The sequence below is a fragment of the Oncorhynchus kisutch genome, linkage group LG29 (genome assembly GCF_002021735.2).
Source record: "Oncorhynchus kisutch isolate 150728-3 linkage group LG29, Okis_V2, whole genome shotgun sequence".
Classification (NCBI taxonomy): Eukaryota; Metazoa; Chordata; class Actinopteri; order Salmoniformes; family Salmonidae; genus Oncorhynchus; species Oncorhynchus kisutch.
This window is the reverse complement of record NC_034202.2, coordinates 28,041,822-28,168,378: the sequence shown is the minus strand read 5'-3', so window position 1 is coordinate 28,168,378 and position 126,557 is coordinate 28,041,822. Positions and strand designations below refer to the sequence as shown.

The 126,557-nt window shown below is 41.6% G+C and overlaps 3 protein-coding genes and 2 long non-coding RNA genes across 5 annotated transcripts in view; 1 reads left to right on the top strand and 4 right to left on the bottom strand.

Moving 5' to 3' along the window:
• The window catches only part of LOC109873658 (uncharacterized), a 6,150-nt gene extending 755 nt beyond the window's left edge, over positions 1–5,395 (bottom strand). Inside the window, exons 1-3 of the long non-coding RNA XR_002252607.2 lie at positions 5,173–5,395; positions 3,524–3,615; positions 1–468 (exon numbers count right to left, since the gene is read on the bottom strand). The exon at positions 1–468 is cut by the window's left edge and continues 755 nt beyond it. This is a non-coding gene — a long non-coding RNA (uncharacterized LOC109873658). The remainder of the gene's footprint in view (positions 469–3,523; positions 3,616–5,172) is intronic.
• A 23,742-nt stretch (positions 5,396–29,137) lies between these two features.
• Positions 29,138–33,230, bottom strand: LOC116358324 (uncharacterized). Its single transcript, XR_004206221.1, has 2 exons — positions 33,145–33,230; positions 29,138–29,454 (listed from the first exon to the last, which is right to left on the bottom strand). It is a non-coding gene; the product is annotated as an uncharacterized LOC116358324 (long non-coding RNA).
• A 14,517-nt stretch (positions 33,231–47,747) lies between these two features.
• LOC109873655 (liver-expressed antimicrobial peptide 2-like) lies at positions 47,748–49,154 on the bottom strand. Its single transcript, XM_020465299.2, has 3 exons — positions 48,923–49,154; positions 48,649–48,815; positions 47,748–48,547 (listed from the first exon to the last, which is right to left on the bottom strand). The coding sequence occupies exons 1-3, from the start codon at positions 48,989–48,991 to the stop codon at positions 48,508–48,510; spliced, it is 276 nt and encodes a 91-aa protein (XP_020320888.1). The 5' UTR covers positions 48,992–49,154; the 3' UTR covers positions 47,748–48,507.
• Positions 49,155–68,545: 19,391 nt separating this feature from the next.
• On the top strand, positions 68,546–80,412 carry clcn5a (chloride channel, voltage-sensitive 5a). The gene is made up of 13 exons (XM_031809016.1): positions 68,546–68,678; positions 69,107–69,259; positions 69,890–70,038; positions 70,271–70,370; positions 70,502–70,689; positions 70,778–70,900; positions 71,002–71,208; positions 72,558–72,638; positions 72,787–73,329; positions 73,406–73,592; positions 75,262–75,660; positions 77,436–77,652; positions 77,913–80,412. Exons 1-13 carry the CDS (start codon positions 68,558–68,560, stop codon positions 78,001–78,003), a joined length of 2,559 nt encoding a protein of 852 aa, XP_031664876.1. The 5' UTR covers positions 68,546–68,557; the 3' UTR covers positions 78,004–80,412.
• Positions 80,413–80,589: 177 nt separating this feature from the next.
• Positions 80,590–109,167, bottom strand: LOC109873648 (tumor necrosis factor ligand superfamily member 10). Its single transcript, XM_020465290.2, has 5 exons — positions 108,715–109,167; positions 106,196–106,345; positions 102,981–103,017; positions 102,785–102,877; positions 80,590–83,472 (listed from the first exon to the last, which is right to left on the bottom strand). Exons 1-5 carry the CDS (start codon positions 108,934–108,936, stop codon positions 83,009–83,011), a joined length of 966 nt encoding a protein of 321 aa, XP_020320879.1. The 5' UTR covers positions 108,937–109,167; the 3' UTR covers positions 80,590–83,008.
• Positions 109,168–126,557: the final 17,390 nt, after the last annotated feature.

Sequence of the window (126,557 nt, the reverse complement as noted above, 5' to 3'; positions counted from 1 at the left end):
AAAGAATTGGTCAGTAAAACATTTTTTTTAAGAACTCTATAGTGCAAATGATGTGTGTTTATTGAAACGCATATCAGACTGACATTTTTCTTTTACCATCAAAAACAGCATTGGAAGCCAAGGCCTAATGATGCCACTGACAATGGATACAACAATGATTAGAGACAATCCTGAATGAATTGTGAATTATGATGAGTGAGAATGTTACAGAGGGTCAAAGATCATACCCCCAAGACATGCTAATCTCTCACTATTACCATTAACCACAGAGGTTATGTCTTGGGGTATGATCTTTGCTTCAGTTTACCAATTTGCTCATCACTGAACAGTCAATAGACATGCATTACTTTAGTGGGATTGCCCTTTAAAACCCCCCAAATATGTAAAACAGGCATTGTATAAAATGCTCAAATAAGGCACACAGTGTGTGTGTCGGTTGTCCTCCATGGGTTCCTCATCATCGTTAATCTGAATAGAAAAACACAAATGGGAAACAATCAACATAATTCAATAGACAATTAATAAACCGTCCCTACAGAAAAATCAAATGATATCACAGAAATTATTATTCAACCTTGTCCTCACCTGGTTTTGAACTCACAACTTATTGGTTCACAGCATTTCAATCTTGCCACTACAACACTATGTCTGTGTCAATAACAGATTTCACCTGTATACCTACAATTTGGAATTCAAAGTGAAGCTCAGCTTTGTTAAAAAAATTAATTCAAGATAAATATAATATTTTCTCAAAGTGATTGAGGCATAACATTGAAACAGAACATTATGTCCCTCCATCATTAGACAACTATACAGAATATTATGTCCCACCATCATTAGACAACTATACAGAATATTATGTCCCTCCATCATTAGATAACTATACAGAATATTGTGTCCCTCCATCATTAGACAACTAAACATAAAACGCAGTGGTTCGAGTCCAGGCTGTATCACAACCGGCCATGATTGGAAGTCCCATAGGGCGGCACACAATTGGCCCAATGTCCTCTGGGTGTGGCCGGTGCAGGCCGTCATTACTATTAAGAATTTGTTCTTAGCTGACTTACATAGTTAAATTTTAAAAATATATCAATGCCACTCTTTTGCAAAGTGCAGAGATGTTTTATATGTAATGAATGTGTATAAGAATGCTATAGACTTTGTGGCGCAGAAGAAATGTACAGTGCACTTGACATTGTGAGTTCAAATCCCATGTGAGGTCATACTTCAGCTGAACAGTGAACCTCTAACTTTAAAACAACCATTTCATTACTTTGCTTATAATGGTTTGGGATGGATTGAGACCATTAAGGACCATCCCATGACGTCCTGACGACTGGTAGAACCAATGTTTTGAGAAATTCTTAAACATGCAATCAAACGATTGCACATGTGAAATGTCACGTGAAGTGTTCTGAAAACAAATCATGTGATTTTCCACATGTAAAGTCATGTGGTTTTTCCGTAAGGAGGATGCCAGCGATCGGAATTTCCTGCTACACCACCTGGTCTGTGGCCATGACAGAGATCGGACACAAGTTTATTGTCAAGAATACATTTCTAAAAGTTGCCCAGAATCAGGTCAGTAATTATGTGACTGTCTGAAAACACCAACAGAAAAGTAGCAGTGCTCAGTACACTTGACATTAAGTGTGCACAAATGCTCTCTGGATTTGAACTTGCAACCTTTTGGTCTGGAGTGGATTAATGTCTCAGAAGTGCCACCAGATATTTATTTGATACCAAGAACATACCACTCTAAAAAAAGAGGAGTACGGTTACAGTAGAGTGTTGTTCCCTGGTTTACAAAAATCTCATTAACATAAGGTACCTTCAGAGGTACAGAAAGGAATTCACATGGTGCTGGTCGGTACCGTTTTAGGGTGCATGTGCGGATAATTTAGTGTAATAACATGACGACCGCAAGGCACTAAGGAGGGCGTACGGCCCAGTACATCACCGGGGCCAAGCTTCCTGCTATCCAGGACCTCTATACCAGGCGGTGTCAGAGGAAGGCCCTAAAAATGGTCAAAGACTCTAGCCACCCTAGTCATAGACTGTTCTCTCTGCTACCGCACAGCAAGCGGTGCCGGAGCACCAAGTATAAGTCCAAGAGGCCTACAAACAGCTTCTACTGATTCGTTTTGGCGTCGGCCCTGGTAAGAACTTGTGACAATCAAGAGCTGCACTGTTATGGGGTTTTAATGTGCCTTTTACAGTAGCTTAATGGCAGCGGGTTACCAGAAAGTTCATGTTTGATTTTCAATAACTTAATTTCAACTAGCTGCAAGTCAGTTATTGTAAATTTGGCTGTAAATGATCGTATGTAATATGTCAACTCACTGACTAGACGGTTTGTCAGGGAAGTGACTATTACAACGACAGTGAACAGCTATAAATGAAATAGTGAACAGCTCTTTGGTATAACATGCACTTATGTCAGTCAGCCTTTAACAAGGCTGGAGAACTGACACTCTACAACCTTTGTTTATGAACAGAATCCAATTGAGCACATTCACTGGGATGGCATCCCCTTTCTTGGGAGACCAAAAAGAGCTACAAGTAGCTGAAAGCCACACCTTCAATATTCTGATAGACTGCCACTGCTACGGTATGCTACGAATTAGCAAGTAACGTTGCATGCTGTAAACAGAAGACTCAGGGAAGGCACAGTAGGTTACCTGCATGTATTGCTAGAGTCAGCAAGACACCTGTAGGTTAATGGCAAACGTTTTGCCACTAAGTTTTTGTGAATTGTACAATAACATACTTACTGACAAATGATTTCCAGTTAAGAACTTACAAATTCACAGCAACAAGTTGCCATTAAATTACTGGAAAATGTACAATGACCTCTTTGCATTGCCACTCATCAGTAACACATACATTTGCAGAACAGACAGTGTCAAAGGAGATGCTCAATTTGCATTGGCATAACCATCAAACACTTAAACTGCTACAACACTTCCACTGACTGTTGGTACAAATACACATATATTTGACCTCTCCCTCAACTATGCTAATGAGCCCCACCAGTACATTGCCATCACCTATCAAAGTGCTGTGATGACCATACCTTATTTTCAAAATATTGTCTAGAAAAATGTCCCATTATACCTACAAGGTACCGAACTGTACCATGTGAGCTCATATGAATTTGTTCTTAACTGACTTGACTAGTTAAATAAAGGTTACATAGGTTGCCAATAAGTCTGGAGCCATATATCTTTAATACTCAGAGACCTGTTGTCACATGTGCTCACGTTATCATGGCCGCGGGAAGATGTTTTGGGTTGGGGTGCTGTCGAAGGTGGGTTTTAGTTCCCTAATTTTGTCAGGGGGATTATTTTTCCACGTAACCCCATAAAATCAAGTGATCAAATGAGATCCCACAAGATCACGTTTTCATGTTATCGCTTAAAATCCACATGGTTTTTCTGTGATAGGTAGATACATACAGCTGAGTGAGAGGTTTCTCCCAGCTCCCTCCTAAACCAGAGAAGAGTTAACATGGTCATACCTCCTCCCTCCATGAAGAGGTGTCTGGTTCAGGGGACACAGGTAGTAGACCACCACTCCAGGATTACCCAGCGGGTTGTTAGCACACTGAACCTGCAAACAGTCAACAAGTCACAGGGACGCATAGTATTATACAGAGCCCATGATCACACGGAACTCCCTTCCATCTCCAATTACTAAAGCAAATGACCTTTAAAAAACATAGATGGCAAAAAAAACTCCTTTAGTAATCAAGGCACTCTTATGTAGTGGAACATTTAAAGCCTTTATCATTTACGGCTTATGCATAGCAAGAATTTTAAAAACATAACGTGTTCCTCAAACAACAACCTACAAAGAAAAAGTACTGCTTGTTTGGTTTGACCTAACTGCTGGGTTGCAGGTGTTGGGTCACTTATTTGGGTTGGTTTCCTTAAAAAGAGTAAGGTTGTGTTGTTAATGCTTGGTTATTGGTGCTGGGTTATTAAGATATATCCCAGCAGGTCAGATCAGAAGACTGAAGGTTGTATTCACTTTGACCCTGCCCTTTGGTTTCTGCAGGGGTTTGCTATGACATTGACCCAACAAAACAACAGTCAACAATTAGATTGTAACTTTACATGAAGTAATGTTGTATTTATGTTGGAAGACTGTGGAATCTAACAGACAATGAGGAACCATTCTTCCTGGTACAAATAACGCCATCTAAACAATTTAACTGTCTGTTTTCTTAAAGACACAATCTATTGTACTGATGGACGATCAGATATAACTTTGTCATTGTTCATCTGTAGAACATAGAAGTCATATTTCTGAGATACATAGTGAAGATATTCTACCCTGGATGCTGTATCGAAAAATCACAAGATACGTAAACTAGGTAAGGCTAGCATGCTAACACAAGTAGCATAGGCTAAACACATCTTTATCTACTGATCTAGTGTTTAACATACTGTAAATACTTGATTGTTAAGGTAAAAGCTACCAAACAGTGCTACATGAACAAACAAACAATACTTTATGGAGGAAAGTTCCATAGCAGGTATCATCCAATTAAAGTCATATCGGCCTATAACTTGAACAGGAACATTACGTTTACCGAGCCAATCAACATTTTTGCATCTGACGAGCCAAAACAAATCATTCAAATCATTCTTGAGGGCTCTGTCCTATCATTCTGTCTGCATGTGAGCGAAATTCAGCAATAATTTTTTAGGAACAATTAAAAAGTACCATCGTTTTATATTCAGGTCTGAAAAATGCCACGCGTAGTCGTACAGCAAATCCGGAAATGGAAGAACCCACGACATGTCTAGTCATCATTTTTGAGACAAAATGGACACCTGTGGTGCAGAGTCAAAGGTGCTGTGTAGGGTTTATCATCTGTGTGTTGTACGTCATTTCTGAAGTACAATCTTATTTTATCTTTATTTAACAAATGTTTGCTTTCACATTTTCAACAAACTTAGTGCTGTTGAAAACCTATTCCTGGGTTTTTCCTCCTCAGCTTTTCCACATTGTCATTATTGACGTCATCATTCAATCATAATCTGTATTATTTTTTCAAGTTGTTAATAGTTGGCTATGTGTTGTAAACCAGTAATTAAGAAGTACATTTGTTTAGTACTTAAAATAAATCAAAATAACTTATTAAGTATAACATTAAGTTACCTTTTTCCATCTTGTGGACAAAACACCAGTTGTTCAGATTTGATGGGTGATCTTTCTTAGAGGGGCCAATGTGTTGGGTCATGTTTCCAGAAAATCCTTGGTAATGGTCAAAAAGAAATCTACACGCTAAAATATTAAATCAATATATTACAAAAACAAAGCTTCAAAAAATACATGTACATCCATGACCGTCACATCGGGGAAAGTGAAGGTGAAGAAGGAAGTTTCAAATATTCAAAACATATTCAAAAGCTACTCCTACCACAATGAACCTGTCTAACAAGTACTGCACACAATAATGTGATTACTGTGGCTAGTCAGAATTACTGGAAAAGTTGTGTAATTTTTGCAACCATACTTGCAGGCCTGATGTGGCCCATAAAACATCAAAATAAGGCCTTGTTTTTTTTTCACCTTTATTTAGCCAGGTAGGCTAGTTGAGAACAAGTTCTCATTACAACTGCGACCTGGCCAAGATAAAGCATAGCAGTGTGAACAGACAACAGCACAGAGTTACACATGGAGTAAATAATAAACAATAAACAAGTCAATAACATAGTAGAAAAAAAAGAATCTATATATATTGTGTGCAAAAGGCATGAGGAGGTAGGCAATAAATAGGCCATAGGAGTGAATAATTACAATTTAGCAGATTAACACTGGAGTGATAAATGATCAGATGAACATGTCCAGCTAGAGATACTGGTGTGCAAAAGAGCAGAAAAGTAAATAAAATAAAAACAGTATGGGGATGAGGTAGGTAAATTGGGTGGGCTATACACCGATGGACTATGTACAGCTGCAGCGATCAGTTAGCTGCTCAGATAGCAGATGTTTAAAGTTGGTGAGGGAGATACAAGTCTCCAACTTCAAATATTTTTGCAATTCATTCCAGTCGCAGGCAGCAGAGAACTGGAAGGAAAGGCGGCCAAATGAGGTTTTGGCTTTAGGGATGATCAGTGAGATACACCTGCTCGAGCGCGTGCTACAGGTGGGTGTTGCCAACGTGACCAGTGAACTGAGATAAGGCGGAGCTTTTACCTAGCATAGACTTGTAGATGATCTGGAGCCAGTGGGTCTGGCTACGAACATGTAGCGAGGGCCAGCCGACTAGAGCATACAGGTCGCAGTGGTGGGTGGTATAAGGTGCTTTAGTAACAAAACGGATGACACTGTGATAAACTGCATCCAGTTTGCTGAGTAGAGTATTGGAAGCTATTTTGTAGATGACATCGCCAAAGTCGAGGATCGGTAAGATAGTCAGTTTTACTAGGGTAAGTTTTGCAGCGTGAGTGAAGGAGGCTTTATTGCGAAATAGAAAGCCGACTCTAGATTAGATTTTGGATTGGAGATGTTTGATATGAGTCTGGAAGGAGAGTTTTCAGTCTAGCCAGACACCTAGGTACTTATAGATGTCCACATATTCTAGGTCGGAACCATCCAGGGCGGTGATGCTAATCGGGCGTGCGGGTGCAGGCAGCGAACGGTTGAAAAGCATGCATTTGGTTTTACTAGTGTTTAAAAGCAGTTTGTCACGCCCTGGTCTTAGTATTTTGTGTTTTCTTTATTATTTTGGTCAGGCCATGGTGTGACATGGGTTATTTATGTGGTGTGTTTTGTCTTGGGGTTTTTGTAGGCTATGGGATTGTGGTATAGTAGAGTTGTCTAGGTAAGTCTATGGTTGCCTAGAGTGGTTCTCAATCAGAGGCAGGTGTTTATCGTTGTCTCTGATTGGGAACCATATTTAGGCAGCCATATTCTTTGAGTGTTTCGTGGGTGATTGTTCCTGTCTCTGTGTTAGTTGTCACCAGAATAGGCTCAGTCACTTTGGATTTTCTTTTTTCATTGTTTTGGAAGAGAAGAGAACGAGCGCCATTCTCCTTGCGGAGATGGTGCTAAATACATCAACACGGTCGGTCCCTGGGATTGGGCTGGCCAACACGATTCGTTTTGCTTGGAAGGAAAAGGAGTTGGAGCCTTTAGGACGGGAAACTTGTGGAAGGATAATATTGATGGGGATTCTAAAGCTGACGGTGAAGGACGTGTTTTGTTTCCAAGGCAACTCGTTGGAGGGAGCACACGACGTGGCACTATATACAGAGGAGAAACACGATGATATCCTGAGAAGAATAACTTTCGGGTTGTAACTGTCAACATTTACAACCCATACGTTAAGGATGAAGAGGTGAGGGCCTTTCTGGGGAGATACATGGATAACGTCTCCTCAGCAAGGCACCTCAAAGACTCCCTTGGGTTTTGGAATGGGAGGAGAGGCTTCCAGGCCCTCCTCAGAGAGGACCCAAAGGGACATGGTGGCTACCTCCATCCTCCTGCTATGTTCTCCCTAGGGGCTGACAGGGGGACGTTGCTTTATGCACGTCAGCCCCCGTTTTGCAGGCGCTGTATGGCATACGGCCACATATTCGCCTCGTGCAGCACAAGAAAATGCAGATTTTGTGGATCTGAGGAACACGAGGCGAAGGATTGTGACAAGCCTAAGGCGTGCCACGGGTGTGGCTCGTCAGCACACCTGTGGCGGGGGTACCCGGCTCGTCAGAGGTCATATGCGTCTGCGGCTGGGGGGGGAGCAGGAGCGGGGGATGGGGGAAGAAGAGGAGGGGAAGGAAGCAAGCCTCATGACCAGAGTACAGGTCCAGAGGGGAAGGCCGCAAGGAAGGAGGAGGAGCTTGAAGCGGCGGATGGAAGAGAGAAGGAAACGGAAGGCACGGGAGTAGGAGAACCAGGAAAAGCGGTGGAAGAAGGCAACCGAGTGGAGGAGCATGAGAGAGAAGAAAGCGAGGGAGGAGTGTTGGAGAAGGAGACGGTGGAAGAGCAAGTGGACTGGGGGGAAAGTGCCCTGGTGGAAGAGATGAGGGGTATGGTGGAGGAGCTGGTGGGGGGGGAGGGTGGTATCTCTCCACTGCCATCACCAAAGAAGAGAATGAAGAGGAGGGTGCGATTGGCCGACAGTGAGAGGGAGGGGATGGCCAAGAGAGTGATGGGGGTGGGAGAAACCTCTGGGTTGCTGCTGGTTTCCCCAGGCCCTCAACTTCTGTTGGGTGGGGACACACCTAACAAGACTCAGGACTGGGTACAGGAGGAGGTGGGGAGTTTTTTGTTTGGGGACTCAGCCTCCCCGATTTTTTTCCAATCCAGCTGCAGCACTGGGGAGGGGGAGGATTGTGGGGGTAGACCCAGGGTGCAGGGCACCCCGGAGCCAAACACTATTCCTGCATCCTGGGTTGGTGAGATGGAGGAAGTGGGGGGGATGTCGGGAGTACGGATGGTGTTTTCACCGGTAGATATGGAGCAGGGGAGCATCGGGTGAGTCTCCTGTTTTTGATTTTTTTCTGTCTGGGTTTAGAATTTGAGTGTATTACATGTTTTTATTTGATTCTTTCATGGGGTCTAATTTTACTTTTGTTACTTTAAATGTAAGGGGTTTAAGGGATTTTGTTAAGAGGAGGGCGGTTTTTAGTTATTTGGAGGGTGTGGGGTTTGATTTTTGTTTTTTACAGGAGGTTCACCTGAGGGATGGAGGGGATGTTAGTAGGTTTAAGAGGGAGTGGGACAAGGGGGAGTCGGTTTGGGGTATTGGGGGAGTGCACTCATCGGGGGTAGGGATTTTGTGTGGGCACAGGGAGGTAAAAGTGGAGGATTCTTTTGTGGTAATGCAGGGGAGGGTTATAGGGTGGATGTCACGATAAGGGATTGTAAATTTAGAATAGTGGTGGTGTATGGGCCACAGGTGGTGGCAGACAGGAGGGAGATGGTGGACTGTCTGACGCCCCTGTGTGTCACAAATAGGAAATTAGTGATAGGGGGGGATTTTAATACAGATTTAGGAATAGGGGGGGATAGCAGTGCAGGCGCCATTACCAGGCTAATGGCTTGCCATGGTCTGGTTGATGGTGGTCTGCACACTACTCCGAAAATGGCCGGTCCTACATGGCGCAACTCCAGGGGGGTTGAGCGGAGGCTCGACTATATTTTTGTACCCAGGTCTTTGGGTAAGTTGTCTGGGCGGCTGTTGCCTGTTTTCTTTTCGGATCACGACCGGGTGCTCCTGCAGGTGGGGTCGCCAGTCTGCCTCTTTGGTAGGGGGTACTGGAAGTTAGATCGGGATGTGCTGGAGGAGCAGGCTTTTGTTGACGGGTTTTATGATTTCTTTTGGAGGCTTGAAGGCCTCCGGTCCATGTGCGAGGGGGTGTTAGAGTGGTGGGAATTAGTTAAGGTGAGGATTAGGGCTTTTATAATAGGGTATTGCAAGAGGGAAAAAAGGGAGGAGAGGAGGGAGGTGGATCGTATCCAAAGGTTAATTGAACTCGAGTATGAGGCAGGCAACCTCGGCGGGTCGTTTGACTGGGAGAGATCCGCTACCCTAAAGGCGCAGCTCAGGGAGTTGCAGGAGAGGAAGGCTCGAGCTTTCCTGGAGCGTGCGCATAGTGGCTTTCTAGAACACAATGAGACTTGTTCCGCTATGTTCTTTAAGTCGGTTAGGGCCAGACAGAGTAGGAAGGTAATGCATGGCATTAGGGAAGAAAATGGTAGTATAGTTAGAGAACCAGAGGATATGGTCAGGGTGACAACTGATCATTTCCAAGGTTTATTTAAGGAAAGGGAAATAGATGTAGAGCAGGGAAATGTGTTTTTAGAACACTTGTCCAGGCGGTTGCCGGAGGACATTAGAGAAGTGATGGAGGCCCAGATTTCACTAGAAGAGGTTGAGAGCGCTCTTAGGAGGATGGGAAAAGGGAAGGTGCCTGGGATGGATGGGCTGCCGGCTGAGTTTTATCTCAAGTTTTGGGGTATACTTGGACCAGTGGTCCTCGAAGTCTTGAAGGCCATCCTTGAGACTGGGGTCCCGGGGGGATCAATGGCTGTTGGTGTGCTGTCACTTTTATATAAGAAGGGGGAAGTAACAGACCTTGGCAACTGGCGGCCATTGACCATGCTGTGCGTAGATTACAAGCTACTTGCAAAGGTTTTAGCAGACCGGTTGCGCACAGCCCTTCCCTACGTCGTTCATGAGGATCAGACGTGCGGGGTAGAGGGCCGCTCTATTAGATGGAGCCTACAGTTAATCAGGGACTCCATCGCTTGGGTTGAAGATAGAGGACTGCCTTTAATGGTAGCAGCGCTAGATCAGGCGAAAGCCTTTGATCGCGTGAATAGATCCTTTTTATTCAGAGTGTTAGGTTGATTAGGATTTGGGGAGAAGTTCATAGGATGGATTCGTACATTATATGTCGGAGCGGGGTGCCGAGTTAGTGTAAATAGTCACTTGGGTGACGTTTTTGACCTCTCGTCTGGGGTCAGGCAGGGGTGCCCACTCTCGGCTCTCCTCTTCGTTCTGTACATGGAGCCTCTGGGGGCTGCCATTAGGGCAGACACAGGGGTGGAAGGCTTGTTGATCCCTGGAAGTGGTGGGCTGCGTGTTAAGATGACGCAGTACGCCGACGACACTTCCTTGCTGCTGTGCAAGGACTCGTGCCTGACAAGGTCCCTTGCCATCTTTGGGGATTTCACCCGAGCGTCGGGAGCAGTTCTGAACCATGCAAAGTCTTCCGTCAAGTTTTTCGATAGATGGCGCGGTAGAACGGATGTGCCCGGGGGGTTATCTCTCTGTGAGGGGGCCCTGAGGATTCTCGGGGTCCATTTTGAGACCTCCGGCTCAGCGACGCTGAACTGGAACATGCGTATCGCAGTGGTACAGAGGAAGCTAGCAATGTGGAAGGCTAGGTATTTGTCTTTTATGGGCAAAGTCCTGGTCCTAAAGGTGGATGTGTTGCCGTCTCTTTTGTATTTGGCGTACATCTACCCATTGCCGGCTTGTCTGAGGAGGCCTCTAGTGAGGCTTGTGTTTCAGTTCATGTGGAGTGGCAGGTGCGAGTGGGTCGCAAGGGCACGCATGATCTGTCCCATCGGGGAGGGAGGTAGGGGGGTACCACATTTCCCCCTCAAGCTGGACACAATTTTTGTTTCTTTCTTGTTAACAGAGCTTGCTCATCCAGTGATACACCCATCCGGTTACCTCCTGCGGGTGTTCTTCTCGTATCAGGCGAGAAGCGTAATGGTGTGGTCTAACACGGGTCCTCGGGCAGAACAGCTGCCGTGGCATTTTGGTCATGCGGCCAAGTGGCTGCGTGCGCACCCTGAGGTTGAAGTTGCCCGAGTAGGTTTAGATCACAGGCACTTGTACGAGGAGGCCAGAAAGGCAGGGAGTCCGGTGCCTGTAGTGGGCATCTCGGAAGTGGTCTGGGAGGGAGTGCAGGCGCGGAGTCTGGACAACAGGCTCAAGGACCTGAATTGGTTGAGCCTCCATAGGTGCTTGCCGGTACGTTCCATCATGTACCGGTATAGTTTGGTGCAATCCCCCACCTGTCCAAGATCCTCTTGTGGCAGGGAGGAGACTGTGCGCCATGTCTTTTGGGACTGTGCCTTTGCCGGAGTAGTATGGTCTAGGGCACGGGTGTTGTTAGGTTTGGTAAGGGGGGATTTTGTATTGACGTGGGCCAGGTTAGAGAGAGGTGTAGGGAGAGCGAGAGGGACGGATAGGGACAGGTTTCTGCTCTGGCTTCTCATGAGTCTCTTTAAACGGGGGCTGTGGGAAGCCAGGCAGAACATGGTGAAGACAGGGAGAGATTGGGGGGTGGAAGGGATAGTGAGGAGGGTGGAAGGAGATTTGAGGGGGAGGATGAAGAGGGAGGAGAGGAAGTGGGGGCAGCATGCTGCTCGGGAGAGGTGGAAGGGGGGTTTAGGGCTGGGTGTCATTTAGATTTGTAAGGGGATAGATTAGGGACGGAGAGATAGGGAAAGGTATTTTATAGGGTGACGGGAGGGAAGATGCTCCCCTGAGGTTTTGTTTGGGGTTTATGTTTAGTTAAATTAGTTAAATTAAAATACCATTATTTGAGTATGTATGAAAATTATGAGTTGTAAAGAATGAATGGTATTGAAGATAATAAATTATTTTTTATTTAAAAAAGATAGGGCTGTTTAGGTTTTTCACGTTTCGTTTCTTGTTTTGTATTGTTCGTTATTATCTTTATTAAAGATGTATCGAGATAACCATGCTGCATTTTGGTCCTCCTCTCCTTCATCGGAAGAAAACCTTAACAGAATCACCCACCACAACAGGACCAAGTGGCATGGTGACAGGCAGTGGCAGCAGGAGCAGCGAAAGGAGGAATGGACATGGGAGGACGTTTTGAACGGTAAAGGTTGTTACACTTGGGAGGAGATCCTGGCTGGAAGAGATCGCCTCCCATGGGAACAGGTGGAGGCACTTAGGAGAGCAGAGGCAGCCGGAGAGAGGAGCCGGTGATACGAGGGAACACGGTTGGCAAGGAAACCCGAGAGTCAGACCCAAAAATGTATTGGGGGGGGCACACAGGGAGTATGGCGAAGCCAGGTAGGAGACCTGCGCCAACTTCCTGTGCTTACCGGGGGGCTAGAGAGACCGGGCAGGCACCGTGATATGCTGTGGAGCGCACGGTGTCTCCAGTGCGGGTGCATAGCCCGGTGCGGTACATACCAGCTCCTCGTATCGGCTGGGCTAGAGTAAGCATCGAGCCAAGTGTCATGAAGCCGGCTCTACGCATCTGGTCTTCAGTGCGTCTCCTTGGGCCGGCTTACATGGCACCAGCCTTGTGCACGGTGTCCCCGGTTCGCCTGCATAGCCCAGTGCGGGCTATTCCACCTCGCCGCACTGGCAGGGCGACCGGGAGTATTCAACCAGGTAAGGTTGGGCAGGCTCGGTGCTCAACAGCTCCAGTGCGCCTGCACGGTCCGGTCTATCCAGTACCACCTCCACGCACCAGCCCTCCGGTGGCAGCTCCCCGCACCAGGCTTCCTGTGCGTGTCCTCGGCCCAGTACCACCAGTGCCAGCACCACGCACCAGGCCTACAGTGCGCTTCGCCTGTCCAGCGCTGCCAGAGCCTTCCTCCTCTCCAGGTCGATGAAGACTGCTGCACAGTACTGTCTTTTATCGATGGCGGCTATGATATCGTTTAGTACCTTGAGCGTGGCTGAGGTGCGTTTCAATCGGTGACGTCACTCGCTCTGAGGCCTTGAAGTAGTTGTTCCCCTTGCCCTGCAAGGGCCACGGCTTTTGTGGAGCGATGGGTAACGATGCTTTGTGGGTGGCTGTTGTTGATGTGTGCAGAGGGTCCCTGGTTCGAGCCAAGGTAGGGGCGAGGAGAGGGACGGAAGCAATACTGTTACACAGGACAATGCTCCATCACATGTATCCAAGTACTCCACTGCCTGGCTAGCCCTTCCTCACCTGACTTAAATCTTATTGAGAACTTGTGGGCCCTTTCAAGATTTACAGTGAGTGAAGACACAGTATTTGGGAGGCTGTGGTTGCTGCTTCAGCGAAAGTTGATCGTGAACAGATCAAGAAACTGACAGACTCCATGGATGGAATGCTCAAGGCAGTTATTGAAAAGAAGGGTGGCTAGTATATTGGTCACTGAATATTTTTGAAAGGCCAATTTTTTTATTTAATTGTCATTTTGTGTTACTCCTTTGTTACACTTACTCTAAAAATGGAGAATAAACAAGTGAGTTGGGAGAAATTATTTTTGTAATTTAGTTCCCTAATAATTCTGCACACTAGTCGCAGTTGTAAATGAGAACTTGTTCTCAACTGGCCTACCTGGTTAAATAAAGGTTAAATAAAACATGGTTGCCTAATAATTGTGCAAACTTATATATTCCCCTGAGAAAGACAAAACTCACTTTTCCTTTGTTAAACATTCAGGTTTGTTTGTTCAACAATACATTTAATCCTGAGGAATACAATTTGCCTAATAATTGTGCACGCAAGTGTAGATTCTGAAAAGTTGTCACTACTCAGATCTTACTTAATCTTAATTACATTCTGAGATCTGTATTCAAAACGTTTTAAAAGTAGCAATTTTTGGGGGATCTGTACTCATAGTCGTTGTCACGCCTTGGTCTTAGTATTTTGTGTTTTCTTTATTTATTTGGTCAGGCCAGGGTGTGACATGGGTTATTGTGGTGTGTTTTTGTCTTGGGGTTTTGTGGGGTGTCTACGTAGTCTATGGCTGCCTGAGGCGGTTCTCAATCAGAGTCAGGTGATTATCGTTGTCTCTGATTGGGAACCATATTTAGGCAGCCATATTCTGTGAGTGTTTGGTGGGTGATTGTTCATGTCTCTGTGTGTGTTAGCACAAGATAGACTGTTTAGGTTTTCACGTTACGTTTGTTGTTTTGTTTTGTTCGTTTTTTCTTCATCATTAAATATGTATCTAACTTACCACGCTGCATTTTGGTCCGACTCTCTTTCGACGGAAGAAAGCCGTAACAGTCGTAGTCATCTCAAAGTAACTATTTGTATGACTGAGTCACATGGGGTGAGGGGCTTGACCTTTCAATGTTTGCATTAAAACCAGTTAAATGGAACTAAATGTAATTTAAAATGCAATCTATGTATCCCCCAAAAGTAATTATTTATCATGAGTGCCGTACACAATTGTCCATACTCCAACAAAGGTAAAATCCCCCCTTATTGTGACTTATAAATTGCTCAAGTGTAGTCATTTTTTATGACACAAGCTCAACTACACAGTACAAATATACTAAAAAAATGAAAAAATTTAATATTTTGATGTACACTGCTCAAAAAAATAAAGGGAACACTTAAACAACACATTGGTGACCACATATCACTTCTCAGTTCCTATGCTTCCTGGCTGATGTTTTGGTCACTTTTGAATGCTGGCGGTGCTTTCACTCTAGTGGTAGCATGAGACGGAGTCTACAACCCACACAAGTGGCTCAGGTAGTGCAGCTCATCCAGGATGGCACATCAATGCGAGCTGTGGCTGTCAGCATAGTGTCCAGAGCATGGAGGCACTACCAGGAGACAGGCCAGTACATCAGGAGACGTGGAGGAGGCCGTAGGAGGGCAACAACCCAGCAGCAGGACCGCTACCTCCGCCTTTGTGCAAGGAGGAACAGGAGGAGCACTGCCAGGGCCCTGCAAAATGACCTCCAGCAGGCCACAAATGTGCATGTGTCTGCTCAAACGGTCAGAAACAGACTCCATGAGGGTGGTATGAGGGCCCGATGTCCACAGGTGGGGATTGTGCTTACAGCCCAACACTGTGCTGGACATTTGGCATTTGCCAGAGAACACCAAGATTGGCAAATTTGCCACTTTCGCCCTGTGCTCTTCACAGATGAAAGCAGGTTCACACTGAGCATGTGACAGACGTGACAGAGTCTGGAGACGCGGTGGAGAACGTTCTGCTGCCTGCAACATCCTCCAGCATGACCGGTTTGGCGGTGGGTCAGTCATGGTGTGGGGTGGCATTTCTTTGGGGGGCCGCACAGCCCTCCATGTGCTCGCCAGAGGTAGTCAGACTGCCATTAGGTACCGAGATGAGATCCTCAGACCCCTTGTGAGACCATATGCTGGTGCGGTTGGCCCTGGGTTCCTCCTAATGCAAGACAATGCTAGACCTCATGTGGCTGGAGTGTGTCAGCAGTTCCTGCAAGAGGAAGGAATTGATGCTATGGACTGGCCCGCCCGTTCCCCAGACCTGAATCCAATTGAGCACATCTGGGACATCATGTCTCGATCAATCCACCAACGCCACGTTGCACTGTCCAGGAGTTGGCGGATGGTTTAGTCCAGGTCTGGGAGGAGATCCCTCAGGAGACCATCCGTCACCTCATCAGGAGCATGCCCAGGCGTTGTAGGGAGGTCATACAGGCACGTGGAGGACACACACACTACTGAGCCTCATTTTGACTTGTTTTAAGGACATTACATCAAGGTTGGATCAGCCTGTAGTGTGGTTTTCCACTTTAATTTTGAGTGTGACTACAAATCCAGACCTCCATGGGTTGATAAATTTGATTTCCATTGATAATTTTTGTGTGATTTTCAACTATGTAAAGAAAAAAGTATTTAATGAGAATATTTCATTCATTCAGATCTAGGATGTGTTATTTTAGTGTTCCCTTTATTTTTTTGAGCAGTGTATTATGACAGACCAGCTAGATCTACTGTCTTTATTATATTACAACAGACCAGCTGTATCTACTGTCTCCATTTCACTTTGGCCATTGTTGTGGGCCTGCCCTTCCCCCAACAGCCTCAAATAGGCTATTTCATTTCACAAATATTTTTTTATATTATTAATTTCAAACAACGGCATTGGCATGAGAAAAACTTACCAGTCCAAAATGATGTTCTCTCCGTTCAAAAAATATTCCTCCATTTGGGAATCGCTAAATGAATCGTCCTCCAACAATCTCTGTCTCATTTTCCCGGTCAATTTCTTCTAAAATGGTGTGTACATCTGTATATCTAGACTTAGATTTAGCTTTCCCTGACTTAGTCGCCATACTGATTGATATATAAACAGCTGAAGACGCGCTTCAAAACAACGCTGTGCGTAACATGCGTGGCTCCTTCCGGTATGATACTTCAATGTCGAATGACCCTCTTTACGCCGGAGTTGACTACATGGGTTGGTCTTCCAACACATAAACATTACATATTGCCGTTTACCTCAGCTCATTGGCTATCTACCCAGCAAGATTTCAAGACGATCAGTGGTCATTGGGTTAAAATACAGTCAATCAACGAAACAGCGGTCATATCATTGGTGCACAATGATGTAATTACTTGTTGTCTTCAAATCGGATTCTTTCAGTCAATACGTCCCGCGAAATGAGCCATCAAGTTTGGTTGTGTTACAAACAAACCAGTTGATTGCAATGAAACCAAACATGACTGGAAAAGTCACGTTTTGTGTGTGTATTTACATCGAATGTGTCGTTGAAAATGGAATGAGATGGAATTCACGACACAAGCGGTTCACATTATGTTTCGTGTTAGGCTATAAAAATGGATTTTATCAAACAAAAGACCATTCATTGTGTAACAATGAGCATTGGGATTGCAAACAGGGGAAGATCGTCAAAGGTAAACTATTTATTTTATTGCAGTTTGTGATTTTGTTAAGCCTGTGCTGGTTGAAATAGTTGTTTTTTATGGGGCTCTATCCTCAGATAATCGCATCGTCTTCTTTCGAAGTAAATCCTTTTTTAAATCTGACAACGCAGTTGGATTAGCAAGATTCTAGGCTTTCGACCCATGTATTTTCATGAATGTTTAATATGACTATTTATGTAGCGATCACCGTATGTTGTCGAATTTAATCCCGCTAACGGGTTCGGTGCGCAGAGGTTAACTTCCTGACTGATGTCTTGAGATGTTGCTTCAATATATTCACATAATTTTCTTTCCTCATGATGCCATCTATTTTGTGAAGTGCACCAGTCCCTCCTGCAGCAAAGCACCTCCACAACTGGATGCTGCCCCTCCCGTGCTTCACTGTTGGGATGGTGTTCTTCGGCTTTTTCCTCCAAACATAACAATGGTTCATTATGGCCAAACAGTTCAAACCGTAGTCTGGCTTTTTAATGGCGGTTTTGGAGCAATGGCTTCTTCCTTGCTGAGCGGCCTTTCAGGTTATGCCGATATAGGACTTGTTTTACTGTGGATATAGATACCTTTGTACCTGTTTTCTCCAGCATCTTCACAAGGTCCGCTGTTGTTCTGGGATTGATTTGCACTTTTCACACCAAAGTACATTAATCTCTAGGAGACAGAATGCATCTCCTTCTTGAGCGGTATGAAAGCTGCATGGTCCCATGGTGTTTATACTTGAATACTATTGTTTGTACAAATGAACGTGGTACCTTCAGGCGTTTGGAAATTGCTCCCAAGGATGAACCAGACTTGTGGAGGTCTACAATTTTCTTTATGATTTATTTTGATTTTCCCATGATGTCAAGCAAAGAGGCACTGAGTTTGAAGGTAGGCCTTGAAATACATTCACAGGTACACCTACAACTGACTCAAATTATGTAAATTAGCCTATCAGAAGCTTCTAAAGCCATCACATAATTTTCTGGAATTTTCCAAGCTGTTAAAAGGAACAGTTAACTTTGTGTTGTCACGCCCTGGCCGTAGAGAGGTTTTTATTCTAATGATATAATAGTTGTCATTTTCCTTTTGGGTTTTGTGGGGTGTTGTTTTCTGTTTAGTGTCTGACGGAACTGACGGAACTGTTCGCTTTAGCTTTTGGATTTGTTATTTTTGTTTGAGTGTTTCTTGTAAATAAATATCATGAACACTTTCCACGCTGCGCTTTGGTCCACTCTTCCTTCCACGACAACGAGCGTTACACATGTATGTAAACTTCTAACCCACTGGAATTGTGATACAGTGAAATAATCTGTCTGTAAACAATTGTTGGAAAAATTACTTGTGTCATGCACAAAGTAGATGCCCTAACCGACTTGCCAAAACTATAGTTTGTTCACAATAAATATGTGGAGTGGTTGAAAAATGAGTTTTAATGACGCCAACCTAAGTTTAACTGCCGACTACAACTGTAATATGTATGTATATATATATATATAAATGATTAACAAATATATATAAATGATTAACAAATATCAACAAAAAAAAGAGGAATAGTCACATGCAAACAAGCATACATAAAAGCTATTTACATTGCCAGGAATCCAAAACAAACAAATCATATTCATTAATAATACAAGTTTCAATTGGCTTTTTGTTTTTCCTTTTAGTTATAGTGCCATATTGTTTAAATGAATTTACAAAGTGAAATGTACCTAATATTATTAGCAGTTGAATAAAATATACTATATACTAAATATATCTTTATCAGTGTCAGAACATATGAAATAAATCATTATATCAAAACCATTAAATTGTACAACCAGTCCTGTTTTCTTTGTAACAAAGTTCTGTATGATTTTTTAAAAATATATCTACTATAGGTAAAACAATGATAAAAAATGGTCTCCTCCATTTCATAGAAATCACAATTATAGTCAATATTCAGCTTGAATCTTTCCAAAACGTTTCACAGGATAAATTCTATATAACATTTTAAATGAAACTTCCTTTACCTTGTTACCACGAAAACATAATTGACCTTGTTGCCATGGAAACGTAACTTACCTTGTTACTGATACAATGTGTGTTAGCCATTGCCTATGCTTTCCCCAATTGTATATCACCATAGATATTCAACCCAAAACATCATGCTGGGGGAAGTGTAGCATCACAAATAGGGATGCATGATAGATCGGTGAACATATCGGAATCGGACAACATTAGCTAAAAATGCCAACATCGGTATTGGCCGATGTCTAGTTTAACGCCGATGTGCAAAGCAAAGCCTATGTCAAAGCTTACGTGCATACCTAATGTAGGTAGATGATGTTAGAAATTAGATATGTAGACGGGCGAGTCGGTCAAGGATCGATTCAGACAAGGTGGTAAATTGTATGACAAGCTACAGTTTATTCAGAGTGAAGGTATCTAGAACAGCGTAATTACGGCTCTCCCGCTGGTTCATACGGAACTGCAGACGAAGAAGAGACCGATACAATCAGTACACCACTTATATATAGAACAGAAAGTAGGTTGATTCTGGAAGATCGGATCTTTGGATTGGTTCAGCTGGGGTGTAGTCTGTAGTCTTCCGCCATTGGCTCAGTTGTCTGTCCGTCATCGTAGAATCCTCTTCGGGCATACAATGTTCAGCTACAACGGAGATTATGTGTGTGCGCGCTGGTTTTGGCAATTAGTGTAATGCGGGAGCTATCCTGTAGAGGACCCCACAGGCTCTACTTTGAGTTGTAGCCCTTTATTAACAATAGTTTGGTCACCTGCATAAGAAATAGTATTTCTCTACAAAACCCTCTCTTCACGTCTCACCAGAGACGTGACACAACCTAACTGGATCCAGACACAAAGAGAAACTTCTCCCAAGGGGACTATGAAATAAGGCACGGTATTAAACAGAAATAGATATATGTGTATTACATCATGTTCTCCATTCAATCCCACTATGTACTAAGTTGGCTACCAGCCACCTAGGAACTTACAACCCTCATTTAACAGAGCGGAGAACAACAGCTCAAAATAAAAGTAAAATGCTTGTCTACATAAGCCAACTTTTTTCCCGCAGGAAAAAGTTGTGATTCCCTCTCTTCACATCTCCAAAGAGATGTGACTTAAACTAGGCAAGTCAGGCGGAATGATCCACTTGCATAACACATACATACATCCCCATAAGGCAACAGCAGATATAATGTAAACCTAAATAGGCACTCTCCTCATCCTCATCCTCTCCTCATCCTCGAATTCAAGTAGGTCTTTATCCAGCAGAGGAAACATCTGGGAAGGGGAGGAAGGGTCAATGGCTCTAGAGATAACCCTAGTGGTAAGGGAACGGATGCATGGAATGCAACAGCATCCACAGAGAACTAAAATGGCAGCGAACACCGAAATGGATACCAAAATGGAGGACACCAGGGTTTTATATTTACCAAACGCACTCATCCAGGAGTCCCACATCGAGGTATCCATCCCAGAATGAGATTTCATTTTACCATTAAGCGTCCGCAGACCTTCCAGAGCTACGGTCAAGCTACCATCGGAGGCTGTGTTATTAGGGATGAAAGTACAACACTGGTCACCAAACATAGAGCAAACTCCACCCTTCTCCGCCAGTAGCATATCCACTGCAATGCGATTCTGGAATGTCATAAGAGAAGTTGCAGCCAGGCTCTCATGCTCCATACCGTTATCACGCACCTGGCTCCTGTTATCTAACAAAAGACCGCTTGTTCTCGCAACCCCACGCTCTGAATGTGCCCTCCCTTCTGTATTTTTTCCAGCATGAGAAAGTCCCCTGGCCCTGACACTTTTAACAATGTTTCAAGTCAGCTATGTTGCATAACACTTGCATACATCAACACAAGCCAACAGCAGATAATATTCAATCATATATATGGTAATGGCTATAATGTAAAACACAGGATCCAATAATCCCTCTTTTTCACACCCCCAAGGGTGTGAACAAAAATTCAGCAATGAATCATATAACAGTAACAGAGTTTAAAATACCTTCATGTCAAAAGAGAACAGCTCATTCAAAAACAGAACAAAAGAAAATGGTGTGAAATTTAAGTCCCCCTTTTGACACCCACAAGGATGTCACTTAGCAAAAACAGGATAACACTTTATTGTTTATTGTCATGTAAGATACAGGATAAAACTTTGGTCATGGAAAACAGAGTAAAGCAAAGCAAAGCATTATTATAAACCATCTGGTCCTCTCAGCTACTCCTATCCTGCACCAGTTGGGCTTCATGCCACCCAGGGACTCGAAACCTTCACAACAGGGAGAACAAACATACTGGAAAGAAAACCCATCATAAAGATGTATAACAAGGAACTGTGGTGGTGTAAGATTTATTCCACTACCTCACCCACAGCATACCATGGGTCATCCTCAGTCAGTCTCATCCTCCCCTGAAAGCATGCTTCAGTATCAGCATCTCCAACTGGAGCATCAAGCAAAGGCATCATCATGCCTGAAGCCTTCACCACATCTGTAACAGACTTCTTGAAACACGGTATGATGCAAGCAGCACACCACATCAATAACAAAAATACAAAAATTAGGGTCAGAAATCCAGTAACCACCATTCTAGTGAACAGGCCAGACTCCTCCACCCCCGTCATGGTCCTCATCTCAGCAGATAGTGCATCAAGTGCATCAAGCCCACTAAGGGCCTTAGATATACTACCATCTGGACTGGTGTTATTAGGAATATACGTGCAACATTGTTCACCGAACATCTTGCATACGCCCCCCTGACTGGCAAGAAGCATATCCAAAGCAAGTCTATTCTGTCTGGCAACCCTAGATGTGGCCTCAAACTGTTCAGACATACCAGTGAGTGCATCACGGGGGTAATTAACAAAACGCTGTTGATCATAGTAGATGTAATGAATCCATGCAGTCTGTCTTGCATCCACTATGGCTGGACCTATAATCCATCATTCCTGCCCAAGGCCTGAAGCTCATGAGGAACCCCCACCGGCACTCCCAACAGGTTAGTGTGTATGTCAACTACATCCTCTGTCCATGGAGCACTACTTCTATGTCTCCCATGGGATGGAATGTTTTCAGGTCCCCTGGATACAGAACCCAACAGCTGTTCAGCAGTAACATCAACAATGGTCAGTGGAATTATCAAACTGGTCAGAGCACACGTACCTTGCCAGTCTCCTCTAAGAATGGGTCTCAGCACTCTTTTGGGTCCACAGATCCACCACACATCAGCCAGACCACTAGTTTGGTTTAGGCCTGTAACTGGCCAAGTGGAATTAATGGTTATGTTACTACTGCAATCAGCTTCAGGCAATCTCCCATAATCAATGCCATTACCTGTACCCGTGATGCAACTGTAATTACCCCCATATGCCTCAACACCCCAAGGGGCCCGATGAGGAGGTACTGTAGGAAACACAAGGCTCAAAGAGGAACAGAGAGTTGAATTGGCCTCAACCAGGTAAAAACCTCTCAGAATACACAACCACCCCTCTCCTTCTCCTATAGCAAATGGATGTGTAGCCAGAACAGGTCTATCATGACCAATGTTTCATGTAACTCATGTAGTCCTTTCTTTTCAGGGTCTTAACTGTATACCTCATATAAGAAAGCCACAAATTGTCCCTACCAATAACACCAGTCTCAGTGCCTAATTGATCAATAGCTGAATAGTCTCTAACATTAATTACCTGAATGGGATTTTTAACACAGTGGTGGCAGGTTCGGTCCAGGGGTGGTAGAGGAGTGTGTCTGGCCCTGGTTCATCTGGGACCTCTGGTTTTGGCAGCACCTTAATAGAAAACACCCATCGTGTCTGTCCCGGTCCTTTGTAGTCCGAGGGTGTAAGTGCCTGCATCAGAGAGCTTAATAGTTTTGATGGTTAGTAGGATTTCATCACCTTTACAAAGTTCAACAGTGCTCCCAGGTTTTCCCATATCATGGAAAACCTATCCACCTTTATGGGATCCCCTATGCTATAAGGATACCCTCTCTTCCAATCCCAGAACTGTCCCAAGTCGGTTATCCTGTAATCCCCATACGGACACCCTCCCAATTTAATATAATTTCATTTATAATTTTCGTCCACTTGTTCTGTAGACATACATTCAGCACTCCACGGGTCAGAACCTGGAATCCGCTGGTACATCACCATCTATTTCCATCGATTTCTCCAGAGTCCTGGAAATAAGGCCTCATACACAGGGAATTAGACAACAGCCCCATAAATCTAAAACAGTCACACAGGTGAATGTAGCCCATAATACAGTGATCATAATATTTTCCCCATTTTCTGAACATACTATCAAACCCAATTAATCAGAGAAGTATCCACCCCAGTGATTTCTGTCAACCCGTGAGCCAGGGTGGTCAAACCAGCTGAGGCTTCGGGCACTGATTCATCCGGAGCTGTGTTATTTGGGATGTCACCCACGATAAGACAGCTCAGACAAACAGCTTCCATGTGAAGCCCCACCCTTTCCCCGAGAACACATCACTTAGCAAGAGCCAGACACATCTTCACTTCTATGAACAAAAACAGGGGTGACAGGACAGGGAGGATTTTCTTCATTCGAGAGATGGCCCCCGGAATTCTGTTAATTCCAGTTCTCCTCTCGAACACTGTTTATTGTTCGATAGTGTCAGTGTGTCTTACCCTCCCACCGTGCGATATGAATCCGGGTAGCTCTTTCAGCTAGCTGTCACCAGGAGACCTTGGTATGGTCCCCCCAACAAGCCTCTGGGACTGGATTGAGTGACTTCACCTGCAGTTCACCTATAATGCATAAAATGCTGGACATACAGGCTTGGTTAACAAACAGTTTCTCATGTTTTATCTGATTCTATCTTTAACTTCTATGCCCATTTGTTAGCTACATTTTTTTAAATATTAGTTTCTTATCCAATAGGCCCCATCCTATCCTAGACCACAATTTACCACAATTTACCTATCCCCCTTTTGATACCTGGCTTTGCCCAGGTAACAACCTTACCTACTCTAAATAATGACTTAGGTAAGATTAGTATATTATCCTTCTGTTCTGACATTATCATGTAGGAGCGCCCCTTTAATTTTCCACATGTCCAATTCTCCCTTTTGTCTCCACTCAGTGACTGTTATCTACACACTCTGTTATCTTTGCTCGTCCTGGCTCCCTTCTAAAACTTCTCCTCTCTGCTCTCCAACCGTCAAGGTCTCTGCAGTGCGGGGGAGGGCTCATCTGTCTGCCTTTTCCCATGTTTCCACATTTTAACTAAATGTCTCACTGTTTGGCTTTATCTAAACTCATGGATTTTTATTTTTAGAAAAACATGTCTATGGTGGCAATTTCTAAAGTCTTTATATAGGTTAAGTAAACTCCACTATAATTAAGTTACCTTAAAAAAAAAAATTCTAAAAACTTTTAAATTATTTTTTAAATTTTGATCGTTTAAACAGTATTACCCATGACCACAAATGTATTATTCAAATGGCACCCCCTTGTGGCTGATCAGACCACCCGAGAGAGCCATGAAATCCGGTCACAAGTTACACCATCCCCCTATATTCGTGTTCCATACCATAGACATATTAAAGAACCCTTTATCCTTAAAATAAAATAAAAATCACTTGTGTAATTAAAACTCATAAAATAAAAAACTCATAAAGGTTCCATATGTGAGCGTGCCTCTTTAAAATATCATGTCTCTGGGAACATGGAAATCCCCTTAACCCAAACATTTACTACAAAAACAAAACCTAATAATTATGATAATCCCAACTCCAAACTCAAATAATTTGTCTCGATGTTTCATGTCTTATTCGTGTTTCTCCAAATTGTCTCCCCAAAATACTTCTTAAATACCCAGCCATTAGACAGACACACACAACTGTGATAAATGTGCACTGTCCCTTTAACATAAAAGCCTCAGCCTGCAATCCACCTTTCATTGTTCTCCATAATGAAAACAGATTCTAATGTTAGTATACCTTGACCTCCTGTTTAATTTCAATGATGTTATCTGAACAATCAAACCAAAATCAATACCCGGGAAGTACTTGTGTAAATGAATTAAAATAACTAAATAAATCTACCTTATTTCTCAGCATTTGGTTAGAGCACCACTCCCGTCTTACATCGACCACACCCTTCGCCCCGTACCTAGTGTACAGCTTATCTATTACTCAGTGGCTCAATTAATGTTTAACGTAAGTATGTTCAGATGTTGATTATGTAATTCTACAACATTAGTATAGTTCAAACCTCATAATATAAATCCGCAAAAAGAATTTTGCGTTAATAGAGTTTAACACTTTTTCCAACAGTCATGCACCCCCCTCAATATTCTATGATATAACTCTCATCAGCAAGCCTGCGACTTTTTCAACATTCTCACCGGTTCCAGCTCCAACTGAAATACCTAATGTACCACACTCGCTTTGTCCCCGACCTCATTCATATCGATATTAGTCCCCGACTGAATATCAAGCGTGTTTCATGCACAGGATTTGATTCTCACAAATCTTCATTTACGCCAGTAAGCAGACCAGTGGGAGACGCAATGGCCCCGCCTTCTGTTCATTCTCTGTTTGGTCTCTTGGTTCTTAAATACATGGCTTTTATTTCTTTCAACTTCTTTGTCTCTGGCCTCCTGCTACGTCCCTCTCAACTCACATTCCATTGTTTTCAGCTGGGCCCCTGTTGGCGGCCCCCCTCCTAGATAATCTGCTTGTGCCCATCTTAACTTCAATCCCTCCCATACTTTCTTTATAGGCATCCATCGTTCCTTTCCCCCTGATCTATATTCAATTTTTTGTTCTAGGAACTCATTAAACCTCAGCTTTGGAGTATTGGGGTTCGCCATTGTGAATTTGCTTTAAACGTAATTTAATTTAATTCAATCGGAATTTAATCGTAGTTTTAATCGAAATTCTCTCCTTCTATCTGAATATAGTTAGCATATACTTCGCCCGACGTTGATTAATACCCACGATGTATTCGAAGAGACACTATTGCTCGTACTCTGCCTTATCTCAGAGCTTCTCCTTCGTATATTCAGGTTGAGAAAAAACGCATGGGTTTGTATAGCATTATGGAGCGCACAACCAAGGGATCTATTCGACTATTTAGTCTCAATATTTAAATATTATATTCAGATATTATTTCAATTATACATCAGTCATTTCGTTCCTGATTATACATTTATACATGTACCTATTAACATAGGTACATACAATATAGAAGTTTCGGATTTATCCAATATCCCTTATTATAATTCTCTCTCTCTCCCTCTATCTAACCACCAACAATCTTAATGGAAACAATTACAACCACATTGCATTTTAACATAACATAAACAGTTACAAATAGACAAAACAAGACAAAACAACACGTTATATCTCTGATCCCTGAAAGCCGATCCTTATCAGTGAATTTATATCAGACTGTGCTGACCGGGTCACGGGTCCCAAAATTACAATTTGTCCCCTCGGCGCCAGATTTAATGAATAGTAATTAGCTATCCCCTACTGATCTCTATTCCTGATCCCTATCGAGCTGACCCCTATCAGAATTATTACACATGTCCGACCCCTATCGGTGAATCTCTATCAGACTGAGCCATACCGGGTCACGGGTCCCAAAATTACAATTTGTCCCCTCGGCGCCAGATTTAATGAATAGTAATTAGCTATCCCCTACTGATCTCTATTCCCGACCCCTATCGGAACTATCAAAGACAAAACAGTGATCACTCATCATTGAAAGCTAGCAGACTGTGCTGACCGGGTCACGGGTCCCAAAATTACAATTTGTCCCCTCGGCGCCAGATTTAATGAATAGTAATTAGCTATCCCCTACTGATCTCTATTCCCGACCCCTATCGGAACTATCAAAGACAAAACAGTGATCACTCATCATTGAAAGCTAGCAGACTGTGCTGACCGGGTCACGGGTCCCAAAATTACAATTTGTCCCCTCGGCGACAGATTTAATGAATAGTAATTAGCTATCCCCTTACTGATATCTCATCAATGATTTATATCACACCGGCCGTCGCCGGTTCGTTACTACATATGTTCACATACACTGTTATTTCGACTCGTCAGCAAATTATAAATTTACACAAGAATTCATACTTACTCGGAAAAACTGATCAAAATTTGGACAGACTATACGACAACATGCAAAGTTTGATTTAACAGGCTTTTGCTTACCTTATTTTTTATGGTGCACCTTGAAATCAGTTTTCCGAGTTGAGCAGAATTGTTGCCCTCCCCCGAAAGTCTTCACCCGTCTTTTATTTTTATTTTTTTTGAACCGTCCTTTCACCAACTCGCCCCCCCCCACACCCAAATCAACTCACTTCGACTGGATCGTTAGTAAACCATCCTCTGCTACCATTAGTAAACCATCCTCTGCTACCATTTCTGTTAGAAATTAGATATGTAGACGGGCGAGTCGGTCAAGGATCGATTCAGACAAGGTGGTAAATTGTATGACAAGCTACAGTTTATTCAGAGTGAAGATATCTAGAACAGCGTAATTACGGCTCTCCCGCTGGTTCGTACGGAACTGCAGACGAAGAAGAGACCGATACAATCAGTACACCACTTATATATAGAACAGAAAGTAGGTTGATTCTGGAAGATCGGATCTTTGGATTGGTTCAGCTGGGGTGTAGTCTGTAGTCTTCCGCCATTGGCTCAGTTGTCTGTCCGTCATCGTAGAATCCTCTTCGGGCATACAATGTTCAGCTACAACGGAGATTATGTGTGTGCGCGCTGGTTTTGGCAATTAGTGTAATGCGGGAGCTATCCTGTATAGGACCCAACAGGCTCTACTTTGAGTTGTAGCCCTTTATTAACAATAGTTTGGTCACCTGCATAAGAAATAGTATTTCTCTACAATGACGTAATGACACCACATTAAATTTGCGCTATACGTGCAAGACAGCATTCCTCAACTAGCCCACAATGTCTGCTGAGTGGATTGAGCAATCAACAAGTCGAGCAGTCATTTGAAAGAGTAACAAAACTTCAGCGAGACAACTCAAAAGGTGAAATCCATTAAATCCAAGATAATGGAATTAATTGCCCTTGACAATCAACCGATCTCTGTCGTGGGTGATATTGGCTTTCGCCGACTGGTCGAGCACCGGTACACACTACCAAGTGCTCTATTTTCAGATGTTGCCCTACCGGAGTTACACAGTAATAGTGTCACTGCTATTAACTTCATGACAAACATACTACGGAACGCTGTTTGGGTCGTTGAGTGTCAAAAAAGATACAGTAGCACTGTCAAAGCTGTACAAAAAAGTCTGCAAACAAGCAAACACCGACCATGAATGATGTGTTTACAATACCGCGTTGGTAATAAAGCATCATTTGTTCGAACCGCAACTTCTAGGGTAGTTAGCTTTAGCTTGGTACCTAGCTAGCACCAATACAACCAGCCTGAAAACAATGACCAGTAGAAACTGCAGTCATTTTCATTATTCTTAGCAATGATTTACGAATCCTTGTAAGTATTAGCAAGGTTGCCACATGTTGTTCGCCTATTGAAAATGAACTTCATTTCATGAAAATAAATAGCAGCCAGCTACTTAACCCTGTTGCCCAAAGCTAACGTTATAAGCAGCCAGCTAGCATCATCTGGCTAGTGAGGCTTGACCACACCGGATTGGGTTGTGAAGCTAGCCACAATAAGAATTAGGCACAATAGTGGAATATGCGGTTTGCCTTCAAAATGAAAGTATGGCAAGTCAGTTAAGAACAAATTCTTATTTACAATGACGGCCTACCTCGGCCAAACCCGGATGACGCTGGGCCAACTGTGCACTGCCCTATGGGACTTCCAATCACAGCCGGATGTGATACAGCCTGGATTCGAACCAGGGACTGTAGTGATGCCTCTTGCACTGAGATGCAGTGCCTTAGACAGCTGTGTCCATGTGTGTGTGTTAACTATTTAACTGTACTAGAATGCTTAAAAGGTCGCCAAGATTTTTAATATCGGTATAGTTTTTTTTGGCAAGGAAAATATCGGATATCTGTAACGATGTACGCTAAGTCGGGAAGCAAGTTCAGGGAGTGAATACGTTTAATAAATAAATGGATTTAAAAAAACACACAAAATGCACCGACATGAAACAGGAACAGATACAATGACGAATGGGGAAGGAACCTAAATGGAGTGACAATTATAGGGCAGGTAATCAAGGAGGTGATGGAGTCCAGGTGAGTGTCATAATGCGCAATTACACGTTACGATGGTGACAGGTGTGCGCCATAACGAGCAGACTGGTGACCTAGAGGCGGAGAGGGAACATACATGACAATATCGGTATTGACAAAAATATCAGTGCATCACTAATCACAAACAATATTCCTAATCTGTTTATTACTACATTTATCTTTGAGGATGTTAATATTGCCAATTAATATGTTTTAATGTAAACCTATGTTACTTACATCAACCACAGAGGAATAAAAAAAACATAAAAATACAACCCCCTTTGAAATCGCATCAAAAACAATTGCATATTCTTTCGGGGTTATTGGAATTCTTAACTTATCAAGAAATTCCCCATATGAGAGTTTATATCCATCATTCAGTAACTGACCAACCAAAATAATTGTATTCTCAAACCAGTTCCGAAAAAAAAGACACTTATTTTTTGTTGTTCCATATAAGTTATCTGTGAGGGGGGTAATTATGTTTATATGCTAACATCCAAGCTAAAAGTGCCTGCTTATGGAATTTGGCCAATTTTACTGGGATTTTATCATCAAAATTACACCGAAGCAGAAATTCTGAACCACCACCAGAGTCAAATAAATACTTAGGGAAGACATTCCAAATACTGTTCTGGTTCTTAACATACTTCAGAATCCAATTTATTTTACAAGTATTATTTAGAGTATTGAAATCTAAAACCTCAAGACCTCCTTGTTCTTGGGTATAACTGAGAATATATTTCCACAGATAGTGAGGCTTGTTCCTCCAAATAAAATGATAAAGAATCTTATCTAAGTCCTCTGCAATTTTAGGGGGTAAGTCAAGTGATAACGAGACATAAACTGATCTGGATAACCCTAAAGCTTCGGACAATAAAACCCGACCATATAATGAAATATCTCTCAGTAGGTTCAATTTCTTCTTTGTTTTCTCAATAATGGGGTTAAAGTTTAATTCACCCCTTTGTTTTTCATCCTTGCATATAACAATTCCAGGATAAGTTGCCTTATCTTTAATTGGGATACCATATACTTCCCGTAAAACACAGTCCTTGAGTGGAAATAAGACGGACTTAATGATATTAATTTTCAAACCTGAAATGAAGGAAAAGTCTTCAATACAGGAAACTGCTTTAGAAACCTCATTCCTGTCTCTCAAAAATATGGTAGTATCATCAGCCAGTTGACATAGTTTAAGTTCCTTGCCAAGTTCCAAAACACCTTGAAAATTCCCTTTCTTGATATGAAGAGCAGCAACTTGAGTAACCAATAAAACATGATTTTATTTACTAATTGGGCAGTCCTGCCTAATGCCACGCTCAATATAAAATCTTTGGGATGTCCCGTGAGCTAATTTCACAGAGCTAGTACAACCACTATATAAAGTATGGACTGCTTTAAAAATAAATAAATAAAGTTTAATTCACCAAACCCCAGAAAACGTATTGCTTTGAACATAAATTAGTCTTCTACAATGTCAAAAACCTTATAAAAATCAACAAACATATGAAGACTATCATCAAGGATGAGGTCATTATAGTCAATCATATCTAAGATCAACCTGATGTTATTACTAATGTGTCGACCTGCATAAAACCACATTGTTCTTCATCAATTATATGATGCAAGCCTTGTTTCAACCTCTTAGCAAATAAAAGGGCAAATAATTTTCCATCATTATTCAACAGGCTAATTGGCCTCCAGTTGTCTATATAAAGACTAACCTTATTAGGTTTGGGAATCAAAGTAATTACACCTTGCTTTATGGGAGCAGGTAACTCCCCTTTTTCTATTGATTCTTGGAACAGCAAGAATGAAAGCAATCAATTGACCATTGAATGTCTTATAGAAATTGCTTATTAAACCATCATTTCCAGGGGACCTATTGTCTTTAAGGCTTTTAATACAGTCTTTTATCTCAATTTCGGAAAACGCATTACAAAAATCCCTGAAATCATTATCTATCTTGTTAGGAATGTTTACTACATTGTCAAAGGAAAGGATCTGTATTGGAAGTTGACTGGGCTGATGTATACAGGTTCTGATAATACTGGGCAACATGCTGAGAGATTCCTTTTGGATTTTTATTGGGAGTATTATTGATCATTTATTTACATATGTAAGTAATTTCGCCCTTTTTTTCCTAAATTAAAGAAATACTTGTTATTTTTCTCTCCCTCTTCTATCCATTTTAGTCTTGATCTTACAAACGCTCTCCGGCCTTTTCCGGGTAGATAAAGTCTAACTGCATTTGAGGTGATGATAACTCCAGGGTGCCCTCTGGGGTGGCAGGGTAGCCTAGTGGTTAGAGAGTTGGACTAGTAACTGAAAGGTTGAAAGTTCAAATCCCTGAGCTGACAAGGTACAAATCTGTTGTTCTGCCCCTGAACAGGCAGTTAACCCACAGTTCCTAGGCTGTCATTAAAAATAAGAATTTGTTCTTAACTGACTTGCCTAGTTAAATAAAGGTTAAAGAAAAAACTCTTGAATAGTTTTTTTTTTTTTTTGTATAATCCATTATTCCCTTTATGATGTCATATTCTCTCGCTTGGCAAAAGCAATTTCTTTCCCCATTCAAATAGCCAAAAGCTTTATATCAAATGTCATTAGCTCCCAGTAACTTCCAAACGTATTCATAACACAGACACCATTCCAATATTTAAATCAACAATTCCTGCTACTTTGATCTTAAATACTTAGTTTTGTAGTAAAGTCTTATTCAATTTCCAGTAACCTTTAACTTTTTTTGTTGTCAAACCATGCATATTTATCTTTATTGAAATCCCTTTGTGGTCTGTTAAAATCGATGGTTCAATTGAGACTGTATCAACCTTGTCAGCCATATCTTCAGATATCAGCCAGAAATCAGTATGGGATTGTATAGATAAGTTTATGTTTACATGGAGTACCAAAGATTTATCTGGTTTCTTATGTCTACAAATATCTGGAACACCTAACCTTAGACATATATTCCTTATCTCACAAACATAATTGCTTTCCTTAGGAAGCCATCTATCTAGATTATCATGTACTACTGTATTAAAATCTTCACCCCATATTACTTTGGCCAATGGAAATTTAGACATAATTGTACTTATTTTCCTCTCAATGTCTCTAAATAACATACAGTTACTTGACATCTACCTATGGCATAATCCATCTCCCTGTATTATCTGCTTCATGACTCAGTACATTACTCTTAAAGTTGCCTTTTAAAATAGCGACACCTGCTGACAGATTGGTACCAAATGAACGCCATATATCATTGCCACTTCCAAAACGCAGTATCTGTGGAACAGGCATGAGTTTCTCGAATGAAGTAAAAGTCGCCACTCTTACCCTTACAATACAAAAATAAAGATTTCCTTTAAAAAAAATATTACGGATTCTCCTGACATTAATAGAAAAAAACTGAAATTGACATTTACTATCACAGTGACTATATGAAGAATATTAAACTTGTATGCATTCACATGAACCGGGGTCTCACAAAATGAAAAGTTCTTACTAGTTGCAAATAAAGAGTCCTTTGCCCACGCAGGTGGTAGACCTAAAGTATATATATTTTTATACCAAAAAATATACATTGCGCCATAGATTGGGAAAACGAATAACCACCAAGCTAACATTAAGTGCCAGTGCGAATTTCCCTGCCATAAAAAAACATATGTAAAAAGCTTGACTCACACAAATAATGCTCTTTCCTCAAGAAATACAAACTTTTACCAGTTGCAAATAAAAATCAGTCCTGTTCCACTTACTTGGTAAATCCAGTAGTCATCAAGCTAGGCGCCAGCGCGAATTTCCCTTCCATTAACAAAAGCCTTGGCTCCCACAATGTATGCCCCCCCCCCCCCCCCCCCCCCCCCTCCCCCCCCCCCCCCATCCTTGCTCCCTTAATCATCTGCCACAGATGATTTCGAGCTTCTTGGTCAAATGCTGTCAGGTCCTCCTTGAACCTCAGGTTGTTGTTCTTTAAATAGTAATTTTTCTTTGCACTTTTCCATGTCAGATCCCTCGCTGTCCTGGAGATGAATCTCATGATCACTGGTCGCGGTGGCTGGTTGTTTTCCCCATCTCTCAGCCTACCCAGGCGGTGCACTACATCTGGAGAACCTGCAACAACATTTCGCCCCTCCTCTGGGACTATTGCCCTGCAAATGTCCTTCATTTTTGCTTTGATGTTCTCGTCAGATTTTTCTGCGATTCCATAAATTCGAAGATTCCATCTCCGACTATACCGGTCATTCTCTTTTACCTTTGACTACATTTCAGTACGTTTCTTCTCCTGCTTTGCAACCTTAGTTCTCAATGTTGCGTTCTGCTGCTTCAGAGTATTTACTTCATCAGCATTGAAATCAATTTAGGTTATCGATGCTGATAGTGTTCTTTTACACCAAATCCATGATGTCATCTGCGCTCTTTGATTTTAGCCGTGAGGATGCCGACGATGTTGTCCTGTAGCTGGCTCAGTGATGGTTCACTTCTCAGCTTCTTTGGAAGTTGCTCCTTGGTTGGGGTATTCTGGTATGAATCACATTCACCCCCCGTTTTTACACTGCAAGCATATGCATGAGTTTCAGCAATGCCTCTTTTCTCCTTGGAAGTTTCCACATCCATTATCTCAGCAATAGCTTGGTTATGTCCTGATTCCATGCTACTAGCTATGAAGATGTTAGCTAGCTAATGTTAGCTAAACACGCTGAAACTTTTCGAAAGCTAGCTTGTTCGTTGGATATCGCCCCCCCCCCCCCCCCCCAAAAAAAAATTATTTCAATAGCTTGATTAATTACAAAATTATTCAAAATTGCTCATTGTATGGCTAGATATTTTTTTTGCAACTGCAGCCTAAAATGATACACTTTGTAAGTCCTCTCTCTTGTAAGTCCTCTCATGCCGCCATCGTGAGCGCCCCCTTTTAATCCAGTATTTTTATATACATTTATTTTTTATTAACAACAAATCAATACAGGAAGTACATGTGGGAACACAAGATGTAGCTTCCTCCAGTAACCACGAGCACAACCGTTCCTTGATTTTAACTGGCGGCTTTATTCTGTAGTTTTAGTCAGAATTATCACCTTCCGTGAGAACTATAAAGTAAATGAAAATACAGTTAAGCACACTCTTAAAACCTTCTTGTTTTACGAGTGATATATTAGCTTGATATAACTCTGAAGTGCTTACATACATAAACAGTTTAGCCGGAGCTATAACAGTATCAGATTAAACACATGAATAAAGGAAAAATACCTCATTGGCTGCTTATTACAGAAGCGAGGAAATCAAAACTTTACACGTATTATTCCTGGAATGAATTCACGCTTCATCCTTAATTATTATAACGTTACCATCCTAACATATACAGAAGATATATAAATAATATACAAAGGACAATATCACATTACGCAAGGAGCTTAAGGGACATACACTTAGAATTCTAACAGCTTTTTTGTTTGTAGAGTATTTAATTATCGTAAAAACTGTTCCGTTTCTTTTTGTAAGGTAAGAAAATGTGGTGTTATGTTTGTAAATTTACATTTCTGAATATAAAATTTGGCCAAAAGAATAATGAAATGAATGACATAAAACTGTTTCAGCTTATTTCTATCGCATGTAAAGAATCCAAGCAGTACATCTCTCCACAATAGGGTCAAATCTTCATAAATGTGTTCCATTATAAATCTACTGATGTCTTGCATGAATACAACGCCGAAAAAGAAAAGGTACAATTTGAGTTGATGTTTATTAATAATTTTAAAGGAAACATCGTTAAGTATGTGTGTGACAACATCCATTTTTTTCCCAACAGATATTATTGTAATGACCTGACTAGATCATAAAGGAACAATTGTCCAGACAGAGGCTTGAGTTTACGAATTAACGGTTTATTTTTATTTTTAAATGTAGCCCTTTTTTCTCCCCAATTTTGTGGTATCCAATTGGTAGTAGTTACAGTCTTGTCTCATCGCTGCAACTCCCGTACGGAGAAGTTCGAGAGCCATGCGTCCTCCGTAACAACCCAACCAAGCCGCGATGCTTCTTGACACAATGCACATCCAACCCGGAAGCCAGCTGCACCAATGTGTCGGAGGCAACACCGTACACCTGGCGACCTGGTCAGCGTGCACTGCGCCCGGCCTGCCACAGGAGTCGCTAGTGCGCAAGGAGACCCTCCCTAACCCCGGACGACGCTGGGCCAATTGTGCGCCGCCCCATGGGCCTTCCGGTCGCGGCCAGCTGCGACAGAGCCTGGGCTCGAACCCAGAATCTCTAGTGGCACAGCTAGCACTCTGACGCAGTGCCTTAGACCACTGTACCACCCTGGAGGCGATTGACGGTTTATTAACCCAACTTTACACAGGCTACTGTTTGGCCGTAGCCCACGCCAAATAAATGAACAATACCCCACTTACCAACCGTGACCTTCTCTTGTGAAGCCCAGACGTAAGTGAAAGAACAATGGCTAAACTTTGACCACAACACTTTTGTCACGAGTGAGAGCTCTTTCACCTCTTCCCATGGTGGCCTCACCTGGAGAGCAGAGTGGTCAGTCCTTACAGTAAAGGGCAGGCCACCCAGGTAGTACTTGAAGTGTTTGACGGAATCCACAACAGCCAAGAGCTCCCGCCGGGTGACACAGCTCATGTTTGTCAAATGTTTTGCTGAAGTACGCCACCACTCTCTCCTCTGGCCCCACCTGGGCCAGCACCCCACCCATGCCCACATTGCTCGGGTCTGTGTCCAGGATAAAGGGCAAGGTGAGGTCAGGGGGGGCGAGCACGGCGGCCTTGATCAGTGCACGTTTGAGGGTGTTGAAGGCCTCCTCACACTCCACTGTCCAAGTGAAGGCCTTGTCCTTCGGCAGCAGGCGGTTCAAGGGAGCAGAGACGCTTGAGAAGCCCCGTACTTACCTCCCCGTACAAACCTGTAGTACGAGGCCAGGCCCAGGAAGCACACGCACCTTCTTGGCCATAATCGTCCCCTACCTCCACTTTCAGATTTCAGAAGCATTTTTAACCCCCGTTCTTACCTACGGTAGCTAGCCATAGAAGTCAACTAGTTAGCTGGCTAACTTTTATCAACGTTTTTACTTCTGACACCAATGTAATGACCTGACTAGATCATAAAGGAACAATTGTCCAGACAGAGGATTGAGTTTACAAATTGACGGTTAATTAACCCAACTTTACACAGGCTACTGTTTGGCCGTAGCCCACGCCAAATAAATGAAAGATACCCCACAAACCAACCGTAACCTTCTCTTGTGAAGCCCAGACGTAAGAGAAAGAACAATGGCTAAACCTGGTCTTAACTTCCAATGCTCCATCCCCCTGCCCAACCCCCCTCCACACCACTCCGCCAACCACCAGGATGCCTGGCATGAGAACATTCCAGGCATTCCCATGATTGGCAGATAGCAGGTTGATTGGCATGTCGGACCCCGCGAACACTGGGTACTGGTTAGTACATTACAACCAACTAATAGCCTGACACATAACACACAGCTGTCTGTGTGGGTCGCTACAATATCAATAAATATTTTCCAATAAGGCAGGACATAAGGTATACAACATCCTGCTGAAACAAGGTTCGTATCGTTCTGTTATTGAATGGACCAAAAGAGAAACAAATGGAAGGCAGGCTCTGAGGGTCAGGTCTCGACACGTTTCTGAATAATAAAGCAACACCTGAGGGAATGGCATCTAAAACAATTGCAAAATCTTTAGGTGTATCAAGGACCTGGCAAAGTGATAAGAATTCCTTATAACTAAGTAAAAGACCCCCTGCATTTACCAGTTGGCTCACCAATAGGATATTATTTCGGAACCAATATTCTAAAAACAAATAAGTACTTTTATACAATATATCCTGATTATTCTATATATAATATCTGTGTTGAGAAAAATTATGCTTATAAATTAAGGACCATGATCAGAAACCCTGCCGATGAAAAGCAGAACGTTTCACTGGAACTTTGTCAATATTATAATTGCAAACCAACATGAAGTTGAGGCCACCAAAAGTAGAGAAGACATGATAAGGAATACAATTCCAGATAGAAGTGGGTCTTCTTAGGAATTGTTTTATCCAATTGATCTTAAAAGTATTATTTAAAGTAGTGAAGTCCAGACAATTCAGCCCACCATACTCATAAGTGTTCATTACAACAGTTTTCCTGGTGTAATGGGCGTTGTATTCCAGTACTGTAGAGCAGAGAGTGGCGAATGTCGTCGCTAACTGTAATACAAGAAAAAATACTGGACATATAAAAACTTCTTGAAGCTTTCCAGCAGACTAGACGATTTGTGGTGTATTGCTGCCTTTCACAGGTCGGAGTGCGAATTACACATTTGGGACACTGACACAGGAGAGGTCAGCTGAAGTTAAACAGACCTAACCGATGTCAACTAGATTACTAATGCTTTCATTCTATCGATGTAAGACATTATTCTGTCTACTTTATTTAGTCTTCTAGGGCAGAAAGTTACGACAGAAACAAATGGCCTACCAAATGTCGGAAATTATAAGCAGAAATGTGATGGCTATCGATAACGAACAACAAATTGTGCCGTCTGATTTGCTTAATAGGTCATTTGAAATTATTTATACTTTTACTTTTGATATTTAAGTATATTTAAAACAAAAACGTATAGCTGCAGCGTCTGAAGAATTTACTTGGAATGAAAATTGGCCTAGCATCGTCCGGGTTAGGGAGGGACTCTATAGGACTCTTGTGCTATGGGACAATACCACCAGACCTCCTCTGGGGACATCAGACCACAATGTGGTCTACCTCAGGCCAACCTACTGTCGGCTCCTGGAGAGGGAGAAACCCACAGTTAAAACTGTCCAGATCTGGAATGACAACAGTATCACTTGTCTCCAGGGATGTTTTGACTGTACAATGTGGGAGGTATTTGAGGACAGCAGCTCTGATCTGGATGAACTCACAGAGGTTATTTCAGACTATGTAAACTTCTGTGTTGAGTCAGTTGTGCCTACTAAGACATGTCAAATCTTCCCTAACAACAAGCCTTGGGTACCAAAACATCTAAAATCACTACTTGATAGGAAGAAGGCAGTTCATGCTGAGGGTGATAGACAGGCTTTAAGAGATGTACAACGTGAGATCAGTTTATGCTGGGGGTGATTGACAGGCATTAAGAGATGTACACCGTGAGATCAGTTTATGCTGAGGGTGATAGATAGGCTTCAAGAGATGTACAATGTGAGATCAGTTTATGCTGAGGGTGATAGACAGGCTTTAAGAGATGTACAATGTGAGATCAAAAGACAGATACTGGTGGATAAGGAGGCATTCAAGCAAAGGGTGGAGAGGACCCTCTCCTCAGGAAACACAAGGGAAGTAAAACAAATGGGAAGTAAAACAAATGGAAACATCATTACAAATGTTTGAGGGAGTTGTTGTTCAACAGTCTGATGTTGTTAAGTTGTTCAGGGGATGTAACACATACAAAAGCCCAGGCCCAGACAAAATAAGTGGACATGTGTTAAAGCACTGTGCTGAACAACTGGCTGGTGTTTTTACAGACATTTTCCAATCCTCACTCAACCAGCAACACGTGCCAGTATTGTGGAAAAACTCAATAATTATACCAATTCCTACAGCATCTAATCCCTCTGTGCTGAATGACTATCGCCCTGTCGCTTTGACATCCTTAGTTATGAAATTCCTTGAGAAAATTGTGAAAAGTCATATTCTCAGTGTCACCCAGGAGCTCCTCGACCCATTTCAGTTTGCCTATCAGCCTAGCAGAGGAGTTGATGATGCCATTCTTACCCTCCTTAACATGGTCTATAGACATCTAGAGGGTGCAGTCTCCTTAACATGGTCTATAAACATCTAGAGGGGGCCAAATCCCATGTCAGGGTTCTGTTTGTTGACTTTTTTCTGCCTTCAACACAATCCAGCTTTACATTCTGGCACAGAGACTCATTCGGGACTTCTCCTTAGACGGGGGGCTGGTTTTGTGGCTGTTGGACTTCCTGAGCCAACGCTCACAGCTAGTCAAAATAGGTCCCCATGTGTCGGATATACGCAATACCAACACAGGCTCTCCTCAGGGATGTGTTTTGTCACCACTTCTGTACATCTTGTACTAGTTCCCATACTGACAGACACCTCGTTAAGTTCGCTGATGACACTGCCTTGATCAGCCTGTTGCATGATGACGAGGAACATCATGGCCCGGTCCTAGATGACTTTGTAGAGTGGTGTGAGGAATCACACTTGGTCCTCAATACCAACAAGACCAAAGAGATGTGCATAGACTTCAGGAAGCGTACAACACCTACCTCTGCAACATCTATCAGAGGTCAGAATATAGAAATCGTAGAGGAATATAAATATCTGGGTGTTTTTTTGGACAATAAGCTTCAGTGGAGTAAATGTACAGACCTGATCTACAAAAAGAGCCAACAGAGACTGTACTTTCTAAAAAGGTTGGGTTCTTTTAATGTAGACTGTACTATACTGACTCTGTTTTACAAATCCTTTATTGAGAGTATTTTAACTGTTTGTATTGTTTGTTGTTTTGGCAATGCCACTGTCAGCCAGAGAAACATGCTGAGAAGGATTATTACCACAGCAAGCAAGGTACTTGGAGTCAAACAGACAGGCCTGGATGAGGTCTTTAAGGTCAGGGCCCTCCGTAAGGCTCACAAAATCATATTAGACCCAAGCCACCCCCTGTACCTGGACTTTGAATTACTCCCCTCTGGGCGCAGGAATAGGGCACCCCTCAGCAGGAAAAATAGAATGAGACAATCATTTGTGCCAGATGTGATATCCCTCCTAAATAACTTGGGCGAATGTTCCCATTGACCCCATAAGGCCAGCAGGCTAGTCTTTTCTTCTTTTCAAAAAATGTATTTAAAAAAAAAAAAGTTGTATTTCTTATTTCTTACTATTATTATTTTTATTGGTGCGTAACTGTTATGAAAGTTGTTTTGTCAATCGTGTTTTGTATTTAAACCCCACTTTGAATGTGTACATGACACTGCAACAGAATTTCCAGAATTTCCCCATGGGGACAATAAAGTTAGTAAGTTATTCAATTATTGCGCGCGTCAACGAGCGTCTGCGTTGCCAAGGGCTCAAATAAAATTGCGCTGCAAGTCCTGCCTCTCCCATCTCCTCATTGTTTTATAGAAGCAGGTACCCACGTGCCATCTCCTCATTGGTTATACCCACCTTGGTGATTGAAAGACAAACTGTGTTGCCGGTCGTTGTGGTAATACTATGAAAGTTTAAATGCCAATCATCATATAAATTCAAAGATGAAAACGCCTGGAAGGAGGAGAAATGACGAGAAACGATTCGGTTGACTGTTTTATGTGTGGATTAAATTGTCAGAGTAGAGGACCTTGTGCATTTCAGGTAAAATAACAACTCAATGTTTATATCCCAGGACAAATTAGCTAGCAAGATCAAGGACAAATTAGCTAGCAAGTGCAAGCTAACTAGCTAAATTGCCATACATTTTTAATGCTTTTCAACCTGTCCCCAAATTAATGTCATTGGTTCAGAGTTTGTTTTGATATTTTAACCTTGCGTGTCGTGATCGCGTTTTGTGTAGGATAACAAAATAAATGTATGCACGATGGTGCACGCTCGCAGCCGGTTTGGGTTCCGTGTTATGCTCATATCCACTAGCGTGTGTGTGTGTCTGTTCTGTACGGTAGATAGTTAGGGCAATGAGGCGAAGCCTAACTCTTAATTGGTTTGACTTGTACTAATTGACTGTAGCTAGTTCATTTGAAACACTTTATGAAACAGCTCTGACGCAATGACATGAATAGATGCACACATATACACACCACTCATGACACCTCTCTCTCTGTCAGTCACGTTTCACACTCCTCCTAAACAGACCAGACAGATCAGAGAGAGGGATGAAAGGGTGTTACATAAAGAGGAAAACGGAGTGAGAGAGGAAAAGAGGAAGGATGTAGTAGAATTAGGTGGTCCCCTAATGGTTCTCTTTCACTGTTTTTTAAATGTATTTTTCTCCCCAATTTCATGGTATCCAATTGTTTTTTTAGTAGCTACTATCTTGTCTCATCGCTACAACTCCCGCACGAGAGACGAAGGTCGAAAGTCATGCATCCTCCGATACACAACCCAACCAAAGACATCCCTACCGGCCAAGCCCTCCCTAACCCGGACGATGCTAGGCCAATTTGCTACACTAATTAGAAACAGACACCTGGCTGCCTGCCATCCAGCACCTTTCACCAAATTTTCCAGGATATTCTCACCATGCAGGGTTCAACTACAGCAAAGCAACACAAGGTGTGTTTCTGGTGGCTATGCATCAGGTAAAGAGAGAGGAGAGGAGAGAGAAGGCAGTACATTCTTAGAATTCGTGACTACTCAAGGAACCCCTGGAGATCCTGAAGAAACCATTGCTAATCAATGGTTCATATTTGCACCTTTGGTTAGTTGAGGGCTTCTTGAGGAACCTTTAATGGTTCGATGTAGCAACGTGTTCCTGGAGGAACCCTGGAGGGGAGAGGTGGCTTAGTAGGGGCGTGGCTTTAAGATATGTTGTCATTTCTGTTTATTTGTTCTTTTGTATTGTCATCACATGTTAAGGTCTGCCTCCAAGCCCAGTCTGTAATGAGAAGAACACAATAAAACTGCAGACTGGGAAACCTTAAAACTCCACCATAACCACCCAGAGCTTTGATCTGCCCCCATGTGACCCAGAACTCCTATCCCAAAGGACCGTCCAGATGGGCCAAGTCCTCCTGAAAGCCAGACAGGGTCTCCATGAAGGCCAGGGGCAGCCCCAGGCACCTCCTCCTCCAGTACTCCACCTCATACAGCAGATGAGGAAGCTCATTAGGCAGCCCCAGGCACCTCCTCCTCCAGTACTCCACCTCATACAGCAGATGAGGAAGCTCATTAGGCAGCCCCAGGCAACTCCTCCTCCAGTACTCCACCTCATACAGCAGATGAGGGAGCTCATTAGGCAGCCCCAGGCACCTCCTCCTCCAGTACTCCACCTCATACTGCAGATGAGGAAGCTCATTAGGCAGCCCCAGGCACCTCCTCCTCCAGTACTCCACCTCATACAGCAGATGAGGAAGCTCATTAGGCAGCCCCAGGCAACTCCTCCTCCAGTACTCCACCTCATACTGCAGATGAGGAAGCTCATTAGGCAGCCCCAGGCAACTCCTCCTCCAGTACTCCACCTCATACAGCAGATGAGGAAGCTCATTAGGCAGCCCCAGGCAACTCCTCCTCCAGTACTCCACCTCATACAGCAGATGAGGAAGCTCATTAGGCAGCCCCAGGCAACTCCTCCTCCAGTACTCCACCTCATACAGCAGATGAGGGAGCTCATTAGGCAGCCCCAGGCAACTCCTCCTCCAGTACTCCACCTCATACTGCAGATGAGGAAGCTCATTAGGCAGCCCCAGGCACCTCCTCCTCCAGTACTCCACCTCATACAGCAGATTTCTGCCGTGCCATCAACATAATTCTTTTTTTTACATAAATAATTTAGCACATATAACATGGTAGAAAGAGTATGTGGCCTTTTCTGTAGCCTACAGGCTGGAGATAAAATGTATGACAATGTAATGAGATGGGAACTTTTTACATCATGCAGGTTTCTCCGATCAAATAGCATAACTTACTTGGCGACCAATCAAATTTTTAAAAAATGCGCTCACATGTTAAAACAACATATCCTAACAACAGGACAGGTCAAAGTAAAATGGAGCATCAGGGCACTCACACAACTGCTGTCCAGGAGTTTCACCCCATAGGCTAAATTGTTATGATAGCAAAAAATAGCAAAAAATAAAATACTTCTGCATTTCTCACTGTGTAAACACATTGCAAATATGTTCAGGATAACTCCTACTGATAAAGTTGGGAAGCTGAAATTCAGAGCTTAAATGGCCAAATTGATTAGTCACAGAAATCAGGACTTGCCAATGCAACAGCATGTTTTACAAATGGTGGGACTACCATGTGGATGGGCATTCATAAAATTCCATTGCAGGCCTACATGGTAGGCTACACACCAGTAAGCACAGACCGACACCAACGTCTTTTGGATGTCCTTTTATGGTGTTTTACGAAACAGTAGTCCTACCACGTAGATGGGCATTTTAGGCCACGTAGATGGCCTAAAATGTCATTTCAGGCGACACTGTAGGCTGTACCCCAGTGAGCACGGACTGAGGCTGACGCCTGTTGGCTGTATTTTTGGTCCTGTTCGTATGTCTTTTTTTGGTTCAGATTTTGTCCGGTCTGGACCAGCCTTGATTTGGTCCAAATATAGACATCTATCAAGGACGTCTTTTCACCTTTCATTCAGAACCTAACTTCAAAGTCTGGAAAACATGTATTTTAGACATCTTTTCAACATCATTTTGCTTACTGGGACGGCAATTGTGGCAGAAAGGCCAGGACCAGCCCTGCACTCAGCTGTGATGATCCAATTCACTGTCCCTTTATCCATACAAGATGTGGTGTGGAAATAATAAACATGAATACAATGGCATGCAGACTAAGACAAGGCACATTCATTTAACAATAACAAACCAAGATATACAGCTCCTCATCTGTTATAATAATCCAATGACTGAAACCAAAATACAGGTAGATAGCAACATCAGACTAGCCAGTTAAACAATGACAGGCAAAAATGTAGCTATTAATGTTAGATAGCTAGCATAAAAAAATAGATACATAATGCTTTAATAATTACGCAAATATTCTTAAACTATTGACAACTGACAGTGAAATATGGGGGAAACAAATACCGTATTTACAGTTCTGGTATTTACACACAGTGATGAATAAATTCATTAGAAAGGAATAATGTCCAAAAACTGAGATTTGTGTTCACAGCAGGTGGCAAGCTGCACTTGGTAAAGAATTTATATTGTGATGTCATCAGTGAATTATTTTTCTTCTTCTATGATGGGGTTTAAAGGCGGTTGGCATCCAATGTTAATGGTTTGTTGCGGCCACCAGCTGGACAGGGTATTGAACTAGAAAATAAAAATCCATTGTGGAAAAACGGCATATCAAAAGTTACACGTCAACAAACAAAACCCATCTTAATTAAGCAATTAACATCCCATCATGCTTAGGGTCATGCATAACAATGCTGCGCAGGCAATTATTTTGTCTACCATGGCTATGCCCCCATAGGATGACCATGCCCACATCCACAGAGTACGAGTGGTCACTGAATGGTTCGATGAGCTTGAAAACGATGTAGACCATATACCATAGCCATATCAGTCACCAAATCTCAACCCAATGGAACAATTATGGGAGATTCTAGAGCACAGCTCTTTCCAACACCATCAACAAAACACCAAATGATGAAATTTCTTGTGGAAGAATGGTGTCGCATCCCTCCAGTAGGGTTCCAGACACTAGTAGAATCTATGCCAAGGTGCTTTGAAGCTGTTCTGCCTCGTAGTGGCCCCAACGCCCCATTAAGACACGTTATGTTAGTCCTTACTTTATTTTGGCAGTTACCTGTACATGTTTACACACAATATCACCCAAGGAAAAGAGCGTCTGCTAAATGACTTCAATGTAAATGTTGACTGATGCAAGAAATGTGACAGAAGGGAGGTGCTGATATTAGCATTGAGTGTATAAATTTCAACATAAGCAGTGCACTTTAAAAATCAGACAAGGATCAACAATATTTACCTTTCCAAAAAATGTAATTGTTTTTGGTATTAAGCAGGGCTAGACTAATCATAAATGGACATTAGATATTGGATACACAGCATGTCAAAGGTAGCCAGACTATTGTCATGAATAGGCCCACAGTGCACTCACCAGTGGACGGAGTATAGTTTCCGTAACCATCTGTGCGTTATTGTGAGTTTCACCACAGAGCACAGAGGGCAGAGTGAGTGACTGCAGGTTTAAGGCCACTGATTAGTAGGGAACTCCCCACAAATGGTTGTATAGGTCTTAACTGAAAGGAAAAAACTAAAACCCTGCAGACTCTAGGCCAGGGCTGCCCAACCCTTTTCCTGGAGATCTACTGTCCTGTAGGTTTTCAGTCCAACCCTAATTTAGCAGTTCTGATTCAGCTAGTTAATGTCTTGTTGAGCAGCTAATTAGTAGAATCAAGTGTGTTAAATTAGGGTTGGACTGAAAACCCACAGGACGGTAGCTCTCCAGGAAGAGGGCTGGACTGAAAACCCACAGGACGGTAGCTCTCCAGGAAGAGGGTTGGGCAGCCCTGCTCTAGGCCCTCAGTGGAATGAGTTTGACACCCCTGCCCCAGAGACTCTAGATCTCCTCGTGATGTTGATGGTTTTGTGTGAATTTCAGCCCTCAAACCTCGCTGACATTCTCTCCAATGTTTATTTGAAATTTGAACATTTGCATGATGAAATCTCTTGAGATGCTGTTCTGACCTTAGTTCTGTTGTTATGTCTTTGTTTTGGTGTGGTCAGGGCATGAGTTGGGTGGGTTGTCTATGTTCCTTTTTCTATGTTTTGGGATTTCTGTGTTTGGCCTGGTATGGTTCTCAATCAGAGACAGCTGTCTATTGTTGTCCCTGATTGAGAACCATACTTAGGTAGCCTGGTTTCACGTTTGAGTTGTGGGTGGTTATTTCCTGTTTAGTGTTTTTGTCTTTCACCTTACAGGACTGTTTGTTTGTTATTTATTGTTTTGTTCAGTGTTCTAGTGCGTCATTAAAAGCTATGAACACTTACCACGCTGCTCATTGGTCCTCCTCTTTTTCCCCCAACGACAAACGCTACAGATGCACCATCTCGGTTTCAGAAGTGTCCAATTGAAGAAAAAAAACACTGCTTCGTAACAATAATAATATGGCACCTACTGTCTAATAATAATAACAATGATAATAATACATAAATAAAACCCTATATTAACAGCATAGAAAGTTCTGTACAACTACTAATAGGCCTACAACTAATAAAAACTACTGTTACAACTACTAATACAACTTAATATAAACTACTTCTACAACTACTAATGCAACTAATAACAACTACTAATGCAACTAATGACAACTACTGCTACAACTACTAATACAACTAATATAAACTACTTCTACAACTAATAATACAACTAATATAAACTACTTCTACAACTACTAATACAAACTACTTCTACAACTACTAATGCAACTAATATAAACTACTGCTACAACTACTAATACAATTAATATAAACTACTGCTACAACTACTAATACAACTAATATAAACTACTGCTACAACTACTAATGCAACTAATAAAAACTACTGCTACAACTACTAATGCAACTAATATAAACTACTGCTACAACTACTAATGCAATTAATATATACTACTGCTACAACTACTAATGCAACTAATCTAAACTACTTCTACAACTACTAATGCAACTAATAAAAACTACTGCTACAACTACTAATGCAACTAATATAAACTACTTCTACAACTACTAATACAACCAATAAAAAATACTAATGCAATTAAGATATACTACTGCTACAACTACTAATGCAACTAATATAAACTACTTCTACAACTACTAATACAACTAATACAAACTACTGCTTCAACTACTAATACAAATAATACAACTTAGTACCATAGGCCTACAGATTTACAAATATCTTCACACGATGATGTTTCTATTAGTTAAAAACAAAACAAAAATTGATCTTAACATTTGAAAAATAGTTTTTTTGATTCACTGTGTGATTGTAATGCCCTGATTTCTACAGGTAAATGACTAAAGTCAAGCCTTTGTACCTGAAAGATGTTACTATAACCTCATGATGTACCTTTGGAATGTGTAATGGCTGCTGTTGTTGAAAGGAGTAGCGTGAGTTTCCTTAACCAATGTACTTGTCTGAATCGGCTTGTTATAAATTACATCTAAATCGCAAAGTGAGATCTTGGTTGTGTTTTGTTTTGATAGATGATGTCACCATAGGCTAGTATAGGAAGCAGCAGTTTGATTACTAAGGTCTTTGAAAATGGATACAGTAAAACAATTCTTACTACAACTTGTTGTAGTTGCACCATCGGATGAGAACGTGAAAGGGAAGGGTTTAGAAAGGTGCGTTCTGGTCACTGTCTGTTACACTGCTTCTCTCAGACTAGTCAGTTTGTATTTTCTGTGTGCATTAGGCCTAGCCACAGTGTATAATTGACTACAGCATCTTCAACCGAATAGTTGTCATAAACAATCAAATAAAGTTCAATATAAAGTTATGAAGTTATTCATAAAAATGAACAAAAAAGGCTACAAAACGTTGAAATATCTGTGCTGTGTCATCAGTAAGATATGAGCAGTCAATGATTAAACAAGAACATCAAAATGATCAGAAATGTACTTTTATTTTTGCAACTTTAAGTGTGTCTTCTCTTGTTAAACAATGTAAGTGTAGGCAGGCACAGTACATTGATTCCTTTACAGTACGCTCTTATGCAAATATTTCACCCTTGCATTAATTTGTGCGCAAATCTTTGGTGTATTACCTTTTTCAAATACATCTGACATTTTGACTCTTCGTTATACTATTTCTATAAAAAATCACTACAAAGACATTAGACATGAGTAAGCAAGAATAGTTACAGTACAGCACATGGATGAATGGTTCATATTCACTTTAGTACACACTTAACAGTGCATACTAAACATTTAAACTAAACTAAACACCGGTGTATAGGATGCCAGTCTTCATGTAGGACATTTACAGCAATGTTTAATGGTGATCATTGGGTGGACCCCAAGAAGAATAGCTGCTGCTTTCGCAACAGCTAATGGGGATAAAATACAAAATAAAATAAAAATAGTTTCAACGCTCTTGAGTTGTAGTATTATACAGTACATACTCATAAATGGTAAGTTAAAGTGCTTTCAAGTACATGTGAGATTGAGACACCAAGTTGATAAAACCATTCCTCTCATTTCAAAATGTTTCATCTCTGGCCTACATAAAAAAAAACTGTTTGCAATCTGATAAGTTTCACCATGTCTGGGAAGATTCTTGACATGCTTATTACGTAAATCAACTCCATTAAAACATTAGTCAATGTTCTCTGATTGGTGAGAAGAAACCTCTGGCTCCTCCACTTCTAGGAATGAACTGCCCCATTGAGGGCACAGTGGCCCCTTCTACACCAGGAGAGAAGTGGCAGTCGATCAACATAAATGGGAAAACAAAACCATCAAAGAATAGCTCATGTATAAAGCCAAGGCAGTTAACTATATCTTACCTGCAGATTTGGGTGGAGCACTCAAAATGGTCTCGACAGTAGGCCCCAGTGGGCTTGGTACCCATGAACCTCCACAGAGGGGTCATGCGGGTTCTCCGTTCCAGTAGCTTGGTGCCCTGCTGCAGACTCAGCCTTGAATCATGGCTTCCTATTGGACTAGCACACACCTGCCATACAAAGTGTATATGTCAACAACATTTAGCATTACAGTTTCACTACTGGTTGAAGATGGTTAACAACACTATTCCAAAGAAAATGATAAAAAGTGCTTTACCTGATGCATAAGAATCAGAGCCACCAGACACACACCTTGCGTTGCTTTGCTGTGGTTTTGACCGTGCATGGTGAGATATACTCTGGAAAATTCGGTGAAAGGTGCTGGATGGCAGGCAGCTAGGTGTCTGTTTCTAACTAGCGTAGCAAACTTTCTTTTGGAGAACTCCGCTTATATACCATCCCTCTCTCTCACTCTCGCTCTCTCACTCTATCACTCTCTCTCTATCTCTCTCTCTCACACACACGCTCACACACAGACATATATACACTCACACACTCACACACACATACACACATGCCATGTCAAATATTTGACAATGGTAAAGATAAGATCTCCACTGTGGACCAGTAACTCTCTGATTGTAAACTGTCCTAGCACTGGGAGCTATGGCCAGAATGACATCAACTCTGCTGATATCTTGGGCACCTCTAGGAAACTCCTTCTGTTGATAATGACAAGTCCATAACCTCATTAGAGCGCACATAGAAAAAAATGCAAGAACGTTACACGTGTGACAGCACTCGGTACCAAAGTAAACAAAAGATTGCATTTTGGCCTCTACGTGTTACCTTTGTACAGACAAATTATTTATGTTATGCATACTTCTTCCAATACTTACCTTTTGACATTTATGCCAACATGTGTTGTGAGGGTAATGATGATGAAACCAAGTCGCTCTGAATAATCATTCAATCAGTCAAATGTTTTTATTCAAAGAAACATGTCTTACGAAGAGTCAACAGTCAAGCCGGGTCCAGAGGCATGCATGGCTTATTTTCTAATATTATCATTTTATTATACAAGGAACACAGACTGAGACCAATGTCTCTTTTACAGCTGGGCCCTGCGTATACATGTTTACACATATAGTTTAGGTACAATGATTAAGAAACTACACAAGACAAACAGATAACACCAAAAAATACAGCAACAGATTATATTTACACTACAGGTTATTCCCCTAACAGGTTATTCCCCTAACAGGTTATTCCCCCAACAGCACAAGAACTTGCATTACCCGAAACAGTTACAAGCAATACAAAAATAAAAATCCACCAATAAATATTTAAAATGGGCAAGGGGGATAAGAGTCTCAAGTTTAAGTTTAGTCTGCATGCTATTCCATATAATTGTCAACATACAGTTATAGCACCATATTAAGGTGTGGGATGTTCACTGTATTACAAGGAACAACTAGAAGGTCGATTTCGTTCCAGCAGCTAGCATAATCTGTCCATTCACAATTCACCTGTGGGAATGAAACTGGGGGGTGAAGGTTCACCTTCCAACAGGACAACGACCCTAAGCACACAGCCAAGACAATGCAACGGTGGCTTCAGGACAAGTCTCTGAATGTCCTTGAGTGGCCCAGCCAGAGCCCGGACTTGAACCCGATCGAACAAAGGTGCTTCAGCAAAGTACTGAGTAAAGGGTCTGAATATTTATGTGAATGTGATATTTACGTTTTTTTTCTTCTAAAAACTTGATTTTGCTTTGCCATTATGGGGTATTGTGTGTAGATTGATGGGGACAAAAAACTATTGAATCCATTTTAGAATAATGCTGTAACGTAACAAAATGTGGAAAAAGTGAAGGCGTCTGAATAATTTCCTGAATGCACTGTAACTGTTTGGGCAGGAGAAGCTGGGTCCCATGCCGCTGATTAACATTGCGCACCGCACAGGTCCTCTCTGCAACGGATCCCGGTGTATGATTGTACGAATCTAAAGTTTTGAAGTCAAAGAGCAAATTCTTCTCCTTGCAGCAGAATTGGAGGCTCTGACCTGTGTTGAGAAAACTATCAGCATCTACCCAGATCTGAGTGCCGAGCTGCTGAAACAGAGGGCGACCTACAACGAGGTGAGATCCCAGCAACGCAAGCTAACCCTGAGATGCGGATTCATACACCCGGCAAAGCTCATCTTGAACTTCCAGAATACAACACAGGTTTTCCACTGCCAAGGAGGCTTCTTTGAGAAACACATCAAGCCCAACACACAAGGGGAGGAGCCGACAGATCTAGGCTAACCCCAATTTGACTGGCTCAATATTCAGGTATGCTATCCATGAAAAATCTCGAAGCCTATGGCTGTGATGCTGCTCTCAGCATAAGACAATGATGAGGACAACCCTTCAATGGGGTAAAAGGAACACAGTTATTACTACTATTGAACACTGGACTTTGTTATTATTATATTGCCTATGGTCCATGACATTTAGACAATGATGACACCACGAATTCATGAACAATGGACACTTATGTTGAAGTGTCATACAGACTGAGGCTGCTTCCTCGTGAGGATACAATGCATTGCATCCCTATATGGCCTAAATATGGCAATATAAATTGGAAGCTATTCCCCTACAATGTTCTATTATACTACTGTTTAGGATAGATGGGCAGTCTCATATGGGCTATCACACAATTAAATGTTCTTTTTTAATCATGTATGGCGGTCCCCCTCTGTTATAGGACATGGCCTACAGGTCATTGTGAATTATTGTGAAGATTATAGACTGCATTTGTTGCACATATCCTCTTCTTTTTTCTTGTATTTAGTAATAGAGCACCTAAAAGCTTAATACAAATTGATGGTACATTTATGTTTAAGGAATTGAAACTATATTGCTGATAATAATGAATGGTTTAAAAAGGACACACATAGAATAGAGAACCATTTGTACAAACTGTCTGCTATTTCATCAGCCCCAAACAAAACTAAAGGTGTAAAGGCAAAGACCAAGAAGGCAGAATCACTTTCCTTAAATGTACAGTATTCTACATTTTTTGTGTTACAGCCTGAATTCAGAATTGATTAAAAGAAAATGTCTCACCCATCTACACACAATACTCCCATAATGACAAAGTGAAAAGGTGTTTTTAGACATTTTTGCTAATGTATTGGAAATTAAATACAAAAATATGTCAATACATGTTAGAATCATATCTTTGGCAGTGATTACAGCTGTGAGTCTTTCTGGGTAAGTCTCTAAGAGCTTTGCACACCTGGATTGTACAATATTTGCACATTATTCTTTTTTTATTCTTCAAGCTGTCAAATTGGTTGTTGATCATTGCTAGACAGCCATTTTCAAGTCTTGCCATGGATTTTCAAGACAAAAGTCAAAACTAACTAGGCTACTCAGGAACATTCAATGGGATCTTGGTAAGCCACTCCAGTGTATATTTGGCCTTGTGTTTTTGGTTATTGTGCTGCTGAAAAGAGAATTTCTCTCCTGGTGTCTGTTGGAAAGCAGACTGTACCAATTTTGCATCTATGATCTTGCCTGTGCTTAGTTCTATTCTGTTGATTTTTATAATTTAAAAAAACATAGTCCTTGCTAATGACAAGCATACCCATAACATGATGCAGCCACCACCATGCTTGAAAATATGAAGAGTGGTACTCAGTGATGTGTTGTGTTGAATATGCCCCAAACATAATGCTTTGTATTTCTTTGCCACATTTTTGCAGTTTTACTTTAGTGCCTCATTGCAAACAGGATGCATGTTTTGGAATATTTGTATTATGTCTAGGCTTCCTTAGTTTTCTCTGTAATTTAGACTAGTAGTGTGGAGTAACTACAATGTTGTTGATCCATCCTCAGTTTTCTCCTATCAATGTATATATTCAATGTCTGCTTTATAATTTTTTTTAATTATCCATCTACAAATTGGTGCCCTTCTTTGTGAGGCATTGGAAAACTTCCTTGGTCTTTGTGGTTGAATCTGTGTTTGAAATTCACTGCAGAACTGAGTGACCTTACAGATAATGGTATGTGTGGGGAGATGAGATGAGGTAGTCATTCAAAAATCATGTTAAACACTATTTTATCCATGCAACTTTTTATGTGACTTGCACATTTTTACTCCTGAATGTATTTATGCTTGCCATAACAAAGGGGTTGGATACTAACTGACACAGGACACTTCAGCTTGTCATTTTTTATTCATTTGTAATTCCCCAAAACATAATTTCACTTTGACATTATATGGGTGTAGGCCAGTTACACAATATCCAGATTCAATACATTTTACATTCAGGCTTTAACACAACAAAATGTGGAAAAAGTCAGGGGATGTGAATACTTTCTGAAGGTATTGTGTGTATATACAGTGCCTTTGAAAAGTATTCAGACTGTTGACGTTTTCCACATTTTGTTACGTTACAGCCTTGTTCTAAAATGGATTCAATCGTTTTTTGTCCTAATCAATGACAAAGCGAAAACAGGTTTTTAGAAATTGTTGCAAATTTCTTAAAAATAAAAAAATTGAAATACCTTATTTACTTAAGTATTCAGATCCTTTTCTATGAGACCCAAAATTGAGTCAGGTGCATCCTGTTTCCATTGATCATCCTTGAGATGTTGCTACAACTTGATTGGAGTCCACCTGTGGTAAATTAAATTGATTGGACATGATTTGGAAAGGCACACACCTGTCCCACAGTTGACAGTGCATGTCAGAGCAAAAACCAAGCTACAAGGTTTAAGAAATTGTCTGTAGAGTGCAGAGACAGGTTTGTGTCAAGGCACAGACTAGGAATCACTGGCCACTTTAAGGAATGGAACACTAGTCACTTTAATAATATTTATATATCTGGCGTTACTCATCTCATATGTATATACTGTATTCTATACTATTCTACAGTATCTCGGTCACTTAATGTTTACATATCTGGCATTACTCATCTCATATGTATATACTGTATTCTGTACTATTCTACTGTATCTCAGTCCGTTCTGCTCTGACATCGCTCGTCCATATGTATATACTGTATTCTATACTATTCTACAGTATCTCGGTCACTTAATGTTTACATATCTGGCATTACTCATCTCATATGTATATACTGTATTCTATACTATTCTACAGTATCTCGGTCACTTAATGTTTACATATCTGGCATTACTCATCACATATGTATATACTGTATTCTATACTATTCTACTGTATCTTAGTCCGTTCTGCTCTGACATCGCTCGTCCTTATGTATATAGTCTTAATTCATTCCTACTTAGATTTGTGTGTATTGGGTATATGTTGTGTAATTTGTTAGATATTACTGCACTGTCGGCGCTAGAAGCACAAGCATTTCACTATACCCGCAATAACATCTGCTAATCACGTGTATGTGACCAATACAATTTGATGGGGAGAGTTTTTTGTTTGGTTGCCGGGAGGGGGTTTGGGGGAATGAGAGTGGAGGTTGGGTGGAGGCCCACTTAAATTTTTTTTTTTTACTTCAACTCCGTATGTTATTTTCCTTTTCAGTGGCAGCCCACGGGTATGTGTTTTATGAACTTATACATTGAAATTAATATTGTACTTGTAACCCCCCCCGCCCCCCCCGAAAAATGACTAAACAAATAAAACATTATGATTGTCTCAGTGTCTGGACAAAATGTTCCTCTCTTTCATACATTTTAACCAGACACTAGTCATTCAAACAAGCTCCCACAAGGGGACTAACACACATTATTTTACATGATATATTACAGAGTTTTAGAGCTTGCATACTCTGTGGATATTGAACCTGGATATTGAACCTTCAAAATTCTGTTTGTTATTCATAAAAAAGTATTATTATCCAGGTCTTTGTTCTGCATTGGTGGGATAGTTTTGAAATGCATAGCTTCCTGTTACATTGAGTGAGATAGTTGGAGATCACTTAACTGTCACGTGTCCATTATATGACAGCATGATCAAAAATTAGGTGTGGATTACACATAAACACTGAGCTTGAAGTTTGCCCTCTGTGGATGATCTTTGGTGAGTTCTTTGCTCTGTATGCAACATCACACCCAAGTCATCTCACGGTCAGTATTTCGAAATAGTTCTCTCCCCAATTCTTATCTATCTAACCTGGAGAGTTTGCTATCTTCTATTCCAATATTGATTGGGTAAACTTTCACTGTAAATGTCTTAATTTTCACTGTAAATTACTCAATTTTCAGATGATGCAAGCCAGAGCAACAATCATTTGGATCCTTTCAGTTTCATGTGGATAGCAGGGCAGAGTGACCATTCTGATGCTAAAGAAGTAGTCTAGTTGTCTGTCTAGCTCAGGTGTGTCAAACTCATTTCATGGAGGGCCGAGTTTGTGCAGGTTTTTCTTTTTTTCTTTCAATTGAAACCTAGATAACCAGGTGAGGGGAGTTCCTTACTAATTAGTGACCTTAATTCATCCATCAAGTATAAGGGTGGAGCAAAAACCTGCAGACACTCTGCCCTTCGTGGAATGAGTTTGACACGTGGTCTAGTTGCATGCTAGCTGCTCCTGTAGACTTCCAGTCATTACATTAACACTAGTTAGCGATGGCTCCAGAAACTACCTTCAACTTCCTTCATATTGCACACAGTTAATCCGCCTCTAGTGAGTAGAAGAAAAAAGGGCTTCATTGGCAAAATCTTGAACTATCCCTTTAAAGGTTGATCCATCCGACAGCATAGCAGTCCCCTAGAGACTGTCGTCTCTATGGGACCATGGGTGGTGACCTTTGCTAGCACTTCACTGTTTGTTTGAAAGTTTTGGCTGTCTGACATCAAATTGCAAGATAAAGACAGAAACCATTGAGGCTGACAAAGTGCACTGAAAAGTACATGCACATTGAGCCCTCACTTAAGCCAGGCCACGTGCCATGAGGGTATTTAACACACCCGAATGGCCCAAAGATATTTACAGTGTGATTTATTTTTTCTTCCCGAAATAAATGGTAATTTTGGGGAAGGATGTTTGGCATACCTTACAAATCTGTATCCAAAACTATTATTTCAAAATAACTAATAACATTTGGGAAATTTGTGACATTTTGGCCTTACCCATGCCTTCTTTAAAACCCATAAGAATCTAAGCCAGGGGGTTACTACTCAGATATACAAAATTGTTTTAATGTCATACCAAGGATAATTTTAAGATGCCTTGAAGTAACAAAAAAATATATAGTCAGTAGCTATCAGTAAAGTCTGTGTGTAACTGTTCTCTTTAGTTGAAGGAGAGGCGGACCAAAATGCGGCGTGATGATGATTCATGTTTGTTTAATAAAGGAAAACTATACATGAATAAACTACAAAACAATGAAATGTGAAAACTCAAAACAGCCCTATCTGGTGCAAAACACAGAGACAGGAACAATCACCCACAAACACACAGTGAAACCCAGGCTACCTAAATATGGTTCCCAATCAGAGACAATGACTAACACCTGCCTCTGATTGAGAACCATATCAGGCCAGACATAGAAATAGACAAACAAGACATCCAACATAGAATGCCCACTCAGATCACACCCTGACCAACCAAAACATAGAAACATACAAAGCAAACTATGGTCAGGGTGTGACACTGTGCTTGAAGGGGGGGGGGGGGGGGGGGGGTCAAGTGTTGATCCGATTATTGTTTTATAATTATTTTTTTGTTGGGGGGGGTTGAGGTGAGGGATTATTTAAGACACTCTTTGAAGAGGTAGGGTTTCCTTGGTGTCCACATCACTACAGTGCCTTTCAAAAGTATTCATCCCCCTTGGCGTTGTTTCCTATTTTGTTGCATTACAACCTGCAATTTAAATGGATTTTTATTTGGATTTCATGTAATGGACATACACAAAATAGTCCAATTTGGTGAAGTGAAAGGAAAAAAAGAACATGTTTCAAAATAAATAAATAAATGTTAAACGGAAAAGTGGTGCGTGCATATGTATTTACCCCCTTTGCTATAAAGCCCCTAAATAAGATCTGGTGCAACCAATTACCTTCAGAAGTCACGTAATTTGTTAAATACAGTCCACCTGAGTGTCACATGATCTCAGTATATATACACCTGTTCTGAAAGACCCAGAGTCTGCAACACCACCAAGCAAGCGGCACCATGAAGACCAAGAAGCTCTCCAAACAGGTCAGGGACAAAGTTGTGGAGAAGTACAGATCAGGGTTGGGTTATAAAAAAATATCTGAAACTTTGAACATCCCACAGAGCACCATTAAATCCATTATAAAAAAATAGAAAGAATTAGGACCTCCCGGTGGCGCAGTGGTCTAAGGCTGTGCCACCAGAGATCCTAGGTTCGAGCCCAGGCTCTGTCGCAGCTGGCCGCGAACGGGAAGCCCATGGGACGGTGCACAATTGGCCCAGCGTCATCTGGGTTAGGGAGGGTTTGGCCGGCAGGGATATACTTGTCTCATCGCGCACTAGCGACTTCTGTGGCGGTCCCGGGCGCAGTGCACACTGACCAGGTTGCCAGGTGTACGGTGTTTCCTCCGACACATTGGTGTGGTTGGCTTCCGGATTGGATGTGCATTGTGTCAAGAAGCAGTGCGGCTTGGTTGGGTTGTGTTTCGGGGGATGCATGGCTCTTGACCTTTGTCTCTCCCGAGTCTGTGCGGGAGTTGCAGCAATGGGACAAGACTGTAACTTCTACCAAATTGGATACCACGAAATTGGGGAGAAAAAAAGGGGTAAAAAAAATTGAAAGAATACAGCACCACAACAAACCTGCCAAGAGAGGGCCGTACACCAAAACTCACAGACCAGGAAAGGAGGGCATTAATCAGAGAGGCAACAAAGAGACCAAAGATAACCCTGATGGAGCTGACAGCGGAGATTGGAGTATCTGTCCATAGGACCACTTTATGCTGTACACTCCACAGAGCTTGGCTTTTTTTATTTATTTTTTTACCTTTATTTAACTAGGCAAGTCAGTTAAGAAAAAAATCTTATTTTCAATGACGGCCTAGGAACAGTGGGTTAACTGCGTTGTTCAGGGACAGAACAACAGATTTTTACCTTGTCAGCTTGGGGATTTGATCTTGCAACCTTTCAGTTACTAGTCCAACACTCTAACCACTAGGCTACCTGCTGCCCAGCTGGGCTTAATGGAAGAGTGGCCAGAAAAAAGCCATTGCTTAAAGAAAAAAATTTGCGAACACGTTTGGTGTTTGACAAAAGGCCTGTGGGAGAAGCTACTCTGGTCAGATGAGACTAAAATGGAGTTTTTATGCCATCAAAGAAAACGCTATGTCTGGCGCAAACCCAACACCTCATCATCCCGAGAACACTTTTCATCGGCAGGGACTGGGAAACTGGTCATAATTGAAGGAATGATGGATGGCGCTAAATACAGGGAAATTCTTGAGGGAAACCTGTTTCAGTCTTCCAGAGATTTGAGACTGGGACGGATGTTCACCTTCCAGCAGGACAATGACCCTAAGTATACTGCTAAAGCAACATTTGAGTGGTTTAAGGGGAAACATTTAAATGTCTTGGAATGGCCTAGTCAAAGCCCAGACCTCAATCCAATTGAGAATCTGTGGTGTGACTTAAAGATTGCTGTACACCAGTGGAACCCATCCAATTTGAAGGCGCTGGAGCAGTTTTGCCTTGAAGAATGGGCAAAAATCCCAATGGCTAGATGTGCCAAGCTTATTGAGACATACCCCAAGAAACTTGCAGCTGTAATTACTGCAAAATGTGGCTCTACAAAGTATTGACTTTGGGGGGTGAATAGTTATGCACGCTCAAGCTCTGTTTGTCTTATTTCTTGTTTCACAAAACATATTTTGCATCTTCGAAGTGGTAGGCATGTTGTGTAAATCAAATGATACAACCACCCCAAAAATCTATTTTAATTCCAGGTTGTACGGCAACAGAATAGGAGAAATGCCAAGGGGTGTGAATACTTTCGTAAGACAGTCTAAAGACATAACATGAAGTCATGAAGAGATAACGAAAGCGCCTCTTCCCCTTCAGGAGTCTGAAAAGAGTTGGCATGGGTGGGCCCTCAGATCCTCAAAGTTATTCAGCTTCACTATCCAGAGCATCTTCGCTAGCTGCATCACCGCTTGTTATGGAAAATGCACAGCCCTCGAACAGAGTGCTACAGAGGGTGGTGAGGATGACTCAGTACATCACTGGTGCCAAGCTCCCTGTCATCCAGGACCTCTATATCAGAGGAAGGCCCAATAAATTACCAAGATTTCAGCCACTCAAGTGGCGAAGCATCGGCTCTTGGACTAACAGGCTCCTTGACAGCTTCTACCTCCAAGCAACAAGCCTGGTAATTAGCAATAAGACTACTAAATAGTATATTAAATGGTTTCCTGGACTATCTGCATTGACCTTATCTTGTACTGACTCTATGCACACTCACAAGGCAAGATTCAGTATATAAACACTATATAGGCCTGCACACTCTTCCACACACACCATACTCACACTACAGTACGTACATATATACATACATAAGATTCACTACATGAAACAATAGATAGCCCCCCAAACATTTTTTTAAAGGAAGTTTGTTCTGAAGTGTCTATCCTATCTGAGAGATACAAGAAAGATCAGTAAATATATATATTTGACATCTATTTAACCCCTTATTTTTGTCAGTAAACAGTCTCCATATACTTCTATATTAGTGTATAACACAAACTGTTGGGATGCTACAGACAGAAGATCAAATAAAATGTTACTCGTCACATGCGCCGAACAAGACATCCAACATAGAATGCCTACTCAGATCACACCCTGACCAACCAAAACATAGAAACATACAAAGCAAACTATGGTCAGGGTGTGACAAATGCAGTTCAATAAATAGAAACCTTTTTGGGCTAGGTGTGCCGCTAGCGTCCCACCATGACAACTTCCGGTGAAATTGCAGAGCGCAAAATTCAAACTACAAAAATCGTAATATTAAATGTTCATGAAAATACAAGTGTCTTACATTGTTTAAAGCTTAACTTCTTGTTAATCCAACCCTGTTGTCAGATTTCAAAAATACTTTACGGTGAAAGCATACTATGTGATTATGTGAGGACAGCGCCCCACACCAAAATACTTTTCCAAACCAGCACAGGCGTCACAAAATCACAAATAGTGATTTAAATAAATGACTTACCTTTGAAGATCTTCCTCTGTTTGCAATCCCAATGGTCCCAGCTACACAACAAATGATTGTTTGTTCGATACAGTCCTTCTTTATATCCCAAAAATGTCAGTTTAGTTGGTGCGCTTGATTCAGTACTCCACTCGTTCAACATACTCAAAAACGAATCCAAAAAGTTACCGGTAAAGTTCGTCCAAACAAATCAAACAAAGTTTCTAATTAATCCTCAGGTACTCTAATATCTAAATAAATGATCAAATTTAAGACTGAGAATAGTATTTTCAATAGGGAAGATAAATGAAGAGCGCGCAACTCAATCACGCGCGCAACAAGAATACTTTTCTAATGGAGACACCTTGGAAAAACTACAAGTATTTATTTGTTTTTCAAAAATCAAGCCTGAAACCCTTTCTAAAGGCTGATGTCTAGTGGAAGCCATAGGAACTGCAATCTGAGAGGAATTATTTTGAATATCCCATAGGCTTGCATTGAAATGGCCTGTGACCTTAAAAAATAAAGAATTATGGATGGATTCTCCTCTGGTTTTCACCCGCCATATCAGATCTGTTATACTCACATACATTATTTGAACAGTTTTAGAAACAGAGTGTTTTCTATCCAATGCTACCATTTATATGCATATCCTAGCTTCTGGGCCTCAGTAACAGGCAGGTGACTTTGGGCACGTCAGTAATCTGGAATTCAGGATACTGCCCCCTAACCTTAAAAAGTTAAGAAAAGATTTACTAAATAAACTAAAGTGAAAAATATAATAAAATCAAAAAGTAATAACGAGGCTGTATACAGGAGTTACCTTTACCGAGTCAATGTGCGGGGGTACAGGTTAGTTGGGGGGGGGCGGGGTTCAATGTAAATTGTCCAGGTGGCCATTTGATTAATTGTTCAGCAGTCTTATGGCTTGGGGTTAGAAGCTGTTAAGGAGCCTTTTGGTTCTAGACTTGGTGTCGTGCGGTAGCAGAGAGAACAGTCTATGACTTGGGTGACTGGAGTCTTTGACAACTTTTTGGGCCTTCCCCTGACACCGCTTAGTATATAGGTCCTGGATGTCAGGAAGCTTGGCCCGAGTGATGTACTGGGCCATACGCACTACCCTCTTCAGCGCCTTACGGTCAAATGCCGAGCAGTTGCCATACCAGGCTGTGATGCAAATGGTCAGGATGCTCTCAATGGTGCAGCTGTAGAACTTTTTGAGGATCTGTTGGCAGATCGGCTGTACCAACTTCAGACGATGCTTGTTGGGGTTGTAGAGCAAAATACAATTGTGATACAATTGTGTTCGTGAGAGTCTCATCTTTCCATAGAGGGGTCATAATACTTTGTCGGCCAAACCGTTCGGACACTACAGAACATTTTGTGAGAAGACCGATTTTCGGGATGTCTCATGGTCTGACAAACACTGCTCTAGCTCTGTCACCTTTCACTGCAGATGCGGAAGTAGACGGATGTGGTGGATCGTGACTCATCCAATGCAAAAAAAACATATCTCTAGCTTAAACTGACTGATTTTTCCCTTCTGTAATAAGCAGCCAATTAGGTATTTTTCCTTTATTCATGTGTTTAATCTGATACTGTTATAGCTCCGGCTAAACTGTTTGTATGTACTGTATGTAAGCACTTCAGAGTTATATCAAGCTAATAAGTCACTCATAAGACAAAGTTGTAAGAGTGTGCTTAACTGTTGTAACGGCGTTCTTCGTTTGTTGAAAGAGAGGACCGAAATGCAGCGTGGTGGTTAATCATGATCTTTAATGAAACAAATGACGGAACGATACATGAACTAACTTATAAATACAAAAAACAACAAACGGAACGTGAAACCTAATTACAGCCTATCTGGTGAAACTACACAGAGACAGGAACAATCACCCACGAAATACCAAGCGAAACTCAGGCTACCTAAATACGGTTCCCCATCAGAGACAACAAGAAACACCTGACTCTGATCGAGAACCGCCTCAGGCAGCCCAAACCTAACTAGACACACCCCTAATCATAGCAATCCCAATCCTATAAAAGCCCCAATGCGAAACACAACACGTAAATCCATGTCACACCCTGGCCTGACCAAAATATATAACGAAAACACAAAACACTAAGACCAAGGCGTGACAACTGTATTTTCATTTACTTTATAGTTCTCACGGAAGGTGATAATTCTGACTAAAACACTTACTGTGTGCTCTGAAATATGAGTAGTGTTTAGAATAAGAATACAAATTCTTTACATCAATCTATGGATAATTACAAAAATAAACATAAATATCTAAAAAGTACACTTTTTGCTTTTGTAATTTTAGCTTTAAAAAAAAAACTTTTTCAACATATTCTTTTAAACAATATACGCTACATGTACATCACATTTCCAGATAACATTTCTATGGTTTTTATTTCTAGAAGATCCAAAACACCATAAATATCTTTGGGCTGTCCTGGCATGGTTTTGCCCACGAGTCCAAATCACTTGACTGTTCCTTTTTCTACTGGCCCCTGATAGGAAAAGCTCAATCAAAGGAGATCTTGTCTCAGCAGAATCATGCATTCAACAAAAAAAATGAAAGATATAAACAGCAAACACATATTGTGTTCCTGCATTTTGCTGTAAATCTTCACATAATCTTTTGGTGGAGCACTGGCGGGGGAGGGATGTACTTGAAAAAAAAGGGGCCAACCCAGGGCCAACCGCACCAGCATATGGTCTCACAAGAGGTCTGAGGATCTCATCTCGGTACCTAATGGCAGTCTGGCTACCTCTGGCGAGCACATGGAGGGCTGAGCGGCCCCCCAAAGAAATGCCACCCCACACCATGACTGACCCACCGCCAAACCGGTCATGCTGGAGGATGTTGCAGGTAGCAGAACATTCTCCACGGCGTCTCCAGACTGTCACGTCTGTCACGTGCTCAATGTGAACCTGCTTTCATCTGTGAAGAGCACAGGGCGCCAGTGGCGAATATGCCAATCTTGGTGTTCTCTTGCAAATGCCAAACGTCCTGCACGGTGTTGGGCTGTAAGCACAACCCCCACCTGTGGACGTCAGGCCCTCATACCACCCTCATGGAGTCTGTTTCCACCCGTTTGAGCAGACACATGCACATTTGTGGCCTGCTGGAGGTAATTTTGCAGGGCTCTGGCAGTGCTCCTCCTGCTCCTCCTTGCACAACGGCGGAGGTAGCGGTCCTGCTGCTGGGTTGTTGCCCTCCTATGGCCTCCTCCACGTCTCCTGATGTACTGGCCTGTCTGCTGGTAGCGCTTCCATGCTCTGGACACTATGCTGACAGACACAGCAAAGCTTCTTGCCACAGCTCGCATTGATGTGCCATCCTGGATGAGCTGCACTACCTGAGCCACTTGTGTGGGTTGTAGACTCCGTCTCATGCTACCACTAGAGTGAAAGCACCGTCAGCATTCAAAAGTGACCAAAACATCAGCCAGGAAGCATAGGAACTGAGAAGTGGTCTGTGGTTATCACCTGCAGAACCACTCCTTTATTGGGGGTGTCTTGATAATTGCCTATAATTTCCACCTGTTGTCTATGCCATTTGCATAACACAATGTGAAATTTATTGTCAATCAGTGTTGCTTCCTAAGTGGACAGTTTGATTTCACAGAAGTGTGATTGACTTGGAGTTACATTGTGTTGTTTAAGTGTTCCCTTTATTTTTTTGAGCAGTGTAAAGATAAGCAGCTTACAGATCATTGCACCTGTACACAGCCCATCTGTAAATAGCCCACCCAACTACCTCATCCCCATATTGTTATTCATTTTTTTTGCTCCTTTGCACCCCAGTATCTCTACTTGTACATTCATCTTCTGCACATCTATCACTCCAATGCTTAATTGCTAAATTGTAATTATTTAGCCACTATGGCCTATTTATTGCCTTACCTAATCTTACTTCATTTGCACACATTGTATATAGATTTTCTATTGCGTTATTGACTGTACGTTTGTTTATTCCATCTGTAACTATGTTGTTTGTGTCGCACTGCTTTGCTTTATCTTGGCCAGGTTGCAGTTGTAAATGAGAACTTGTTCTCAACTAGCCTACCTGGTTAAATAAAGGTGAAATAAATACCCCCCAAAAATGTATTTAGATATATTAGTGACACAAGGAATAAATACACATTGAATAACGAATAACAATAAAGAGTAAAAATAACATTGCTATATACATTACTGGGAGTACCAGTACCGAGTCAATGTGAACTAAGAATATGGGTTGTGTCATGCAGCTTCCACCCATTAAATAGTCATAAATATTCATAATAGCCTCAGGACCCAAAACAATGTAACCAAAGGGATTGAAAACTATCCACATTGGGACTTATAAAGAGGATGTATTTCATGAACCGTGTTTTGTCTCACAAACTGGGTCCATTACATTTTGGGATGTTTTTAGGTCATCATGCTAACAATAGGCTTTCATGTCAGGCTTGATTATACACAGTCACCCAGACCAATTCTGTAGACCAGCCTATGTCAATTGACTTAGGTGGCTATCTCTCCATGTAGCTGTGAAAGTATTGAACTGGCAAAGATGAATTCACTTATCATATTGTTTTCACTTCATCCTTTGACCTCATTGGTTCAGATGAAACAGAGGTGCCAATGAGAGGTCACTAGAACACAGATGCACTGTGGACAAAGTCTGACTTGTTCGGCTAAGAAATATGGTACACTAGGATTGTAACTCTCGCCATTGTTCAGTGTTTCTCTTTGAGCAAACAAGGACTCTAAAAATAGGTTGTTGGTTTTGGGGAGTCATTGAACCCTCTATACTTTCTGGGAGTACATGTTCAAAGAAATAATGCTTGATTTCAATAGTGATTTACTGCCATTGCTGAACTTTTTTGAGAGTGTAATTTGATACACTGTCATCTGCATACATGGACCCATTCCATTATAACCCAGTTTTCAAACAGACAGTTGAATTGGGAAATACATTCAAACTCAGTTTCTCACAATACCTGACATTTAATCAGTCAAATTTCCCTGTCTTAGGTCAGTTAGGATCACCACTTTATTTTAAGAATGTGAAATGTCAGAATAATAGTTGAGAGAATGATTTATTTCAGCTTTTATTTATTTCATCACGTCCCCAGTGGGTCAGAAGTTCACATACACTCAATTAGTATTTGGTAGTATTGCCGTTAAATGTTTAACTTGGGTCAAATGTTTCGGGTAGCCTTCCACAAGCTTCCCAAAATAAGTTGGGTGGATTTTGGCCCATTCCTCCTGACAGAGCTGGTGTAACTGAGTCAGGTTTGTAGGCCTCCTTGCTCGCACACGCCTTTTCAGTTCTGCACACACATTTTCTATAGGATTGAGGTCAGGGCTTTGTGATGGCCACTCCAATACCTTGACTTTGTTGTCCTTATGCCATTTTGTCACAACTTTGGAAGTATGCTTGGGGTCATTGTCCATTTGGAAGACCCATTTGCGACCAAGCTTTAACTTCCTGACTGATGTCTTGAGATGTTGCTTCAATACATCCACATCATTTTCCCTGCCTCATGATGCCATCTATTTTGTGAAGTGCACCAGCCCCTTCTGCAGCAAAGCACCCCACAACATGATGCTGCCACCCCCGTGCTTCATGGTTGGGATGGTGTTCTTTGGCTTGCAAGCCTCCCCCTTTTCCCTCCAAACATAACAATGGTCATTATTGCCAAACTGTTCTATTTTTGTTTCATCAAACCAGAGGACATTTCTCCAAAAAGTATGATCTTTGTCCCCATGTGCAGTTGCAAACCGTAGTCTGGCTTTTTTATGACGGTTTTGGAGCAGTGGCTTCTTCTTTGCTGAGCGGCCTTTCAGGTTATGTCGATATAGGACTCGTTTTACTGTGGATATACTGTAGATACTTTGTATCTGTTTCCTTCGGCATCTTCACAAGGTCCTTTGCTGCTGTTCTGGGATTGATTTGCACTTTTCACACCAGAGTACGTTCATCTCTAGGAGGCAGAACACGTCTCCTTCCTGAGCGGTATGACGGCTGCATGGTCCCATGGTGTTTATACTTGGGTACTATTGTCTGTACAGACGAACGTGGTACCTTCTGGTGTTTGGAAATTGCTCCCAAGGATGAACCAGACTTGTGGAAGTCTGAGGTCTTGGCTGATTCATTTGGTTTTTCCCATGATGTCAAGCAGAGAGAGTTTGAAGGTCGGCCTTGACATACATCCACAGGTGCACCTCCAATTGACTCAGATGATGTCAATTAGTCTATCAGAACCTTCTAAAGCCATGAAATCATTTTCTGGAATTTTCCAAGCTGTTTAAAGGCACTGTCAACTTAGTTTATGTTAACTTCTGACCCACTGGAATTGTGATACAGTGAATTATAAGTGAAATAATCTGTCTGTAAACAATTGTTGGAAACATTACTTGTATCATGCACAAAGTAGATGTCCTACCGACTTGCCAAAACTATAGTTTGTTAACAAGAAATTTGTGGAGTAGTTGAAAAACGAGTTTTAATGACTCCAACCTAATTGTATGTAAACTTCCGACTTAAACGGTACCTGTTTGGGGACGAGCAGTAACACGTCATAGCCACCAGAGGGTAACCTTGTCTAATTTAGCTACACCTCTACATCTGCTGGAAACACAGAACAAATATCAATATTTTAACATCCTTTTTTTAAACATCCTTGTTTGCTACACTGATGGGTTAAATACTTACTTTAAAACTATTATCTCCATTTTGAAGGGTTACCAAAGTATTAACCAGAGTCTTTGGGAAATAAAGGAATAATCAATCACCAATTAACTGATCAGCATTACGCAGACCAGCTGGCAAGTGTCTTCACTGACATTTTCAATCTCTTCTTGTCCCAGTCTGTAATCCCAACCCATCATGTTTCCAGCTGACCCCCCATTGTCCCTGTTCCAAAGAACTCCAAGGTAACCTGCCTAAAGGACTACCACCCTGTAGTACTCACATCTGTAATTATGAAGTGCTTTAAAAAGCTAGTCTTGACACACATCAACACCATCATCCCAGACATCCTGGACCCACTCCAATTCATATACTGCGCCAACAGATCTATAGGAGACACAATCTCAGTTCCACTTCACACTGCCCTCTCCCACCTGGACAAAAGCAGAAATAACTATGTGAGAATGATGTGCATGGACTACAGCTCAGCGTTCAACATCATGGTCCCTTCCAAGATCATCCCCAAGCTCGGGAGCCTTGGACTGAACACCTCCCTCTGAATCCAAGACTTGCTGACCGGCCGGCCTCTGGTGTTGAGGGTTTAGTCCCTCGGGTGCATGCTTATTCCCCTTCTGTACTCCCTGTTCAACCACGACTATGTGGCCACGCACGACTCCAACACCATCGTCAAGTTTGCTGATGACGGTGGTAGGCCTGATCACCGACGATGAATAGACCGCCTACACGGAGGAGATCAGAGACCTGGCAGTGTGATGCCATGACAAAAACCTCTCCCTCAATGTCAGTAAGACAAAGAAGCTGATCGTGGACTACAGGAGAAAGAGAGCACAGCACGTCCCCATCCACATCGACAGGGCTGTAGACGAGTGGGTGAGCGGTTTAAGTTTGTTACATTTTAGTCATTTAGCAGACCCTCTTATCCAGAGCAACTTACAGTTAGTGCATTCATCTTAAGATGGCTAGGTTTGGACAGTCACATTTCACAGGCACAGTAAGTACACTTTTCCTCAATAAAGCAGCTATCAGCAAAGTCAGAGCTAGAAGGGGGAGGGCAAGTGTTGGATCAGGATTTTATTTTTGTATTTTGGGTGAGGGGGATTATAAAATTAAGACACTCTTTGAAGAGGTAGGGTTTCCTTGGCGTCCACATCACTAAGGACTTAACAATAAGTTATGAAGAGGGAACGACAGTGCCTCTTCCCCCTCAAGAGGCTGAAAAGATTTGGCCCTCGGATCCTCAAAGTTCTTCAGCTGCACCATCAAGAGCATCTTGACTAGCTGCATCACCGCTTGGTGTTGCAAATGCACAGCCCTCAACCTCAAAGCGCTACAGAGGGTGGTGCAGACGACCCAGTACATCACTGGGGCTGAGCTCCCTGTCATCCAGGAAATTACCAAAGACTTCAGCCACCCAAGCCATGGACTGTTCATTCTGATACCGTCCAGCAAACGGTACTGGATATTCGGCTTTCGGACCAACAGGGTCCGAGACAGCTTCTACCTCCAAGCAACTAGCCTGCTAATTAGCCATAAGACTACTAAATTGTAAATTAAATGGTTGCCTGGGCTATTTGCATTGACCTTATCTTGCACTAACTCTATGTAGTTACGAGACGATATATAAACACTGTATAGGCCTTCACACACACTACACTGACACACAAAATCACACATTCATAATTGCTGCTGCTGCTACTCTGTTCTGTTCTCTTACTCTTATTAGTATCTATCTGATGCCTTGACACTTCATCTACCTTAATTACCTCATGCCCCTGCAAATTGGTACTGGTACTCCCGCTATGTAGATTAAATGTGTATTTTATTCCTCTTTCTATGACTATTTTTGTTATCATTCATATATTCTGCATTGTTGAGAGAGGCTGTATAAGCAAGCAGTTGATAGTAAAAGTCGGCACTTGTTGTATTCTGCGCATGTGACAAATAAAACATTATTTGATTTGATTAGCATCTGGTTGGGGGGGGGGGGGGGGGTAGTTACAAGGTAGTAGTGCTCTTTAATTAATTTATTTTCGTGAAGAAGAAGATGATCACCTGGGATCAGCTCTCAATGTATGTCGCAACAGGAAGTTGTTGGCATTCGAATCAGACAACAACAACAACATTAGCAGAACAGCAGAGTTCTCAGTCGAAGTCCATCCGACAAAGTAATAACGGCTTTTATATTAATATGATGTCAGTAATATGTGCTTGCATATGAACCTCTCGGGTTTCTCTGGCTAATGTTAATCTTGCTTGCAAGTGTTATGTGAGTGTGGCTGCGCTTTGTGCTAACTTGTTAGTTAGCAAGTTAGCTAACGCGTTAGCTGCCTTGGTTGGAGACACTATTGTCGATGTCAGTCCGTAGCTAACGTTAGCTAACCAAAAAAGCCAGTCAAATATGATAACACATTTTAAAACAGAGCTAGCTAACTTGACAATGTTTGTCCGATTTATTAGCTAACTAACGTTAGCTCACATAGCTAGGGCCCCGAGAACATTAGTGTAGCTATCCAGTTAACGTTAGGTGGATGATTCCTTTGCTTTGAACTCTTTGCTTTTGGACCATGACCTCATTATGTGTGTGTTCCTTCAGTATTATCGATGGATAACACCGGATATTGCAACGATAGCTTCAATAGCATACGAAGTAGCACAAGTGACGAGGACATGGTGGAGATAGCAGGGTCGACATTAGACTTCTCTAACACGGAGGATGTACCACCCTTGGACCGAGACTATGGTTCTGGTAAGACCAAGGCCCATGTTTCTGTTGTAGTGTATACGCGCACACACACAAATCATGGATTTGTTCATGTGTGTCTTGTTTTGATAGGTGTGTTGTTTGATCAAATAGTTATGAGTAAACGGTAACACATTAATCTAGGCCAGCCTACATTGCTGGGATTTAATATAAGTGAGAACAAAGTCCGCTTTGCATTCCTTCCTTTGTTTTGATTTGGTTTAATTTGACACCAATTGAATTTGGAATATGCAGTTATTAGGCCTAAACTATTCTGATCACATCCCAAACCTCACACTCAGTGAGGTGCCACTGTTTTTCATCAATATTTTCCAGCTATTTTATCTGTAACACATTGTTCCCTTTAGGTATGTGTTATTGATATGCAAGTAAAACCTTTGTTATTAGATAAACACTAAGGGGTAGTTTCCCAGACACTGATTAAGCCTAGTCCTAGACCAATGGATAATCTCCATAAAAAAAAAATATATATATTATTAGTCGAAGACTAGGTTTAGCCTAATCTGTGTCTGGGGAAACTGCCCTTCAAGCAATGCCAGCTCTAGAATGTGTTTTCCCTCTGTCCATTGAATCTCTTCAATTCCTCACATCTCTTCTTCATCCCTTCTCCTCCAGGGGATAACCCAGGTATGGAGGAGGTTAACGGGGTTCCTAAACTGATGGACCTGCTTGACGAGCCTGTGCCTGGGGTGGGCACCTATGAGGACTTTAACACCATAGACTGGGTGCGGGAGAAGTCCAAAGACCGTGACCGGCACAGAGAGGTGACCCACATCCTATTTATCTCCTTGTCCTTTTAATTCTTAGTCTTAACCCACTTCCCAACCCATAACAAAACGCGTGTCTCAAACAGGCTTGAGATCAGTATCTATGTATACTTGTCATCATTATTAGGTGTAGTAGCAACACCTGTATAAGTTACATGGTATTACTGTCTGAATCAAAAGCATCATAGTATTTTAACAACAATATTTATTTCACCTGTCTGATGTGTAGATTACCAGTAAAAGCAAAGAGTCTACATGGGCACTGGTGAACAGTGTCTGTGATGCTTTCTCTGGATGGCTGCTCATGCTGCTGATTGGACTCATGTCAGGTCAGCCTAATTGTATACAGATTGATGATGCATAAATGCTTTTTCATTTGATTTCCTCTACTAAGACCCACACAGCAATGCACCTGGGAGCCATTGGTAGTGTTAGTAATTTACTGTGTGGTCTATTCCAGGCGCGTTGGCAGGTGGGATTGACATATCAGCCCACTGGATGACAGACCTGAAGGAAGGGGTTTGTCTGAACGGGTTCTGGTTCAACCATGAACACTGCTGTTGGACCTCCAACGAGACCACCTTCCAAGAGAGGGACAAGTGTCCACAGTGGAAAAGCTGGGCTGAGCTCATCATCGGCACAACAGAGGTGTGCTAAAATATTACTACTTGACCCATTGTGTTTATTTTATGTGATGATTTTTGTCACAGTCTGATTGGGAAATTTGTGTCTGCAGGGTCCCTTTGCGTACATTATGAACTACCTAATGTATGTGTGCTGGGCTCTGCTATTCTCCTTCCTGGCCGTGACACTGGTCAGGGCCTTCGCCCCCTATGCCTGTGGTTCTGGAATCCCAGAGGTAAGGTTATTTCATTTCTTTACCCTTATTTGATATGTCTTCTTTTGAATGAGGACAAGGGATGTGGTTTATTTTCCCATGCTATTTATTTTCTCTCCCAGATCAAAACCATATTGAGTGGTTTCATCATCCGAGGGTACCTGGGGAAGTGGACCCTGGTGATTAAGACCATCACCCTGGTCCTGGCTGTGTCGTCTGGGCTCAGCCTGGGGAAGGAGGGGCCCCTGGTCCACGTGGCCTGCTGCTGTGGCAACATCCTCTGCCACCTCTTCACCAAGTACCGCAAGAATGAGGCCAAGCGCAGAGAGGTGAGAAATGGGGCCTAAAATTCACTTTTTGGTCCACCACCCACTGGCAGGTAGATGGAAAAATATACCAGCCACTCAGATTTTTTTGATTTTATTGCATAATTACCTAAAAAAACAAATGACCATGCTTACTGTTTCTAAAACAAGAAATGTATTCGTAAGAAGCATTGTGATATATATTGTGATCTATTGCTCAATTTCATTTCATTTTTTGTGACCTGAGTCTTTTAACCAAAATATCAGATGAGACAAAATGTTAAGCTTCCCTTTTAAAGGTGAGAGGTTACCGTGGTAATGGGGCCACTGAGTCGTGTGTCTGTGTGAGAGATTTTGGGATCTGACTTGTAGTAGACAGCATATCTTTGCTATCAATTGAAGCAGCAGACTCAAACTAACATTGAAAACCAACTGTCCTTGTGAACTAAACAATGCTCATTTTGTAGACTTTCGCGTAAATTAGACCGACTTGAATGTATTGGCACATTGCACAAAGCTCCCCAGACAGCAGGCAGCGTTGCTGTGCGAGGTGGGATAGAGATTGATATTTATTTGTGCTATAAGCAGCTATAAAACAAAATAGAAGAAAACAGCTACTGCAGCATTTTTCCCTACATGACTTTTCACTATTTCTATTTGCGAATGTAATGCTCGCATTGTAGAGCCTTGCATATTGACCACCCGCCAGCGTGGCTGGGGAAATCAACATTCTTACCCGCTAATACCTAAATCTACCTGCATTTGGCTCGTGTTCATTTTATTCTGCACTGGGCTATTCACAAACATTTGTACCCTTTTTTAAATGGATGGATACAATACTGGTTAACATTTTAACTATTATTTTAAGGAACTGGCACAAATTGCAAAAGCTAGGACCACTGATGTTGTTTTGACTCAAATCAAGCTGTATCAAGAGTGAGAGCCTCAAGTCATATTCAGCAGGAAACCCCCATTCAATAATAAATAGCCTGTGGCTGGTTTGATGATTTCAACAAACACATACCACAAGGTGATGTTTTTGCTTCTCTGCTACAGTGAGATGGTATTAATGGAAGTACAATGCCACAAACATGCGGTGACTCTGTCTCCCTTCTGTAAACTTTGTGCCTGAGATTTATTTTCCAACACAGAGATACATTGCATTGAGTCATGAATCATCGTGTTATATTAATTGTTATTTAGCCATGTTGCTGAGCTGTGTTGTAAAGCATTAATGTACTGACACATAGATTTTTAGCTGTGTTGTAAAGCATTAATGTACTGACACATTGATTTTTAGCTGTGTTGTAAAGCATTAATGTACTGACACCGATCACCTTCTTCATTCCTTTGCTTGGTGGTTTGTGTTGCAGGTTCTGTCTGCCGCTGCAGCAGTTGGTGTGTCTGTGGCTTTTGGGGCCCCCATAGGAGGAGTGCTCTTCAGTCTGGAGGAGGTAACAAGTGCCTTAGCTTCCTCCTTCTTGTGTAAATCTATGGGCTCTATGACTGTCAAATTGAAACACTCCTAAAGGTAACTTTTGAATGTTTATAAAGTTGACTATGATCACTGTGTAACTGTCCGTCTCCTCATGGCCCTGTCAGGTGAGCTACTACTTCCCTCTGAAGACCCTTTGGCGGTCGTTCTTCGCAGCCCTGGTGGCAGCCTTCACCCTGCGCTCCATCAACCCGTTTGGCAACAGCCGCCTGGTGCTGTTCTACGTGGAGTTCCACACCCCCTGGCACCTCCTGGAGCTTGTACCCTTCATCCTCCTGGGCATCTTCGGGGGCATCTGGGGCGCCTTCTTCATCCGTGCCAACATCGCGTGGTGCCGGAGGCGTAAGACCACGTGGCTGGGCCACTACCCGGTCCTGGAGGTGCTGGTTGTCACCGCGGTGACGGCGGTGGTGGCTTTCCCTAACAGCTATACCCGCACTAGCACCAGTGAGCTCATCTCTGAGCTCTTCAACGACTGTGGCCTGCTGGACTCCTCCAAGCTATGTAACTATGACAACGCCAATGTCACCAAGAGCAGCAACGAGCTGCCGGACCGCCCAGCTGGAAATGACGTTTACACGGCCATGTGGCAGCTGTCCCTGGCCCTGGTCTTTAAGATGCTCATCACCGTGGTTACCTTCGGCATGAAGGTACTGGAGAACCTCCGTCACATCTGTATGGCACATCTGTGCTTTGAGCGTTAATATAAGGATGTCGTTCCTCCAGGTTCCCTCTGGTCTGTTCATACCCAGCATGGCGGTAGGGGCGATCGCAGGCAGGCTGCTGGGAATAGGCATGGAGCAGCTGGCCTACTTCCACCATGACTGGGCGATCTTCAGGGGCTGGTGTTCTCCTGGTGCTGACTGCATCACCCCAGGCCTCTACGCCATGGTGGGGGCTGCTGCCTGCTTAGGTAAGCCCTGTGTTGATACTGTATGTTGGCACCTTGCATGTTTAACAGCTTGCATGTTTAACAGCTTTTCCTTTTGTCTTTACTCTAGGCTCCTTTTTCCTGGTTAAATGTTGTCTTGTAGTTAGAGGTCGACCGATTATGATTTTTCACCGCCGATACAGATTTATTGGAGGACCAAAAAAAGCTGATACCGATTAATAGGCCGTTAAAAAACAGTTTAAAAAAAAAGTTTTTTATATATATATTTGTAATAATGACAATTACAACAATACTGAATGAACAATGAACACTTTTATTTTAACTTAATATAATAAAGAAAGAAAATCTATTTAGTCTCAAAAAAATTATGAAACATGCTCAGTTTAGTTTAAATAATGCAAAAACACAGTGTTGGAGAAGAAAGTAAAAGTGCCATATGTGCCATGTAAAAAAAAAGCTAATGTTTAAGTACCTTGCTCAGAACATATGAAAGCTGGTGGTTCAATATTCCCAGTTCTTCAATATTTCCAGTTAATGTTGTAGTTATTATAGGAATTATGACGTGTCAACGATTTCTCTCTATACCATTTGTATTTCATATAACTTTGACTATTGGATATTCTAATAGGCTCTTTAGTATTGCCAGCCTAATCTCGGGAGTTGATAGGCTTGAAGTCATAAACATCGCTGTGAATAAAGCATTGCTAAGAGCTGCTGGCAAACACAGTAAAGTTTGAATGAGTGCTTATGAGCCTGCTGCCGACCACCACTCAGTCAGACTGCTGTATCAAATAACGAATCATAGACTTAATTTTAATATAATAAACACAGAAACACAAGCCTTTGGTCATTAATATGGTCAAGTCCGGAAACTATAATTTCGAAAACAAAACGTTTATTCTTTCAGTGAAATATAGAACAGTTCCTTATTTCATCAAACAGGTGGCAACCCTAAGTCTAAATATTGCTGTTACATTGCACAACCTTTAATGTTATGTCATAATTATATAAAATACTGTCAAATTAGTTCGTAACGTGCCAGACAGCCCAAACTGTTTCATATACCCTGACTCTGCGTGCAATGAACGCAAGAGAAGTGACACAATTTCCCTAATTAATATTGCCTGCTAACCTGGATTTCTTTTAACTAAATATGCGGGTTTAAAAAATATATACTTCTGTGTATTGATTTTAAGAAAGGCGTTGATGTTTATGGTTAGGTACATTCGTGCAATGATTGTGTTTTTTTCACAATTGCGCTTTTGTTAAATCATCCCCTGTTTGGCGAAGTTGGAGGCTGTGATTCGATGATAAATTAACAGGCACCGCATTGATTATATACAACGCAGGACAAGCTAGTTAACCTAGTAATATCATCAACCATGTGTAGTTAACTAGTGAATATGTTAAGTTAAGTTTAATGCTAGCTAGCAACTTACCTTGGCTCCTTGTTGCACTCGCGTAACAGGTGGTCAGCCTGCCACACAGTTTCCTCGTGGAATGCAATGTAATCGGCCTCCAAAAATGCCGATTACAGATTTGTTATGAAAACTTGAAATCGGCCCTAATTAATCGGCCATGCCATGCCGATTAATCGGTCGACCTCTACTTGTGGGTATGCCTAATGTTTTCTGCCTCAACCCCTCTCTCTGTGCCACCCACTCCCTCCCCACTGGCTTTGTGCCCACAGGTGGGGTGACCCGTATGACTGTGTCCCTGGTGGTCATCATGTTCGAGCTGACCGGAGGGCTGGAGTACATCGTGCCCCTGATGGCTGCGGCCATGACCAGTAAGTGGGTGGCGGACGCCATCGGGCGCGAGGGGATCTACGAGGCTCACATCCGCCTCAATGGTTACCCCTTCCTGGAGGCCAAGGAGGAGTTCAGTCATAAGACCCTGGCCATGGACGTGATGCGGCCGCGTCGCAGTGACCCGCCGCTCTCTGTACTGACCCAGGACGGCATGACGGTAGAGGACGTGGAGACCATGATCACTGACACCACCTACAGCGGCTTCCCCGTGGTGGTCTCCCATGAGTCCCAACGCCTAGTGGGATTCGTGCTGCGAAGGGACCTCACCATCTCCATAGGTAGGGATGACAGATCATCATCATCATGCTGAGGTGCTGGCTTTTGACCCACATGCTCTGTCACCTTTGTCAAAACAATTACATGTATTCTTAATAATAGTACATAAAATTTACAATGGGGCAAAAAAAGTATTTAGTCAGCCACCAATTGTGCAAGTTCTCCCACTTAAAAAGATAAGAGAGGCCTGTAATTTTCATCATAGGTACACTTCAACTATGACAGACAAAATGAGATTTTTTTTCTCCAGAAAATCACATTGTAGGATTTTTTTATGAATTTATTTGCAAATTATGGTGGAAAATAAGTATTTGGTCACCTACAAACAAGCAAGATTTCTGGCTCTCACAGACCTGTAACTTCTTCTTTAAGAGGCTCCTCTGTCCTCCACTCGTTACCTGTATTAATGGAACCTGTTTGAACTTGTTATCAGTATAAAAGACACCTGTCCACAACCTCAAACAGTCACACTCCACTATGGCCAAGACCAAAGAGCTGTCAAAGGACACCAGAAACAAAATTGTAGACCTGCACCAGGCTGGGAAGACTGAATCTGCAATAGGTAAGCAGCTTGGTTTGAAGAAATCAACTGTGGGAGCAATTATTAGGAAATGGAAGACCTACAAGACCACTGATAATCTTCCTCGATCTGGGGCTCCACGCAAGATCTCACCCTGTGGGGTCAAAATGATCACAAGAACGGTGAGCAAAAATCCCAGAACCACACGGGGGCCCTAGTGAATAACCTGTAGAGAGCTGGGACCAAAGTAACAAAGCCTACCATCAGTAACACACTACGCCGCCAGGGACTCAAATCCTGCAGTGCCAGACGTGTCCCCCTGCTTAAGCCAGTACATGTCCAGGCCCGTCTGAAGTTTGCTAGAGAGCATTTGGATGATCCAGAAGAAGATTGGGAGAATGTCATATGGTCAGATGAATCCAAAATAGAACCTTTTGGTAAAAACTCAACTCGTCGTGTTTGGAGGACAAAGAACACCATACCTACTGTGAAGCATGGGGGTGGAAACGTCATGTTTTGGGGCAATTTTTCTACAAAGGGACCAGGACGACTGATCCATGTGAAGGAAAGAATGAATGGGGCCATGTATCGTGAGATTTTGAGTGAAAACCTCCTTCCATCAGCAAGGGCATTGAAGATGAAACGTGGCTGGGTCTTTCAGCATGACAATGATCCCAAACACACCGCCCGGGCACCGAAGGAGTGGCTTCGTAAGAAGCATTTCAAGGTCCTGGAGTGGCCTAGCCAGTCTCCAGATCTCAACCCCATAGAAAATCTTTGGAGTGAGTTGAAAGTCCGTGTTGCCCAGCAACAGCCCAAAAACATCACTGCTCTAGAGGAGATCTGCATGGAGGAATGGGCCAAAATACCAGCAACAGTGTGTGAAAACCTTGTGAAGACTTACAGAAAACGTTTGACCTCTCATTGCCAACAAAGGGTATATAACAAAGTATTGAGAAACTTTTGTTATTGACCAAATACTTATTTTCCACCATCATTTGCAAATAAATAAATAAAAAATCATAGAATGTGATTTTCTGGATTTTTCTTTTCATTTTGTCTGTCATAGTTGAAGTGTACCTATGATCAAAATTACAGGCCTCTCTCATCTTTTTAAGTGGGAGAACTTGCACAATTGGTGGCTGACTAAATACTTTTTTGCCCCACTGTATATAGCTCTTTTGAAGGACCCAAAGTTGCTTCTTATTTGGTCTTATCCCACTGACAGCCCTCAGTAACCCCTCCCTCTCCTCTCAGATAATGCCAGACAGCGTCAGGATGGGATAGTGAGCACATCGAGGGTCTTCTTTACAGAGTACACGCCCCCTCAGCCCCCCAACAGCCCCCCTCCTCTGAAGCTCAGAGGCATCATGGACCTTAGTCCCTTCACCGTCACAGACCACACCGCCATGGACATTGTGGTGGACATCTTCAGGAAGCTGGGCCTGCGCCAGTGCCTCATCACACACAATGGGTAACACACCTGCTACTGAGAACTAGCTATGTAATTAGTGACCTCTACTTACATCTATAGTGGACTGATTTCATAAGTAGAATAGAGCAGCCCCCCCCCCCAAGACAGACACAAAAAATGACTTGAAATTGATAACATGTTTTTTTTTAAATGCAATTGAATTGGCTTGTACATTTTTATTTTTTTATATCCTTTTTGTTTTGTTCTATTCTGGTAAGAAGTCCAGACCTCTTTGACATTTTGTCCCTCTTTTTTTACAGCCGCTTGCTGGGTATTATCACAAAGAAGGACATTCTGAAGCACGTGGCTCAGATAGCCAACCGGGACCCAGACTCGATCCTCTTCAACTGATGGTATAGTACCAGCTGCAGCACCGTGGGCCAGACATCACTGTGGAACCACTGCTTTCGCCCAGGCCTCTTTACACTGCACTATGTTCATGTCTAGTGGACTCCTCCCTGCTATGACAACTGGCCACTCCATTAGAACTCTAGTGGACTCCCCTGCTATGACAACTGGCCACTCCATTAGAACTCTAGTGGACTCCTCCCTGCTATGACAACTGGCCACTCCATTAGAACTCTAGTGGACTCCCCTGCTATGACAACTGGCCACTCCATTAGAACTCTAGTGGACTCCTCCCTGCTATGACAACTGGCCACTCCATTAGAACTCTAGTGGACTCCCCTGCTATGACAACTGGCCACTCCATTAGAACTCTAGTGGACTCCTCCCTGCTATGACAACTGCCCACTCCATTAGAACTCTAGTGGACTCCCCTGCTATGACAACTGGCCACTCCATTAGAACTCTAGTGGACTCCTCCCTGCTATGACAACTGGCCACTCCATTAGAACTCTAGTGGACTCCTCCCTGCTATTACAACTGGCCACTCCATTAGAACTCTAGTGGACTCCTCCCTGCTATGACAACTGGCCACTCCATTAGAACTCTAGTGGACTCCTCCCTGCTATGACAACTGGCCACTCCATTAGAACTCTAGTGGACTCCTCCCTGCTATGACAACTGGCCACTCCATTACAACTGGAGAGGTAGAGGATTCGTTGTTCTTCAACACCAAGCTGGCTTTCCAGGATTGGCCCAAAAGATGAGTTGGATTTAGAAAAGATGTATGACTTCTTAAATGAGCGTCAGTAACTGGGAGAATATTTTTTCTTGGCTCTGTTGGCAGGAGTGGTCTTCCTTTTCAGTTGACAGATGAGAGCAGGCATGCTGGGTAGGGCATGTGTCTCTGGAGAGACCAAGGATTGTAAATGAGCAGAGACCAAGTCTGGAGTCTGAGATATAAACCACACCACTGCCAAGACATACTCTACCCTCCCTCCTCTACATAGACATCTTAACCCATACAATCACTAAGCTAGGAGTGAAAATTATCAGCTTCTACCTATAAAAAGTATCATGAAGATATGCACCGTTTAAATTGTGATGTCTGCCTGAAATATTTGTCATTAATGAGCACTTGCATATGGCTGTCAAGACTAAATGTATTTTCTCTGGTGTTTCTTTCCTTGGAAATGTCATATTCCTCATTGTTTTTTCATGTAATTGGTTGTGGTTTAACACAGACCTGGAGATGATGTCCTCTTCGTACAGGGACACTGTAAGGCAGCATGGATTTCTTATTCACCAGGATAAAATAAGCTCCGTAAATAACCCTCCTCTGAAACCTGCATGCTCTGGTTTTCTTTGACCACAGGGAGGCGCTACTGTGCACCACCCAGCTGTGGTTAGTCACATTACTATCCTTTTTTACCAGGTCATCAGTAACAAACACTCAAAAGATGAATTGTATTACTCATTTAGAATATGCATCTCTATATATTTCTGGTTTATATGACCTTTTCTGTGAATATTACATATTGTATAGATTTATGGATCACTTTATCCAGCACACTCTAGAATCCTCAGTGATGAACAGCCTAACAGGCAGTCTGAGTATGAGGTCAAAGAGAAGAGTAGTGTTAGATGAGGTGATGGGATGATTAAGGGAGAGGACTCCAGTGTGTCACATCTCTTTTCATCCTCCAGCTATTATCTCTCCTCTCGCAATGTCTATGGATCTGCATGGCCAGGGCAGGGGATCTAGAGACAGGACTGGCCTGTCAACAGTCTAGTAAAGAACTCTGGATCTCTTCTCCCTTTTACCTCATGCTCTTGCTGTCTCACGAGACCCTCATGCTCTTACCCTCCCTACAACATCAAAGTCCACACTAAGAATGAGCAATTGAAATGTAGCATATACTGTCTCTTATACATGAACAAAGCCAAGGAACCTAAAATCTCACTTTTATCTAGAGCAGATACCCTTGGAGGTTGATGGTGGACATTCTTAAACTAGATTCATGTATTCCTGTCAATCATGTCTTATCCTTTAAGGACAAGTGTGACTTCAACCAAGTTCAACCATTTTGTTTGTGTTGTATACCGTACCATAGTTAATTACATCAGTAAAAGGTTTGACTTTGGGGTCTCAAAGGTAAACACATTATCACTTAAAAAGCACTTTGTTTCAAAATAACATGCTTATCAGTTGTTTTTGGAGATGCAGCTACAGTAAACCTATTTAACATCATCAAACCATGTCTATTTTTATTTCTGCAAACTGCAATGGGTTTGTATCACTACCGTCTTACGTAAACATGCAACTGAGATTCAAAAACATTGAAATATTAATTTATTCCCTGTCATTTCATATTTGCCTTGAATTAAAACAATGTTGACTTTCACATGAGTAAATTTGTGCCCATTGTGCCCAGTTACTCACCAATAAGTACGTTTGGAGTCATTCTCACTCCAACATCATGAACCCATTGAATCCCTCCCTGAGGATCTAACCATTATGACTCACTGCTGTGGGCTGAGGGCTGTGTGTGGGTGGCCTGTCATGCCTTTCATGAGAAAGTGACAGGAAGATGTCTAGACAGTAAATGTTTATAGTTTCAAACAATAGTCAAATACACAGTCAAAGAGTCACTCTTTTTAGACATTGCAAACAGTTTTACATCAAACCCAAACAAACCAATAACGCATTGTCCATTAGGATGTGTCCCTGAACAGTGCTTAACAGGAAGTTCAAAATTGGCTCTGACAATACTTAATATTTTTTGCTCTTTTTTTTCACAGGTATGTTGCCTGTAAAAATAAAACGGGCAATGTTTTTTTTAAACCCAATTCATACAATCTAATTTTTACCACATTCTTGCCGAGATAGGCCTTTTTTTTTTTTTTTATCGCCTGTGCACATGCGGCAAGTTCAGGGGTGGGAGTAGATTTGGGTGGGTATCTATAGTATTTTAATAAATCCATTCAATAGACTACACCGTCACAAAGAAATCCATTATTAATTCGTTTTTAGGCAAATCCTAAAAAACATAAGACTAATAAAATGTATTTTCAAAAGAATAGAATGGCATATATTGGGTTTAATTATGTGACTGGTCTGTGCAGTCTATGGGCTAGATGGCTACGCCATGCACATGAAATCCATAGTTATTTTTTCGTTACACAGACAAGACACATGTAGGCTACCCAGATCACAATCAACATACATATTTTATAGTAGGCTAAGAATGTAATGAAATACAACAGAATAAAATACAAATAATATTTTTGCCACACAACGTGTGGAACCGCTGTCATGACACAAGTGATATTTTGAAAACAGACCAAGGCAATTTCATGCTTTAAAAAATTATCCATGTTTCAGCTCTTACCCTCACTCAGCTTTGTTAGGGAGCAGATTTAGGGTCTTACATTGAGAGAAACTTGGCGAACATTACAACAGTCTTAATTGTAGAGGCTTTGTCGCCAACATGGTCTCGGAGTATTTTGTATTATTCTGTATTTAGCATGATATGTTATGTTTCGTATGGTGTGTTAATTAGTGGGATGTCCATCATCCATTTCATTTCGTATGACATTATGGCATTTTTTTTTTTGCGGTTAACGTTAGCTAGGTGGCTTGTTGGCTACCGCTAATTTTAGCTAGTTGGCTAACATTCGCTCTAGGGGTTAAAGTTAGTTAGGTTAGGGTTAGGGGAAGGTTAGCTAAACGGGTTAGTGTTAGAGTTAGCCAACATGCTAAGTAGTTGAAAAAAAAAGTAAGTAGTTGCTAATTAGCTAAAATGCTAAAGTTGTCAGTGATGAGATTCAAACAAGCAACCTTTGGGTTGCTAGATGTTTGCGTTATACTTATTATTATCGTATTATTAGCTAGTCGTCTACGGTAGTACTAAGTTACTGTCCAGTGCTGAATCTCTGTCCCACTGGGCACACACTGGTTGAATCAAACAGACGTTAAATTGATGCATATGTCCAGTGGAGTATGACTGAAGACTAGTACTGATATCTGGTTAACTGCAGTAATCAGTAATACCTCCACCCACAGAAAACAATCAAAAGTTGTTGCTGAAAAAAAAGCTGTTAATTGCTATTTTATTTAACTAGGAACGTCAGTTAAGAACAAATTCTTATTTACAATGATGGACTACTTGTAAAGCCTCCCCAGCCAAACCCTCCCCTAACTCGGACGACGCTGGGCCAATTGTGCGCCGCCCTATGCTAAACGGAATAAATAGTAGAATTCTCAGTATGGTGAAAGAATCCCAAGAGGGCCATTAACAAAATCCCTTCGAGCCTTACTGACGCCCATTAAATAAGGTTTTGTACAAATGAGAAGATTATGCCAGGATCAAGAATAACTTTCACCATTCCTTGTTTTTACCCCTTGAGCCCATTGTTTGTTAATCATCCATAATTAGCTATAGTTAGAGCTTGTATTCTCAATAGGTACATTCAACACTAAAATAACACCCTGGTGCAAGAGTGCTTGTTTAAATCAAAAACAAATGTTAAAATTTAAATCAAATTTAGTGTCAGGTCAGATCAGAGCTAGTCTTGGAAATCCCAGACTTAGGGCAACATGCATATTGTGGGAAGCAACCGGTATGTCTAGAGAGATCAGGGCTGAAGAGTGGTTTCATATGGACACCAGAGCTATAGTTATCGTTGGTAGTTGGTAGTGCTGCATGCCATACTGTATATCGAAGAATTCACACATTCCGTAGTCTTATGCATTTCCACTATCCCTCTCAGTGCTGAAGATTCTTATTCGTGATTGTGCTACAGTACCAAAGCGGGATGCCAATTAGTCCGCACCACTCTTATTCAAATATATAGTTCTAATGAAGCCATCTGTGAGACAGTTTTATTAATGGCCTGTGCACCAGTCTGTGGCTAGCTATGTCAGAACCATGGTAATTTGTAGTCTATGTACAGTACATGTTTAGTATCCTCTTGTGTGAGAGAGCCTTTCCCTCCTTAACCTCCATGCTCATGGGTCAAATCGAAATGCCCCAAAATAGCTGGATGAGTCCTCTGCCTGCACGGCTGTAGGCGATGACACAGAAACAAAGATCTCATCCCCGGCCCTCAGCTCAAACAGGCCTCCCTGGTAGACAGAGTGGAGGGCATACTCAGTGTCAGGCGCCCAGCACTTGGTGCCCACCCCCTTCAGCAACTGAAGGGGCTTGGCGTATGACGTCTTCTTGTAGACACACTGGACCAGCTGGTAGCTGGAGGAGCCATCATGGTGGTTACCCCCCTCGTGGGTGAGGGAGGGATAGCGGAAGTACACCTGGGCATACAAGTAATAACGTCCGGACCGGGGGATGCGTAGGCGTCCATGAGACAGGGTCATGTTATGGAGATGGGAGCCGAAACTCTGGTTGCCCCAGGACCGGACTGGGTGGCGGCAGGACTGATGCAGGTCTTTCTGAGGGGCCAGGGATATAGGGCCTATAAGGAGGACAAAGGAAGATATTTCAATACAGACAGACAATTGAAAGCATTACTACTGCAGACTCAAAGATGAGTCGGCCTATACAGTGGCTTGCGAAAGTATTCACACCACCCATTGGCATTTCTCCTATTTTGTTGCCTTACAACCTGGAATTAAAATAGATTTTTTTGGGGGGGGGGTATGTATCATTTTATTTACACAACATGCCTACCACTTTGAAGATGCAAAAACAATAAGACAAAGAAACTGAAAACTTGAGCGTACATAACTATTCACCCCCCAAAGTCAATACTTTGTAGAGCCACCTTTTGCAGCAATTACAGCTGCAAGTCTCTTGGGGTATGGCTCTATAAGCTTGACACATCTAGCCACTGGGAGTTTTGCCCATTCTTCAAGGCAAAACTACTCCAGCTCCTTCAAGTTGGATGGGTTTTGCTGGTGTACTGCAATCTTTAAGTCATACCACAGATTCTCAATTGGATTGAGGTCTTGTCTTTGACTAGGCCATTCCAAGACATTTAAATGTTTCCCCTTAAACCACTCAAATGTTGCTTTAGCAGTATGCTTAGGGTCATTGTCCTGCTGGAAGGTAAACCTCGATCCCAGTCTCAAATCTTTGGAAGACTGAAACAGGTTTCCCTCAACAATTTTCCTGTATTTAACGCCATTCCTTCAATTATGACCAGTTTCCTAGTCCCTGCCAATGAAAAACATGGTGATCTCGGAGTGATGAGAGGTGTTGGGTTTGCGCCAGACATAGCGTTTTCCTTGATGGCCAAAAAGCTCAATTTTAGTCTCATCTGACCAGAGTACCTTCTTCCATATGCTTGGGGATTTTTTTCTTTAAGGAATGGCTTTTTTTCTGGCCACTCTTCTGTAAAGCCCAGCTCAGTGGAGTGTACAGCTTAAAGTGGTCGTATGGACAGATACTCCAATCACTGCTGTGGAGCTTTGCAGCTCCTTCAGGGTTATCTTTGGTCTCTTTGTTGTCTCTCTGATTAATGCCCTCCTTGCCTGGTCTGTGAATTCTGGTGGGCGGCCCTCTCTTGGCAGGTTTGTTGTACCATATTCTTTCCATTTTTTAATAATGGATTTAATGGTGCTCCATGGGATGTTCAAAGTTTCTGATATTTTTTATAACCTAATTCTGATCTGTACTTCTCCACAACTTTGTCCCTGACCTGTTTGGAGAGCTCCTTGGTCTTTGTGGTGCTGCTTGCTTGGTGGTGCCCCTTGCTTAGTGGTGTTGCAGACTCTGGAGCCTTACAGAACAGGTGTATATACACTGGGATCATGTGACAGATCATGTGACACTTAGATTGCACACCGGTGGAATTGAACTAATTATGTGACTTCTGAAGGTAATTGGTTGCACCAGATCTTATTTAGGGACTTGATAGCAAAGGGGTGAATAGATATGCCTTATTTAGGGACTTGATAGCAAAGGGGTGAATAGATATGCCTTATTTAGGGACTTGATAGCAAAGGGGTGAATAGATATGCCTTATTTAGGGACTTGATAGCAAAGGGGTGAATAGATATGCCTTATTTAGGGACTTGATAGCAAAGGGGTGAATAGATATGCCTTATTTAGGGACTTGATAGCAAAGGGGTGAATAGATATGCCTTATTTAGGGACTTGATAGCAAAGGGGTGAATAGATATGCCTTATTTAGGGACTTGATAGCAAAGGGGTGAATAGATATGCCTTATTTAGGGACTTGATAGCAAAGGGGTGAATAGATATGCCTTATTTAGGGACTTGATAGCAAAGGGGTGAATAGATATGCCTTATTTAGGGACTTGATAGCAAAGGGGTGAATAGATATGCCTTATTTAGGGACTTGATAGCAAAGGGGTGAATAGATATGCCTTATTTAGGGACTTGATAGCAAAGGGGTGAATAGATATGCCTTATTTAGGGACTTGATAGCAAAGGGGTGAATAGATATGCCTTATTTAGGGACTTGATAGCAAAGGGGTGAATAGATATGCCTTATTTAGGGACTTGATAGCAAAGGGGTGAATAGATATGCCTTATTTAGGGACTTGATAGCAAAGGGGTGAATAGATATGCCTTATTTAGGGACTTGATAGCAAAGGGGTGAATAGATATGCCTTATTTAGGGACTTGATAGCAAAGGGGTGAATAGATATGCCTTATTTAGGGACTTGATAGCAAAGGGGTGAATAGATATGCCTTATTTAGGGACTTGATAGCAAAGGGGTGAATATATATGCCTTATTTAGGGACTTGATAGCAAAGGGGTGAATAGATATGCCTTATTTAGGGACTTGATAGCAAAGGGGTGAATAGATATGCCTTATTTAGGGACTTGATAGCATAGGGGTGAATAGATATGCCTTATTTAGGGACTTGATAGCAAAGGGGTGAATAGATATGCCTTATTTAGGGACTTGATAGCATAGGGGTGAATAGATATGCCTTATTTAGGGACTTGATAGCAAAGGGGTGAATAGATATGCCTTATTTAGGGACTTGATAGCAAAGGGGTGAATAGATATGCCTTATTTAGGGACTTGATAGCATAGGGGTGAATAGATATGCCTTATTTAGGGACTTGATAGCATAGGGGTGAATAGATATGCCTTATTTAGGGACTTGATAGCATAGGGGGTGAATAGATATGCCTTATTTAGGGACTTGATAGCATAGGGGTGAATAGATATGCCTTATTTAGGGACTTGATAGCATAGGGGTGAATAGATATGCCTTATTTAGGGACTTGATAGCATAGGGGTGAATAGATATGCCTTATTTAGGGACTTGATAGCATAGGGGTGAATAGATATGCCTTATTTAGGGACTTGATAGCATAGGGGTGAATAGATATGCCTTATTTAGGGACTTGATAGCATAGGGGTGAATAGATATGCCTTATTTAGGGACTTGATAGCAAAGGGGTGAATAGATATGCCTTATTTAGGGACTTGATAGCATAGGGGTGAATAGATATGCCTTATTTAGGGACTTGATAGCATAGGGGTGAATAGATATGCCTTATTTAGGGACTTGATAGCATAGGGGTGAATAGATATGCCTTATTTAGGGACTTGATAGCATAGGGGTGAATAGATATGCCTTATTTAGGGACTTGATAGCATAGGGGTGAATAGATATGCCTTATTTAGGGACTTGATAGCATAGGGGTGAATAGATATGCCTTATTTAGGGACTTGATAGCATAGGGGTGAATAGATATGCCTTATTTAGGGACTTGATAGCAAAGGGGTGAATAGATATGCCTTATTTAGGGACTTGATAGCAAAGGGGTGAATAGATATGCCTTATTTAGGGACTTGATAGCATAGGGGTGAATAGATATGCCTTATTTAGGGACTTGATAGCATAGGGGTGAATAGATATGCCTTATTTAGGGACTTGATAGCATAGGGGTGAATAGATATGCCTTATTTAGGGACTTGATAGCATAGGGGTGAATAGATATGCCTTATTTAGGGACTTGATAGCATAAGGGGTGAATAGATATGCCTTATTTAGGGACTTGATAGCATAGGGGTGAATAGATATGCCTTATTTAGGGACTTGATAGCATAGGGGTGAATAGATATGCCTTATTTAGGGACTTGATAGCAAAGGGGTGAATAGATATGCCTTATTTAGGGACTTGATAGCATAGGGGTGAATAGATATGCCTTATTTAGGGACTTGATAGCAAAGGGGTGAATAGATATGCCTTATTTAGGGACTTGATAGCATAGGGGTGAATAGATATGCCTTATTTAGGGACTTGATAGCAAAGGGGTGAATAGATATGCCTTATTTAGGGACTTGATAGCAAAGGGGTGAATAGATATGCCTTATTTAGGGACTTGATAGCAAAGGGGTGAATAGATATGCCTTATTTAGGGACTTGATAGCAAGGGGTGAATATATATGCCTTATTTAGGGACTTGATAGCAAAGGGGTGAATAGATATGCCTTATTTAGGGACTTGATAGCAAAGGGGTGAATAGATATGCCTTATTTAGGGACTTGATAGCATAGGGGTGAATAGATATGCCTTATTTAGGGACTTGATAGCAAAGGGGTGAATAGATATGCCTTATTTAGGGACTTGATAGCATAGGGGTGAATAGATATGCCTTATTTAGGGACTTGATAGCAAGGGGTGAATAGATATGCCTTATTTAGGGACTTGATAGCAAAGGGGTGAATAGATATGCCTTATTTAGGGACTTGATAGCATAGGGGTGAATAGATATGCCTTATTTAGGGACTTGATAGCATAGGGGTGAATAGATATGCCTTATTTAGGGACTTGATAGCATAGGGGTGAATAGATATGCCTTATTTAGGGACTTGATAGCATAGGGGTGAATAGATATGCCTTATTTAGGGACTTGATAGCATAGGGGTGAATAGATATGCCTTATTTAGGGACTTGATAGCATAGGGGTGAATAGATATGCCTTATTTAGGGACTTGATAGCATAGGGGTGAATAGATATGCCTTATTTAGGGACTTGATAGCATAGGGGTGAATAGATATGCCTTATTTAGGGACTTGATAGCATAGGGGTGAATAGATATGCCTTATTTAGGGACTTGATAGCAAAGGGGTGAATAGATATGCCTTATTTAGGGACTTGATAGCATAGGGGTGAATAGATATGCCTTATTTAGGGACTTGATAGCATAGGGGTGAATAGATATGCCTTATTTAGGGACTTGATAGCAAAGGGGTGAATAGATATGCCTTATTTAGGGACTTGATAGCATAGGGGTGAATAGATATGCCTTATTTAGGGACTTGATAGCATAGGGGTGAATAGATATGCCTTATTTAGGGACTTGATAGCATAGGGGTGAATAGATATGCCTTATTTAGGGACTTGATAGCATAGGGGTGAATAGATATGCCTTATTTAGGGACTTGATAGCATAGGGGTGAATAGATATGCTTATTTAGGGACTTGATAGCAAAGGGGTGAATAGATATGCCTTATTTAGGGACTTGATAGCATAGGGGTGAATAGATATGCCTTATTTAGGGACTTGATAGCAAAGGGGTGAATAGATATGCCTTATTTAGGGACTTGATAGCATAGGGGTGAATAGATATGCCTTATTTAGGGACTTGATAGCATAGGGGTGAATAGATATGCCTTATTTAGGGACTTGATAGCAAAGGGGTGAATAGATATGCCTTATTTAGGGACTTGATAGCAAAGGGGTGAATAGATATGCCTTATTTAGGGACTTGATAGCAAAGGGGTGAATAGATATGCCTTATTTAGGGACTTGATAGCAAAGGGGTGAATAGATATGCCTTATTTAGGGACTTGATAGCAAAGGGGTGAATAGATATGCCTTATTTAGGGACTTGATAGCAAGGGGTGAATAGATATGCCTTATTTAGGGACTTGATAGCATAGGGGTGAATAGATATGCCTTATTTAGGGACTTGATAGCATAGGGGTGAATAGATATGCCTTATTTAGGGACTTGATAGCATAGGGGTGAATAGATATGCCTTATTTAGGGACTTGATAGCATAGGGGTGAATAGATATGCCTTATTTAGGGACTTGATAGCATAGGGGTGAATAGATATGCCTTATTTAGGGACTTGATAGCATAGGGGTGAATAGATATGCCTTATTTAGGGACTTGATAGCATAGGGGTGAATAGATATGCCTTATTTAGGGACTTGATAGCATAGGGGTGAATAGATATGCCTTATTTAGGGACTTGATAGCATAGGGGTGAATAGATATGCCTTATTTAGGGACTTGATAGCATAGGGGTGAATAGATATGCCTTATTTAGGGACTTGATAGCATAGGGGTGAATAGATATGCCTTATTTAGGGACTTGATAGCATAGGGGTGAATAGATATGCCTTATTTAGGGACTTGATAGCATAGGGGTGAATAGATATGCCTTATTTAGGGACTTGATAGCAAAGGGGTGAATAGATATGCCTTATTTAGGGACTTGATAGCATAGGGGTGAATAGATATGCCTTATTTAGGGACTTGATAGCATAGGGGTGAATAGATATGCCTTATTTAGGGACTTGATAGCAAAGGGGTGAATAGATATGCCTTATTTAGGGACTTGATAGCATAGGGGGTGAATAGATATGCCTTATTTAGGGACTTGATAGCAAAGGGGTGAATAGATATGCCTATTTAGGGACTTGATAGCAAAGGGGTGAATAGATATGCCTTATTTAGGGACTTGATAGCAAAGGGGTGAATAGATATGCCTTATTTAGGGACTTGATAGCAAGGGGTGAATAGATATGCCTTATTTAGGGACTTGATAGCATAGGGGTGAATAGATATGCCTTATTTAGGGACTTGATAGCATAGGGGTGAATAGATATGCCTTATTTAGGGACTTGAATGCATAGGGGTGAATAGATATGCCTATTAGGACTTGATAGCATAGGGGTGAATAGATATGCCTTATTTAGGGACTTGATAGCATAGGGGTGAATAGATATGCCTTATTTAGGGACTTGATAGCATAGGGGTGAATAGATATGCCTTATTTAGGGACTTGATAGCAATAGGGGTGAATAGATATGCCTTATTTAGGGACTTGATAGCATAGGGGTGAATAGATATGCCTTATTTAGGGACTTGATAGCATAGGGGTGAATAGATATGCCTTATTTAGGGACTTGATAGCATAGGGGTGAATAGATATGCCTTATTTAGGGACTTGATAGCATAGGGGTGAATAGATATGCCTTATTTAGGGACTTGATAGCATAGGGGTGAATAGATATGCCTTATTTAGGGACTTGATAGCATAGGGGTGAATAGATATGCCTTATTTAGGGACTTGATAGCATAGGGGTGAATAGATATGCCTTATTTAGGGACTTGATAGCAATGGGGTGAATAGATATGCCTTATTTAGGGACTTGATAGCATAGGGGTGAATAGATATGCCTTATTTAGGGACTTGATAGCAAGGGGTGAATAGATATGCCTTATTTAGGGACTTGATAGCATAGGGGTGAATAGATATGCCTTCTTTAGGGACTTGATAGCAAGGGGTGAATAGATATGCCTTATTTAGGGACTTGATAGCATAGGGGTGAATAGATATGCCTTATTTAGGACTTGATAGCAAAGGGGTGAATAGTATGCCTATTTAGGGACTTGATAGCAAAGGGGGGAATAGATATGCCTTATTTAGGGACTTGATAGCATAGGGGTGAATAGATATGCCTTATTTAGGGACTTGATAGCATAGGGGTGAATAGATATGCCTTATTTAGGGACTTGATAGCATAGGGGTGAATAGATATGCCTTATTTAGGGACTTGATAGCATAGGGGTGAATAGATATGCCTTATTTAGGGACTTGATAGCATAGGGGTGAATAGATATGCCTTATTTAGGGACTTGATAGCAAAGGGGTGAATAGATATGCCTTATTTAGGGACTTGATAGCATAGGGGTGAATAGATATGCCTTATTAGGGACTTGATAGCAAAGGGGTGAATAGATATGCCTTATTTAGGGACTTGATAGCAAAGGGGTGAATAGATATGCCTTATTTAGGGACTTGATAGCAAAGGGGTGAATAGATATGCCTTATTTAGGGACTTGATAGCAAAGGGGTGAATAGATATGCCTTATTTAGGGACTTGATAGCAAAGGGGTGAATAGATATGCCTTATTTAGGGACTTGATAGCAAAGGGGTGAATAGATATGCCTTATTTAGGGACTTGATAGCATAGGGGTGAATAGATATGCCTTATTTAGGGACTTGATAGCATAGGGGTGAATAGATATGCCTTATTTAGGGACTTGATAGCATAGGGGTGAATAGATATGCCTTATTTAGGGACTTGATAGCAGGGGTGAGAGATGATGCCTTATTTAGGATCCCCACCAAAATAGGGGTGAATAGATAGCCTTATTTAGGGACTTGATAGCATAGGGGTGAATAGATATGCCTTATTTAGGGGACTTGATAGCATAGGGGTGAATAGATATGCCTTATTTAGGGACTTGATAGCATAGGGGTGAATAGATATGCCTTATTTAGGGACTTGATAGCATAGGGGTGAATAGATATGCCTTATTTAGGGACTTGATAGCATAGGGGTGAATAGATATGCCTTATTTAGGGACTTGATAGCATAGGGGTGAATAGATATGCCTTATTTAGGGACTTGATAGCATAGGGGTGAATAGATATGCCTTATTTAGGGACTTGATAGCATAGGGGTGAATAGATATGCCTTATTTAGGGACTTGATAGCATAGGGGTGAATAGATATGCCTTATTTAGGGACTTGATAGCATAGGGGTGAATAGATATGCCTTATTTAGGGACTTGATAGCATAGGGGTGAATAGATATGCCTTATTTAGGGACTTGATAGCATAGGGGTGAATAGATATGCCTTATTTAGGGACTTGATAGCATAGGGGTGAATAAGATATGCCTTATTTAGGGACTTGATAGCATAGGGGTGAATAGATATGCCTTATTTAGGGACTTGATAGCATAGGGGTGAATAGATATGCCTTATTTAGGGACTTGATAGCAAAGGGGTGAATAGATATGCCTTATTTAGGGACTTGATAGCATAGGGGTGAATAGATATGCCTTATTTAGGGACTTGATAGCAAAGGGGTGAATAGATATGCCATATTTAGGGACTTGATAGCATAGGGGTGAATAGATATGCCTTATTTAGGGACTTGATAGCATAGGGGTGAATAGATATGCCTTATTTAGGGACTTGATAGCATAGGGGTGAATAGATATGCCTTATTTAGGGACTTGATAGCATAGGGGTGAATAGATATGCCTTATTTAGGGACTTGATAGCATAGGGGTGAATAGATATGCCTTATTTAGGGACTTGATAGCAAAGGGGTGAATAGATATGCCTTATTTAGGGACTTGATAGCATAGGGGTGAATAGATATGCCTTATTTAGGGACTTGATAGCAAAGGGGTGAATAGATATGCCTTATTTAGGGACTTGATAGCATAGGGGTGAATAGATATGCCTTATTTAGGGACTTGATAGCAAAGGGGTGAATAGATATGCCTTATTTAGGGACTTGATAGCAAAGGGGTGAATAGATATGCCTTATTTAGGGACTTGATAGCAAAGGGGTGAATAGATATGCCTTATTTAGGGACTTGATAGCAAAGGGGTGAATAGATATGCCTTATTTAGGGACTTGATAGCAAAGGGGTGAATAGATATGCCTTATTTAGGGACTTGATAGCATAGGGGTGAATAGATATGCCTTATTTAGGGACTTGATAGCATAGGGGTGAATAGATATGCCTTATTTAGGGACTTGATAGCATAGGGGTGAATAGATATGCCTTATTTAGGGACTTGATAGCATAGGGGTGAATAGATATGCCTTATTTAGGGACTTGATAGCATAGGGGTGAATAGATATGCCTTATTTAGGGACTTGATAGCATAGGGGTGAATAGATATGCCTTATTTAGGGACTTGATAGCATAGGGGTGAATAGATATGCCTTATTTAGGGACTTGATAGCATAGGGGTGAATAGATATGCCTTATTTAGGGACTTGATAGCATAGGGGTGAATAGATATGCCTTATTTAGGGACTTGATAGCATAGGGGTGAATAGATATGCCTTATTTAGGGACTTGATAGCATAGGGGTGAATAGATATGCCTTATTTAGGGACTTGATAGCAAAGGGGTGAATAGATATGCCTTATTTAGGGACTTGATAGCATAGGGGTGAATAGATATGCCTTATTTAGGGACTTGATAGCAAAGGGGTGAATAGATATGCCTTATTTAGGGACTTGATAGCATAGGGGTGAATAGATATGCCTTATTTAGGGACTTGATAGCATAGGGGTGAATAGATATGCCTTATTTAGGGACTTGATAGCAAGGGACTTATTAGGACTATAGCAAGGGGTGAATAGATATGCCTTATTTAGGGACTTGATAGCAAAGGGGTGAATAGATATGCCTTATTTAGGGACTTGATAGCAAAGGGGTGAATAGATATGCCTTATTTAGGGACTTGATAGCAAAGGGGTGAATAGATATGCCTTATTTAGGGACTTGATAGCAAAGGGGTGAATAGATATGCCTTATTTAGGGACTTGATAGCATAGGGGTGAATAGATATGCCTTATTTAGGGACTTGATAGCATAGGGGTGAATAGATATGCCTTATTTAGGGACTTGATAGCATAGGGGTGAATAGATATGCCTTATTTAGGGACTTGATAGCATAGGGGTGAATAGATATGCCTTATTTAGGGACTTGATAGCATAGGGGTGAATAGATATGCCTTATTTAGGGACTTGATAGCATAGGGGTGAATAGATATGCCTTATTTAGGGACTTGATAGCATAGGGGTGAATAGATATGCCTTATTTAGGGACTTGATAGCATAGGGGTGAATAGATATGCCTTATTTAGGGACTTGATAGCATAGGGGTGAATAGATATGCCTTATTTAGGGACTTGATAGCATAGGGGTGAATAGATATGCCTTATTTAGGGACTTGATAGCATAGGGGTGAATAGATATGCCTTATTTAGGGACTTGATAGCATAGGGGTGAATAGATATGCCTTATTTAGGGACTTGATAGCATAGGGGTGAATAGATATGCCTTATTTAGGGACTTGATAGCATAGGGGTGAATAGATATGCCTTATTTAGGGACTTGATAGCATAGGGGTGAATAGATATGCCTTATTTAGGGACTTGATAGCATAGGGGTGAATAGATATGCCTTATTTAGGGACTTGATAGCATAGGGGTGAATAGATATGCCTTATTTAGGGACTTGATAGCATAGGGGTGAATAGATATGCCTTATTTAGGGACTTGATAGCATAGGGGTGAATAGATATGCCTTATTTAGGGACTTGATAGCATAGGGGTGAATAGATATGCCTTATTTAGGGACTTGATAGCAAAGGGGTGAATAGATATGCCTTATTTAGGGACTTGATAGCATAGGGGTGAATAGATATGCCTTATTTAGGGACTTGATAGCATAGGGGTGAATAGATATGCCTTATTTAGGGACTTGATAGCATAGGGGTGAATAGATATGCCTTATTTAGGGACTTGATAGCAAAGGGGTGAATAGATATGCCTTATTTAGGGACTTGATAGCATAGGGGTGAATAGATATGCCTTATTTAGGGACTTGATAGCATAGGGGTGAATAGATATGCCTTATTTAGGGACTTGATAGCATAGGGGTGAATAGATATGCCTTATTTAGGGACTTGATAGCATAGGGGTGAATAGATATGCCTTATTTAGGGACTTGATAGCATAGGGGTGAATAGATATGCCTTATTTAGGGACTTGATAGCAAAGGGGTGAATAGATATGCCTTATTTAGGGACTTGATAGCAAAGGGGTGAATAGATATGCCTTATTTAGGGACTTGATAGCAAGGGGTGAATAGATATGCCTTATTTAGGGACTTGATAGCAAAGGGGTGAATAGATATGCCTTATTTAGGGACTTGATAGCATAGGGGTGAATAGATATGCCTTATTTAGGGACTTGATAGCAAAGGGGTGAATAGATATGCCTTATTTAGGGACTTGATAGCATAGGGGTGAATAGATATGCCTTATTTAGGGACTTGATAGCAAAGGGGTGAATAGATATGCCTTATTTAGGGACTTGATAGCATAAGGGGTGAATAGATATGCCTTATTTAGGGACTTGATAGCATAGGGGTGAATAGATATGCCTTATTTAGGGACTTGATAGCATAGGGGTGAATAGATATGCCTTATTTAGGGACTTGATAGCATAGGGGTGAATAGATATGCCTTATTTAGGGACTTGATAGCATAGGGGTGAATAGATATGCCTTATTTAGGGACTTGATAGCATAGGGGTGAATAGATATGCCTTATTTAGGGACTTGATAGCATAGGGGTGAATAGATATGCCTTATTTAGGGACTTGATAGCATAGGGGGTGAATAGATATGCCTTATTTAGGGACTTGATAGCATAGGGGTGAATAGATATGCCTTATTTAGGGACTTGATAGCATAGGGGTGAATAGATATGCCTTATTTAGGGACTTGATAGCATAGGGGTGAATAGATATGCCTTATTTAGGGACTTGATAGCATAGGGGTGAATAGATATGCCTTATTTAGGGACTTGATAGCATAGGGGTGAATAGATATGCCTTATTTAGGGACTTGATAGCATAGGGGTGAATAGATATGCCTTATTTAGGGACTTGATAGCATAGGGGGTGAATAGATATGCCTTATTTAGGGACTTGATAGCAATAGGGGTGAATAGATATGCCTTATTTAGGGACTTGATAGCATAGGGGTGAATAGATATGCCTTATTTAGGGACTTGATAGCATAGGGGTGAATAGATATGCCTTATTTAGGGACTTGATAGCATAGGGGTGAATAGATATGCCTTATTTAGGGACTTGATAGCAAGGGGTGAATAGATATGCCTTATTTAGGGACTTGATAGCATAGGGGTGAATAGATATGCCTTATTTAGGGACTTGATAGCAAAGGGGTGAATAGATATGCCTTATTTAGGGACTTGATAGCATAGGGTGAATAGATATGCCTTATTTAGGGACTGATAGCATAGGGGTGAATAGATATGCCTTATTTAGGGACTTGATAGCAAGGGGGAATAGATATGCCTTATTTAGGGACTTGATAGCAAAGGGGTGAATAGATATGCCTTATTTAGGGACTTGATAGCAAAGGGGTGAATAGATATGCCTTATTTAGGGACTTGATAGCAAAGGGGTGAATAGATATGCCTTATTTAGGGACTTGATAGCAAAGGGGTGAATAGATATGCCTTATTTAGGGACTTGATAGCATAGGGGTGAATAGATATGCCTTATTTAGGGACTTGATAGCATAGGGGTGAATAGATATGCCTTATTTAGGGACTTGATAGCATAGGGGTGAATAGATATGCCTTATTTAGGGACTTGATAGCATAGGGGTGAATAGATATGCCTTATTTAGGGACTTGATAGCATAGGGGTGAATAGATATGCCTTATTTAGGGACTTGATAGCAAAGGGGTGAATAGATATGCCTTATTTAGGGACTTGATAGCATAGGGGTGAATAGATATGCCTTATTTAGGGACTTGATAGCATAGGGGTGAATAGATATGCCTTATTTAGGGACTTGATAGCATAGGGGTGAATAGATATGCCTTATTTAGGGACTTGATAGCATAGGGGTGAATAGATATGCCTTATTTAGGGACTTGATAGCATAGGGGTGAATAGATATGCCTTATTTAGGGACTTGATAGCAAGGGGTGAATAGATATGCCTTATTTAGGGACTTGATAGCAAGGGGTGAATAGATATGCCTTATTTAGGGACTTGATAGCATAGGGGTGAATAGATATGCCTTATTTAGGGACTTGATAGCATAGGGGTGAATAGATATGCCTTATTTAGGGACTTGATAGCATAGGGGTGAATAGATATGCCTTATTTAGGGACTTGATAGCATAGGGGTGAATAGATATGCCTTATTTAGGGACTTGATAGCATAGGGTGAGTAGATATGCCTTATTTAGGGACTTGATAGCCAAAGGGGTGAATAGATATGCCTTATTTAGGGACTTGATAGCCAAAGGGGTGAATAGATATGCCTTATTTAGGGACTTGATAGCAAAGGGGTGAATAGATATGCCTTATTTAGGACTTGATAGCAAAGGGGTGAATAGATATGCCTTATTTAGGGACTTGGATAGCATAGGGGTGAATAGATATGCCTTATTTAGGACTTGATAGCATAGGGGTGAATAGATATGCCTTATTTAGGACTTGATAGCAAAGGGGTGAATAGATATGCCCTTATTTAGGGACTTGATAGCAAAGGGGTGAATAGATATGCCTTATTTAGGGACTTGATAGCAAAGGGGGTGAATAGATATGCCTTATTTAGGGACTTGATAGCAAAGGGGTGAATAGATATGCCTTATTTAGGGACTTGATAGCAAAGGGGTGAATAGATATGCCTTATTTAGGGACTTGATAGCAAAGGGGTGAATAGATATGCCTTATTTAGGGACTTGATAGCAAAGGGGTGAATAGATATGCCTTATTTAGGGACTTGATAGCAAAGGGGTGAATAGATATGCCTTATTTAGGGACTTGATAGCATAGGGGTGAATAGATATGCCTTATTTAGGGACTTGATAGCATAGGGGTGAATAGATATGCCTTATTTAGGGACTTGATAGCAAAGGGGTGAATAGATATGCCTTATTTAGGGACTTGATAGCAAGGGGTGAATAGATATGCCTTATTTAGGGACTTGATAGCAAAGGGGTGAATAGATATGCCTTATTTAGGGACTTGATAGCATAGGGGTGAATAGATATGCCTTATTTAGGGACTTGATAGCAAAGGGGTGAATATATATGCCTTATTAGGGACTTGATAGCAAAGGGGTGAATAGATATGCCTTATTAGGGACTTGATAGCAAAGGGGTGAATAGATATGCCTTATTTAGGGACTTGATAGCAAGGGGGGTGAATAGATATGCCTTATTTAGGACTTGATAGCATAGGGGTGAATAGATATGCCTTATTTAGGGACTTGATAGCATAGGGGTGAATAGATATGCCTTATTTAGGGACTTGATAGCAAAGGGGTGAATAGATATGCCTTATTTAGGGACTTGATAGCAAAGGGGTGAATAGATATGCCTTATTTAGGGACTTGATAGCATAGGGGTGAATAGATATGCCTTATTTAGGGACTTGATAGCAAAGGGGTGAATAGATATGCCTTATTTAGGGACTTGATAGCATAGGGGTGAATAGATATGCCTTATTTAGGGACTTGATAGCAAAGGGGTGAATAGATATGCCTTATTTAGGGACTTGATAGCAAAGGGGTGAATAGATATGCCTTATTTAGGGACTTGATAGCATAGGGGTGAATAGATATGCCTTATTTAGGGACTTGATAGCAAAGGGGTGAATAGATATGCCTTATTTAGGGACTTGATAGCATAGGGGTGAATAGATATGCCTTATTTAGGGACTTGATAGCAAAGGGGTGAATAGATATGCCTTATTTAGGGACTTGATAGCAAAGGGGTGAATAGATATGCCTTATTTAGGGACTTGATAGCAAAGGGGTGAATAGATATGCCTTATTTAGGGACTTGATAGCATAGGGGTGAATAGATATGCCTTATTTAGGGACTTGATAGCATAGGGGTGAATAGATATGCCTTATTTAGGGACTTGATAGCATAGGGGTGAATAGATATGCCTTATTTAGGGACTTGATAGCAAAGGGGTGAATAGATATGCCTTATTTAGGGACTTGATAGCATAGGGGTGAATAGATATGCCTTATTTAGGGACTTGATAGCAAAGGGGTGAATAGATATGCCTTATTTAGGGACTTGATAGCATAGGGGTGAATAGATATGCCTTATTTAGGGACTTGATAGCAAAGGGGTGAATAGATATGCCTTATTTAGGGACTTGATAGCAAAGGGGTGAATAGATATGCCTTATTTAGGGACTTGATAGCAAAGGGGTGAATAGATATGCCTTATTTAGGGACTTGATAGCAAAGGGGTGAATAGATATGCCTTATTTAGGGACTTGATAGCAAAGGGGTGAATAGATATGCCTTATTTAGGGACTTGATAGCAAAGGGGTGAATAGATATGCCTTATTTAGGGACTTGATAGCATAGGGGTGAATAGATATGCCTTATTTAGGGACTTGATAGCATAGGGGTGAATAGATATGCCTTATTTAGGGACTTGATAGCATAGGGGTGAATAGATATGCCCTTATTTAGGGACTTGATAGCAAAGGGGTGAATAGATATGCCTTATTTAGGGACTTGATAGCATAGGGGTGAATAGATATGCCTTATTTAGGGACTTGATAGCATAGGGGTGAATAGATATGCCTTATTTAGGGACTTGATAGCATAGGGGTGAATAGATATGCCTTATTTAGGGACTTGATAGCATAGGGGTGAATAGATATGCCTTATTTAGGGACTTGATAGCATAGGGGTGAATAGATATGCCTTATTTAGGGACTTGATAGCATAGGGGTGAATAGATATGCCTTATTTAGGGACTTGATAGCATAGGAGTGAATAGATATGCCTTATTTAGGGACTTGATAGCATAGGGGTGAATAGATATGCCTTATTTAGGGACTTGATAGCATAGGGGTGAATAGATATGCCTTATTTAGGGACTTGATAGCAAAGGGGTGAATAGATATGCCTTATTTAGGGACTTGATAGCAAAGGGGTGAATAGATATGCCTTATTTAGGGACTTGATAGCAAAGGGGTGAATAGATATGCCTTATTTAGGGACTTGATAGCAAAGGGGTGAATAGATATGCCTTATTTAGGGACTTGATAGCAAAGGGGTGAATAGATATGCCTTATTTAGGGACTTGATAGCAAAGGGGTGAATAGATATGCCTTATTTAGGGACTTGATAGCAAAGGGGTGAATAGATATGCCTTATTTAGGGACTTGATAGCATAGGGGTGAATAGATATGCCTTATTTAGGGACTTGATAGCATAGGGGTGAATAGATATGCCTTATTTAGGGACTTGATAGCAAAGGGGTGAATAGATATGCCTTATTTAGGGACTTGATAGCATAGGGGTGAATAGATATGCCTTATTTAGGGACTTGATAGCATAGGGGTGAATAGATATGCCTTATTTAGGGACTTGATAGCATAGGGGTGAATAGATATGCCTTATTTAGGGACTTGATAGCATAGGGGTGAATAGATATGCCTTATTTAGGGACTTGATAGCATAGGGGTGAATAGATATGCCTTATTTAGGGACTTGATAGCATAGGGGTGAATAGATATGCCTTATTTAGGGACTTGATAGCATAGGGGTGAATAGATATGCCTTATTTAGGGACTTGATAGCAAAGGGGTGAATAGATATGCCTTATTTAGGGACTTGATAGCATAGGGGTGAATAGATATGCCTTATTTAGGGACTTGATAGCATAGGGGTGAATAGATATGCCTTATTTAGGGACTTGATAGCATAGGGGTGAATAGATATGCCTTATTTAGGGACTTGATAGCAAAGGGGTGAATAGATATGCCTTATTTAGGGACTTGATAGCATAGGGGTGAATAGATATGCCTTATTTAGGGACTTGATAGCATAGGGGTGAATAGATATGCCTTATTTAGGGACTTGATAGCATAGGGGTGAATAGATATGCCTTATTTAGGGACTTGATAGCATAGGGGTGAATAGATATGCCTTATTTAGGGACTTGATAGCATAGGGGTGAATAGATATGCCTTATTTAGGGACTTGATAGCATAGGGGTGAATAGATATGCCTTATTTAGGGACTTGATAGCATAGGGGTGAATAGATATGCCTTATTTAGGGACTTGATAGCAAAGGGGTGAATAGATATGCCTTATTTAGGGACTTGATAGCATAGGGGTGAATAGATATGCCTTATTTAGGGACTTGATAGCATAGGGGTGAATAGATATGCCTTATTTAGGGACTTGATAGCATAGGGGTGAATAGATATGCCTTATTTAGGGACTTGATAGCAAAGGGGTGAATAGATATGCCTTATTTAGGGACTTGATAGCATAGGGGTGAATAGATATGCCTTATTTAGGGACTTGATAGCATAGGGGTGAATAGATATGCCTTATTTAGGGACTTGATAGCAAAGGGGTGAATAGATATGCCTTATTTAGGGACTTGATAGCAAAGGGGTGAATAGATATGCCTTATTTAGGGACTTGATAGCAAAGGGGTGAATAGATATGCCTTATTTAGGGACTTGATAGCATAGGGGTGAATAGATATGCCTTATTTAGGGACTTGATAGCAAAGGGGTGAATAGATATGCCTTATTTAGGGACTTGATAGCATAGGGGTGAATAGATATGCCTTATTTAGGGACTTGATAGCATAGGGGTGAATAGATATGCCTTATTTAGGGACTTGATAGCATAGGGGTGAATAGATATGCACGCACCACTTTTCACTTGTATTTTTATTTGTTTGTTTTTTAAACAAGTCATTTTTTTCACTTCATCAATTTGGACTATTGTGTCCATTACATGAAATCCAAATATAAATCCATTTATATTACAGATTGTAATGCAAAAAAATAGGAAAAACGCCAAGGGGGATGAATACTTTTGCAAGGCACTGTAGTCAATTGGATTCCTTTAACAAGGGTTTCTTTAACTTTGGCGAAATCTGTGCAGTAGGGAAACAGCATTAAGGTGGATTGGATAGGAGAAAGAGGCAAGCGAAAATTCAGTCAAGAAACAAATAAGTATCGCTGTTCTGACGTATTTGTTTATGAGGACAACATTACTGCGTTCCTGGATACATGATTTCTGGTGATCTGAATATGAAAGCAGTGCTCTGTATGTGAAGTCTGAGGTTTATGTGAAATCATGACATAGTTAGAGATGAGCGATGCCACGCCTTTATTTGCTCAGATGGTCTTTGAAGATGTTCAGGTTCGGTTCCAGGCATAAGCGGTCGCTTCGGACCCCCGGATGTTAAAATATATTTTTAAGAAATGAGTCAGGGTCTAAACTTACAATTGAGAGTAAGAATAGTAGAATACACAATGTGTAATTTTTTACAATTTGGATGTGCATCAGCAGTTTTTCTCTTGTTATGTCTCTCACTGACAGTCCTCAATTGGCCATGTCAGCTGACAATGTTAGACTGGTAGTTACTCTAGCCAGCTATCAAAACTTGTAGTAATCGGACAGATACCGACCGGGCCCACATTCATTTTCGAAGTCATTCTCACACATTAATCATATTAACACGGCATAAGTCATTAAAGAATGTGTAGAATTGCAGGAAATGTACGATAAAATTGCAAGGTTTTCTTTCCGATCCATGGCAAAATGTGTAGAATTGCAGAAAACATAATTAAAACTGCAATATTTTCTCTACGTTCCATGGAAAAATGTGTAGATTTGCATGAAATTAACTCAAACTTACTTGACCCAATCAAATTGCTTAGGGCCCCCAAAAGGATAGAGCTGGCCCTGCAGATGTTTGATATTAGTATAGTGTTTTTAAAGCTATACTGTTGAAATTGACTGACATTCTGCAATTTTATCCCAGCATAAAAACATTAGATTACATTAGATTAAACAAAATCAAAACAACTCTGAGAAAAGTGAATGTCCCACCAAAAGAACAAGAAAGCACAAACATACTAGTCTCCCATACCCTGTAAGCTACTGTCTCGGAGTGTGAGGTGAGCAGAGGGCTTCTGATGCCCTGCAGAACTGACGGGCTTGGTTCTGGGCTGGGCACTGGGCTCTGAAAAGGAGCATAGCAGTGAGAGAACAGTAGCACCAGGAGTGGATATTAGATAGATAAGATATGCTATAATGATGATGATGACTGATGGATGGATGATTACCTGGAACGGCGTGTTTTGCAATAATGTTTTCTGTCACCTGAAAGACAAAAACCCTTTTTAAGATGTGGCATAGAGCTCAATAGAGAACACACAGCATAGGATTGAGTATAGTACAGCCTATCTATGACATGCAGTGCAGCATTCCTCTTGAGCAATCCAATTCTTTGTAATTCCAATTTCATGCTGAACACAATTTCTTTCTTTTTTTTTACAAGCTCTTTTGACAAAGTCAAGAGGGTACACATTTTATTGGGACCTGGATACATCCCAGTAAATTATCTCACTCCCTAGATTTCATGGAAAAACTCAAGGAGGCGACAGACCAGATGTGCGACTGCCTCAATTGGTTTTTCAACTGAAATAATGAAAAACAGCTGTGCTCTTTGAAGATGAATCATCATGCACTCTCAAATGCTACTCCCACCCACCCCTTGATCAGGATCTACACTACCGTTCAAAAGTTTGGGGTCACTTAGTAATGTCCTTGTTTTCCATGAAAACATACATGAAACGAGTTGCAAAATGAATAAGAAATATAGTCAAGACATTGACAAGGTTATAAATAATGATTTTTAATTGAAATAATAATTGTGTCCTTCAAACTTTGCTTCGTCAAAGAATCCTCCATTTGCAGAAATTACAGCCCTGCAGACCTTTGGCATTCTAGTTGTCAATTTGTTGAGGTAATCTGAAGAGATTTCACCCCATACTTCCTGAAGCACCTCCCACAAGTTGGATTGGCTTGATGGGCACCTCTTACGTACCATAAGGTGAAGCTGCTCCCACAACAGCTCAATAGGGTTGAGATCCGGTGACCGTGCTGGCCACTCCATTATAGACAGAATACCAGCTGACTGCTTCTTCCCTAAATAGTTCTTGTATAGTTTGGAGCTGTGCTCTGGGTCATTGTCCTGTTGTAGGAGGAAATTGGCTCCAATTAAGGGCCGTCCACAGGGTATAGCATGGCATTGCAAAACAGAGTGTACAAACCCTGTACAAATCTCCCACTTTACCACCATCAAAGCACCCCCAGACCATCACATTGCCTCCACCATGCTTGACGGATGGCGTCAAGCACTCCTCCAGCATCTTTAAATTTTTTCTGCGTCTAACGAATGTTCTTCTTTCTGATCCGAACACCTCAAACTTACATTAGTCTGTCCATAACACTTTTTTTCCAATCTCACTCTGTCCGGTGTCTGTGTTCTTTTGCCCATCTTAATCTTTTCTTTTTATTGGCCAGTCTGAGATATGGCTTTTTCTTTGCAACTCTGCCTAGAAGGCCAGCATCCCGGAATCGACCCTTCACTGTTGACGTTGAGACCGGTGTTTTGCGGGTACTATTTAATGAAGCTGCCAGTTGAAGACTTGTGAGGCATCTGTTTCTCAAACTAGACAATCAAATGTACTTGCCTATTGCTCAGTTGTGCACCGGGGCCTCCCACTCCTCTTTCTATTCTGGTTAGAGCCAGTTTGCTCTGTTCTGTGAAGGGAGTAGTACACAGCATTGTACGAGATCTTCAGTTTCTTGGCAATTTCTCACATGGAATAGCCTTCATTTCTCAGAACAAGAATAGACTGACGAGTTTCAGAAGAAAGTTCTTTGCTTCTGGCCATTTTGAGCCTGTAATCGGACCCACAAGTGCTGATGCTCCAGATACTCAGCTAGTCCTAAAGAAGGCCAGTTTTATTGCTTCTTTAATCAGAACATCAGTTTTCAGCTGTCCTAACATAATTGCAAAAGGGTTTTCTAATGATCAATTAGCCTTTTAAAATTATGAAGTTGAATTAGCTAACACAACGTGCCATTGGAACACAGGAGTGATGGTTGCTGACAATGGGCCTCTGTACACCTATGTAGATATTCCATAAAATAATCTTCCGTTTCCAGCTACAATAGTCATTTACAACATTAACAATGTCTACACTGTATTTCTGATCAATTTGATGTTATTTTAATGGACAATTTAAAAAAAAAATCTTTCACAAACACGGACATTTCTAAGTGACCCCAAACTTTTGAACGGTAGCTTCCTGCCATCCAGGACCTATATAATAGGCGGTGTCAGAGGAAAGCCCATAAAATTGTCAGAGACTCCAGTCACCTAAGTTATAGACTGTTTTCTCTGCTACCGCATGGCAAGCGGTACCAGAGCGCCAAGTCTAGGTCTAAAAGGCTCCTCAACAGCTTCTACCCCCAAGCCATAAGACTGCTGAACAATTAATACAATTGTTCAGTATATAGCCTCATTATTGTTATTCTTATTGTGTTACTTTTTATTTTACTCTACTTGGTAAATATTTTCTTAACTCTTCTTGAACTGCACTGTTGGTTAAGGGCTTGTAAGTAAGCATTTCACGGTAAAGTCTACACTTGGTGTATTCGGCACGTGTGACAAATAAAGTTTGATTTGATTCGATTTATTTGACGTGTGACAGAAAGAGACCATGATGGATGATTCTTACAGCTTTACCTAATTAGTGAAGAATTTGTTCTTAACTTACTTGCCTAGAAAGGTTAAATAAATAAAACCTTTTTTTTGGTGGTTTTTAAAGATCAAGTGAAATTCATGTGGTTTGTCCGTAAGAGTAAACTAGAGAATCGAGTATGATGCAATGTGGACCATTGGAAGAGGAAAGCTGGAGAGGAGCTTTGTCTGATATTTGGGTTTAAGCTGGGGTTAGACCTCCATTAACAACCATGCATCAGAGAGGAAGCTGATGTACGTAAGGTTCTGAAGTATTCCATCACTGGACTAAGCTCTGAGATCAGAAACGTCAACACAGCATGTTACGAGTAAGGCAAAAGTGAATGCTATTATAACTCTCTCCCTTGTTAGGAATTCCATCACCATGTGTATGTAGTACTTCTACAAACATCGTCGGTATTTCAATAGTTTGTAATGAACAAATGTTCATGTAAAAAACTATGACTGTGTAACTGAGACATTGACAGTTAAGCTCCTGCAGCCCTCCCACTCAAACACATTATGGATGACAGAGTGGGTCCAAGAATTGGATTACCCACTGGGCACACTGGTTGAATCAATGTTTCCTCGTCATTTCAATGGAATTACGCTGAACCAACGTGAAACAGACGTTGAACTGACGTCTGTGCCCAGTGGGCGGGTTTTAACGGCAACTCAGATCAATTCAAACCTGTCGTAGAACAAAGATATACATCATGGCAGCATCAAACAGCAGGTGGTACCCACCTTGGTGACATAGGCCCTTATTCCCTGGGCCAGTTTGATGCAGGGCTCCCCAAACAGTTGAACCAGAGACTCCGGTATCTCCTGGTCTTTCTCCAGGGCATTAAGGAGCCCCAGGCAACGTAACTCCTCAGCCACCCCTTGACTCCTCACCTGCACAGCACAACCCACACAGGACAGGGATAAGTAGGTATCTTTGTCTGTTTCTGTATTAGAGGACAAGGATGCAACTACTTTGTTTTGGGTTTACCCCATAAAAAATATAGACCTAGTATCGCCATAACATCTGTGATGTAATTCTTTTAAATATTATTGTTCTATTTTCAAAGGATTAACTAACAGGCTTGATGGCACAGACCACAAAGAGTGTGCTGCGTTTAAAAAAAATACTATATATTATATATACTATATAAATACTATATATAAATACTTCCTGACTGATGTCTTGTTGCTTCAATACATCCACATAATGTTCCTTCTCATGATGCCATCTATTTTGTGAAGTGCACCAGTTCCTCCTGCAGCAAAGCACCCCCACATCATGATGCTGCCACCGCTGTGCTTCACGGTTGGGATGGTGTTCTTTCACTTACAAGCCTCCCCCTTTTTCCTCCAAACATTATGATGATCATTATGGCCAAACAGTTCCATTTTTGTTTCATCAGACCAGAGGACATTTCTCCAAAAAGTACGATCGTTGTCCCCATGTGCAGTTGCAAACCGTAGTCTGGCTTTTTTTTATGACAGGTTTGGAGCAGTGGCTTCTTCCTTGCTGAGTGGGCCTTTCAGGTTATGTCGATATAGGACTCGTTTTACTGTGGATATAGATAATTTTGTCCCTGTTTCCTCCAGCATCTTCACAGGGTCCTTTGCTGTTGTTCTGGGATTGATTTGCACTTTTCGCACCAAAGTACGTTAATCTCTAGGAGACAGAACGCGTCTCCTTCCTGAGCGGTATGATGGTTGCGTGGTCCCATGGTGTTTATACTTGCGTACTATTGTTTGTACAGATGAACGTGGTGCCTTCAGGCATTTGGAAATTGCTCCCAAGGATGAACCAGACATCCACAGTTACAGCTCCAATTGACTCAAATGATGTCAATTAGCCTATCAGAAGCTTCTAAAGCAATGACATAATTTTCTGGAATTTTCCAAGCTGTTTAAAGGCACAGTCAACTTAGTGTATGTTGTGTATGTAAACTTCTGACCCACTGGAATTGTGATAAGGTGTTGAAATAAGTGAAAGTGATAAGTGAAATAATCTTTCTGGAAACAATTGTTGGGAAAATGATCCGTGTCATGCACAAAGTAGATGTCCTAAACGACTTGCCAAAACGATAGTTTGTTGACAAGAAATTTGTGGAGTGGTTGAAAAACGAGTTTTAATGACTCCAACCTAAGTGTATGTAAACTTCTGACTTCCACTGTATTGACGTGTGCTGTGCTGTTAGTCACACTGCTGCAGTTGTACTTTTCCCAACACGATAACAACAAATGGCAAACATTCCCAGAAAGGTGTTTTTGCGTTTTGATAGGTAATGCAGTACAAGATCAGTCATGTACATGATTTGATTGCTCTGCTTGGGTGCAAGTGAAACAACACCTTTCCATGCCCCCATTGCCAACACCTCAGAACTTAGCTGACTCTAAACTTGGCAGCTTTTGTAACTTTGTACAATACTTAATACATTGTTAGTCAGGCCTTATGCTAAAGTTTGACATAGCATTGAGTTGCAGTGTACTACAAATTCCTTTCCTCTCAACTAGTATTTGCCTGGTGACTACCAGTTTCGTAAACTTTAATTGTTACTTCCAATGTGAGTGTTTTTTTCCCTGGGGGATGTGGTTAATTTGGATTTGTGTCTTCCACCCCAACTCATATTAGTGACTCACTGGCTCTTTGTTTAATGCTGCTAAAACAGGCTCTGCCATCATTGTAACAATCCAATGCCAGACTACAGAAAGAGGAGAATTTGACCCATGTAATTAGTACACTGATTAGACCTGACAGCTCCAGACTACATTGATTATTACAGTCATATTAAACAACATCCAATTACAACGTCTTCAGTGTATGCTGATACTTTACGTAGACAGATTTGACTTTTAATCAGCAGGTATCATACAATCTACATGGGAAAGTGTACTGTCTTTATAAGTACGCATTATAGTTCTGATTAGGAGGTGAAGAATAATGTAGCCTACTGTATGTGTATTTATTATCTGTAGCTAGAATACTGCTTTTTTAGAGTACTTGTAACAGGTTTATATAGGGTAGTTAGTTCATATACTCTTAATTATTAGATACGTGTTATTTTATTGGCAGACTGATTTGCATCACCCCAAGAAGACTCTATAGGCAACTACATACTTAATAAATGTTTCTATGCATGCACTCTGAATGTGTTGGCATAACTTTCTTGACTGGAGAACCAGCTGTGAGCTGAAAAAAAGAGAGCCTAAACAGAAGTTTTCTGGTTGTCATGCGAACATCAGCTGTTTTGTCAAAGAAAACGCCTTACCTGAGCAACTGACATGTTCAAGAAGACGAGGAGTCCAGTTGTCGAAGCTACTTGCAGTACAACCACGACAATAACGATCATTGGGATCCATAACTTTGACTTGACGTCTCGTCGACTGTTTGATGCGGCCATGATATGTCTTTGTTCAACGACAGGTCTGAATTGATATCGAGTTGCCATAAAATACAATTGGTGGATGAGGGGGGGCACCAACTCCGTCATCCATAACACTGTCAATATTTTCTCTGTTGAGTGGGAGGGCTGCAAGGGCTAAACTGTCCAAATTCAACATCGCCCACGTGTCATTGTTGCCGAACACAAAGGCTTTTTTTCCCTGAGCGTTTTTATACAAATCTCCCGTGGGAAGATTCTGTAGCCTATAGCCTGCTACAAGTACTCGGTTTTCTAATTTGAACAGTCAACCTCACTATTTTAATTGGCTCTAATGCTATATGTTTGGATCTGCTTTTTGCAAATAGGTAGGCTAAGTTTGACATGGTTGGTTTATTGATGCTTGATTTGTGTTCATCTAAAATGTAGCCTGTTTTTGTGGTCCTACGTGTTCAGTAGGATATTGATATTGAGCTTTATTTGTAACACTCAAAGGCTCACATTCCCTCAGATAGAGTGAGAAGAAGACATTTTGTCTGTCCACAAACCAAACTGGCAGTCCCCAATTTCCTCACTGGTCCAGTAGACTCTTAGCTGCAGACCTAATCTTTCAGGACCCTCATCTCTCAGGCTCCTCTCTATACTGCCACCTACTGGAGACCTCATCTATCAGGCCCTTCCCCTAAACTCTCAAACCCCTCTGATGAACCCCCTATTTAAATTGGCTCCTGAATGCTTATCATTTCATTGGCTCCTGACTACTTCCTCATTCTACGGGGTCACAGTAGCAGCCATTTTTTTTAAACTTCATTTTAATTTGTCTACCTGAATAGAAATAGCCTATTGTTGCTGCTTTATATGATTCTTTATGTATTTTAGTTCATGGAATTCTGCTCGTGTCACTATCCCAATTTGTTGAATTTACTTGTTTATTTCATTCTATTTGGGAGACAATGAATTTAAACATATTTTGCATTATTGAAATATTATGAATTATGTTGGATGATGACAATAATCCTGTCTGACAGAGAGTTCAGTCCTATGGCAATCCTGGAAGATGAAGATGGGTTCTAGATTACTCCTGCCGGAAATGATATCTTTAAGCCTACCTTTCTCTGAAGACAGTAGGTTCTATGTCAACATTTCTGACTGACTGCCGAAAGAATCTCTCCTCTCGTGCACATGACATGGTTCTGGTCGTAGAGGCTGGTGCGTAGCATAGTTTGGAAATATGAAAAGGCTGACAGCTCCCCTCACCCAGTTCATATTGGACATAGAGGCTCAGATTGTATTACACTGTGCATCCATAGGCCTACCTCTGCAGTGTTTTAACCTGTCACAAGCAGTGGCTCAATTAAACTCAACCAGGGTATTTCTCCAAGACTAACGCTTCGATGTAGCAAGCACAAAAGAGTGGGTATTCAGCCCTGTTTCCCAGCGCAGCCCACGGTTTGTCCAAGGAAGAAGCGGAGTCTGTTTGGATACGAGATAGAGGATGAGCATGTGACTGACTCAGCAGAAATTCAAAGTGGATTTTTAAATTCAGATTATTGATTCTGCTATCTAGTCCATCAACAAGCGCTTTACCCAGTTTTAGGGGCACAGAAGTGTTTTCAGCATCCTGTGCATCCCTACCATCAAAGGCATGGACATTGCGATGCTTACCAGGGACTGCGCAAAGCTGGAAATGGCTTCCAAATGTAACAGTATAGCTTCCGTCCCTCTCCTCACCCCTACCTGGGCTCGAACCAGGGACCCTCTGCACAGCCAACAGTCACCCACAAACCATCGTTACCCATCGCTCCACAAAAGCCGCGGCCCTTGCAGAGACTGCTTCAAGGTCTCACAGCAAGTGACGTCACCAATTGAAACGCTATCAGCTCGCACCACCGCTAACTAGCTAGCCATTTCACATCGGTTACACAAGGACATCGACACAAAATACTTCTGCGATTAGCTCAAAGCCTTGAGCAGGACACTGGGCAGTGAGGCTGAACCAATCGACGCATTGGAGCACATCTCCAGAAACCAGATTGCCTCCTTGTACCCCATTTCTTTTGTTGCCCTGAGAGTTTGCCTCAGACACCCTTTGATAGTGGCAAGTTTCCAAACTCAAACTAATCAAAAACTGCCTGCACTCTACTATACTCTAAAAATAAAAAAGCCCATTCCTTTGTATTATCTTTTACCAGATCTAATGTGTTATATTCTCCTACATTAATTTCACATTTGCACATATGTCAAAGTGTTTCCTTTCAAATGGTATCAAGAATATGCATATCCTAAAATGACATACCCAAATCTAAATGCCTGTAGCTCAGGACCTGAAGCAAGGATATGCATATTCTTGATACCATTTGAAAGGAAACACTTTGACATTTGTGCAAATGTGAAATTAATGTAGGAGAATATAACACATTAGATCTGGTAAAAGATAATACAAAGGATTTTTTTTGTTGTACTATCATTTTTGAAACGCAAGAGAAAGGCCATAATGTATTATACCAGTCCAGGCAAAATTTAGATTTTGGCCACCAGATGGCTGCAGTATATGTGCAATGTTTTAGACTGATCCAATGAATCATTGCGTTTATGTTCAAAATGTTGTATCAAGACTGCCCAAATGTGCCTAATTGGTTTATTAATAACTTTTCAAGTTCATAACTTTGCACTCTCCTCAAACAATAGCATTGTATTTTTTCACTGTAATAGCTACTGTAAATTGGACAGTGCAGTTAGATTAACAAGAATTTAAGCTTTCTGTCAATATCAGATATGTCTATGTTCTGGGAAATGTTCTTGTTACTTACAACCTCATGCTAATCACATTAGCCTACATTAGCTCAACCGTCCCACAGGGGGACCCACCGATCCTGTAGAGGTTTTAATTAAGAACCCTGTCACGCCCTGGTCTAAGTATTTTGTGTTTTTCTTCATGTATTGGGTCAGGCCAGGGTGTGGCATGGGGTTTTTGTATTGTGGTGTGTTTTGTCTTGGGGTTTTGGTGTGTATGTATTGGGATTGTAGCTAGTGGGGTTATCTAGCAAAGTCTATGGCTGTCTGGAGTGGTTCTCAATCAGAGGCAGGTGTTTATCGTTGTCTCTGATTGGGAACCATATTTAGGCAGCCATATTCTTTGAGTTTGTCGTGGGTGATTGTCCTTAGTGTCCTGATGTCCTTGTTCTGTGTTAGTTTACGCAAGTATAGGCTGTTTCGGTTTTCGTTACGTTTATTGTTTTGTAGTGATTGTGTTTAGTGTGTTTGTCATTAAACATGAATCGTAATCTACACGCTGCATTTTGGTCCGACTCTCCTTCACACCTAGAAAACCGTAACAAACCCCTTTTAATGGTTCCTCGAAGAAGCTTTTGAATAACATTTTGGGGTTAATTTTTGAATTACCTCCCCTTCCCCCTTATTATTATTAATAATAATAATAATAATAATATGCATAAAAATAACATATTTTAGTTGTCAGTGTTTATGATTTTAGTGGCAAAACAGAATTTAAAAAATCTAATGAGTTAAACTCCCAGCAGAGCCCCAAGTACAAGGGGTATATCCTCTGGCATGTTGATGTTGATGTTCTCCGTATCCTGAGTCAGAATGATTTTGCAGTGCACGGTGATCGAACAGGTTTCCTGTTATATTCATCAGAGGTGTAGGAGGGTAAAGCCTTTGAATTCAAAAAATAGTAATTATACAGACGATTAACAAAACATGCACCCAACAGTATTCATACCTTGGTTTTTGTGGTAAATGTGAATGAAAAAAAGTGTTTTGATAATGGTTTTCATACACACACATTGTCCATAATGTAGAGGCCTATGGGATATTCATTGAAGAGGTAAGGGAGGTTAAAGACTTACCCAGAAAGACGCTGTAATTGCAGCCAAAGCTGCTTCCAAAAAAAAGTATTGACTCAGGGGTGTGAATACTTATGTAAATTAGATATTTCTGTATGTCATTTTTAATAAATGTGATACATTTCTTAACATGTTTTCAATTTGTCATCATGGGGTATTGTGTGTAGATGGGAGAGAAAAATATTTAATTCATTTTGAATTCAGGCTGTAACACAAACAAAAAGTGGAATAATTTAAGAGGTATGAATACATTCTGAAGGCACTGTATGTATATGTGTGTGTGTGTGTGTATATATATGTATGTACACACAGTTGAGGTCGGAAGTTTACATACACCTTAACCAAATACATTTAAACTCTGTTTTCACAATTCCTGACATTTAATCCAAGTTAAAAACTGTTTTAGGTCAGTTAGGATCACCACTTTATTTTAAGAATGTGAAATGTCAGAATAATAGTAGAGTTATTTATTTCAGCTTTTTATTTATTCACATTCCCAGTGGGTCAGAAGTTCACATACACTAAATTAGTATTTGGTAGCATTGCCGTTAAATTGTTCAACTTGGGTCAAATGTTTCGGGTAGCCTTCCACAAGCTTTCCACAATAAGTTGGGTGAATTTTGGCCCATTCCTCCTGACAGAGCTGGTGTAACTGAGGCAGGTTTGTTGGCCTCCTTGCTCGTACACACTTCTTCAGTTCTGCCCACACATTTTCTAGAGGATTGAGGTCGGGGCTTTGTGATGGCCACTCCAATACCCTGACTTTGTTGTCCTTAAGCCATTTTGCCATAACATTGGAAGTATGCTTGGGGTCATTGTCCATTTGTAAGACCCATTTGCGACCAAGCTTTAACTTCCTGACTGATGTCTTGAGATGTTGCTTCAATATATCCACATACTTTTCCTTTCCTCATGATGCCATCTATTTTGTGAAGTGCACCAGTCCCTCTTGCAGCAAAGCACCCCCACAACATGATGCTGCCACCCCCATGCTTGGTGATGGTGTTCTTCGGCTTGCAAGCCTCCCCCTTTATCCTCCAAACAATATGATGGTCATTATGGCCAAACAGTTCTGTTTTTGTTTCATCAGACCAGAGGAAATTTCTCCAAAAAGTACGATCTTTGTCCCCATGTGCAGTTGCAAAGCGTAGTCTGGCTTTTTTATGGTGGGTTTGGAGCAGTGGCTTCTTCCTGGCTGAGCAGCCTTTCAGGTTATGTCATTATAGGGCTCATTTTATTGTGGATATATTGTTGTGGATATATATAAACTTGTTCTAGGATTGATTTGCACTTTTTGCACCAAAGTACGTTCATCTGTAGGAGACAGAACGGGTCTCCTTCCTGAGCGGTATGATGGTTGCGTGGTCCCATGGTGTTTATACTTGCGTACTATTGTTTGTACAGATGAATGTGGTACCTTCAGGCATGTGGCAATTGCTCCCAAGGATGAACCAGACTTGTGGAGGTCTACAATTTTTTTCCGAGGTCTTTGCTGCTTTCTTTTGATTTTCCCATGATGTCAAGCAAAGAGGCACTGAGTTTGAAGGTAGGCCTTGAAATACCTCCACAGGTACACATCCAATTGACTCAAATGATGTCAATTAGTCTAACAGAAGCTTCTAAAGCCATGACATAATATTCTTGGAATTTTCCAAGCTGTTTAAAGGCACAGTCAACTTAGTGTATGTAAACTTCTGACCCACTGGAATTATGATACAGTGAATTATAAGTGAAATAATCTGTCTGTAAACAATTGTTGGAAAAAGGACTTGTGTCATGCACAAAGTAGATGTCCTAAACAACTTGCCAAAACTATAGTTTGTTAACAAGTAACAAGACATTTGTGGAGTGGTTGAAAAACAAGTTTTAACCTAAGTGTATGTAAACTTCCGACTTCAACTGTATATATAAATATATATAGTACGGACTCTAAAATTGCTCGATCTGATATGGCTCATTCTGATATATTTGAGATATTACTACACTGTTGGAACTAGAAACATAAGCATTTTGCTGCACCTGCGATCAATCAATCAAATATATTTATAAAGCCCTTCTTACATCAGCTGATGTCACAAAGTGCTGTACAGAAACCCAGCCTAAAACACCAAACAGCAAGCAATGCAGGTGTAGAAGCACGGTGGCTTGGAAAGACTCCCTAGAAAGGCCGGAACCTAGGAAGAAACCTAGAGAGGAACCAGTCTACGAGGGGTGGCCAGTTCTCTTCTGGCTGTGCCGGGTAGAGATTATAACAGAACATGGCCAAGATGTTCAAATTTTCATAGATGACCAGCAGGGTCAAGTAATAATAATCACAGTAGTTGTTGAGGGTGCAACAGGTCAGCACCTCAGGGGTATATGTCATTTATTTTTTCATAGCCGATCATTCAGAGTATCTCTACCGCTCTTGCTGTCTCTAGAGAGTTAAAAACAGCAGGTCTGGGACAAGGTAGCAAGTCCGGTGAACAGGTCAGGGTTCCATAGCCGCAGGCAGAACAGTTGAAACTGGAGCAGCAGCATGACCAGGTGGACTGGGGACAGCAAGGGGTCATCAGGCTAGGTAGTCCTGAAGCAAGGCCCTCTGGGTGAGAGAGAGAGAGAGAGAGAATTAGAGAGAGCATACTTAAATTCATACAGGACACTGGATAGGACAGGAGTAATACTCCAGATATAACCGACTGACCCGACTGACCCTAGCCCCCCCGACACAAACTATTGCAGCATAAATACTGGAGGCTGAGACAGGAGCGGTCGGGAAACACTGTGGCCCTTTCCAACGATAATCCCGGGGGTGCCAAACAGGCAGGATATAACCCCACCCACTTTGACAAAGCACAGCCCCCACACCATTAGGGGGATATCTTCAACCACCAACTTACTATCGTGAGACAAGGCCGAGTATAGCCCACAAAGATCTCCCGCATGGCACGAACCCAAGGGGGGTGAAAACAATTGTGGTCCTAAAACGGAGCCTTGAGGAACACCAACATTTACAGTTGATTTGTCAGAGGACAAACCATCTACAGAGACAAACTGATATCTTTCTGACAGATAAGATCTAAACCAGGCTAGATCTTGTCCGTGTAGACCAGTTTTGGTTTCCAATCTCTCCAAAAGAATGTGCTGAACGATGGTATCTATTCTGCCCTTGAAGTGCGTTCCCATGCAAAACTAGACAGATAGCTAACAACCAATTCTTCAATAAAACTCCCAAGGCGTGACTTTTCTTGAATGGATGTATTGAAAACGTTTATGTTGTGAAACTGCAAAATACAGAAAAGAATATACTTTAGTATTTAATTCACATCGACATACTGTAGCTGTACATTATACATTTAAAGTTGCATAAATGCAAAGCACATGCTAAGGTAACATGTATCTGGCATGATGCCAAACAATATAGCTAATTGTTACTCATATGGTAATTGGCAGGCCAAGTACAGGAAGCAGCTCTTTCAGTAGTTTAGTTAGAATAGGGTCCAGTATGCAGCTTGAAGGTTTAGAGGCCATGATTATTTTCATCAATGGGTCAAGAGATATAATCTCAGCAAAATAAGAAACTTCCTCTCACTGTCAACTGCGTTTATTTTCAGCAAACTTAACATGTGTAAATATTTGTAAAAACATAACAAGATTCAACAACTGAGACATAAACTGAACAAGTTCCACCGACATGGGACTAACAGAAATTGAATAATGTCTGCTCCCGGTCTTTCCTCCCCCTGGCACTTGAGGGTGCCAGGCTACCCAGCATCACGCACACCTGCCTTCCCTCGTCACACGCATCACCTTTATTGGACTCACCTGGACTCACTTATATCCTGTTAATTTCCTCCCCTATATTTGTTCCCCAGCTCTGTTCCTCACTGCTGCATGGTATCGTTTTGTCTTTAGTATTAGTTTGCTGACGCTGCTCCTGTCTCATTCAATGTCCGTCTTTATTAAACCTTTTACTCCCCTTACCTGCTTCGTTTCTCCAGCGTCACCTCATGTGACATTGTGTCCCTGAACAAAGGGAGGGGGTCAACATCAAAAGTAACAGTCAGTATCTGGTGTGGCCACCAGCTGCAGTGCATCTCCTCATGGACTGCACCAGATTTTCCAGTTCTTGCTGTGAGATGTTAACACACTCTTCCACCAAGACACCTGCAAGTTCCTGGACATTTCTGGGGGGAATGGCCCTAGACCTCACCCTCCGATCCAACAGGTCCCAGACGTGCTCAATGGGATTGAGATCCGGGCTCTTCGCTGGACATGGCAGAACACTAACATTCCTGTCTTGCAGGAAATCACACACAGAACAAGCAGTATGGCTGGTGGCATTGTCCTGCTGGAGGGTCATGTCAGGATGAGCCTGCAGGAAGGGTACCACATGAGGGAGGAGGATGTCTTCCCTGTAACGTACAGTGTTGAGATTGTCTGCAATGACAACAAGCTCAGTCCGATGATACTTTAACACACCGCCCCAGACCATGACGGACCGTCCACCTCCAATTCGATTCCGCTCCAGAATAGAGGCCTCCATGTAACGCTCATTCCTTCGACGATAAACGCAAATCCGACCATCACCCCTGGTGGGACAAAACCACAACTGGTCAGTGAAGAGCACTTTGCCAGTCCGGTCTGGTCCAGCGACGGTGGGTTTGTACCCATAGGCGACATTGTTGTCTCGTGAGGACCTGCATTACAACAGGCCTACAAGTCCTAAATCCAGCCTCTCTCAGCCTATTGCGGATAGTCTGAGCACTGATGGAGGGATTGTGCGTTCCTGGGGCAACTCGGGCAGTTGTTGCCATCCTGTACCTGTCCCTCAGGTGTGATGTTCGAATGTACCGATCCTGTGCAGGTGTTGTTACACATGGTCTGCCACTGCGAGGACGATCAGCTATCCATCCTGTCTCCCTGTAGTGCTGTCTTAGGCGTCTCACAGTTCCGACATTGCAATTTATTGGCCACATCTGCAGTCCTCATGCCTCCTTGCAGCATGCCTAAGGCACGTTCATGAAGATGAGCAGGGACCCTGGGCATCTTCCTTTTGGTGTTTTTCAGAGTCACTAGAGTTAGCTTTGTGACAGTATCAAAAATACATTTTGGGTTGTTCTTATTTTCCTCAATTAAGTTGGAAAAATAGGACGATCGAGCAGCAGTGAGGGCTCTTCGATACTGCACGGTACGGTCTTTCCAAGCTAGTTGGAAGACTTCCAGTTTGTTGTAGTGCCATTTACATTCCAATTTTCTGGAAGCTTTCTTCAGAGCTTGGGTATTTTCTGTATGCCAGGGAGCTAGTTCCTTATGACAAATCTTTTTTGTTTTTAGGGTTGCGACTACATCTAGGGTATTACGCAAGGTTAAATTGAGTTCCTCAGTTAGGTGGTGAACTGATTTTTGTACTCTGACGGGTAGGTGGAGGGAGTCTGGAACGGCATTTAGGAATCTTTGGGTTGTCCGAGAATGTATAGCACGGCTTTTGATGATCCTTGGTTGGGGTCTGAGCAGATTATTTGTTGCGATTGTAAACGTAATAAAATGGTGGTCCGATAGTCCAGGATTGTGAGGAAAAACATTAAGATTCACAACATTTATTCCACAGGACAAAACTAGGTCCAGAGTATGACTGTGGCAGTGATTAGGTCCGGAGACATGTTGGACAAAACCCACTGAGTCAATGATGGCTCCGAAAGCCTTTTGGAGTGGGTCTGTGGACTTTTCCATGTGAATATTAAAGTCACCAAAAATGGGAATATTATCTGCCATGACTACAAGGTCCGATAGGAATTCAGGGAACTCAGTGAGGAACGCTGTATATGGCCCAGGAGGTCCTGTAAACAGTAGCTATAAAAAGTGATTGAGTAGGCTGCATAGATTTTATGACTACAAGCTCAAAATACGAAAACAGTCTTTTTTTTTTGTAAATTGAAATGTTCTATCGGAAATGTTAGCAACACCTCCGCCTTTGCGGGATGCGTGGGGGATATGGTCACTAGTGTAACCAGGAGGAGAGGCCTCATTTAACACAGTAAATTCATCAGGCTTAAGCCATTCTTCAGTCAGGCCAATCACATCAAGATTATGATCAGTGATTAGTTCATTGACTATAACTGCCTTGGAAGTGAGGGATCTAACATTAAGTAGCCCTATTTTGAGTTGTGAGATATCACAATGTCTTTTAATAATGGCAGGAATGGAGGAGGTCTTTATTCCAGTGAGATTGCTAAGGCAAACACCGCCATGTTTAGTTTTGCCCAACCTAGATCGATGCACAGACACAGTCTCAATGGGGATAGCTGAGCTGACTACCATGCTTGGTCCTGTTTGTGGGTGAGTCCCGCAAAGAAGGGCAATTATCTACAAAAATTATATTTTGGGAGGGGCAGAAAACAGTTTCAACCAGCGATTGAGTTGTGAGACTCTGCTGTAGAGCTCATCACTCCCCCAGCTGTGAGGGGGCCAGAGACAATTACTCAATGCCGACACATCTTTCTAGCTGATTTACATGCTGAAGCTATGTTGCGCTTGGTGACCTCTGACTGTTTCATCTTAACATCGTTGGTGCCGACGTGGATAACGATATCCCTATACTCTCTACGCTCGCCAGTTTTAGCCTTAGCCAGCACCATCTTCAGATTAGCCTTAACGTCGGTAGCCCTGCCCCCTGGTAAACAGTGTTCGATCGCTGGATGATTCATTTTAAGTCTGTGGGTAATTACTGCGGGTAATGGAGTTGTCAATGACTAGGGTGTTCAATTTGTCAGAGCTAATGGTGGGAGGCTTCGGTGTCTCAGACCCCGTAACTGGAGGAGGAGAGACCAGAGAAGGTTCGGCCTCAGACTCCGACTCGCTGCTTAATGGGGAGAACCGGTTGAAAGTTTCTGTCAGCTGAATGATCGACACCGGTTGACCATTCCTACAGCATTTCCCTCCAGAAGCCATGAGAAGATTGTCCGGCTGCGGGGACTGTGCGAGGGGATTTATACTACTATCTGTACTTATTGGTGGCACAGACGCTGTTTCATCCTCTCGAACACTTAAATTAGCCTTGCCTAACGGTTGCGTCTGAAGCTGGGCTTGCAGCACAGCTATCCTCGCCATAAGGCAGTTGTTCTCCTGTATATTATGAGTATAGCGACTGCAATTAGAAGGCATCATGTTAATGATACTACTTAGCTTCGGCTGGGGGAGGTCCTGATGAACCACATCCAGATATTGCATCCGGGGTGAAAAAGTTGAATGAAAAAAGTGGGGGGAAAAATATATATACAGTGCCTTGCGAAAGTATTCGGCCCCCTTGAACTTTGCGACCTTTTGCCACATTTCAGGCTTCAAACATAAAGATATAAAACTGTATTTTTTGGTGAAGAATCAACAACAAGTGGGACACAATCATGAAGTGGAACGACATTTATTGGATATTTCAAACTTTTTTAACAAATCAAAAACTGAAAAATTGGGCGTGCAAAATTATTCAGCCCCTTTACTTTCAGTGCAGCAAACTCTCTCCAGAAGTTCAGTGAGGATCTCTGAATGATCCAATGTTGACCTAAATGACTAATGATGATAAATACAATCCACCTGTGTGTAATCAAGTCTCCGTATAAATGCGCCTGCACTGTGACAGTCTCAGAGGTCCGTTAAAAGCGCAGAGAGCATCATGAAGAACAAGGAACACACCAGGCAGGTCCGAGATACTGTTGTGAAGAAGTTTAAAGCCGGATTTGGATACAAAAAGATTTCCCAAGCTTTAAACATCCCAAGGAGCACTGTGCAAGCGATAATATTGAAATGGAAGGAGTATCAGACCACTGCAAATCTACCAAGACCTGGCCGTCCCTCTAAACTTTCAGCTCATACAAGGAGAAGACTGATCAGAGATGCAGCCAAGAGGCCCATGATCACTCTGGATGAACTGCAGAGATCTACAGCTGAGGTGGGAGACTCTGTCCATAGGACAACAATCAGTCGTATATTGCACAAATCTGGCCTTTATGGAAGAGTGGCAAGAAGAAAGCCATTTCTTAAAGATATCCATAAAAAGTGTTGTTTAAAGTTTGCCACAAGCCACCTGGGAGACACACCAAACATGTGGAAGAAGGTGCTCTGGTCAGATGAAACCAAAATTGAATTTTTTGGCAACAATGCAAAACGTTATGTTTGGCGTAAAAGCAACACAGCTCATCACCCTGAACACACCATCCCCACTGTCAAACATGGTGGCGGCAGCATCATGGTTTGGGCCTGCTTTTCTTCAGCAGGGACAGGGAAGATGGTTCAAATTGATGGGAAGATGGATGGAGCCAAATACAGGACCATTCTGGAAGAAAACCTGATGGAGTCTGCAAAAGACCTGAGACTGGGACGGAGATTTGTCTTCCAACAAGACAATGATCCAAAACATAAAGCAAAATCTACAATGGAATGGTTCAAAAATAAACATATCCAGGTGTTAGAATGGCCAAGTCAAAGTCTAGACCTGAATCCCATCGAGAATCTGTGGAAAGAACTGAAAACTGCTGTTCACAAATGCTCTCCATCCAACCTCACTGAGCTCGAGCTGTTTTGCAAGGAGGAATGGGAAAACATTTCAGTCTCTCGATGTGCAAAACTGATAGAGACATACCCCAAGCGACTTACAGCTGTAATCGCAGCAAAAGGTGGCGCTACAAAGTATTAACTTAAGGGGGCTGAATAATTTTGCACGCCCAATTTTTCAGTTTTTGATTTGTTAAAAAAGTTTGAAATATCCAATAAATGTCGTTCCACTTCATGAATGTGTCCCACTTGTTGTTGATTCTTCACAAAAAAATACAGTTTTATATCTTTATGTTTGAAGCCTGAAATGTGGCAAAAGGTCGCAAAGTTCAAGGGGGCCGAATACTTTCGCAAGGCACTGTATATATAAAACGGTAATTAAAAAGTAAAAAACGTAAAGTTGGCAACAAACCAGACAGCAGCGTAAACAAGTTTACAAGTTGTGACCGGAAATGACGGATAAATTCTGCAAATCTGTGTATGAGACCAATACACTTTGATTTGATTCACACTCACACAAGCTGGGCAAAGAAGGCACACAGGCCCTCTCTCCCTGTCAACTAATTCAACATAGGTCATACTGACCCAGACTCACTATTAAGCGCAATAACAGGAGGCATTTACATTCACAATCATAACAGTAGGCCCTTGCATAGTAAAACAGTTTCCCACAGCAGCCCCAGGAGTGTGTTATTGAAAATAGGACTGTCCATCCATGGAGTGAGGCCATCACACAGCCAGAGAGAGAAACACACACAGACACATAAGTAAATGGGTGGATGGAGTTGCAAAGAAAGAACAGCCTGAGATGGACGGTATAGTGTTGTGCAGTCAGTGTCAGACTGAAATCCCACACAGTTCCGCAGGCTCTCTGGCTTGATTAGGATGTTGCAGTAGGTCTTTTTCAGAACGTGGATAACACACCGGGCTCGGCTGTGATAGCCCACTATTCTAACTCCATTACCCTATTGTGCGTGTAAATACTGTAAGTGAATGTGTGTGTGTGTGTGTGTGTGTGTGTGTGTGTGTGTGTGTGTGTGTGTGTGTGTGTGTGTGTGTGTGTGTGTGTGTGTGTGTGTGTGTGTGTGTGTGTGTGTGTGTGTATGCATGTGTGTATGCGTGTGTGTATGCGCGTGTGTGTGTGTGTGTGTGTATGCGTGTGTGTGAGAGGCTCACAGGCAGTTGGTGGTTGAAACCATTACAATACACACTTTCTGTTGTCCTAGTTGAAGCCAAGCAGCTATCTAACACAGCTAACATTACGTTAGCTAGAAAACCAGCTAACATTAGCTAGATAACGTTAGCTAGCTAACTCTTAGTACAAGTTAGATAGATAGATATGAAACACTAATTTAAAAGAAAAATCCACCTGAAAACTATCTTTTGGTATTTGTTTCATTAGTCCATTGTTGATATTGTCCCAAAATGTTTTGCATGTCAGCAATGAAGTTTTCAAGATATATAACTTTCAAAATACAGAAATACAGCCGGTATGATGGATTTTGCATCATATGGACTAATGAAACAAACAAAAGATAGTTTGTCGGTGGAGTTTTCCTTTAAACTGAAAGTTTACTCTGGCGTTGGAGAGGGGGAGAGGGGCCTGAGAGATGAGAGGGGCCTGAGAGATGAGAGGGGCCTGAGAGATGAGAGGGGCATGAAAGATGAGAGGGGGCATGAGAGATGAGAGGGGGCCTAAGAGATGAGGTGTCCAGTGGGTGGCAATATAGACAGGGGGCCTGAAAGATGAGGTCTTCAGTAGGTGGCAGTATAGAGAGGGGGCCTGAGAGATGAGGTCTGCAGCTGGACCCAATGGTCTGGTCACAGCTGAGATGTGGGGGTGAAATGGCTTAACTGTAATCAGAGCTATGTGTCCCTAGACATCATATAGGCCTACTCAAACTTGTGCTGGCTGTTGAGTGGGAACTTTTCAACATAATCTGCATTTTCACTGCATTCTCAGTCCCCCCTGTGTCCTCACTGCCTTCTTTGGCACTGTCTATTCCAACACAGCTGGATTGTGTGTATACAGAGGCCTTATGGACATTGCAGCTGTGCATAAGACTGCAGATTTAATACACACACACACACACATTCCTGGTGTTAAATGATTTGAGGGATTTAGGTATATTTTTCCAGATATAATGTTTCAAGCAGTCAATGATAAAAGGTTTCAAAATCACAGAGTGGCCTCTACTGTCAGAAACTCTCATTACATAGCCTACTACAGCAGCATAATACTGCCGCTGGCTGGGGTGTTGGTCACCAGCGATGGTAACGTGATGTTACGGTTCATAAGCCCTTAATGTGGTTCGTCGGCTCTTTATAAGGCCTACATAAACACTTCACATATCATGTAAGGAAAGTAATGACACATTTGGCAAAGCATAGGTGAATTACTGGTGTTGCACAGGCCGAGGCAATGTGACAGTACCAGAACCATATAAATATAATCTCATTCTAGTTGTGACCAGCACTCTGTGGCCATCATTCTGGAGCATCATAATTGTATTTCTCAGTCACTTCCACTGAACACTTGATGAAGAGCAAAACACAAACCTATCAGCAACCTATTGGCCTGAGCGACACCCAAGTCTAGATACTTGACCTCATCAGTTGGAAATGTATAGACATTTAATTTCTTTCCTTTTTCCCCCCACCGGCCTGAAAACCAAGAGAGAGAACAACAGATGATCCTTGTGCTCTGAAAAAAAATCATCTGTAGCCTAATCTTTAAAAAAAGGTTTAGTCATTTTAGCAGATTCTCTTATCTGCAGCAACTTACAATAGTGAATCCATACATTTTCATACTTTTTATTAGATTTTTCATGCTAATCAAGTGGCCCATGTGTGGGCTATTTTCTTAAACAATCTGGCTAACTGTTATAAAGTTATACAATTCCCCCTCTGTTAGCAAGTGTGATTAAATCTGACTAGATCTGTTTTACTGTTAGTCAATTATGGGGATTCATTTTAACTGCCTAGACTGGACTAGACTGAAGTGGACTAGACTGGGCTAGACTGGACTGGACTAGACTCCACTAAACTGGTCTGGGCTGAATATCATATAAAAGAATAGAATAGCAACTGGCAGCATGTGTTTGTGTCTTTCACAAACAGAGAATAATTGGTTGGGTTAATTGACTGACTGAGTGGTTGGTTGGGTTGAACAGTTTGACTTATTGATTGCCTTATTGATTCATAAATATATATACATTTTTTTTGTGGCTTTCCTAGTATCTAACACACCCAACCTCAGTACAGAGCTTCTGGACCAGTGTAAGGAACAGTGTAAGGAACAGTGTGGACAACAGCAGGTGGTGCCGTCTGCCAGCAGATCACATTTCACTAGATGTCTTTTCTCTCCCAGCCAGCTCCTCAGATGGAGAGAGAGAGGGCTGGAGGAGAGAAATTGACAGGGAGTTAGAGAGTAAAGGAGAGTGTAGATGCAGAAATGCATGAAGACACTGTGAATATTCTCTGTAAACTGCTGGAGAAAATACAAAAGGAAGGAGAGCTGGTGAAAATAAAGGAGAAGGGTGATGAGAGCGCAAAGGAAGAAATTAAGACAAGAATGGAGGAGGTAGAGAGGAAGGAGAAGGAGGTGGCAATGCAGGGAGATGAGATCCAGAGGGTGAGGAAGGAAGACAAAGAAGTGAAGAAGAGGGAGGAGGTAGAGATGAAGGAGAAGGAGGTGGCAAGGCAGAGATGTGGTGGTGGAGGAGATCCAGAGGGTGAGGAAGGAAGACAAAGAAGTGAAGAAGAGGGAGGAGGTAGAGATGAAACACGAGGGTCTGGATAGGTGCATCTCCACATGATTCAAGGTTGCTGCATTTATGTCAGGGGAACATAGCAGGGGTGAAACTTAGGTGCAACTCCATACGATATGATATGTGGCTCTGTTCACGCCAGGGGAGATGAGCAGGAGTTAACAACTTGAGTTAAACTCTACATGATATGATATGTGGCTTTGAGATGAGCAGCAGTTAATGACTTGAGTTAAACTCCACATGATTATTGCATTTCACTTGCTTTCAGCAGCATCTATGAGTCACATGATTATCAACCAATGACACAGATGGTTCCTGATGTTGTGAGATTCTCTCTGGTGTTTACAGAACAATTGGTGCTGTGAGATTAGGATATCAGGATTCAAGAATGTTGTCAGGGTTAGGATATCAGGATTCAAGAATGTTGTCAGAGTTTGGATATCAGGATTCAAGAATACTGTCAGGATTAGGATATCAGGATTAAAGAATGTTGTCAGGGTTAGGATATCAGGATTCAAGAATGTTATCAGAGTTTGGATATCGGGATTCAAGAATGCTGTCAGGAGTCAGATATTATAATTCAAGAATGATGTCAGTGTTAGGATATCAGGATTCAAGAATGCTGTCAGGATTAGGATATCAGGACCTGCTTCAACAAAACAACTGTAACACTAGTAGCAAAGGATGCAATATATGGGATATTATAAACTGGGTGGTTCGAGCCCTGAATGCTGATTGGCTGAAAGCCGTGTTATATCAGACCGTATACCACGGCTATGACAAAACATGTATTTTTACTGCTGTAATTAAGTTTGTAACCAGTTTATAATAGTAATAAGGCACCCCCTCGGGCCTTACGGCTTAAATGTATGACTGATACATAATGCACTGGATGCTAAGGCATAAATGTGTTAAAGCGTGTATTCTTATTTGACATGTGTGTAGTTCTGTCCTTGCCCTGTGCTTGTCCATTAATGTTATGTATTATGTCATGTTTTAATATTTTGTGTGAACCCCAGGAAGAGTAGCTGCTGCTTTGGTAGTAGCTCATGGGGATCGGAATAAACCTCCAAATACTAAGACAGGCAGAAAGAGAAACTGGAGAAAAAGAGTAAGAAGCTGGAAACGTTGGAGAAAGTTGGAAAAGTAGAAAGAGAAGTTGGAGAGGAAGAATAAGATAGTGGAACAGTTGAATGTGGAGGTGGATGAAAGACTGAAGAAGACAGCAAGAACAGGAGAGATGATTAAAAACAAAGAGAAGGAAACGGGACAGAATGAAAATAGATGTGGAAGAGAAGACGAAAGAGGAGGTGAAAAGAGTAAAAGAAGAGTTGGAGAGCTTGAATTAGAGGATGAAAGAGGGAAAGAGGGAGGAAAAAGCAGAGAGAAAGAGGGAGGAGTTTGAGGAGCGGAAGGAAGAGAAGGGGGAGAAGCTGAAGATAGAGGTAGGGAGGGTGACATCAGAGAAGGGGGAGAAGCTGAAGATAGAGGTAGGGAGGGTGACATCAGAGAAGGGGGAGAAGCTGAAGATAGAGGTAGGGAGGGTGACATCAGAGAAGGGGGAGAAGCT

Excerpts from the sequence above, each read along its gene's own strand:
- LOC109873655 (XM_020465299.2), bottom strand. The coding sequence starts at position 48,991 with ATGCACGGTCAAAACCACAGCAAAGCAACGCAAGGTGTGTGTCTGGTG. Across the intron at positions 48,816-48,922 it reads CTCTGATTCTTATGCATCAG|GTGTGTGCTAGTCCAATAGG; the intron begins GTAAAGCACTTT and ends TTTGTATGGCAG. Across the intron at positions 48,548-48,648 it reads TGCTCCACCCAAATCTGCAG|AAGGGGCCACTGTGCCCTCA; the intron begins GTAAGATATAGT and ends CTCCTGGTGTAG.
- clcn5a (XM_031809016.1), top strand. The coding sequence starts at position 68,558 with ATGATCACCTGGGATCAGCTCTCAATGTATGTCGCAACAGGAAGTTGT. Across the intron at positions 71,209-72,557 it reads ATGAGGCCAAGCGCAGAGAG|GTTCTGTCTGCCGCTGCAGC; the intron begins GTGAGAAATGGG and ends TTTGTGTTGCAG. Across the intron at positions 73,593-75,261 it reads GGGGGCTGCTGCCTGCTTAG|GTGGGGTGACCCGTATGACT; the intron begins GTAAGCCCTGTG and ends TTGTGCCCACAG.
- LOC109873648 (XM_020465290.2), bottom strand. The coding sequence starts at position 108,936 with ATGACGGAGTTGGTGCCCCCCCTCATCCACCAATTGTATTTTATGGCA. Across the intron at positions 103,018-106,195 it reads TAAGGGCCTATGTCACCAAG|GTGACAGAAAACATTATTGC; the intron begins GTGGGTACCACC and ends TTTGTCTTTCAG. Across the intron at positions 83,473-102,784 it reads CCGAGACAGTAGCTTACAGG|GCCCTATATCCCTGGCCCCT; the intron begins GTATGGGAGACT and ends TCCTCCTTATAG.